The following is a 144,179-nucleotide window of genomic DNA, read 5'->3' as shown; positions in this document are numbered from 1 at the left end:
CACCGCGGAAGTTCTGTCCGAGTTCTTGCAGAAAGAAACACAGTCGTGGCTGGGCACTGTAGATCTTGAGGCAGGCAAGGTAGTGAGTGATAACAGAAGGAATTTCATGGCTGCCATCGCCCTTTCCCAACATTCACAGAAACAGAAGGTATAAGCTTGGGAGTATATTAAACTAATGATTCACAGAAAAAAAACCAATTATAAAATAAATTAAAACTTGACTTTTAATAAATTTCTTTTTAAAAGAGTAACCACAATTAGTGCACTACAAAAAACCAACACCAACACAACAACAATCAATAGGAAAGGCCCAGGTGGTGCCTAACCCTGCACTAATGCTAGATGCGCCCTGCCTATCAGCGGAGGTTGGCACCCTATTTCCTGCGCAAATGGCGCCCCCGCTCCAAGTCGGCTCACCCTACTATCCCTATTGTACCCTTATGGGGTGGGATGAACATATACTCATACACACTCGACGTGCTATCTTTTCATTATTTTTTATTATTATATGTCAGAAATTATTTTTTGGGATATCCTAATACTATGGGGCTATCCCTTGTCTATCCCTGCCTATCAGCGGGGGTTGGCACCCTAATCATACGCAATTGGCGCCCCCACTCCTCGGCGGCTGATAACCTTTTATATCCCTATATAGGTAAGACAAAAAGATTCATAGGCAAGGTGCATAAGTGCTTTAAAGTGCTTATAGAGAGGAATATCAGGGTGTCCTATATATATATAAATGGGTTACCTATATATGCCAATCATTCACAGATCATCTATACGACATAAATAAAGTACCAGTTGAATCCTGTACCATATAGCAAATAACCATAGATGATAACAATGTTCTTTTCATACAGAAACTACGTGTGTTCCTGCAACAATAACCCTAGAACCAACTCTGAATACCCCTTTCACAAATATAGGCATGTCCTTAACACAACCAACTCGACGTGTTTCCCCTCTGAAACAGTATGAGGTTCATCAGGAGTGACAGATATACGTGCCACAGGACTACTTATCTTAATCATAGATGGCCGGTTTCATGATAACATCCTCAGCACTACAGGGTAGGTGCCCTATTGATACAATGCCTTGGAGTGAGTGCCTACTTACACACATTATATATCCCGATCATCAGGAACACCATCACAGCACCTGCTCCTTCAGCGTGCGTGTCAGCGCCATTATCGGCTTCCATCTTGCGTTCCATACGCCACTCTGGGGGCACGTGAGGACAAACAGCGCAGACGCCGGCTCACTACGTATATTTTCTGCGCACTAGCCATAACGCAAGTGTCGCGTCCAAGGATTACGCAGGCACGTAACTCCCGCCCACATTCATTATGCGCATGCGCTACCACCATAAGGAACACAAAGGACGTCATATAACTAATGACCATCCTGCGCATGCGCAACCGGCTGCATCTGCGCAGTATACCATGCATTCCAACTCTGCGTGTCAGCTACTGCGCCTGCGCTATTTTATGACGTAACTGATTCACCATGAATCGCATCCTCACAGCGCTCCATGCGTACCTAGTTAGTTAAACAGGGCATATCTACTATGCTTCTGCAATCCAATAAAGTAAAAAAGCTGGCGCAGATATATAATATCCTTCCTTCATTACGCCAATACTGCCGTCCGAAGATACTATTATATCAAGATGACCCTGCCTAATTGATTTTAACAGTATAAATAAATTATACTAATGCCAAAAAAATGGCTAGGAAACTAACATTTGCATGCTGCTATCTAGAGGATTAGGCAGACACCAGTAACATATGTCCTATATCAAATAACGGGATACATGTGTGTATAAAAAACCTAATTGCTGTCGCGGATAATTTTGACAGACATTAAAAGATACATAAAGCCGTTTTATAAGGAACCATATTAACACTCAAGTGACCCATTTCGGTCGATATCACAGGTTTACTTATTGCCAATTTTTTATCAACAGAGACATCATAGGTAACAACCAAAATTCATCTGCTCATTTAGCCCTCTTGGAGAGACAGTGTCCAGTCTATGCATCCATTTGAGTTCCTTCTGCAGAATTCTCTTATCCAGGTTTCCACCTCGAACTGACGGAGCCACCACTTCAATTACACAGAAACAAAAGGAGCGGAGGTCCCCATGGTGAACCCCACGGATATGCCTAGATGTAAGGGTATCCCTGGCATGCCTGATATCACCCAGGTGATCCCCTATGCTCCTCCTTAATTCCCTTCTAGTCTTACCCACACAATTCATGGGGCATGTACACGTAAACAAATATACCAGACCACTTGTCTTACAATTTGCAAAGTGCCTACTCAGAAATGTTTGACCAGTACTCGCACTAGCAAAGCGATTCCCTGTGGCGATATAGCTACAAAAAGAGCAACCCCCACAGCGAAAAGTACCCTCCTGTCTTTTGTCAAGCCAGGTACCACTCTTTTTTTGGGGGGTAAAGGTACTATGTACCAATTGATCCCTTATAGATCTCCCCTTCCTGTATGTGATCATGGGTATGTCAGATAGATACTCCTTTATATCCGTATCAGCCAACAGAATATCCCAATGTCTACTGATGATATTTATCACTTCATGGGAGCAGTCATCAAAATTCCCGATGAGCCTCACAAGGGGATCCTGTATCTCTTTGGATTTAGGTTGTAAGAGACTAACTCTTGGTATTGATTCAACATGTTTAAAAGTGTCCCGAAGAACATTGTTCGGATAACCTCTCTCCAAAAATCTGTGTCTTAGCTCACGTGCCTCAGCATAGAATGATGATTCAGAGGAACAATTCCTCCTTGCCCTCAGATATTGTCCTTTGGGGATTCCCCTCCTGAGCCCATAGGGATGATGACTGCTCCATTTTAACAAGTTATTTGTCGAGGTGGGCTTTCTATATATGGTAGTCCCCAGACGCCCCTCATTGTCTTTGCTAATTGTGACGTCCAAGAAATTAATTGTCCTCGTGTCGATCTCTGATGTAAATCTAAGTCCAATTTCATTTTTATTTAGATCTTGAATGAAGGTGTTAAAAGAACTGACATCACCTGTCCACAGAACCAGGACGTCATCAATATATCGTCCCCAGAACAAAATCTGGGGACACCACCAAGACAGCCTCTCCTCCCCAAACACCACGGTATCCTCCCACCAACCCAGGAGCAAATTGGCATAAGTGCCCTTTCCCAACTGAAACACATTCCTTGCCTGGCTCACACCTTAAACCTGGTGGTGCAGTGCTTCCTGAAAAGTTATCCGGGGTTATCCGACCTGCTCCTCAAAGTGCGCGGACTTTGCTCGCATATCCGCCATTCGCCCGTACACTCCAGCCGTATGCAGACCTATCAGCGGTCTTTGAACCTTCCCCAGCATCGCCTAATCATCGACGTTGCAACAAGGTGGAACTCAACACTGCACATGCTTCAGAGACTGTGCGAACAGAGGCGGGCTGTTATGTATTTGTGGGAGGATACATATACATGGGCAGGCAGTAGGATGGCAGACATGGAGTTGTCAGGTGTGCAGTGGTCGAAGGTACAAGACATGTGTCAAGTCCTTCAGTGTTTTGAGGAATGCACACGGCTGGTAAGTGCAGACAACGCCATAATAAGCATGAGCATCCCCCTAATGCGTCTGCTGATGCAAAGTTTGACGCACATAAAGGAGCAGGCGTCTGCAGCAGAGGAAGAGGAAAGCCTTGATGACAGTCAGCCATTGTCTGGTCAGGGCAGTGTACAGGACGAGGTAGCGGGCGAACAGGAGGAGGAGGACGAGGAGGATGATGGGGATGACTATTTTTTTAATGAAGCTTCTCCGGGGCCACTGGAAATTGGTGGTGTGGCAAGGCCGGGTTCTGGTTTTTTGAGGGACACAAGTGACGTAGATTTGCCTGAAACTGCCCCTCAACCCAGCACAGCCGCAGATTTGACAACTGGAACTTTGGCCCACATGGCGGATTATGCCTTACGTATCCTCAAAAGGGACACACGCATTACTAAAATGATGACCGATGACGATTACTGGTTGGCCTGCCTCCTTGATCCTCGCTATAAAGGCAAATTGCAAAATATTATGCCACATGAGAACTTGGAACAAATATTAGCAACCAAACAATCAACTCTTGTTGACCGTTTGATTCAGACATTCCCAGCACACAGCGCCAGTGATCGTTCTCACACGAGCTGCAGGGGGCAGCAGACCAGAGGTGTTAGAGGTGCACAAATCAGAAGTGGCGTTGGCCAGAGGGGTTTTCTGACCAGGTTGTGGAGTGATTTTGCTATTACCGCAGACAGGACAGGTACTGCAGCATCAATTCAAAGTGACAGGAGACAACATTTGTCCAGTATGGTTACTAATTATTTTTCATCCCTTATTGATGTTCTCCCTCAACCGTCATTCCCATTTGATTACTGGGCATCCAAATTAGACACCTTGCCAGAATTGGCAGAATATGCATTGCAGGAGCTTGCTTGCCCAGCAGCTAGTGTGCTATCAGAAAGAGTATTCAGTGCTGCTGGTTCAATATTAACCGAAAAAAAGGACTCGTCTGGCTACCCAAAATGTTAATGATCTAACCTTCATTAAAATGAACCACTACTGGATTTCAAATTATTTTGCCCCACCCTGCCCGGCTGACACCTAGCTTTCCAATGAAAAGGTCTTGCTTCTGGACTGCTCTGACTGAGTTTTCCAATCTCGTAATTTGCAGCAGCTGTTTGTCCAGCATACGACATGTTTACACCTCCCTAAATGGCCAAACTCCCCCCACGGGGCCGTGGTCTCGCCACTTGGCGCAAGCACCCGTGAGAGTGCCGATTGTCTGAAGAGGTGGGTGTGCACGCTTTTGGTCGACGGCACTGCCACTGGGTCCCTCATAGTACAATAAAGTGTCTCTGGCGGTGGTGGCGCGCAACCAACGTCAGACACACCGTTGTAACATGAGGGGCTCTGGGCCTGTACCGCCGGCCACAAGACAGTTTCCTCCCCCCCAGCTCAAACAGTGCTCTACGATTTGCAAAATTATCTCTCACAGCTCCACCAATGTTTAGTCTATGCGCTGACATCCTTCAATGCCTGGCACTGACAATACCAATGTGTTGACATGTATGATGCTACTTAAAATAGTCTGGGGCAGTGTCCTATATTTACACCAGTAAATACTTAGCGCCAAATTACTAGGTCTGAAACTCAACAGAGGAGCCCACCCCTGTACCTAAGTATGCCACCCTTTTGTTTTTTTGGTTTTGTTGTATTGCGAGACATTAACATCTATTTATTTTTTGGGAGTACTAACTGTCAGACACTCATTACAATCGGCCTCCGCTGACAACACCAATGCTGCCTGTGTACCCCTGCAAGATAATTCCAAGTGCATAGAGCCTACTTTTGTTATGTTAGGCCTACTAAACCTGTCTGCGGTCCCTCCTTCCAATAGTCCTCCACTGACCACACCAATGCTGCCCGTGTACCTCTGGAAGCTATTTTAAAGTGCCTACAGCCTACTTTTGTTATGTTAGGCCTACTAAGCCTGTCTGCGGTCTCTCCTTCCAATAGTCCTCCACTGACCAGACCAATGCTGCCCGTGTACCCCTGGAACCTATTTTAAAGTGCCTACAGCCTACTTTTGTTATGTTAGGCCTACTAAGCCTGTCTGCGGTCCCTCCTTCCAATAGTCCTCCACTGACCAGACCAATGCTGCCCGTGTACCCCTGGAACCTATTTTAAAGTGCTTATAGCCTACTTTTGTTATGTTAGGCCTACTAAGCCTGTCTGCGGTCCCTCCTTCCAATAGTCCTCCACTGACGACACCACTGCTGCCCGTGTACCCCTGGAACCTATTTTAAAGTGCCTACAGCCTACTTTTGTTATGTTAGGCCTACTAAGCCTGTCTGCGGTCCCTCCTTCCAATAGTCCTCCACTGACCACACCACTGCTGCCCGTGTACCCCTGGAAGCTATTTTAAAGTGCCTACAGCCTACTTTTGTTATGTTAGGCCTACTAAGCCTGTCTGCGGTCCCTCCTTCCAATAGTCCTCCACTGACCAGACCAATGCTGCCCATGTACCCCTGGAAGCTATTTTAAAGTGCCTACAGCCTACTTTTGTTATGTTAGGCCTACTAAGCCTGTCTGCGGTCCCTCCTTCCAATAGTCCTCTACTGACCAGACCAATACTGTCCGTGTACGCCTGGAACCTATTTTAAATTGCATAGAGCATCCTTTTTTTAATTGTAGGCGTACTAAGTCTGTCTGCGGTCCATAATTGAAATTGTCCTCCACTGACCAGAGCAATGCTGCCTGTGTACCCCTGTAACCTTTTTTAAACTGCATTGAGCCAAATTTTTTGTTTAAGGCCTACTACCTGTGTCTGTCTGCGCCACTCAATACAGCTGTCCTCCTCTGAAAAACGCTGAGCGTCAATAGTCTGGTTTTCAGCCTATAGGAATTTGAAAACTGCATTGGGGCTACTACTTCGGTAGGGACTACTAACGGTGTCTGCCGCTCCAAGGTGTTCTCCAGGTTGCCTCTCCATAGCTTCGATCTTCTAGCTCTCGTTCAGTAGTTGTTGAAACAACACTGCATTAGGCCTACAAGTTGGGTCTGGGTTGTAGAGACGATGTCTTCCGCTCCAAGGTGTTCTCCAGGTGCCTTTCCTGAGCTTCTATCTTCAGGCTCTTGTTAAATAGTTGTTAAATGGAACAACTGCATTTGGCCTACTAGTTGGGTTGGGGCCTACTAACAGTGTCTGCCGCTCCTTGCTGTTCTCCTGGTTTCCAGTCCTGAAATTCCATTTTCAGGCTCTCGTTAAGTAGTTGTTAATGTTAGACTGCATTTGGCCTACTAGTTGGGTCGGGGCCTACTATCGGTGTCTGCCGCTCCTTGCTGTTCTCCACTGAACAAAGCTGTGCCGCCTGTTTACTACTGTTGCTAATTTTGAACTGCATTTAGACTACTTACTGATTTGGGCCTACTCTCTGTGTCAGCCTCTCATTACAGTTGTCCTCCACTGCAATGCCCCCTGGTTAGTCCTGTTACCAATTTTGAACTGCATTTAGCCCACTTTATTCTTTGGGCCTATATCTGTGTCCACTCGACTGTTGAGATAGTCGGGTTTCGCGAAACCCGACTCGACCCTAAAAAACTAAAAGTCGCTCAACTCTAGTCACCAGCATTAAGTCAAATACAGCTAGATTTGCGGCCTTTGATTTTCTCAGCCGGGATCAAGCTGACATTTTCTTTTTGCAAGAGACCAGGCTGCCAAACGTGTTTAAAGCTAAGAGGGAGTGGAGACTCGGGCCCTCCTATTGGTCTCTTGCGGCCGAGCCATATAGCGGAGTGGCGGTCCTTTTTACCGCACTGGTGGAATGCTGACGGGTTATTGAGTTACAAATGGGGAGGTGCCTGATCTTAGATGTACTCATGAAGGAACAAGAGCTTCGACTCATTAACATCTATGGTCCCCAATCTAAGTGGGACCGGAAGTGTCTCTTTATGAGGATCAAGCCCTACCTTTTTACAAGTCAGCAGGTTGTCTTTGGAGGAGACTTCAATACTGTCACGAGGCCCAGAGATAGAGGAGGTTCCAGAGACAAGCTGACTTATGATAGCGTCGCCCTTAATAGTATAGCTAGTGAGGCTCACCTGGTGGATGTCCACATTCGGCACACCCCAGGCCACAAAGGATTCAGCTATCATAGAGAGACCCTCTGGATGGGAAGAAGCTTTTGGAGGCTCAATTCGTCTCTCTTGGAAGAAGCAGAGATAAGACAGTGCTTTGAGGATTTTCTTCAGAGCCAGGTACCCTTACTGGATCTTTGTAGTGGTAAGTCAGAGTGGTGGGAGATGTTCAAGGAAAGGGTGACAAGATTCTTCCACCAGCTCTCGAGCCTCAGGAGTCTAAATACTGTAGCTACCACCTGTATCAGGGTCTGAGGAGGAAACTCGAGCATCTTGTCTAAACTGGAGGTAGCCACGAGATCTCCAGTGTGAAATCTTTGCTTATGAGGTGTCAGTACGATAGACACGCATCTTTGGTTTATGAGAGGGATTACAGGAAGTACCTGCAGCGCCCCAGAGACCTGGTCGTTGCAGTAGTGTCGCTCTGCCACTAAGGGGAGTGATGGTATGTCTGATGGCACTAAAGGAGTTCATCTGACCAGGTATCACCAGCACACATTACACTTCACACTCCGGCCACTAGGGGGAGCAAAAGGTTTTATTTATTAGGCCACTCCTCACGCTAGTAAAACTAGGGGTTGGATAGGAAGTTAGAGAGAAGCTGACTGGGTTTTGTTCAGGCAATATCCCGTGGCAGGGGGTGTTGCAGGGAAGGTTCAGGGGGGTGCCTGTCAGGCGTGGGAACCTGGCAGGTACCTAGCGACAAGGCAGAACGTTACGGAACCGCGCCTGCACTACCTTGCGGCGGTATCCTAAGAAAGGACAAGAAGCGAAGGATATTGTGGAAAGTGAGAAACGAGATCAAGCACAAAGGAGAGCCAGTAGGAGTCGTGCCCCGAGAATGGCAACATCCTACTGAGGCGCGTAGCCGGTGCCCGGAACACCGAGGAAGTAACTGACTTTATGCCTTACTTCAAATACCGCAGGACAGTTAATTATAGGTTGGCTGTCTACCTTACATCACCTAAGCAGACATAGGGGGCAACCGTGGAGAGGGGCGTCTCTAGGGTCCCGGAAGAGCTCCGAGCCTACCCGTCAAACGGGTGCGTCCTAGCCATAACAAACCTGGGGGACGGAGAATAGAAAGAACGAGAAAGAACTAGAAAGAACGAGAACAGAAGTTGTGAGGACTATCCCGAATGCTCAGCAGGGAAGCACTACAACACACAGGCGCTAGTGGTAGGCAACGATTTCCACCTGCAAAGGGAACTCTGGATGTGCCTTCGGACCGGCCGGTCTCAGCCAGCCCTGTTAGCAGTGCTCTGGATTGCGGATCCCAAAGCCTTCAGTAAAGAGGTAAAGAGACTGCAACCCTGTGTCCTCGTTATTGACTGCACCTCACACCATCATCACCTACACTACTGGGAAGCCCTGGGGACATACTTCACCTGTGGGAAGGTATACCATCTAGCTGCCATCACATCACCCCAGTGGACCCTAAGCGGCGTCGGTCACCCTGACCGAATACCACAGGTGGCGTCACAAAACCTTGACAGACTTGTATCACCTTTTATTGGACGCCCCTTAGCAGGGTCACGGACCGGGTCCAGCCACCGTGACATCTCCAGAACTGGGCCAGCAGAGGACCGGTACCGAGTAACCCGCGTCTGGGGGCGCTTCATACCACTCGCCTGACCCTTACAGAATCTGCAAGATGTCAGTGAATAGTAAAGTGGTTACAGGACTGGTCGACACTATGGGGTCCCTAAGGCGATCCAGATCAGGGATCCTGGAGGTTGTCAGATCCTTCTACTCACAGCTCTTGGGGAAGAGGGATCTTGATTGGGATGAGATGTCGGCTATCCTGGCTGAAGCTGTCCCCGAACCAGGCCCAGCATTGCTCTGTTCCAGGCCGCAGCACATTTAGTGCTGTGCTCTGTGTCCGAGAGGCAGTGGAGCAGGGTAGGGCTGGTCACTGGAAGGGGTACATGCTGTCACAGAACCAGGCAAAAGCGTTTGATCGGGTTAATCATGAGTACCTCTAGTCCGTCCTTCTGAGATATCGCCTGCCGGGGGGGGTTGTTGATTGGCTTAAGACCTTGTACAGTGGGGCAGAGAGATTCCCGCTTGTGAATGGTTGGATTGGCAGCTCTTTTGAGGTTGGGTCCGGTGTTCACCAGGGTTGTCCCTTGAGCCCGCTGCTGTACGTGTTTGCGATTGACCCACTTCTTAGGAGGGTGGAGTGTGGACCATTGGCCGGGATCGGGATGGACTGAGCAGCACCGGCAGCCACTCTGAGGGTGGTGGCGTATGCTGATGATGTCACTGTTTGTTTCCTCTCACGAGGAAGCAGGGCGGCTGATGTCAGAGGTAGATCGCTACTCGGAAGCATCCAGGTCCAAGATCAACCGGGATAAGTGTGAGAGTCTCTGGCTGGGAGGAGGAGATCCTGGTTTTGATCTCCCGGTCACCCTTCCAGGACCCAAAGTCTCTGCAAAAGTCCTTGGCATCAAATTTGGCCAGTGAGATTACTCCAACAAAATTGGGACAGCAGGCTAGAGATCGCCACTCAGAAGGTGAACCAATGGAAGAGTTGGTCTTTGACCCTAAGGGAAAGGGTAAACCTCATCAAAACTTACCTGCTCCCTTTACTGATTTATCTGGGCAGTGTGTGCATCTTGCCGGAATCTCTCTGAACCTGGGTCTGCAGTTTGTTCTTCCAACTGTTATGGGGGAATAGACTGAATCTGGTAAAGAGGGAGATTACTTACCATAGGAGGAGACTAGGAGGGTTGGGTATGGTCATCCCTGTGGTATTCCTTGTGGATACCTTAATTAAGATCATTATTTTAATCCCCTGGAAACAGAGGGCTCCTCCATGGGTATTCTCCTGTAGGGGATGGTTTCAGCCTTTCTTCCAGGAATGGGAGACAGGAGGGCAAGTGAAGGATCTTCGAACACCGCATGGACATCTTCAGGCTTATGCTACCTTGGTTCTGAAGGTAATTCGTCGGTGGGGTCTGGGAATGTGGGAGATCAGGACTCTGCCAAGGAGACTTCTTGACAATAGGGTTCTGTTGACCCATTTCCAGAGGCCTCTGGCACTCAGGGATTGCCCAAGTCCGGATCTTGGGGTTGGTTTGCATCTTTTGAATTCTATCAGGATCCCTTCGAAGTTTTGGGACTTGGCTTACCACTGCTTCCATGGGAAACTGTGTGTGAGGGACAATCTGAAGTGTAGGAGCTCTGAGGACAGGAATTGTCCTCGGGAGCATTGTGGTACCTTGCTGGAAAGCATGGACCACTTCCTGCTTCATTGTCCCTTCAACACAGAGGTGTACAACAGGGTGGGTGCCTTCATTGGCTGGTCTCGGCTGGCCGGTCTCTCCTATGCGGAATGGGCCTATGGAGCATTCGGAGACCTTGGTGGTCGGGACCGCTGCACCTTATTTCTAGTTAGCGCAGTGGTTAGGTATCACACGTGGAAGGCACGGTGCTTAGTATCGACGCAACGAAAAATCCTCCCAGTGGAAAATGTGTTTAGGACCATACTCGGTGACCTGGTGAAGGTGCGCTCTCTGGAGTATGGGAGACTGGGCGCACGGAGGGCCGCTCTCCTCTGGAGGGGCTTTTCTTTTAGTGTGCCCTAGTCTGGTCATCTCCTTTCCTGGTGGTGGGCTGCTGCTGACACTGTAGATTCTTGTTTTGTTTGATCATTATACAGTGATGTAGAGCTGCAGGCGCCGAACTTGGGCTTCGTGATGTGTAATTATTGTGGTATGTGCTGCTGTATATAATGTATATAGGGATATAGATTTGGGTGTAGGTGTTAGGTTGGGTGGTGGGAAAAGGGGGGAGGTGGGATTATCTTATGGGACTATGGGACACTGGGTTGTTTGGGGGAAAACTAGCACTGCCTGATCTGGCCTATGGACGTTGGACCTGGACTGAGGCATGAGACGCAGCTCTCAGGTCAGTGCGGGGGGTTGGGAATGAAGGATAGCTTAGTATTGTATATATTTGGTTAATTTGTAGTTATTTTATTTAAAAAAAAAAAAAATTATAAAAAAAAAAAAAAAGTTCATGTATATAGTTTTTGTTTGCCATTGTTTATTTTATTTGTTATTATTATTTTTTGTTTGGTGACCGGACCAGAAGGTCAAAGTAGTTATTCTGTATATACTGTATAATATGTGTGAGAGGAGAAAATGAGCGGCTGGACCAGTGTTCAGTATACTGTTTATTTTCTGGCTAATATTTTTGTTATGGTTTCTGCTATTATTATTGTTATGTTTTTCATTTTTATAATAAAAGATCTACAGGATGTAACTCAGGATCAGTAATGTAATGTATGTACACAGTGACTGCACCAGCAGAATAGTGAGTGCAGCTCTGGGGTATAATACAGGATGTAACTCAGGATCAGTAATGTAATGTATATACACAGTGACTGCACCAGCAGAATAGTGAGTGCAGCTCTGGAGTATAATACAGGATGTAACTCAGGATCAGTAATGTAATGTATGTACACAGTGACTGTACCAGCAGAATAGTGAGCACAGCTCTGGAGTATAATACAGGATGTAACTCAGGATCAGTAATGTAATGTATGTACACAGTGACTGCACCAGCAGAATAGTGAGTGCAGCTCTGGAGTATAATACAGGATGTAACTCAGGATCAGTAATGTAATGTATGTACACAGTGACTGCACCAGCAGAATAGTGAGTGCAGCTCTGGGATATAATAAAGGATGTAACTCAGGATCAGTAATGTAATGTATGTACACAGTGACTGCACCAGCAGAATAGTGAGTGCAGCTCTGGAGTATAATACAGGATGTAACTCAGGATCAGTAAAGTAATGTATGTACACAGTGACTGCACCAGCAGAATAGTGAGTGCAGCTCTGGAGTATAATACAGGATGTAACTCAGGATCAGTAATGTATGTACACAGTGACTGCACCAGCAGAATAGTGAGTGCAGCTCTAGAGTATAATACAGGATGTAACTCAGGATCAGTAATGTAATGTATGTACACAGTGACTGCACCAGCAGAATAGTGAGTGCAGCTCTGGAGTATAATACAGGATATAACTCAGGATCAGTAATGTAATGTATGTACACAGTGACTGCACCAGCAGAATAGTGAGTGCAGCTCTGAGTATAATACAGGATGTAACTCAGGATCAGTAATGTAATGTATGTACACAGTGACTGCACCAGCAGAATAGTGAGTGCAGCTCTGGAGTATAATAAAGGATGTAACTCAGGATCAGTAATGTAATGTATGTACACAGTGACTGCACCAGCAGAATAGTGAGTGCAGCTCTGGAGTATAATACAGGATGTAACTCAGGATCAGTAAAGTAATGAATGTACACAGTGACTGCACCAGCAGAATAGTGAGTGCAGCTCTGGAGTATAATACAGGATGTAACTCAGGATCAGTAATGTATGTACACAGTGACTGCACCAGCAGAATAGTGAGTGCAGCTCTGGAGTATAATACAGGATGTAACTCAGGATCAGTAATGTAATATATGTACACAGTGACTGCACCAGCAGAATAGTGAGTGCAGCTCTGGAGTATAATACAGGATGTAACTCAGGATCAGTAATGTAATGTATGTACACAGTGACTGCACCAGCAGAATAGTGAGCGCAGCTCTGGAGTATAATACAGGATGTAACTCAGGATCAGTAATGTATGTACACAGTGACTGCACCAGCAGAATAGTGAGTGCAGCTCTGGGGTATAATACAGGATGTAACTCCGGATCAGTAATGTAATGTATGTACACAGTGACTGCACCAGCAGAATAGTGAGTGCAGCTCTGGAGTATAATACATGATGTAACTCAGGATCAGTAATGTAATGTATGTACACAGTGACTGCACCAGCAGAATAGTGAGTGCAGCTCTGGGCTATAACACAGGATGTAACTCAGGATCAGTATAATGTATGTACACAGTGACTGCACCAGCAGAACAGTGAGTGCAGCTCTGGGCTATAACACAGGAGGTAACTCAGGATCAGTAATGTAATGTATGTACACAGTGAATGCACCAGCAGAATAGTGAGTGCAGCTCTGGAGTATAATACAGGAGGTAACTCAGGATCAGTAATGTAATGTATGTAAACAGTGACTGCACCAGCAGAATAGTGAGTGCAGCTCTGGAGTATAATACAGGATGTAACTCGGGATCAGTAATGTAATGTATGTACACAGTGACTGCACCAGCAGAATAGTGAGTGCAGCTCTGGAGTATAATAAAGGATGTAACTCAGGATCAGTAATGTAATGTATGTACACAGTGACTGCACCAGCAGAATAGTGAGTGCAGCTCTGGAGTATAATACAGGATGTAACTCAGGATCAGTAAAGTAATGAATGTACACAGTGACTGCACCAGCAGAATAGTGAGTGCAGCTCTGGAGTATAATACAGGATGTAACTCAGGATCAGTAATGTATGTACACAGTGACTGCACCAGCAGAATAGTGAGTGCAGCTCTGGAGTATAATACAGGATGTAACTCAGGATCAGTAATGTAATATATGTACACAGTGACTGCACCAGCAGAATAGTGAGTGCAGCTCTGGAGTATAATACAGGATGTAACTCAGGATCAGTAATGTAATGTATGTACACAGTGACTGCACCAGCAGAATAGTGAGCGCAGCTCTGGAGTATAATACAGGATGTAACTCAGGATCAGTAATGTAATGTATGTACACAGTGACTGCACCAGCAGAATAGTGAGTGCAGCTCTGGGGTATAATACAGGATGTAACTCCGGATCAGTAATGTAATGTATGTACACAGTGACTGCACCAGCAGAATAGTGAGTGCAGCTCTGGAGTATAATACAGGATGTAACTCAGGATCAGTAATGTAATGTATGTACACAGTGACTGCACCAGCAGAATAGTGAGTGCAGCTCTGGGCTATAACACAGGATGTAACTCAGGATCAGTATAATGTATGTACACAGTGACTGCACCAGCAGAACAGTGAGTGCAGCTCTGGGCTATAACACAGGAGGTAACTCAGGATCAGTAATGTAATGTATGTACACAGTGAATGCACCAGCAGAATAGTGAGTGCAGCTCTGGAGTATAATACAGGAGGTAACTCAGGATCAGTAATGTAATGTATGTAAACAGTGACTGCACCAGCAGAATAGTGAGTGCAGCTCTGGATTATAATACAGGATGTAACTCGGGATCAGTAATGTAATTTATGTACACAGTGACTGCACCAGCAGAATAGTGAGTGCAGCTCTGGAGTATAATACAGGAGGTAACTCAGGATCAGTAATGTAATGTATGTACACAGTGACTGCACCAGCATAATAGTGAGTGCAGTTCTGGAGTATAATACAGGATGTAGCTCAGGATCAGTAATGTAATGTAAGTACACAGTGACTGCACCAGCAGAATAGTGAGTGCAGCTCTGGGGTATAATACAGGATGTAACTCAGGATCAGTAATGTAATGTGTGTACACAGTGACTGCACCAGCAGAATAGTGAGCGCAGCTCTGGGGTATAATACAGGATGTAACTCAGGATCAGTAATGTAATGTATGTACACAGTGAATGCACCAGCAGAATAGTGAGTGCAGTTCTGGAGTATAATACAGGATGTAGCTCAGGATCAGTAATGTTTGTACACAGTGACTGCACCAGCAGAATAGTGAGTGCAGCTCTGGAGTATAATACAGGATGTAACTCAGGATCAGTAATGTAATGTATGTACACAGTGACTGCACCAGCAGAATAGTGAGTGCAGCTCTGGAGTATAATACAGGATGTAACTCAGGATCAGTAATGTATATACACAGTGACTGCACCAGCAGAATAGTGAGTGCAGCTCTGGGGTATAATACAGGAGGTAACTCAGGATCAGTAATGTAATGTATTTACACAGTGACTGCACCAGCAGAATAGTGAGTGCAGCTCTGGGGTATAATACAGGATGTAACTCAGGATCAGTAATGTAATGTATGTACACAGTGACTGCACCAGCAGAATGGTGAGTGCAGCTCTGGAGTATAGCACCAGCTTTATCTATCTTTCTATATAAACAAATTACTTTGATAACTAATATTTAATTTTATTGTTAAAGATGATGAAGACCCTGGAAATGATGTACGACCAGACTTTGACTGTTTTTCCAAGATTCGTATGAACAATATCTTGCTTTTCTGCAATGTTACAACATTACCTCCAGGAAACATGACGAATATTTGGTTTGAAGTTCAGTAAGTTCACGTACGGATTCTGATATCTATTATCCAGAGGAAGATTTGCAACAACCAACGTAGCTGCTGCCACAAGTCCCAGGGCATGCGCCCATGGTGCCCGATGCTAGCAACGCCACTGCTGATGATGACCTCTCCTTAGACTGAACAACAAAATGGCGGCAGACAGCACTCTGTAGTATACAATGGTTGCTCGTCCTAACTCCACAGGATCCAAGTGGAGGAGTACATACCAAAGTTTCAGAAGTGAAGGACGGCATCCAATCCAGGTGAAAGAAGTAAACACTTTATTGTGCCAAAGGTGCGACGTTTCAACCCCTATGGGGTCTTTATCAAGCATACATAATATTCAAAATGACGGCCTTATAAAGGAAGTGGATCACCACCACCTGACAGGTCCGCCTACAAAATTTGCATACATAATAACTGGTGATCATATTAACCATAAAAAACATATATATATAGTGAAACATACATAATTAAAATCTCATTGCATTCATATCACATGGCCACATTATTGGCAATAATGTTCAAATTCATAATAATATGCACATGTCAACGGTGAAAAGTAAATAAACAAAACCGCATGTCACCTGTAAGCCTATCAGAGGACACATGGGGGCTATTGCGAGCGTGAGCTGCCTATCACTGAACCCATATCACATCACTACTTAATTAGCCAATCTATGTCTCCGGTGAAAATCCAATCCAGGGCACTGACACATATCAAGCCCATGCGTTGGAGCCAATCCAAGCTCCATATCCGCTTACATAGAACCACCCCCCAGGCTGATCATTATGGTACCAAATAGTGACATAGGTAATAACATCATAGGCTCTCATTACTCACCTCTAGACATATCCGATTACAGTGTGTAAACCTGCCGGCCACACGGCAGCGCCAAACATGTAAAAACATGTGGCTTCGCCGAAAGCAGCCGAAAGGCACGCCCACCCCAACCGGCACACGTCCCATAAACTAGAATCACTGCAGGCTCTGTACCTGCATCCGCCCCCACTCAGGTCACATGACCAACCCGCGCGTCAGCCCAGCATACCGCACGTAAGCCCAGGACCGAGTACGCATGCCTGCCGGCTCACCAGCGGCGCATGTAAACACAGCGCCGCCACAGAGAGCCGACAGACACGCCCTCCGGCCCCCACGGCAATGTGCTAATGATCCATCGGTACCCTTGCTCACACTAAATGTGCTAATGATCCACCGGTACCCTTGCTCACACTAAATGTGCTAATGATCCACCGGTACCCTTGCTCACACTAAAGGGCTAATGCCATTAAACATGTGGACATACAAAAAAGGTATGTGAAGACATTAGAGCCCCCCATCTAAAGATATTTAAAGGTGGTCCTCAAAATTAACCCCTCAATCACTAAATAGGGCCATACATAGCTAAAAATAGCTCAGACCCACCATACTCGACGGACAACTATATGGGGAGACATACACATGAATCGTCTTAACAAATATAACGCCATATCCATGGCTATATATCCATCAAGAAGGCAGAACGCCATCTCCAACAGACAGGAGAAGACCAGCCAATTTACTATATGTCAATTCACATAAATCTAGAAAAAATGCAAAAAGTAGTATACCAATCACCACATTAAAAACAATCTAAACGGATGTGAGCCACACGAACCATATAAAGATAGATCAAGATACACATAATGAGAGATTGTAGTCAACATTTAACCCCCCAGGCTGTCGAGAACCCAACATCGATATCCATCTAAGTTCTTTCTTTTTTAATAGTTTAACCCTGTCCCCACCCCTACGGAAAGGAGGCACGCCATCAATCACCCTAAATCGTAACTGACTAACTGAGTGTCCACTCTCAATGAAGTGTTTAGGTATTGGTAACTCCATCATCTTGGTTCTGATGGTACTTTTGTGCTTGCTGATGCGTGCCTTTATTTCCATTGTGGTCTCCCCCACATATGTAAGTCCACAGGGACAAACAATAAGATAAATAACAAAACTTGAGGTGCACGTGTACCTCTCCCTGATGGAGTACCTCTGGCCTGTGTGAGGATGATTAAAAAAATCACCCTTGATCATATTCCCACAGCACGCGCATCCTAAACAGGGAAAATTACCAAATTTCGGGGGGCCCAACGTCCTCTGCACATTGACCACTGTAGGACCAACGTCGGATTTGACCAATTTGTCCTTTAGATTACGTCCTCTTTTGTAGGATAAGATTGGCGGCAGGGCAAATTCTTCAATATCAGGCAGACCCTGATGCAAAATGTGCCAATGTTTCAAAATCATATTTTTCATCAACCCACTAGCTGTATTAAAGGTGGACACAAAGGGAATCCGCTTCTCTCTAACCCTAGTCTTTTTCTCCCTTATGGCCGCTCTAGATGTCCCTTTAGCCCGTTCCACATGTTTTCTAACTCCATTCAAAGGATAGCCTCTACTCAAAAATTTAAGGCACATCTCATCCAATCTAGAGTCAAGACGTGAGTCATCAGCCACTATCCTCCTGACTCTAAGCATCTGGCTCCATGGTAGCGACTCAAGCATATTTCTTGGATGGTGGCTGTTAAACCGTAATAAGCTGTTTCTATCAGTGCTCTTCACATACAGATCCGTTTTTAGAGAAGACCCGACTTTATACACCAGTGTGTCCAGGAATTGCACCTGTTCCTGAGAATGTGTGATCATAAAACTGAGTTCAGGAAAAATGTTATTTAACTCTTGGTGAAAATCCAGGAGTTCACTGAGGTGCCCCTCCCATACTACAAACACATCGTCAATGTAGCGCCACCAGGCCCGGACCCGGGGCCAAAACCGTGAAACATACACGTACTGGTCCTCGAGCACCGCCATGAAAATGTTAGCATACGTTGACATGTGCATATTATTATGAATTTGAACATTATTGCCAATAATGTGGCCATGTGATATGAATGCAATGAGATTTTAATTATGTATGTTTCACTATATATATGTTTTTTATGGTTAATATGATCACCAGTTATTATGTATGCAAATTTTGTAGGCGGACCTGTCAGGTGGTGGTGATCCACTTCCTTTATAAGGCCGTCATTTTGAATATTATGTATGCTTGATAAAGACCCCATAGGGGTTGAAACGTCGCACCTTTGGCACAATAAAGTGTTTACTTCTCTCCTTAGACTGGTCTTCAGTGTTTAAGTCATACAAATAGTTGAAGTCTATGGTCCCTAGAATCTCTCAGATTCTCTAGATTGTTTAGATAATATTGGCCAATACTAAATCTGCTATAAAGAGCCCTATCCTTTCCCCTGTGCCCTTCTAACCAGTGATTAGCATCTTCTGATTATTGGGGCTTCTTCAGACTTGACCCCTTTTCTTTGCCACTGCCATTTATTTTTCATTTAGAAGTCTTTGTTCCGCAGGTCTATGATGTCCCTCCATCAATACGTTGGTGCAGGGCTATGATGCCCCTCCATCGATACGTTGGTGCAGGGCTATGATGTCCTTCCATTGATACGTTGGTGCAGGGCTATGCTGTCCTTCCATCGATATGTTGGTTCAGGGCTATGATGCCCCTCCATCGATACGTTGGTGCAGGGCTATGATGTCCCTCCATCGATATGTTAGTGCAGGGCTATGATGTCCTTCCATCGATACGTTGGTGCAGGGCTATGATGTCCTTCCATCGATATGTTGGTGCAGGGCTATGATGTCCTTCCATCGATATGTTGGTGCAGGGCTATGATGCCCCTCCATCTATATGTTGGTGCAGGGCTATGATGCCCCTCCATCGATATGTTGGTGCAGGGCTATGATGCCCCTCCATCGATACTTTGGTGCAGGGCTATGATGCCCCTCCATCGATATGTTGGTGCAGGGCTATGATGCCCCTCCATCGATACGTTGGTGCAGGGCTATGATGCCCCTCCATCGATACGTTGGTGCAGGGCTATGATGCCCCTCCATCGATACGTTGGTGCAGGGCTATGATGCCCCTCCATCGATATGTTGGTGCAGGGCTATGATGCCCTCCATCGATACGTTGGTGCAGGGCTATGATGTCCTTCTATTGATATGTTAGTGCAGGGCTATGATGTCCTTCCATCAATACGTTGGTGCAGGGCTATGATGTCCTTCCATCAATACGTTGGTGCAGCGCTATGATGTCCTTCCATCGATACGTTGGTGCAGGTCTATGATGTCCCTCCATTGATATGTTAGTGCAGGGCTATGATGTCCTTCCATCGATATGTTGGTGCAGGGCTTTGATGCACCTCCATTGATATATTGTGCAGGGCTATGATGCCCCTCCATCGATATGTTAGTGCAGGGCTATGATGCCCCTCCATCGATACGTTGATGCAGGGCTATGATGTCCTTCCATCGATATGTTGGTGCAGGGCTATGATGTCCTTCCATCGATACATTGGTGCAGGGCTATGATGTCCTTCCATCCATACGTTGGTGCAGGTCTATGATGCCCCTCCATCGATATGTTAGTGCAGGGCTATGATGTCTTTCTATCGATATGTTGGTGCAGGGCTATGATGCCCCTTCCATCGATACGTTGGTGCAGGGCTATGATGTCCTTCCATCGATACGTTGGTGCAGGGCTATGATGCCCCTCCATCAATACGTTGGTGCAGGGCTATGATGCCCCTCCATCGATACGTTAGTGCAGGGCTATGATGCCCCTCCATCAATACGTTGGTGCAGGGCTATGATGCCCCTCCATCAATACGATGGTGCAGGGCTATGATGCCCCTCCATCGATACGTTGGTGCAGGGCTATGATGTCCTTCCATCGATACGTTGGTGCAGGGCTATGATGCCCCTCCATCAATACGTTGGTGCAGGGCTATGATGCCCCTCCATCGATACGTTAGTGCAGGGCTATGATGCCCCTCCATCAATACGTTGGTGCAGGGCTATGATGCCCCTCCATCGATACGTTGGTGCAGGGCTATGATGTCCTTCCATCGATACGTTGGTGCAGGGCTATGATGCCCCTCCATCAATACGTTGGTGCAGGGCTATGATGCCCCTCCATCGATACGTTAGTGCAGGGCTATGATGCCCCTCCATCAATACGTTGGTGCAGGGCTATGATGCCCCTCCATCAATACGTTGGTGCAGGGCTATGATGCCCCTCCATCGATACGTTGGTGCAGGGCTATGATGTCCTTCCATCGATACGTTGGTGCAGGGCTATGATGCCCCTCCATCAATACGTTGGTGCAGGGCTATGATGCCCCTCCATCGATACGTTAGTGCAGGGCTATGATGCCCCTCCATCAATACGTTGGTGCAGGGCTATGATGCCCCTCCATCAATACGTTGGTGCAGGGCTATGATGCCCCTCCATCGATACGTTGGTGCAGGGCTATGATGCCCCTCCATCGATATGTTGGTGCAGGGCTATGATGTCCTTCCATCGATATGTTGGTGCAGGACTATGAGGCCCCTCCATCGATACGTTGGTGCAGGGCTATGATGTCCTTCCATCGATCTGTTGGTGCAGGTCTATGATGTCCCTCCATCGATATGTTGGTGCCGGGCTATGATGTCTTTCCATCGATACGTTGGTGCAGGGCTATGATGCCCCTCCATCGATACGTTGGTGCAGGGCTATGATGCCCCTCCATCGATATGTTGGTGCAGGGCTATGATGTCCTTCCATCGATATGTTGGTGCAGGACTATGAGGCCCCTCCATCAATACGTTGGTGCAGGGCTATGATGTCCTTCCATCGATCTGTTGGTGCAGGTCTATGATGTCCCTCTATCGATATGTTGGTGCCGGGCTATGATGTCCTTCCATCGATACGTTGGTGCAGGGCTATGATGCCACTCCATCGATATGTTGGTGCAGGACTATGAGGCCCCTCCATCGATACGTTGGTGCAGGGCTATGATGTCCTTCCATCGATCTGTTGGTGCAGGTCTATGATGCCCCTCCATCGATATGTTGGTGCAGGTCTATGATGTCCTTCCATCGATACGTTGGTGCAGGGCTATGATGTCCTTCCATCGATACGTTGGTGCAGGTCTATGATGCCCCTCCATTGATACGTTGGTGCAGGGCTATGATGTCCTTCCATCGATACGTTGGTGCAGGGCTATGATGTCCTTCCATCGATACGTTGGTGCAGGGCTATGATGTCCTTCCATCGATACGTTGGTGCAGGGCTATGATGTCCTTCCATCGATACGTTGGTGCAGGTCTATGATGCCCCTCCTTCGATATGTTGGTGCAGGGCTATGATGCCCCTCCATTGATACGTTGGTGCAGGGCTATGATGTCCTTCCATTGATACGTTGGTGCACGGCTATGATGCCCCTCCATCGATACGTTGGTGCACGGCGATGATGCCCCTCCATCGATACGTTGATGCACGGCTATGATGCCCCTCCATCGATACGTTGGTGCACGGCTATGATGCCCCTCCATCGATACGTTGGTGCACGGCTATGATGCCCCTCCATCGATACGTTGGTGCATGGCTATGATGCCCCTCCATCGATATGTTGGTGCACGGCTATGATGCCCCTCCATCGATACGTTGGTGCAAGGCTATGATGTCTTTCCATCGATACGTTGGTGCAGGGCTATGATGCCCCTCAATCGATACGTTGGTGCACGGCTTTGATGGCCCTCCATCGATACGTTGGTGCAAGGCTATGATGTCTTTCCATCGATACGTTGGTGCAGGGCTATGATGCCCCTCCGTCGATACGTTGGTGCAGGGCTATGATGTCCTTCCATTGATACGTTGGTGCAGGGCTATGATGCCCCTCCATCGATACGTTGGTGCACGGCTATGATGCCCCTCCATCGATACGTTGGTGCAGGGCTATGATGCCCCTCCATCAATATGTTGGTGCAGGGCTATGATGCCCCTCCGTCGATACGTTGGTGCAGGGCTATGATGTCCTTCCATCGATACGTTGGTGCAGTGCAGGCTATGATGTCCTTCCATCAATACGTTGGTGCAGGGCTATGATGCCCCTCCATCAATATGTTGGTGCAGGGCTATGATGCCCCTCCGTCGATACGTTGGTGCAGGGCTATGATGTCCTTCCATCGATACGTTGGTGCAGTGCAGGCTATGATGTCCTTCCATCTATATGTTGGTGCAGGGCTATGATGCCCTTCCATCTATATGTTGGTGCAGGGCTATGATGCCCCTCCATCGATACGTTGGTGCAGGGCTATGATGCCCCTCCCTCGATATGTTGGTGCAGGGCTATGATGCCCCTCCATCGATACGTTGGTGCAGGGCTATGATGCCCCTCCCTCGATATGTTGGTGCAGGGCTATGATGCCCCTCCATCGATACGTTGGTGCAGGGCTATGATGCCCCTCCCTCGATATGTTGGTGCAGGGCTATGATGCCCTTCCATCTATATGTTGGTGCAGGGCTATGATGCCCCTCCATCGATACGTTGGTGCAGGGCTATGATGCCCCTCCCTCGATATGTTGGTGCAGGGCTATGATGCCCCTCCATCGATACGTTGGTGCAGGGCTATGATGCCCCTCCCTCGATATGTTGGTGCAGGGCTATGATGTCCTTCCATCAATACGTTGGTGCAGGGCTATGATGCCCCTCCGTCGATACGTTGGTGCAGGGCTATGATGTCCTTCCATCGATACGTTGGTGCACGGCTATGATGCCCCTCCATCTATATGTTGGTGCAGGGCTATGATGCCCCTCCATCGATACGTTGGTGCACGGCTATGATGCCCCTCCATCGATACGTTGGTGCAGGGCTATGATGCCCCTCCATCGATACGTTGGTGCAGGGCTATGATGTCCTTCCATCGATACGTTGGTGCAGGGCTATGATGCCCCTCCATCGATACGTTGGTGCACGGCTATGATGCCCCTCCATCGATACGTTGGTGCACGGCTATGATGCCCCTCCATCTATATGTTGGTGCAGGGCTATGATGCCCCTCCATCGATACGTTGGTGCAGGGCTATGATACCCCTCCATCGATACGTTTTTGCAGGGCTATGATGTCCTTCCATCGATACGTTGGTGCAGGGCTATGATGCCCCTCCATCGATACGTTGGTGCACGGCTATGATGCCCCTCCATCGATACGTTGGTGCACGGCTATGATGCCCCTCCATCTATATGTTGGTGCAGGGCTATGATGCCCTTCCATCTATATGTTGGTGCAGGGCTATGATGCCCCTCCATCGATACGTTGGTGCAGGGCTATGATGCCCCTCCATCGATACGTTGGTGCAGGGCTATGGTGTCCTTCCATTGATACGTTGGTGCAGGGCTATGTTGTCCCTCCATCGATACGTTGGTGCACGGCGATGATGCCCCTCCATCGATATGTTGGTGCACGGCTATGATGCCCCTCCATCGATACGTTGGTGCATGGCTATGATGCCCCTCCATCGATACGTTGGTGCATGGCTATGATACCCCTCCATCGATACGTTGGTGCAAGGCTATGATGTCCCTCCATCGATACGTTGGTGCATGGCTATGATGCCCCTCCATCGATATGTTGGTGCAGGGCTAGGATGCCCCTCCATCGATACGTTGGTGCACGGCTATGATGCCCCTCCATCGATACGTTGGTGCAGGGCTATGATGCCCCTCCATCGATACGTTGGTGCAAGGCTATGATGTCCCTCCATCGATACGTTGGTGCACGGCGATGATGCCCCTCCATCGATACGTTGATGCACGGCTATGATGCCCCTCCATCGATACGTTGGTGCACGGCTATGATGCCCCTCCATCGATACGTTGGTGCACGGCTATGATGCCCCTCCATCGATACGTTGGTGCAAGGCTATGATGCCCCTCCATCGATACGTTGGTGCACGGCTATGATGCCCCTCCATCGATACGTTGGTGCACGGCGATGATGCCCCTCCATCGATACGTTGGTGCACGGCTATGATGCCCCTCCATCGATACGTTGGTGCAAGGCTATGATGTCCCTCCATCGATACGTTGGTGCACGGCTATGATGCCCCTCCATCGATACGTTGGTGCACGGCTATGATGCCCTTCCATCGATACGTTGGTGCACGGCTATGATGCCCCTCCATCGATACGTTGGTGCAAGGCTATGATGTCCCTCCATCGATACGTTGGTGCACGGCTATGATGCCCCTCCATCGATACGTTGGTGCACGGCTATGATGCCCTTCCATCGATACGTTGGTGCAGGGCTATGATGCCCCTCCATCGATACGTTGGTGCAGGGCCATGATGCCCCTCCATCTATATGTTGGTGCAGGGCTATGATGCCCCTCCATCGATACGTTGGTGCAGGGCTATGATGTCTTTCCATCGATACGTTGGTGCACGGCTATGATGCCCTTCCATCTATATGTTGGTGCAGAGCTATGATGTCCTTCCATTGATACGTTGGTGCAGGGCTATGATGCCCCTCCATCAATACGTTGGTGCAGGGCTACGATGCCCCTCCATCTATATGTTGGTGCAGGGCTATGATGTCCTTCCATTGATACGTTGGTGCAGGGCTATGATGCCCCTCCATCGATACGTTGGTGCACGGCTATGATGCCCCTCCATCGATACGTTGGTGCACGGCTATGATGCCCCTCCATCTATATGTTGGTGCAGGGCTATGATGCCCCTCCATCGATACATTGGTGCAGGGCTATGATGCCCCTCCATCTATATGTTGGTGCAGGGCTATGATGTCCTTCCATCGATACGTTGGTGCAGGGCTATGATGCCCCTCCATCGATACATTGGTGCACGGCTATGATGCCCCTCCATCGATACGTTGGTGCACGGCTATGATGCCCCTCCATCTATGTGTTGGTGCAGGGCTATGATGTCCTTCCATCGATACGTTGGTGCAGGGCTATGATGTCCCTCCATTGATACGTTGGTGCAGGGCTATGATGCCCCTCCATCGATATGTTGGTGCACGGCTATGATGCCCCTCCATCTATATGTTGGTGCAGGGCTATGATGCCCCTCCATCGATACATTGGTGCAGGGCTATGATGCCCCTCCATCTATATGTTGGTGCAGGGCTATGATGCCCCTCCATCTATACGTTGGTGCAGGGCTATGATGTCCTGATGGTATGCAGGATGTGGCACCACCATGATAGTCGCAGCCCCTGTAAGGTCTTCTGTGGCCATAATGCCCTGGACATATGCAGGACCCCCGCACATAATGGACTTACTTTTCTATTAGTCTCCAAGTGTTATCTTTATTCTCTCTTATGTTTTATAGAAATGAACATTTGTCTAAACCTTGGACTAAAACTAAAGCTGTGGAGTTCCATCTGTATCTGGAAGAATACGAGGTTTGCATGGTCTGGAAGAAACCGCCACTTTGTAAACCTTTCGATCTGCGGAGAATTGGTAAGTGCTTTATATTTCCGGGGGTAATTTTATAATGAAAGTTATGAGCTTTGACCCCCTCCCTGACATCCGCGGGGTTCGTATTCATGGAGGGGGCTCCGGACCAGAAGAACAAATCATAACGGAATCTTAGAAGAAGAAAAAAAACTGGAAAAACTTTAATTAGAGTCCAGTGATTGTCTGCAGTGGTCACCAGAGTTGTAGTCGTGATATCATTCCTGTGGACTGTCAGCAAAGACTGGTGCAGAGGCAGAGAGCCATCGCTGGACCTGGGGAGTGTAAGTATTTCCAAGGAAGCCTGTGGATCGCCCCTTTAGTAAATGCTTTGTTGTTATGGTCGGCACGTTATGTATTTGCTTTCTGTGTAATATTAACTTTTGTTATCTTCACATTTACAGCAATCCCCGACCGACCGAGCAACGTAACAATCAGCTACAATAGCAATTTAGAGGAATACGTGTTTAACATTTCTGTGCAATATGGAGGGAATGAATATCTAAGGGACAGTCTGCAACATGAGCTTGTTCTACGCAATGAAGGAACGCCATGGCTGGTAAGTGGCGCCTTCATGGGTGTAGAGACTTTCTGCTGTGGCGCAACAAGTGGCCATGAGGTCTCACGTAAAACTTGGTTTGTTTTCTAACATGACCATCTTCAGCATGAGTACAAAACATGAAATACTTGGGATAATACACACAGTGATGTCACAGTACAGGGATAATGCACACAGTGATGTCACAGTACAGAGATAATACACACAGTGATGTCACAGTACAGAGATAATACACACAGTGATGTCACAGTACAGGGATAATACGCACAGTGATGTCACAGTATAGGGATAATACACACAGTGGTGTCACAGTATAGGGATAGTACACACAGTGATGTCACAGTACAGGGATAATACACATAGTGATGTCACAGTACAGGGATAATACGCATAGTGATGTCACAGTACAGGGATAATACGCATAGTGATGTCACAGTACAGGGATAATAAACACAGTGATGTCACAGTACAGGGATAATACACACAGTGATGTCACAGTACAGGGATAATACGCACAGTGATGTCACAGTACAGGGATAATACGCACAGTGGTGTCACGGTACAGGGATAATACACACAGTGATGTCACAGTACAGGGATAATACACACAGTGATGTCACAGTACAGGGATAATACACACAGTGATGTCACAGTACAGGGATGATACACACAGTGATATCACAGTACAGGGATAATATACACAGTGATGTCACAGTACAGGGATAATACACAGTGATGTCACAGTACAGGGATAATACACACAGTGATGTCACAGTACAGGGATAATACACACAGTGATGTCACAGTACAGGGATAATACACACAGTGATGTCACAGTACAGGGATAATACACACAGTGATGTCACAGTACAAGGATAATACACACAGTGATGTCACAGTATAGGGATAATACACAGTGATGTCACAGTACAGGGATAATACACACAGTGATGTCACAGTACAGGGATAATACACAGTGATGTCACAGTACAGGGATAATACACACAGTGATGTCACAGTACAGGGATAATACACACAGTGATGTCACAGTACAGGGATAATACACACAGTGATGTCACAGTACAGGGATAATACACACAGTGATGTCACAGTACAGGGATAATACACACAGTGATGTCACAGTACAGGGATAATACACACAGTGATGTCACAGTACAGGGATAATACACACAGTGATGTCACAGTACAGGGATAATACACACAGTGATGTCACAGTACAGGGATAATGCACACAGTGATGTCACAGTACAGGGATACTACACACAGTGATGTCACAGTACAGAGATAATCATTCTCTTGACAGGTTACTTTTAACTGGCCACTTCCATTTGTCACTATGATGCCAGTAAACTGATATTTTTATGTTGCAGGATTGTAAAAGTGAAGCCTATACGAGTGGACGCCATAAGATGGTAAGTGTAGAAACCCTCATCAGAGCTTTTACAGTACTGATATCAGATGGCAAATAACAGCTATTCATCAATTAACAAATATCAACTCATCCTACAGAGGGACACAGAGCCACAAGAGAAGACTATGAAAATCAGTAAAATATGAATATAGACAGAATGAATCCCAGATACCATATCCCACCATCACAACTTCTTCCCCCTCTTAATAAATGAGCACACGCCATGAGGCCTACACAGACCTCTGGCCTGCTCACTTTAGTCCACATTGCTCAATCGTTTATAGTTCCTTGTACAGTGGCAGGGGTAGGGCGGCCTGGGGATCTTATGGTTCTTCTTGTCGAGACAGTCCATCAGCATTCTGGTGTTGGCTTCCCCGCTTGTATTGGATGGAGAAGCTGTAGGGTTGTAAGGACAAGCTCCACCGCAGCAATCTTCCATTGTCCCCTGATACGCGGTTCAGCCATGTGAGGGGGTTGTGGTCTGTGATAATTGTAAAGCCTCTGCCATACAAGGATGGCTGCAATTTTTTTATTGTCCATACGATGGCAAGGCACTCCTTTTCAATGGTGGCATAGGCAACTTCCCGATCCAGTAGTTTCCAACTGGCAAAAGAAACAGGATGTTCTTCTCCGGCGGCGTTCACTTGGCTAAGTACCGCCCCAATCCCGAAGGTGGATGCATCTGTCTGTACAAGGAACCTTCGCTTATAATCAGGGGCAGCCAAGACAGGAGCAGTGATGAGGGTGGTCTTTAATGCTGGAAAAGCATCCACGCATGCAGTCATCCACGTCATATTCCTAGGCATGTTCTTGAGAGTCAGGTCGGTTAGGGGCTTGGCCAAGGTGCTGAAGTTAGAAACAAATTTTTTATAGTAACCCGCAGTTCCTAAAAATGCAAGTACCTGCTTTTTAGTCTGGGGTCTACACCAGTTGCTAATGGCTTCCACCTTGGCAGGCTCAGGCCTTAGGGTCCCACCCCCTACTCTATACCCGAGGTACTGCACCTCAGCATTTGGCATTTATCAGGGCGAATGGTCAGTCCTGCAGTAAGGATACAGTCTAGCACTATGCCCAAGTGTTTAAGATGTTCCTCCCAGGTTGTGCTAAAAATGACAATGCCATCCAAATACGCACAGGCAAAGTCCTAACATTGTTCTAACAGTCGATCTACCAGTCTCTGTAAACTAGCTGGGGCATTTTTCACCCCGAAGGGCATTCTCAGGAACCCAAAAAGCCCAAATGGAGTAATGAAGGCAGAGCGCTCCGGAGCGTCCTCCGTTAAGGGTATCTGCTGGTGCCCCTTACTCAAGTCTAACGTGGTTACAAATTGGGCACTGGCTAGACGATCCAATAGATCATCAATCCTAGGAAAGATCGGGGAGATACTCGTCCTCTGTGGTATCACCAGGTGGGTGGCAGGCAGAGAGAACAGGCAGAGATTGGTCGTAATACTGTATTCTTTCAGCATGTTGATGTGAACGGTCTTCTGTCATCGACCACTAGAGTCAAGGGCAATAACGTAGTTAGTGTCATTAATTTTCTTGATATGTTGCTTGAAGCTTGTTAGCATTGGAAGCAATAATCATGAGCACTTGTTGTCCTTCCATAAATTCCCGGGTCCTGGCGTTAGTCATACCAGGAATTTTGTCTGGACTGGGCCATTCGCTGATGTTCGTTAACCAAGGTAGCTAGCCGGGCAAGACATTCTCTGAACTCTAGGACATAGGGAATAATGGGCGTTTCGATGTCTTTGATATCTCCCTCCAAGTGTTCTTTCAGAAGGGCGAGAGGCCCAAGGACCTTCCGGCCAAACAGCAGTTTGAAGGGGGGGAACCTCCCGATAGGCGAAGAGGAGATGTGGCAGGTATTTTTCCCAGTCCTTTTTGACATCCGCAAAAGCCCGCAGGATATTTTTTAGGGTTCCATTAAAGCGTTGACATAGTCCGTTGGTCTGCTGGTGGTATGGGGCAGTGTGAATGGCTCGGACATCACAGGTATGCCATAGGGTCTGGACCAGATCTGGCATGAACTGAGTCCCTTGATCCGATAATATTTCACTAAGAAACCCTACCCAGGTAAAGATGGTAACAAGGGCCTTGGCTACCTTTAGAGCTGTAATACTAGACAGGGCCACGGCTTCAGGATATTGCGTGGCATAGTCCACCACTGTCAGGATATATTTTTTCCATGACTGGCTGGGGTAGGCCAGAGGACCTATGATGTTGACAGCTACACGTTGAAATGGTTCTTCAATTATGGTCAGGGATTGCAGGGGTACCTTATGTCGAGCTCCTGGATGCCGCATTCGCTTGCACACATCGCAAGTGCAGCAATAATGGGCTACCGACTGCGAGATGCCAGGCCAGTAAAAACTTTGGGTGAGTCTCTTTTCAGTCCTTTTCTTCCCTTGATGCCCAGTCAAGAGAATGTCATGGGCCAGTTGAAGTAGCTATGCCCTGTACGTCTGAGGGACAATGAGTTGCCTGGTCACAGCATCAGGGTTTCCCTTGTTACTGAGCTCTGTTACGCGATAATACAGTCTATTTTCTCGAGTGAAGCCATCCCCATTATCTCCCACGTGCCCAGTTTCTGCCCTTAGCCTAAGGGCTGCCAAGGAATTGTCACCCTCTGTTTCTCTCCTAAACTCCTCTCTATCACAAGACTCTCCCAATGTGGTAGCAGGGAATGTATTGCTTACCAACTCTGATGTGGTTCGTGGTGGTTGCTCCCCGGTGAGGTCCGGATGTCGTGGTGCTTGAAGGGCCTGTAGTTTGGTGACTGCGCCCACAAAATGGCACTGTAACTCCCCAATGTCGTTTCCAAGGAAGATATCTGCAGGAACTCCTCCCATAACTCCAATCCAACTCAGTTTTTCTCCGTAACCATAATCCAAACGCACAGAAATTCGCTGTATATATTTTCGTGCACCCCCCGCCAGGACAATGGGAATTCCCACGGCCTGGGTGAATTGCCTCAGGTCGAACTACACAGGGGTCAGCGATAGTCAGAAATGCCCCTGTGTCTCTAAATCCCGACACTTTTCATTCATCAATTAAGATGTCCTGCAGGCGGCGTTGCCATTGCTCTGGGTAGCTGAGGGACAAAGGCCGAAGTCCATACACTCCAGGAGGGGTCTCTATGGTGCCATGGTCGGTGGTCAACTTGGGTGGGGGTGATGGCAACTCTTCCTCAGGCAGGATGGAGTACACAAGATGCACTGGACGAGGTGGAGCTCCGTGGGGCTCCCTCCGAATCCTTGAGGGACAGCTGGATTGCAAATGCCCAGGTTACCCACATCCATAACATCTCCTCTTGGTGATACCCCCAGGTCGTGGTTGGAAGTGTAGGGGCCCAGGATTGTGAGGCGTGATTGTCATAGGCCTGCGGCTGTGTGGAAGGGCAGAAATAATCTAAAGGGGCCGGGGTGTGGGAGCAGGCCGTGGTTTATTATCCATAAGCCTCCTTCATTGCGGTCGGATAGTAAGGGCCTCATCGGCCAGGGCTGCAGCTCTATCCACGGTGCACGGCGTGCGCTCCCAGACCCATTCCCGTAATTCTGTGGGACACTTGGCAAAAAATTGTTCTATAAGGAACACCTGTTTAACATCTTCCACAGTAAAGGCGTTTTCTGCTTCCAGCCATCTCCGACATGCCTGGGACATCTTATGGGCATACATCCTAAACGATCCCCCCGTAGTGCATGGGAGGTCTCAGAACTTGGCCCTATGTGAGTCTGGGGTGATAGCATGGTAATCCAGGATAGTCTGCTTTACAATGTTATAATCCCGGGTCCGCTGTGAGTCAATGGTTCGGTAAGCCTCCGCCAGGCTACCGTTCAGGAGTCCCACTAATAAACACATCCGGCCAGAGTGGGGCACCTCCATCACAGCACATTGCTGCTCAAAGTCCTTGAAGAACCCCTCCAAATCTCCGGAAGCCTCATCAAATGGCTTAAACTCTGTCCGGGTGATCCGTACAGGCTCCCAGATCGTGGTGTTTACACTCCACATTGCATTACTCCCTCTTTCGATCTCCATTGCTTCTTGTCTCCGCTGTGCCCGGCAAGCAGCCTCCTCTTTGTACTCCTGAAAGACGCCTGGGCACAGAACCACCATCTCTTCTTCGTACCACACCACCCACTGGCTTTTTTGGGGTGGGGATCCCCATCTCCCGCCCTTGTCCTTCATACATCTGGGAGGAGGTGGTCTGGCTAGCACCCACCAGTAGGTCAATTAAGGCCTCTTTCGTCAGTCCCTGGTCGTTCAGGCCCAGGTTTCTGGCTCTCTCCTGTAAACTGGATACAGTCCAGTTTCTGTACTCACTCTGTGGATGGTTCTCCATTTGGTTACGCTCTGTTAATCCCTCTTCTGCCACCAGGTGTCACGGGGTCCTTCTCCCGTACCACACAATCAACAGAGCCAGCGAAGAGTGAACAATCCCAAGACCTTTATTTAGGCAAAAATACGAAAGGTCCATAAACGATCCACCACACAAAGGATAAGATAGTCCAGAAGCCGAATGCAGTTCAGTAACAGGATTTCTATCAAACCCGCTTACACATTGTTTTCTTCTTATCCTTATCATTCAGTGTTTTAATATCAGAGCTCTGGTCCTGTATGTTCCAAAGGGGAATCTAGATTATTCCACAAGGTACGAGGCGAGAGTTCGATCCAAACCTATAGAATTCTATAACGGCTACTGGAGCGCGTGGAGCGAAATAAGCATCTTCAAGACAGAGGACAATGGTAAGAGAAAATGGCGAGATCCCCTCAGCAAGGGGACGGTTGTATGCTGGGATGAACCTCCGTAATCTATCAGATCTGATCACCGGATTGGGGCAGTGATCTGTTGTAGAGGGTGGCGGGAGGTGGGATGGGGTATTGATTCGCCGGAGAACTAGGGTAGTTCCCCTTTACCTTGGTGGTTTAGGGTAGAAGGGGGAGGTCATTTTTATGTTGCGGGTGTCCATTTTTAGGGATATTTTTCTACAAAACCAGAAGGAATATTATTTGATCCATCCCCTGGTGGTCTTGAGTAATGCCCCTTTTCTTGGTTGTTTAGAATAGAACAGGTTCAGTAGTTTTTGATTTACTGGTAGTCTGGGGTCTTATATACAGGGTGGAGCGCGGTAATTTGCTTTTTTGCACTGCATGCTGTGGCGGCACTGTCGGTCGAAGAGAGGGGAGAGTGGGTGTGGCTTACAGTGGCTGATGGGAGATTTGTATTCCTCTGCCTTTCAGTTGCCATCATGCAGTGGACACGTGAGGAGAGGTCATTTTGTGTTGAAGCGTATTTTTCAAATGCCCACTCGATCATTGCAGTGCAGCGTGCTTTTCGTTTACAATTCGCTGTTCCTCCACGCGGACGTGTTCCTGGACGGCAATCAATTGTAAATTGGGTGAATGCATTCAGAACAGCAGGGAATGTGTCATGTGTACGAGGGGGACCTGAGAGAAGGATTACAACACCACAAAACATCGAGAGAGTTAGAGCAGCAGTACTGCAATCTCCGAAACGCTCTGCTCGGAAGCAATCATTTGCTCTTGGCATTTCAAGACGTTCTCTCCACCGGATTTTTTTTTTTCAGGATAATGGTCGTGCCATAACTGTGAACTCCGAACGGTACTTGTCTATGATACAGGATTATTTTCAGCCGGCTCTTGAGGCAATGGAACTAGAGGATACATGGTTCCAACAGGATGGTGCCACTGCACACACAGCGAGGGTTACCATGAATTGTTTGAGGCAAATGTTTCCTGGACGGCTTATCTCTTTGAGGGGAGATGTGAACTGGCCAGCACGCTCACCAGATTTAGCCCCATGCGATTTTTTCCTTTGGGGTTACCTGAAGTCTAAGGCCGGCGTCACACACAGCGTAAAACAATACGGTCCGTATATTACGGCCGTAATACGCTGAAAAGTCCCGAAAAAAGTGGTCCGTAGCTCCTCCGTAGGCAGGGTGTGTCAGCGTTTTTTGCGCATGGCATCCTCCGTATGTAATCCGTATGGCATCCGTACTGCGTGGTTTTCTCGCAGGCTAGCAAAACCAACATACCGCTATAGAAGTGATCCATGTGTCCCAAAAAGAAAAGAAAATATATATATATATATATATATATATATATATATATATATATATATATGTCTGTAGACTCATATATTAGAGAGAAAAGCCGGTAATTCAGTGCGGTGTACAGTAAAATCACACTGACAGCTTACAGTAGAATAGGTAGAATGAATGTGTACACATAGAATAGGTATATATATATATATATATGTCAGTGAGACACATATATGTATATATATTAATATTTATTCCAGCGCTATACAGCTTGAAAGTCGGTAATTCAATTACTGGCTTTTTCTTTCTCCTTCCTAAAACCCGACATGATTTGAGACATGGTTTACATACAGTAAACCATGTCTTCTCTCCATTTTTTTTGCAGATTCCACACTACTAATGTCAGTAGTGTGTATCTGCAAAATTTGGCCGTTCTAGCTCTTAAAATAAAGGGTTAAATGGCGGAAAAAATTGGCGTGGGCTCCCGCGCAATTTTCTCCGCCAGAGTAGTAAAGCCAGTGACTGAGGGCAGATATTAATAGCCTGGAGAGGGTCCACGGTTATTGCCCCCCCCCTGGCTAAAAATATCTGCCCCCAGCCACCCCAGAAAAGGCACATCTGGAAGATGCGCCTATTCTGGCACTTGGCCACTCTCTTCCCATTCCCGTGTAGCGGTGGGATATGGGGTAATGAAGGGTTAATGCCACCTTGCTATTGTAAGGTGACATTAAGCCTAATTAATAATGGAGAGGCGTCAATTATGACACCTATCCATTATTAATCCAATTGTAGTGAAGGGTTAAATAAAACACAAACACATTATTTAAAATTATTTTAATGAAATAAAAACAATGGTTGTTGCAGTATTTTATTCAACGCCCAATCCAGTCACTGAAGACCCTCGTTCTGTGAGTAAAAAAACATAATAAACCAACAATATACTTACCCTCCGCAGATCTGTAACGTCCAACGATGTAAATCCTTCTGAAGGGGTTAAAATATTTTGCAGCCAGGAGCTTTGCTAATGCAATGCTGCTCCTCGCTGCAAAACCCCGGGGAATGAGGCTAAAAATAGATCAATGATCTATATTTAGCTTCATTTGCGGTGAGGCGCCCTCTGCTGGCTGTTCATAGATCGTGGGAAATTACCTAGAAAGCTCCCTGGCTTTCTAGGTAATTTCCCACGATCTATGAACAGCCAGCAGAGGGCGCCTCACCGCAAATGAAGCTAAATATAGATCATTGATCTATTTTTAGCTTCATTCCCTGGGGTTTTGCAGCGAGGAGCAGCCTGCATTAGCACAGCTCCTTGCTGCAAAATGTTTTAACCCCTTCAGAAGGATTTACATCGTTGGACGTTACAGATCTGCGGAGGGTAAGTATATTGTTGGTTTATTATGTTTTTTTACTCACAGAACGAGGGTCTTCAGTGACTGGATTGGGCGTTGAATAAAATACTGCAACAACCATTGTTTTTATTTCATTAAAATAATTTTAAATAATGTGTTTGTGTTTTATTTAACCCTTCACTACAATTGGATTAATAATGGATAGGTGTCATAATTGACGCCTCTCCATTATTAATTAGGCTTAATGTCACCTTACAATAGCAAGGTGGCATTAACCCTTCATTACCCCATATCCCACCGCTACACGGGAATGGGAAGAGAGTGGCCAAGTGCCAGAATAGGCGCATCTTCCAGATGTGCCTGTTCTGGGGTGGCTGGGGGCAGATATTTTTAGCCAGGGGGGGGCCAATAACCGTGGACCCTCTCCAGGCTATTAATATCTGCCCTCAGTCACTGGCTTTACTACTCTGGCGGAGAAAATTGCGCGGGAGCCCACGCCAATTTTTTCCGCCATTTAACCCTTTATTTTAAGAGCTAGAACGGCCAAATTTTGCAGATACACACTACTGACATTAGTAGTGTGGAATCTTCCAAAAAAATGGAGAGAAGACATGGTTTACTGTATGTAATCATGTCTCAAATCATGTCGGGTTTTAGGAAGGAGAAAGAAAAAGCCGGTAATTGAATTACCGGCTTTCAAGCTGTATAGCGCTGGAATAAATATTAATATATATACATATATGTGTCTCACTGACATATATATATATATATATATACCTATTCTATGTGTACACATTTATTCTACCTATTGGACTGTAAGCTGTCAGTGTGATTTTACTGTACACCGCACTGAATTACCGGCTTTTCTCTCTAACAGCGCTGCGTATTTCTCGCAAGTCACACTGCTTGTCCGTGTGTAATCCGTATTTTTCACGCTTCCATATACTTTCATTGGCGTATTTCTTGCGCAGTACGGTGACAAACGCAGCATGCTGCGATTTTGTACGGCCGTAGAAAGCCGTATAATACTGATCAGTAAAATACGGCAAATAGGAGCAGGGGCATAGAGAATAATTGTGCCGTATTTTTTGCGAGTTTTACGGACGTAGATTCTGCGCTCTTACGTCCGTAAAACTCGCATGTGTGACGGCGGCCTAAGGTGTATATCAACCGTCCCAACACCTTGGAAGACCTAAGGAACAATATTGAAGCTGAAATTGGCAGAATACCAGTGGACATGCTTGTTAGAGTTCATGAAAACTTCAGAAAACGTATGCAGCAGTGTGTGGATAGCGAAGGTCGACATTTGCCAGATACACTATTTAAAACCATGTAATTTAAAAATTCCATTACTGTTCAGTATAATTAAAATATAAAATAAATTTTTCTAATGATCATAATTTTTTTAATTCATTCCCAAATCAGCAAATTACCGCGCTCCACCCTGTATGAAGATGAGAATAACCCCCATGAAGTTTTGCAGACCAATGTACATCACATCTGTTATTTACTTGCCTCTTGTCTATTTTTTTTTCCAAAGGGGACACAAATTCGACTGTGCCGATCATTTTGAGCACCAGCGTCCCTTTTTTCTTGCTTATTGTAGTTATATTGATTGCCGTGTTTTGGAAAAGCCGGTAAGTAATAAAAGTTTTATGTCTGACGATATGCTGTATGTCTTATCACGGTTTAAGCCCTATCTCTGAACTGTCTAGAAAACACCCCCAAAAATCCCAGAACGATGCACTTTGGGTACATACGATAAGCCCTTTATTTATAGCATAGGATTAAAATCGTGTGGTTGCCTTAAGGACTTTGTTCAGTAAATATATAATAATAACTGATAATCTAATTCTACCTAATAGATTAATAGGGTGGTCAGAGCAATGTTCTAATGCACAGACCCAAATATATTGCTTCCCCTCACAGCCCATAGAGACATAGAGATACATATAATTTTGCCTGCCTCCAGCCACCACTAGGGGGAGCTCTCACTGATAATAATAAACCCATATGCAGTGAGCTCCCACTAGTGGCAAAAGCTGTGTGACAATGCATCATTCTCCTGTGATTTCCATCATTGTATTGTGAACTATCTGCCATTTTTTTCACAAAAAAATATAACTTTTTTAACATTACTTTTACAGAATTAAGCCTTTTGTGTGGCCAGAAATCCCAGATCATAAAAAGACTCTGGAAAAACTTTGTGCCAAACCTAAACAGGTAGGTACATCACTGATTGGCATGGTGCCGGTCCACTGAATAAACCGTATATCATGCATCTCTCTGGTGTAGCCGGGTCTTTTATTTCGGGAGTGATGTAGACTTTTTTTTTTTACATTCCCCCCACACAGAATGTCGACCACAGCGATCAGGGACCTTATAAACCACTCATTGTATTGCTGACATTTTCTAAGCAAAACCTCTTCCCCTTATGACAAGTGTCTAATATTCAGATAGCAGGAAAAGAACTTGAGTGACCCACAACCACTTCTCTATTTTTCCGGCTTCTGGCAGTTCTCCTAGTGCATATCGGGGCGGAATATGGAGGAGGTGACGGCCGAGATCAGGAATAAATCATTTTCTTTCAGTTGTTTAAGTATTTTGTTTTTTAAAAGTTGTTTCTTGAACTCATATCAGAAGCCTGTAAGTCCTGCTTCATCACCCACTCATAGAGAAAGCCTGTGAGTCCTAATTCACCCTGCCCACTCATAGAGAAGCCTATGAGTCCTGCTTCCTCACCCACTCATAGAGAAGCCTGTGAGTCCAGGTTCCGCTGCCAACTCATAGAAAAGCCTGTGAGTCCTGCTTCCTCTGTCCACTCCTAGAGAAGCCTGTGAGTCCTAATTCCCACTGCCCACTCATAGAGAAGCCTGTGAGTCCTGCTTCCTCACCCACTCATAGAGAAGCCTGTGAGTCCTGCCTCCCCGCCCACTCATAGAGAAAGCCTGTGAGTCCAGGTTCCGCTGCCAACTCATAGAAAAGCCTGTGAGTCCTGCTTCCTCTGTCCACTCCTAGAGAAAGCCTGTGAGTCCTAATTCCCCCTGCCCACTCATAGCGGAAGCCTGTGAGTCCTGCTTCCCCACTCACTCATAGAGAAACCTGTGAGTCCTGCTTCCTCATCCACTCCTAGAGAAAGCCTGTGAGTACAGGTTCTGCTGCCAACTCATAGAAAAGCCTGTGAGTCCTGCTTCCCCACTCACTCATAGAGAAAGCCTGTGAGTCCTACTTCCCCGCCCACTCATAGAGAAAGCCAGTGAGTCCTAATTCCCCCTGCCCACTCATAGAGAAAGTCTGTGAGTCCTGCTTCCTCCTCCCACTCATAGAGAAAGCCTGAGTACAGGTTCCACTGCCAACTCATAGAAAACTACCAAAACCCAAAAGAAGAACTACAGTCAAAAGTCCAATGTATGCAAAACATAGAAAACTTTATTGAGATTAATATCAGGTAAATAGACAACAGTAAGAAACAATCACCGTGCCACCCTAAGCACGCACAAAAGATAGGACAGGGGAGGATAGCCTAACATCACATAACTAGGTATATGAAATGACCCTGTACAATGTATACTAATCACAGATATAGGTAGAAGGTGAGTTCATATGTCTGCATATATGAGCACATGCTCCAAACAAGTGTAAGCAGTAAGAACAGCCATAAATGTAGTATACATACCAATCAACCGTACAAAGTAGCAAAGTAGGATGTAGAGGCACACCACCCGTGACCCCCCCCCCCCCCGACGCGCGTTTCAGCGAATGCCTTTCTCAAGGGGTACCCCGGCATGTATACTACATTTAGGGCTGTTCTTACTGCTTACACTTGTTTGGAGCATGTGCTCATATATGCAGACATATGAACTCACCTTCTACCTATATCTGTGATTAGTATACATTGTACAGGGTCATTTCATATACCTAGTTATGTGATGTTAGGCTATCCTCCCCTGTCCTATCTTTTGTGCGTGCTGAGGGTGGCACGGTGATTGTTTCTTACCGTTGTCTATTTACCTGATATTAATCTCAATAAAGTTTTCTATGTTTTGCACACATTGGACTTTTGACTGTAGTTCTTCTTTTGGGTTTTGGTAGATGTTTATTCATGCAGTCTGTCCTATATGGTCCTAGTTTAGTCCCGTTACTCCTAATAATGATTTGTATCGTACTTGCATGGTAACTATGTGGGGGACTGTTCAGTATTCCACTATATGCTTTTTGTCAACTCATAGCAAAGCCTGTGAGTCCTGCTTCCCCTACCCACTCATAGAGAGAGCCTGTGAGTACAGGTTCCGCTGCCAACTCGTAGAAAAGCCTGTGAGTCCTGCTTCCCCCGCCCACTCATAGAGAAAGCCAGTGAGTCCTGCTTCCCCGCCCACTTATAGAGAAAGCCTGTGAGTCCTGCTTCCTCACTCACTCATAGAGAAAGCCTGTGAGTCCTGCTTCCCCGCCCACTCATAGAGAAAGCCTGTGAGTCCTGCTTCCTCTGCCCACTCATAGAGAAAGCCTGTGAGTCCTGCTTCACCTGCCCACTCATAGAGAAAGCCTGTGAGTCCTGCTTCCCCGCCCACTCATAGAGAAAGCCTGTGAGTCCTGCTTCCTCCTCCCACTCATAGAGAAAGCCTGTGAGTCCTGCTTCCCCGCCCACTCATAGAGAAAGGCTGTGAGTCCTGTATCCCTGCCTACTAATAGAGAAAGCCTGCGAGTCCTGCTTCTCAACTCACTCATAGAGAAAACCTGTCAGTCATGCTTCTCAACTCACTCATGGAGAAAGCCCATGTCACGGGTGTGTCAGATACTACATACAGTTGCTCTTATATGGCTGCAGAAGGTTACTGCGTTTGGCATTGCAGATACTTTCTTAATCCTTCTGACTTTTGGACCCAGTGGCAACCTGCCTCCGGGTCTAATTGACACAACTGGACCTGGGTGTTTATAGACTCTCAGTCTACTTCAGGGTGCCGTCGGTGACATTCACATTTTCCCTTGTTAAGGCTTGGAGCAATAGCAGTTGGCTTACTTCTTCTCTGGTGTTCTTGGAGGATGCTTGGTGTTATATCTCTGGAGTCTGCTCAAGTTAATTTTCTCCCCCCCTTGTTTGTCTCCCTTCTTATCTTTAGTGTTCAGTAGGGACTGACCAGTGCTTACCCCCTTCCCTATTCAGGGCCTAGCTCTAGGAATATACAGGGCTTAGGTTTCTGCTCGGCGATTGGTATGGAACCAATATAGGGACGGTAGGGGAAGCAGGGTGCTATTAGATCTGTCTAGGGGTCTCCACTCCCCCTTTTCCTAGTGTTTGGGCTTCCTTCTCCTCGTGTTGCACTTAGTCTCCCCACACTGTGCTTGACACTCTACCCTTAATGTTAACAATAAAAATCTCACCTCACTAACAAAATTTTTTTACAAATGTCCGAATTTTTTTCATTACCTAAAAAAAAAGACAACTGCTGCACAAGTTTGGTATTGCCGTAATGATAAAACCTTGGCTATGTGTATTAAAAAAATAAAAAATTATTGCTCTCAGAAGAGGAGGAAAATAATAATATTTATATATATATAGGGCTTAGGTCCTGCTCGGCGATTGGTATGGAACCAATATAGGGACGGTAGGGGAGGCAGAGTGCTATTAGATCTACCTAGGGGTCTCCACTTCCCCTTTCTCTCGCATTGGGCTTCCTTCCCCTCTTCCCCTCGTGTTGCTTCTCCATTCACTCATAGATAAAGACTGCTTCCTTGGCCCACTCATAGAGACAGCCTGTGAGTCCTGCTTCCTTGGCCTACTCATAGAGACAGCCTGTGAGTCCTGCTTCTCAACTCACTCATACAGAAAGACTGTGAGTCCTGCTAAGGCCTAATAAGCAATAAGGAACATAAATAGTTTGTTTGTAGTCTGTTATTGTGGAAGACCATAGATCTGCATGGGGGCTGCATACACAAAACGGTAACAAAATAGAAGGCAATAGGAAAACAACTGATTCTTTATATTGTTTTACAGAACATCCACATGAGCTTCAATCCTCATTACTACGAGATCATCCCCATAAATAAAATAGATTACATTAAAGCGCCAGAGATCACGGAAGACAACGACGAGTTCTGCATCGCAGACCGCTGCACGGAAACACCATCCGTCACTACCTGTAATACCAACCTGTCTCCAGCAGAGGGCAGCAGCAGCAGATCTCTGACTAATGCTAATCATACAGGAATAAGCGAGAATCTGGCAGATAATGGAGAAAACACATTGGGGAATTCTTTCAAATCTGCCACTGTAGGGCTGCTACCGGGCGATGGCGTCTCTGAGAAATGCAGCCCATCAAATGTCAGCGATGGGCTCAAACCTGTGGCCGCAAGACATCCTGGACCAAAGGGCTTATGCTGGGAAGATATTTATATTGCTATGTCTGCCTTCAAGACGCCCAGCAGTGCAGTAAAGCAAGTGCCCAAAAGTACCTGCTAATGCTTCACCAAGGGATCACATTATAACCTGAGTAATAGTCAGACTTGGTGTAGCACTTCTCCATACAGCCACAAGGGGGAGCCCTTGGAAATGGATATTTCTCCATGAGCACTGTGCTCCTATCTGGATAATCTGACCACCACTCCACTACTTCACATCACTGAATGTTTCATATTAGCTGCTAATGGTCAGAGAAAGAGCAACTGACCTTTACTTAAATTGTGGATGCATGACAGATACCAAAAGTATGTGCACCCCCTTCCAATTACTGAGATCAGCTCCTGCTATTGCTTATAAGGGCCTCGTATTTTTGCTCTGAATATATATTTTCAATAAAATCAGTTTGTTGAACAGCACTCCCTGTGGACAGGTGTGGTATTGCAATTTAGATATGAATTTAATATAAGAACGTGCAATACCCCACCTGACCACAGGGAGTGCTGTTCATCAAACTAATTTCATTGCTTCTTTTGTAGCATTTGATTCTACATTGACAACTAGTGGTACGTTTATTCAGTTCTGTGATTTTCGTCCAGGTTGTCCACATGCATTAAAGGGGTAGACTATTATCTTTTTTAAAAAAAGGAGGCACATAGTGGTCGTAAAATTTAGAAAAAAAATCATACTTGGGCTGCACCATGCCTCGATACTGCTACTAGTTCCCCAGCCAGTCCACCTACTCCCTCTTTCAGCAGAAGGCTTCAGGTGACTACCATTTGCCTGTTTTTAAAGTGATAAAAAAAAGTGGACATCCCCTTTAAGGAAAGTGGACATCCCCTTTAAGAAGGTAGAACTGGAACGAATTTATCAAAACTGGAGAAGTCGCCAATATCAACCAATCAGATTCCCTTTCTCATTTTTGGCAAATGTAAAGCTGAGATCTAATTGGTTGATATTGGCAATTGATTCATTTCCTGTGTACCAGTTTTCCGTTTCCTTAATTTGTCAGAATAGAGACGAAAGCTCAGGCCTTATACACCTTTATAGTGCTTGGATCTTCGTCTTTCTGATGCATAACTACTATGTAAATTATCTCAGTCTACCTCCAGCCACCACTAGAGGGAGCTCACTGTATCATGCCGTCATTAAACCCAGTGTATGCGTCACACACAGTGAGCTCCCCCTTGTGGTGGCTGCGGGCAGCCATCTTTTTATCTGTAAGTGCATCTGAACAGGCAATAGTAAAATATTTTGACGTTTTGTATACAGACATATACTAGCTTATATAGGCTGCTGTGCGAAGACATTTTTTTTCAAACTAGAGCTGCTAGGTAGACGTAAAAAACATGATTCCTATTAAAGTGAGTCTCCACCTTTACCCACTATGTACAAAATTCTGTGTAGAGAGCTCCATGTTTTTCATAAAGGTCTCCTAATGCCGTGCATGGTCGTGGAAGTATTCTGTATGCCTGCAGACACTAGAGGGAGCTAAAGGGTTCAATACATACACTGTGTGCAGAGAGCTCCCACTTATGGTGTTTGCAGGCAAAATCTACTTATCATGTATCTCTGTATACAGGGAGCTCCCCCTAGTGGTGGCTGCAGACAGGATCTTATCATGTATCTCTGTATACAGGGAGCTCCCCCTAGTGGTGGCTGCAGACAGGATCTTATCATGTATCTCTGTATACAGGGGGCTCCCCCTAGTGGTGGCTGCAGACAGGATCTTATCATGTATCTCTGTATACAGGGAGCTCCCCCTAGTGGTGGCTGCAGACAGGGTCTTATCATGTATCTCTGTATACAGGGAGCTCCCCCTAGTGGTGACTGCAGACAGAATCTTATCATGTATCTCTGTATACAAGAAGCTCCCCCTAGTGGTGACTGCAGACAGGATCTTATCATGTATCTCTGTATACAGGGAGCTCCCCCTAGTGGTGGCTGCAGACAGGATCTTATCATGTATCTCTGTATACAGGGAGCTCCCCCTAGTGGTGGCTGCAGACAGGATCTTATCATGTATCTCTGTATACAGGGAGCTCCCCCTAGTGGTGGCTGCAGACAGAATCTTATCATGTATCTCTGTATACAGGGAGCTCCCCCTAGTGGTGGCTGGGTGGCTGCAGACAGAATCTTATCATGTGTCTCTGTATACAGGGAGCTCCCCCTAGTGGTGACTGCAGACAGGATCTTATCATGTATCTCTGTATACAGGGAGCTCCCCCTAGTGGTGGCTGCAGACAGGATCTTATGTATCTCTGTATACAGGGAGCTCCCCCTAGTGGTGTCTGCAGACAGGATCTTATCATGTATCTCTGTATACAGGGAGCTCCCCCTAGTGGTGACTGCAGACAGGATCTTATCATGTATTTCTGTATACAGGGAGCTCCCCCTAGTGGTGACTGCAGACAGAATCTTATCATGTATCCCTGTATACAGGGAGCTCCCCCTAGTGGTGGCTGCAGACAGGATCTTATCATGTATCTCTGTATACAGGGAGCTCCCCCTAGTGGTGGCTGCAGACAGGATCTTATCATGTATCTCTGTATACAGGGAGCTCCCCCTAGTGGTGGCTGCAGACAGGATCTTATCATGTATCTCTGTATACAGAGAGCTCCCCCTAGTGGTGGCTGCAGACAGAATCGTATCATGTATCTCTGTATACAGGGAGCTCCCCCTAGTGGTGACTGCAGACAGGATCTTATCATGTATCTCTGTATACAGGGAGCTCCCCCTAGTGGTGGCTGCAGACCGGATCTTATCATGTATCTCTGTATACAGGGAGCTCCCCCTAGTGGTGGCTGCAGACCGGATCTTATCATGTATCTCTGTATACAGGGAGCTCCCCCTAGTGGTGGCTGCAGACAGGACCTTATCATGTATCTCTGTATACAGAAAGCTCCCCCTAGTGGTGGCTGCAGACAGAATCTTATCATGTATCTCTGTATACAGGGAGCTCCCCCTAGTGGTGGCTGCAGACCGGATCTTATCATGTATCTCTGTATACAGGGAGCTCCCCCTAGTGGTGGCTGCAGACAGGACCTTATCATGTATCTCTGTATACAGAAAGCTCCCCCTAGTGGTGGCTGCAGACAGAATCTTATCATATATCTCTGTATACAGGGAGCTCCCCCTAGTGGTGGCTGCAGACAGGATCTTATCATGTATCTCTGTATACAGGGAGCTCCCCCTAGTGGTGGCTGCAGACACGATCTTATCATGTATCTCTGTATACAGGGAGCTCCCTCTAGTGGTGGCTGCAGACAGGATCTTATCATGTATCTCTGTATAGAGGGAGCTCCCCCTAGTGGTGGCTGCAGACACGATCTTATCATGTATCTCTGTATACAGGGAGCTCCCCCTAGTGGTGGCTGCAGACAGGATCTTATCATGTATCTCTGTATACAGGGAGCTCCCCCTAGTGGTGACTGCAGACAGAATCTTATCATGTATCTCTGTATACAGGGAGCTCCCCCTAGTGGTGACTGCAGACAGAATCTTATCATGTATCTCTGTATACAGGGAGCTCCCCCTAGTGGTGGCTGCAGACAGAATCTTATCATGTATCTCTGTATACAGGGAGCTCCCCCTAGTGGTGGCTGCAGACAGGATATTATCATGTATCTCTGTATACAGGGAGCTCCCCCTAGTGGTGACTGCAGACAGGATCTTATCATGTGTCTCTGTATACAGGGAGCTCCCCCTAGTGGTGGCTGCAGACAGGATCTTATCATGTGTCTCTGTATACAGGGAGCTCCCCCTAGTGGTGACTGCAGACAGGATCTTATCATGTATCTCTGTATACAGGGAGCTCCCCCTAGTGGTGGCTGCAGACAGGATCTTATCATGTATCTCTGTATACAGGGAGCTCCCCCTAGTGGTGGCTGCAGACAGGATCTTATCATGTATCTCTGTATACAGGGAGCTCCCCCTAGTGGTGGCTGCAGACCGGATCTTATCATGTATCTCTGTATACAGGGAGCTCCCCCTAGTGGTGGCTGCAGACCGGATCTTATCATGTATCTCTGTATACAGGGAGCTCCCCCTAGTGGTGGCTGCAGACAGGACCTTATCATGTATCTCTGTATACAGGGAGCTCCCCCTAGTGGTGGCTGCAGACAGGACCGTATCATGTATCTCTGTATACAGGGAGCTCCCCCTAGTGGTGGCTGCAGACAGTATCTTATCATGTATCTCTGTATACAGGGAGCTCCCCCTAGTGGTGGCTGCAGACAGGATCTTATCATGTATCTCTGTATACAGGGAGCTCCCCCTAGTGGTGGCTGCAGACAGAATCTTATCATGTATCTCTGTATACAGGGAGCTCCTCCTAGTGGTGGCTGCAGACAGGATCTTATCATGTATCTCTGTATAGAGGGAGCTCCCCCTAGTGGTGGCTGCAGACACGATCTTATCATGTATCTCTGTATACAGGGAGCTCCCCCTAGTGGTGGCTGCAGACAGGATCTTATCATGTATCTCTATATACAGGGAGCTCCCCCTAGTGGTGACTGCAGACAGAATCTTATCATGTATCTCTGTATACAGGGAGCTCCCCCTAGTGGTGGCTGCAGACAGGATCTTATCATGTATCTCTGTATACAGGGAGCTCCCCCTAGTGGTGACTGCAGACAGGATCTTATCATGTATCTCTGTATACAGGGAGCTCCCCCTAGTGGTGGCTGCAGACAGGATCTTATCATGTATCTCTGTATACAGGGAGCTCCCCCTAGTGGTGACTGCTGACAGGATCTTATCATGTATCTCTGTATACAGGGAGCTCCCCCTAGTGGTGGCTGCAGACAGGATCTTATCATGTATCTCTGTATACAGGGAGCTCCCCCTAGTGGTGGCTGCAGACAGGATCTTATCATGTATCTCTGTATACAGGGAGCTCCCCCTAGTGGTGACTGCTGACAGGATCTTATCATGTATCTCTGTATACAGGGAACTCCCCCTAGTGGTGGCTGCAGACAGGATCTTATCATGTATCTCTGTATACAGGGAGCTCCCCCTAGTGGTGGCTGCAGACAGGATCTTATCGTGTATCTCTGTATACAGGGAGCTCCCCCTAGTGATGGCTGCAGACAGACAGAATGCAGGGGATTTGGAGCTCTGTATCAGAAAAAGGGGACATTGGTACTAATAGTGATACATAAAATAAATAAAAAGCTCAGAATTGTAGTGGTCAATAGTCACTTTAGTTTGTAGTTTGCAAAACTACATCTCCGCCAGCGACATGTTGAGAGTTGTATTTGGGAGCCATCAGTTATAAATCCCTGATCTTAGGATTTGCTGCTCTGGGGGTACTTACCGGATTCCCCCACATATTAGACTTGCTCCGCTCCCTATGGACGGCATTATATAGAGATATAGATGTATACCTCTACTGGCTGAATGTATTCTTATGTCTTGCAGCATATTATGAATGTATTTTGGTGTATCCTCATGTACCTGTGTGAATATGATTGTATCATTGTTACAGTAAATATATCGATGGACCAGATGTTTGGGATTAAATACACGTGAAGGCGCCGTTGGGCGGAGGCTTGGTTCAATGGCTTATTTATATGGGGGTGCGGAATTCTGTCCATGGGATTCTGCCAATTTTTTTCAATGGAAAAGCTGAGCTCTCCCTGATTTCCACAAGAGCATCAGATGTTTATGTCATTTTGGCAATGTGTTCATGAACCAGGAGGATCAGGATGATCAGGGCTGAATATTCCTGCCAGATCGTAGAATATCGGAATGCCCGAAAGTTCTACAGCATGATCCAAAAGGTGTTCTGGGGCTCGAGATAGTTTTCGGGGAACCAGTGGAGATCCTGACACCTACCGCATCGTGTGCACATAGCCTTAAAGAGGCAGAACACGAGTTTCTTCACAGATTACAAAAATGGATGAACGCCCGTTAACTTCGTTTCTGAATTTTATGTATATTATTATATTACACACGGATTGATACCGTCGACAATCATTCTCAATAATGTTGGCAGATACTGTATATAATATATACAATACACATCTAATAAAGCATTCGCAGCTACTGTAATATAATACGAGGACACATAATAAATTACACAGCAAATAATTCTACAATAACGTGCAAAAAAAAAAAAATACACAACTGCATAGATATTAGATGGGATTCCTGAGCTATGGGAAACCCAACCAGGCAACTAGAGGGTTAAGGATGGAATTTTCAAAGTAAGGGACCATAATGAGATATATATGTATATATATATATATATATATATATATATATATATATATATTACGCACTCTATATTAACCTATTAAGTGAAACCAGCCAGTGTCCACGGTGAAAGATCAATGGAAAATTCTTTTAAATTTGTGACACAGAGGCATCCAATGTGCTCCCCCTCCTCCAGCACTACAGCATGTGAGTCAATAACGGAGGGGCTCATGATGCTTTTATGGATCTAGATTTTCCCTTTCTAAAACTAAGCCGAAAATTTCTATCTGGAGAGCTGCGTCAGAGACTTCCAATAAAGGTAGGTTACCGTATACTTCCATCTGTCGCCCATTGTTCAACATTTTTGGTCATCTTTCAGGGATTTTGCATTAACAGCCTATTGTTAGGTCTGATCCTGCTGCCATCACTAATCAGCACAGCCTATTGTTAGGTCTGATCCTGCTGCCACCACTAATCAGCAGAACTATGGAATGCACAGTCCTGTACACCAATTCATCATTTTTGGCAGATGTGCACCTCTTTTCTTTACGGTAACGCTTCCATCCTTCACAACTCTACTACAATACACTTTACTGTACTTCAGCTAACGGGATTGTCCACTCATTTATGTCTATGGAAACAAAAAACAACCATGTAAAGAGGCACCCCACGATTATGTACATGGACATAACTTTGGGGGACACCCTCTAACCACTCATCACAAATCAATCATTGCTTCCCTACTAGCCCTGACCCTAAACTTTCATGGTAATATATTAAAAAAACAACATTGGGTGATGGTGAGTACAAACATAACATGTATTTTAGCGTGATAACTTAAGAAATTGCATATTTTCTTTCTTACCAAAAGCCTTATAATGAAAAAATAAAGAAAGAATTATAAAATTTCTAATAAAGTATCACAAAAGACCAATCAATAAAATGTAGAATATATGCAGTCGCATGTAAAAGTTTGGGCACCCCTGGTCAAAATAACTATTATTGTGAACAGTTAAGCAAGTTGAAGATGAAATTATCACTAAAAATCCTACATTTACAGATGACACATTTCCTTTGTATTTTAGGCAAAAATATATATATATATTTCATCTTTTAAATGTTAAAAATTACAAAAAGGAAAATGGACAGGTGGAAAACTTTGTGCACCCTGCATGGTTAGTACCTATTTGCGCTCTCTTTTGCAAGTATGCCAGCTTGTAAACACTTTTCGTATCCAGACAAGAGTCTTTCAATTATTGTCTGAGTGCTTTCCATCCATTCTTCCTTGTTGAATTCTTCCAGTTCTGTGAGATTCCTGAGGCGTCTTGCTTCCTCTGCTATTTTGAGGTCTAGCCAAAGATTTTCAATGATGTTCAGATCAGGGGACTGTGAGGGCCATTGTAAAACCTTCAGCTTGCGCCCTTTGAGGTCGTCTATTGTGAATTGAGACTTGTGTTTAGAAGTCATCCATGCCATTTGTAGAAGCCATCCTCTTCCTCTTTTCACCTTCAGCTTTTTTTACAGAGGGTGTTATGTTTGCATCAAGAATTTGTTGATATTTAATTGAATCCATTTTTCCCTCTACCCGTGAAATATTCCCCGTGCCATTGGCTGCAACACAGCCCCAAGCATGATTGATCCAACCCCATGCTTAATAGTGGGCGAGATGTTCTTTTCCTGAAATTCTGTGCCCTTTTATCTTCACACATAACTTTGATCATTGTGGCCAAAGAGATCTATTTTATCCTCATCAGTTAACAGGACTTGTGTCCAAAATGCATCAGGCCTGATTAGATGTTCTTCTGCATACATCTGACACTGAATTTAAAGCTGAGGATGCAGGAGAGGTTTTCTTCTGATGACTCTTCCATGAGGGCCATACAGTGCCTTGCGAAAGTATTCGGCCCCCTGGAACTTTTCAACCTTTTCCCACATATCATGCTTCAAACATAAAGATACCAAATGTAAATTTTTGATGAAGAATCAACAACAAGTGGAACACAATTGTGAAGTTGAATGAAATTTATTGGTTATTTTAAATTTTTGTGGAAATAAAAAAACTGAAAAGTGGGTGTGCAATATTATTCAGCCCCTGTAACTTAATACTTTGTTGCGCCACCTTTTGCTGCGATTACAAGTCGCTTGGGGTATGTCTCTATCAGTTTTGTACATGGAGAGACTGAAATTCTTGCCCATTCTTCCTTGGCAAACAGCTCGCGCTCAGTGAGGTTTGATGGAGATCGTTTGTGAACAGCAGTTTTCAGCTCTTTCCACAGATTCTCGATTGGAATGAGGTCTGGACTGTGACTTGGCCATTCTGACACCTGGATACATTTATTTGTGAACCATTCCATTGTAGATTTTGCTTTATGTTTCGGATCATTGTCTTGTTGGAAGACAAATCTCCGTCCCGGTCTCAGGTCTTTTTCAGACTCCAACAGGTTTTCTTCAGGAATGGTCCTGTATTTGGCTCCATGTTCCCATCAATTTTAACCATCTTCACTGTCCCTGCTGAAGAAAAGCAGGCCCAAACCATGATGCTGCCACCACCATGTTGGACAGTGGGGATGGTGTTTTCAGGGTAATGAGCTGTGTTGCCTTTACGCCAAACATATCGTTTGGCATTGTTGCCAAAAAGTTCGATTTTGGTTTCATCTGACCAGAGCACCTTCTTCCACATGTTTGGTGTCTCCCAGATGGCTTGTTGCAAACTTTAAACAACACTTTTTATGGATATCTTTGAGAAATGGCTTTCTTCTTGCCACTCTTCCATAAAGGCCAGATTTGTGCAGTGTACGACTGATTGTTGTCCTATGAACCGACTGTCCCACCTCAGCTGTAGATCTCTGCAGTTCATCCAGAGTGATCATGGGCCTCTTGGCTTTCGCAAGGCACTGTATTTGTGCAGAAGTCTCTAAACAGTAAAACAATGTACCACAACTCCAGAGTCTGCTAAATCTTTCTGAAGGTCTTTTGCAGTCAAGCGGGGGGTTCTGATTTGCCTCTCTAGCAATCCTACGAGCAGCTCTCACCAAAATTTTGCTTGATCTTCCAGACTTTATTTTGACCTCCACTGTTCCTGGTAACTGCCATTTCTAAATTACATTTAGAATTGAGGAAAGGGCAACTTGAAAACGCTTTAATATCTTCTTATAGCCTTCTCCTACTTTGTGGGCCTCCATCATTTTCATTTTCAGAGTGCTAGGCAGCTGCTTAGAAGAACCCATAGCTGCTGTTTTTTGACACAAAGGTAGAAGAGGCTGGATTTTTATAAAGCTGAGAAATTTGCATCACCCGGCATTACCTAATGAGGATTGTGAGGAAGCCACAACCCTAACAGGCTAATTAAGGTCTGAGACCTTGGTCAAAGTTATCTAAGCACACAAATCTCCAAAGGTGCCCAAACTTTTGCATTGGCCCATTTTTTTTTTTGCAATGTTTAAATTCTATAAAAGGACAATTTTTTTTGCCTAAAATACACAGTAACTGTGTCATCTGTAACTTTAGCCCTTTTATAGATCATTTCATCTTCAACTTGCTTAGCTGTTCACAATAACAGCAATTTTGACCATGGGCTGGGTGCCCAAACTTTTAAAGGCCACTGTAGACATTTATTGCATGGGACTAGAAAAACATGGCTGCCTTCCGAAAATAAACAGCACCCCCATATCAACAGGCTGAATGTGGTATTGCAGGTTTGTCCCATTCATTTCAGTACAACTAAACTGCAATACAAGACGTTACCTGTACATATTTTCGATATAAATAAAAATCTACAGGTAGTATCAGATTATATCTGTGGTCAGCGGTGGCACTTTTTTTGGAAGTAGGTAGCCATGTTTGTCTAATCCTGTATTGCATTTACTTCCTGAGTGATTGGGCAGTCGAATTTCAGGATTGTTGCTTCCAATAGGTGTCGCTAGAGTTCAAGTCCTCTTCTCTTGTCTCTGAAGAGACAATTTGCATATTTAATTTCCCAGAGGAGCATGAATGGCTTTTAAGTCTCCTCACTCTTGCATGTTACTCTCCATAAGGAGACACGTTACCCCAATCCAGAGCCTATCAAGTAGCCAAATCAGAGCTCATACTTTGCACAGATGAGGGGGGTAACAACCTGAAATACCGTGTCTGCAAATTGAGATTCTGGTTTGACTTTTATCGTAAGTCATATTCTAAGGCTCGATATTGATTTTTAGGATTGCTGGTTCCAAAGTTGGGGCTACAGTTCTAGTTCTCTTCGTCCCCGAAAAGACAATTTGCATATTTAATCTCCCAGAGGCACATGCATAGATTTTAAGTCTCCTCACTCTGACATGCCGGGTTTGACATGTCACTCTGCACAAGGAGAAATGTTAAACATTACCCCTTAGACTCCAGTCCAGAGCCTCTCACCTTGACAAATCAGATCTCATACTTTGCACTGATGAGGAGCAATATCCTGAAACACTGTGTCTGCAAATTAAGATTATGGTTTGGCTTTTATCCTAATTGCAAGGGCTGATATTCACTTTTAAGATCGCTGCTACCAATAGGTGACACTAGAGTTCAAGCCTCTGACATGCCGCGGTCTGGTGAGACGCGCCGCATGTCCGTCTCCGGTGGTGTTTCTTGAAATCCCATCCACTATGCTGTAACAGATGGACGCTGCACAAGTAAGCAGCATGAAACCCGCAGCATTAACTGATCGTGGGCACATACCCTAAAGTCTCCTCACTCTTAGACCCAAGTTCCAGGTCTATAATGACTGCGGCCAGATATGCAACAGAGAAGATAGAATTTGTGTACTGGGAATCATGGAGACATTTTGCTTTACTATTAGTCCTTGTCCAATTACACCTAGCTAGCTTGTAATATCAAAAATACTTTTTTTTGGATAATAGTGAATATAAATCTACAGGTTGTCTTTGGAATTGCAGTTGCACTGAAGTGAATAGTGTTGAGCTGCAATACCAGGCACTACCTAAGGACAGGGGTGGCGCTATTATTGGAAGAAGGCAGCCATGTTTTTCGAAATCAACACCTTAAAATGCACTAAAAGGCCCATTATATGTGCAAATTCAATCACTTTAACTCAAAATTTCACATGCAAAGTCCATGTCCAATTATGTACCCCGAGACGAGACATAACGTCATTACAGTTTATAGCTCCAAATGTTTAAAGGAACAGTACAAGGCGCTAACCAACAATGTGAATAAAGTCTCTGACAACTCGACAACACTGAAAAACACAATAGTAAAAAAAAATATATCTATATTTCTGTCTATCACAACTTCCAGGCGTTCTTCATCATTAGTACAAAGTAAACATCACTGTCGATGGACGCGCTCACCCCCGAGTAATAGTTTAGGAATTCTTCTTTAGTCACCTAAAAAAAGAAAAAAAAGAAAATTAGAGTTAAAATCATTAAAACTGGTGCAAAAGAAAAAGAAAGCAGATGATGCCCATAGCAACCAATCAGATTGCAGCTTTCATTTTTCAGAAGCCATTTTGAGCATGAAAGAAGAGATCTGATTGGTTGCTATGGACAACCGTTGCTCTTTCACTTCACACCAGTTTTGATTACGGGTTTTATAGATAAAAGCGATTATTTTTTTATTTTAGGAAGACGGATTCCGCTTGGAAGTGATATTTTAATCAACTTCAGCCTATTCTTTGTATAAACTGTGAAAAATAAAAACAATTTGACTTAAAAGTAATTGTCCATCTTTATAGGTTTTTGTTATTGTCTTTATAAACCCGTTCTCCCGTCGACATTTACATCCAATCTTCTCGTTGAAATTAAAGGGATATTTACACCTTTACAATTTATGAATAACAGCGCCCCGAAGGAAGAAATTTTTACTGACACAAAAATATAAAATTATTATTTTTTTATTAATAAAAAAATTATATATATATATATATATATATATATATATATATATATATATATATGTATATGTATATACATGTATATATATATATGTATATATATGTATATGTATATATATATATATATATATACATACATATATATATATATATATATATATACATATATATATATATACATATATATATATATATACCGTATATATATATATATATATATATATATATTGAATTCCCCCATTTCTCAATTAAAAAATGAGGGAATAAAAAAATAAATACATTTGGTATCATCTTGTCTGAAAAAAGTCAGATCTAAACAGTCCTCACACAGAAGAATTTAAAAAAAAAAAAAAAAAAAAACGTCGGATGTCAGAAAATGGAGACACGAAAAAGACTGATTTTTTAGCATTATAATAAAAAAATAACTCTATAAGTTTGGTAATGACGTAAATATATCACATTACCAGGTTATTTTTACCGCACAATGAACATCGTGAAAAACAAAAACACCAAAACAATGGCGGAAATAGTTTATTTATTTATTTTTATATGTTTTATTTTAATTTTTTTTTTTTTTCAACTTATTTTTTGTCCCATTTTTTTCTGAATGTTAATGGTGTCACTCAAAACTACAAATCGTCCCACAAAAAAAAAAAAAGAGCCCGCATATGGCTAGATAGATGGAAAAATTAAAAATGATGGATTTTAGAGAAAAAAAAAAGGAGAAAACGAAGGCACGATAAACAAAAAAAAAAAGGGATGCGAAGGGGTTAACAAAATCAAAGCATATTACGTGACCAATCTTTGGCGTAGAAAATGCCAAAATTCCACCAATGGTTCATATACCTAGGCACCGTGTCAGATTGTACCATTACATACATTACATACAGTCTTAGGTACAGGAAGTGATCCACAATATAAACAAAAAAATAAAAAAAATTCTATAAGGCCCAGCACCAACTAAAGAGAATGAAAGAGTATTAAGCAGATTAGACCAGAAAACCTGTTAATCAGAAATAAAGGGTTAATAGTAATCCATTATATGGAATATAAATAATAATCAAAGTCAATGTCTAGGATACAGATTTTGTGAATAAACAGGGACTGACGTGAATACTGAAGGCGCTGCGGAATATGTTGGCGATATACAAGCAACAGGAAATAATTAGAACACTGATTACATTGGCGGGTTTATGGGCGCCGTTATCCTTTGTGACAAAATGCTAGTGGTTTTTTTTATGGTGGATTCACAAGGGACGTATAAAAAATTACTTCTTGTATAAATTGATTATAATAGCCCCATTTATAAGTTTAGGTGTCGAAAGGTCTGTACAGGAGCTGTGCACATAAACCAGAGGCATGTGCTAATGAAGGATATTTTTGATATTCATTTTTATTTGGAGCAGTAAGAAACTGTTGAATACCCAATGTCAATCATTCAATCAAAATTATTCACCCCCCATGCAAAGTTAATGAATAAAGTTTGCAAACTTTCTGCTGTTTTTAATGAACCAATAAAACAAGAACAATGTAAATAGCTGAACCCATCTAGTAAAACAAGAGGTTTCTCCCAATTCAGCACAAAATGTCACTACTGCAGTCACAGGATTATTCACCCCTTCATGACAAGTGTCTTTACTACTTGATAGAGCCCCTCTGGCTGTTATGACTTGCTGCTCCTCTGGCTGTTATGACTTGCAGGGTTACAGTCTGTTTAGAAAGGATCGTAAAAATCGTAGAGGAGGAGGGGTTTGTCTCTATGTAAAGTCTTGTCTAAAGTCCACTTTAAGGGAGGATATTAGCGAAGGGAATGAGGATGTCGAGTCCATATGGGTCGAAATTCATGGAGGGAAAAATGGTAACAAAATTCTCATTGGGGTCTGTTACAAACCCCCAAATATAACAGAAACCATGGAAAGTCTACTTCTAAAGCAGATAGATGAAGCTGCAACCCATAATGAGGTCCTGGTTATGGGGGACTTTAACTACCCGGATATTAACTGGGAAAGTGAAACCTGTGAAACCCATAAAGGCAACAGGTTTCTGCTAATAACCAAGAAAAATTATCTTTCACAATTGGTGCAGAATCCAACCAGAGGAGCAGCACTTTTAGACCTAATACTATCTAATAGACCTGACAGAATAACAAATCTGCAGGTGGTTGGGCATTTAGGAAATAGCGACCACAATATTGTGCAGTTTCACCTGTCTTTCACTAGGGGGACTTATCAGGGAGTCACAAAAACACTGAACTTTAGGAAGGCAAAGTTTGACCAGCTTAGAGATGCCCTTAATCTGGTAGACTGGGACAATATCCTCAGAAATAAGAATACAGATAATAAATGGGAAATGTTTAAGAACATCCTACATAGGCAGTGTAAGCGGTTTATACCTTGTGGGAATAAAAGGACTAGAAATAGGAAAAACCCAATGTGGCTAAACAAAGAAGTAAGACAGGCAATTAACAGTAAAAAGAAAGCATTTGCACTACTAAAGCAGGATGGCACCACTGAAGCTCTAAAAAACTATAGGGAGAAAAATACTTTATCTAAAAAACTAATTAAAGCTGCCAAAAAGGAAACAGAGAAGCACATTGCTAAGGAGAGTAAAACTAATCCCAAACTGTTCTTCAACTATATCAATAGTAAAAGAATAAAAACTGAAAATATAGGCCCCTTAAAAAATAGTGAGGAAAGAATGGTTGTAGATGACGAGGAAAAAGCTAACATATTAAACACCTTCTTCTCCACGGTATTCACGGTGGAAAATGAAATGCTAGGTGAAATCCCAAGAAACAATGAAAACCATATATTAAGGGTCACCAATCTAACCCAAGAAGAGGTGCGAAACCGGCTAAATAAGATTAAAATAGATAAATCTCCGGGTCCGGATGGCATACACCCACGAGTACTAAGAGAACTAAGTAATGTATTAGATAAACCATTATTTCTTATTTTTAGTGACTCTATAGCGACAGGGTCTGTTCCGCAGGACTGGCGCATAGCAAATGTGGTGCCAATATTCAAAAAGGGCTCTAAAAGTGAACCTGGAAATTATAGGCCAGTAAGTCTAACCTCTATTGTTGGTAAAATATTTGAAGGGTTTCTGAGGGATGTTATTCTGGATTATCTCAATGAGAATAACTGTTTAACTCCATATCAGCATGGGTTTATGAGAAATCGCTCCTGTCAAACCAATCTAATCAGTTTTTATGAAGAGGTAAGCTATAGGCTGGACCACGGTGAGTCATTGGACGTGGTATATCTCGATTTTTCCAAAGCGTTTGATACCGTGCCGCACAAGAGGTTGGTACACAAAATGAGAATGCTTGGTCTGGGGGAAAATGTGTGTAAATGGGTTAGTAACTGGCTTAGTGATAGAAAGCAGAGGGTGGTTATAAATGGTATAGTCTCTAACTGGGTCGCTGTGACCAGTGGGGTACCGCAGGGGTCAGTATTGGGACCTGTTCTCTTCAACATATTCATTAATGATCTGGTAGAAGGTTTACACAGTAAAATATCGATATTTGCAGATGATACAAAACTATGTAAAGCAGTTAATACAAGAGAAGATAGTATTCTGCTACAGATGGATCTGGATAAGTTGGAAACTTGGGCTGAAAGGTGGCAGATGAGGTTTAACAATGATAAATGTAAGGTTATACACATGGGAAGAGGGAATCAATATCACCATTACACACTGAACGGGAAACCACTGGGTAAATCTGACAGGGAGAAGGACTTGGGGATCCTAGTTAATGATAAACTTACCTGGAGCAGCCAGTGCCAGGCAGCAGCTGCCAAGGAAAACAGGATCATGGGGTGCATTAAAAGAGGTCTGGATACACATGATGAGAGCATTATACTGCCTCTGTACAAATCCCTAGTTAGACCGCACATGGAGTACTGTGTCCAGTTTTGGGCACCGGTGCTCAGGAAGGATATAATGGAACTAGAGAGAGTACAAAGGAGGGCAACAAAATTAATAAAGGGGATGGGAGAACTACAATACCCAGATAGATTAGCGAAATTAGGATTATTTAGTCTAGAAAAAAGAAGACTGAGGGGCGATCTAATAACCATGTATAAGTATATAAGGGGACAATACAAATATCTCTCTGAGGATCTTTTTATACCAAGGAAGGTGACGGGCACAAGGGGGCATTCTTTGCGTCTGGAGGAGAGAAGGTTTTTCCACCAACATAGAAGAGGATTCTTTACAGTTAGGGCAGTGAGAATCTGGAATTGCTTGCCTGAGGAGGTGGTGATGGCAAACTCAGTCGAGGGGTTCAAGAGAGGCCTGGATGTCTTCCTGGAGCAGAACAATATTGTATCATACAATTATTAGGTTCTGTAGAAGTACGTAGATCTGGGGATTTATTATGATGGAATATAGGCTGAACTGGATGGACAAATGTCTTTTTTCGGCCTTACTAACTATGTTACTATGTTACTTGCTGCCCCTCTTGATGTTATGACCTGCTCCTCCTCCTGCTGTTATGACCTGGTGCCCCTCTGGCTGTTATGACTTGCTGCCCCTCTTGCTGTTATGAGCTGCTCCCTCTCCTGCAGTCATGACCTGGTGCCCCTCTGGCTGTTATGACATGCTGCCCCTCTGGCTGTTATGACTTGCTGCCCCTCTTGATGTTATGACCTGCTCCCCCTCCTGCTGTTATGACCTGGTGCCCCTCTGGCTGTTATGACTTGCTGCCCCTCTTGCTGTTATGACCTGCTCCCCCTCCTGCTGTTATGACCTGGTGCCCCTCTGGCTGTTATGACCTGCTGCCCCTCTCGCTGTTATGACTTGCTGCCCCTCTGGCTGTTATGACTTGCTGCCCCTCTGGCTGTTATGACCTGCTGCCCGACTGGCTGTTATGACCTGCTGCCCCACCGGCTGTAATGACCAGATGAAAGCGTTATGTATAGCCAGACAACAGTTCTAGCATAATTCCTGAGGAGTCTTAGCCAAGAGTTCATAGACAATGGCCTCCAGGTCATTAATATTACTGGGATTCCTGCTGCAACTGCCTTCTTCACATCCCTTCAAAGATTTTCTATGGGTTCGCGTGACTGTGGTGGCTACTCAATAATCTTTTAGGACTTGCTCTGAATCCAAGACTTGGTGGACTCTCAGGTATGTTTGTGATGGTCTTGTTGGAGGATCCAATGACACCCAAGCTTCAGTTTCCTTAGAATACATGATGTTTTCTCCCATTATTTCCTTATACTTGATTCATCTTGTTCTTCACACGCTGCAGGATTCCAGTGTCAGAAAAGTGTCAAGAGCATCACTGAGCCCCCACCATGCTTCACAGTAGGCATCACCTATTCATTGTGATGCTATACTTGAGGCATAATCAAGCTTCCAACATTCTGCACTGTTTCACTGTAGGAATCGCCAAGCGACTTCCATGAATCACTGTAGGCATCACCGAGCCCCTGACATTCTTCACTGCAGGCATAACCAAGGCCCCGCCATGCTTTACTGTAACATAGTAACATAGTAACATAGTTAGTAAGGCCGAAAAAAGACATTTGTCCATCCAGTTCAGCCTATATTCCATCATAATAAATCCCCAGATCTACGTCCTTCTACAGAACCTAATAATTGTATGATACAATATTGTTCTGCTCCAAGAAGACATCCAGGCCTCTCTTGAACCCCTCGACTGAGTTCGCCATCACCACCTGCACTGTAGGCATCACCAAGCCCTCGCCATGCTTTCCTGTAAGCATCACAGAGCTGCCGTCATGCTTTACTGTAGGCATAACTGATCCCCCACCATGCTACACTGTAGGTATCACCAGGCCACTTCCATTCTTCACTGTAAGCATCACCAAGCCTGCACCATGCTTCACTGTAGGTATCACTAAGCCGCCATACTTCACTGTAGACATCACTGTGCCGCCACCATACTTCACTGTGGACATCATCAAGCCACAGCTATGCTCCACTTCTGTTATCTCTAAGCTGTTGCCATTCTTCACTGTAAGCATCATTGAGCCACCGTCCTGCTTCACTATAGGCATTACTGAGCCACCACCATGCTTTACTGCAGACATCACCAAGCCACTGCTGTGCTTCACTTTAGACATCACTGAACCACCACTGTGCTTCATTGTAGGCAGTGTGTTCTGTTCAGCATATACTTAATTCTTCCTCCTCCAGACATTGCTGATCCATATTAGCTGAAGATCTCCTTAATGTGGAAGTTGAAACCTCAATGTCTCGCTGCAGGCCTTTAAAGTGAATCTGTCACCCCCGGGACATATATGACCTATTAATATGGTAACAGAAATGTTTTACTAGTCCTATCTGCATGTTTCATATTTCATAACCAGTGACCTCCGGTGTGCGCGCTGATAAGGTGCTCTCACCACTTCCTCGCTGCATAGTCATCGCTACGTATATATTATTCCTAGCGATGACTATTCAGGGAATAATTGGGGAGGGCACCTTATCGGCGCGCACACCGGAGGACACAGTGTTCAGCTTTTTACAATGTTCTTGTCTCAATGGTTTATTGCAAACAGCAGAAAGTTTGTACAATTTGCTAACCAATCGAATCTGCAATGGGGGAGGGTGAATACTTCTGATTTTAAATGTCGATACTATTTTTTCTAAAGGTAATTTGGGATTATTGGATGCCAGATGTAAATCTATAGAATTATTTAATGATATAATTTGACCCTATGATAGTAATAGCATAAGGTCCCCACCCAGATCAGTGTACAGGGAGGAAACCTCCGCCACCATCTCCATTTGTCACTTGCTGTATCCGCTATGAAGTTGGCAAAAAATCATGAAAAAGCCAAATAATCATAAAAAAAGCATTTAAAAAATTAAAGCTTGCCAAATGCAATAATTTAAGGCAATGATTTGCTGAAGGTTAGTGAAATTTACGAGTGTTTGTCACACGAGCGTGCAGGTGAAAACGCCACAACCAGCGTGCAGCAAGCAGTGTCCTAGGTTAGTGATAAAGCTCGTGTCGTGTCACCCCGTACACTTATAGCTTCCAGGCGCTCTTCATCATGGTGATGAAGTAAACGTCCGTATCGATCGAAGCGCTGACACCAGCGTAATAGTTTGTGAATTCCTCCGGGGTCACCTGTTAGGTAGAAAATAATAATTATACAATTTTTTTATTTCTCTGTAGATTCTCAGGAACCAGAAACCTGGAGAAAAAGGAACAAAGGGTGTGTGACATTTTATGATAAGACAGGTTATATGGTTATTCAGAAAAATCTGATAAGAGAAAAATTAAACATCCATAAAGACATCTCCAGAGAGGGGACATATCACTATCACATTGAACATATAGGATTCATTTTAACTAGAGAAGCAAGAGAGCCAACACTTCAACCTCTATTGAAGTAGGGGCCTCATGTAGTGACCAGGTAATTACAGTGTATGTCTGCTCTGAGAACCAGTCACTAAAACAAGGATTTGTTTATTCAGGGGCGGAGAAGTACACTTCCAAGGCAAGAGCTTCCTCTATTCAAAGCACTCATCACAGACCTTTTGGAGTCAATGGTCAGTGATGAATATTGGGGTTTGCATTGATTCGATATTTATGGGAGAAATATTTTTGCCGTTGTAACAAAGGGCCGAACATAACACATTCGATGGATGATGCTATCCATGCCATGTTTCATCTATAGAGAAAGGTAAAATCCTGATAGGAAACATGGCGACAATATCTACCACCTGGGACCAAAAGGGGCAAAGATATCCTAAATGTTAGGGATCTCAAAAAAATTCTACCAGACCTAACACATCCCACAAACAGCCCCCACATGAGCTCACCAAGGGGAGGTATGTGGGAGTAGCCTTGAGCTAATAGAAATTGGAATTTTGGGTGTATATCATTGTTAATTTCTGGAAGACATAGTTTACTGTGAGAGTGTTCTTTCATTATCCTACGCAGAGTGCTTACCTCCATAAAGATAAGAGCCACTCCTGCCACATTGGGTTTAGTAATTCTCTTTCGTTATTACTTTTTATTTTATGCAACTGTATATATTGTATTATGTTGTCCCCATTTTGTATCATCTTTGTATCTTTTTTATAAACACTGCCTATCTTTATGGATTGAATATATAAAATGTAATAGCTCTGTTCCTCTTGTTCTGTAAACCGCACCTCTGAAGCCATATGCTATCTGTAAATGGTGGTCATTTGGTCTGTAAAAATGATTGGTGGTGGAGTTAGTAGTAAATTTTGTAATATATATATATATATATATATATATATATTCCATGCACTGGAATCAAAGGTGTATATACCATACACTCACTGTGAGTTCTCCAATAACCAGCCTAGTAGTGAAAGCAGCCGCAGCCTCGTCCATCACTCATCACTCAATTGTGTAATTGTCCTGATGATTAAAGGCGGCCAAGTGCTGTTCATGACTTGGTAACTTTGGAGGGATGTCTGCATGATCCCCCAGTTGTTTTAATGACAACTGGTGGCAGCTGTGGGATATCTGCCTGATCCCCTAGCGGTTCCCTTGACAGAGTATTTTACAAATAATCATAAACTTTACAAAGGCTGATAAATAATTCAATAATAATAATAAAAAAGAGTTTACTACTTACTCTTAAACATTTCATAATTTTATTTTTTGTTTTCCTATTTTAGCTACTAAGACACCATGAACTAGGCAGATAAGTCAGAACTTTCAGCATGGTGTTAAGATTTAAGAAAAAAATAAAGTGAAGGAGTATATTACAAAGATTCATAATTTTACAAAAAGATGATCAATAATTTAAACAAATACATTTTTGTTACTCTTTAAATCCTACTCCTGACATGGATGAAGTAAGCAGGAGCTTATAAGGATGTTACATTTGGAGCGCCGCCAGGGCAGTGGGGTACTCGGTACCGGGTTTGTACTTAAAGGGATGTGTCACGGCGGCGGCGACCCGGTCCGTGGCCCTGGGCGCCCATGTTAAAGGGATGGTCTTTAAAGGGGTTTTGTGAATAAAGTTTGTTCGTGACGCCACCTGTGGTATTCAGTCAGGGATGACCGACGCTGCTTAAAGGATTCCGCTGGGGTGATGTTATGGCAGCTAAGATGGTATAACTTTCCACAGGTGAAGCTGGGTCCCCAGGGCTCCCGGTGTGGTGGATAAGGATGGTGTAGTAAGAAACGGAGTACACAGGTTTTCAGTCTCTTTAGCTGGTTTACTGATGAATTCAGGCAGCCACAGTCCATGGTACCAGATCACGGATGCAGGTGAGGTCCGGCCGGCTTGGAAGCGAGTTGGGAGTCTCCCTTACCAGGTGGGGTTAGAAGCCTTCCTTCTAGCACTATGGTGTAGTTCCTTGCTGCCTTAGGCCTCACACAAAGTCCTCACGTGTTCTCTCTGTCCTCCTTGCAGGTAGGACACTACCCGTACGACAGGTAGCTCAAGCCAGGAGTATGAACATGTTGCATGTTTGTGAGTACCTGATAATAGTGATCCTTCCTCGCTTCCAAGCGTGACATCACTCTCCCCAAAAGGAAAGCAATGCCACTGTAACAACCAGGAACCTGGGGTGTTACACATTTATAACCTGAAAACTCACATATGACTCCAATTTCCACCAATTAACAGGGTATGAGAAGCTGAGATATGGGGGGTTGTCTAATGGGGTACTTTAAAGATGACTGATGGGAGATACATATAAAGCTGGAGAGTACCGACCCAGCCCAGCTCTGGGAGGTCTCGGTGGTAAGAGTCTGTACAGGACCCCCCTCCCCAGAGGAACTGTACTGTGGTAGAGAATTGGTCCAAGTGTCAATAAAAAGGGACAGGCACATGGCAAACCCTTCTGTCCTGGGTGCGAAAAAACACACAATTATGATAATTATAACTAACATACTACCCTGTTTTGGATGCTTTTTTATAATTTTAAGATTTTTAAAAAAAATCTTTTAAACCCTCTTTAAAGGCAAAATATCCGATCATGCCGCCACTTACCTGACCATCTTTATCATACGGAGAGTCAAAGTTGTCTAAAAAAGTCCTAAAAACTTGGTCTTCCGTCCACTCCCCGTTCTGATACTTCGGATGGTATTTTGCATTATAGACGCCCCGTAAATCCTCGATGGTAACGATCCCGTCCCCAGTTCTATCCAGTTTGCGAAATGCCTGCATGATAATGTCCTTCCTCGCATTCGACATCGGCGGCTGGAAAATACATAAGTAACAGTCTACAATCGAGGGGTGGTTTATTTTAATCAGTGACTAAATGAAAAGTTTTACGACTTTCTCACAGACTTTTTGATTTTATTCTTTTCTGTTTTCAATGTGTGCTTGCGGTCAGCGATACGTTTCTCTTCATTCAAAGACAGTAACCCTCTACGGTTCCCTGAAAAATGCCCACAGGAAAATTGCCCACAGGAAAATTGCCCACATGAAAAATGCCCACATGAAAATTGCCCACACGGAAAATTCCCCACACGGGAAATTCCCCACACGGGAAATTCCCCACACGGAAAATTCCCCACACAAGACGGGGGTCATCTTATACGGCGTGTGTGGTGTGGATGGTTCCCAGGGTCTGGAGAAGAGGAGACTCTCCTTCAATCCCTGGGATCCATATTCATGTAAAAAAAAGAATAAAAATAAAAAATATGGGATATACTTACCCTCTGACGGCCCGCGGCTCTCAGCGGTGCAAGCGGCGGCCTCCGTTCCTAAGGATTCATTGAGCAAAGGACCTTTGATTACGTCGCGGTCGCGTGACCGGTCGCATGACCGTGACGTCATCGAAGGTCCTTCGCTCTATGCATCCTTAGGAACGGAGGCCGCCGCTTGCACCGCTGAGAGCCGCGGGCCGTCAGAGGGTAAGTATATCCCATATATTTTTTTTTTTATTCTTTTTTTTTACATGAATATGGATCCCAGGGCCTGAAGGGGAGTCTCCTCTCCTCCAGATCCTGGGAACCATACAGGACCGCTCCCTGCACACGCCGCACCCGGCGTATAAGACGACCCCCCGACTTTTGAGATGATTTTCAGGGGTTAAAAAGTCGTCATATACGCCGGAAAATACGGTATTTATTTATTATGCTATATATAAATGTAAAATCAGCCCCTTATCCCAATACATAAATGCTAAATATAAAAAAATAGCATAATTACCCTAATAAAATATCAATATTTCTCCCATAAGGTGAAAACCAAAACCAAAACAATTGAAATGGCAGAATCACTTGTTTTTTGTCACTTTGCCTGCCCCAAAATAAATGGAATAAACATAGATCAGAAAGTTTTATGGCCCCCAAAAATATTATGGCTCTCAGAAAAAAAATTATTTAATTAGTTAATCAAAAAATATATAGGGCATGTACATAAATTTGATACAACCATAACCATTCTGACCCATTGAACAAATTTACTAGTTCGCTTAAACTGCAAAGTGAACGTTGTAAAAATAAAACCCAAAAAACAACACCCCGCTTTTTTTTTTTTTTTCCCCATTTTCAGTACATTATGCGGTAAAGTGAATGGTAAAAACAATAATGGTGTCATTCAAAACTGCAACTTGTCCTTCAAAAAATAAGACCTTATACCAGTATGTCGACAGGAAAATCAGAAAATCATGTCTTTTGAAAGGTAAGAGGAAAAAACAAAAAAAGAGCAAAAAATGTATGCGAATGACTGCAGATTGTGCTCCACTGTGCTCAGCTAAACTCTTCTGGGTGTGTTTGTCCGCGCAGTGTTGACAGATTCCAGTATCAATCAGAAGAACTGTAACTGCACCTCGAGACTATAGTACAGGAGTAATTAAAGATTGCACAACAAAAGTTATCACACTATGTATATGTTTCACTTAAATGATCCCTGTACTTTAATTTCAAAATGTTTTATCTCATTCTTTCTAAAAGCGGAAGTGGGGGGTCTTTGTCTCTCTACAGGAAGTGGGGGGTCTTTGTCTCTCTACAGGAAGTGGGGGGTGTCTGTCTCTCTACAGGAAGTGGGGGTGTCTTTGTCTCTCTACAGGAAGTGGGAGGTTGTTGTGAATTCTGTGGCAGAGCTCCCTCCTGTGGTCACAAGTGGTACTTCGGCTGATTCTCTCTGGGAGCTTCCGTTTGTGGAGGAAACTGGTACTGCTGCTTCTGAGTTTCCTCCCTCAGGTGATCTGGTGAGGTTGTTAGGTGCTTCTCTACTTAACCCCACCTAATGCTTTGATTCATGCTTCCTGTCAATGTTCCGGTGTTGGACTTGTGTTTCTCTGGATCATTCCTGTGGCCTGCTGCTCTGCATAGCTAAGTGCTTCTTTGCTATTTGTTGCTATTTTTTCTGTCCAGCTTGTCTATTTGTTTTGCTGGAAGCTCTGGGACGCAAAGGGTGTACCTCCGTGCCGTTAGTTCGGTACGGAGGGTCTTTTTGCCCCTTTGCGTGGTTTTCTTTAGGGTTTTGTGTAGACCGCAAAGTTATCTTTCCTATCCTCGTTCTGTCTAGAATATCGGGCCTCACTTTGCTGAATCTATTTCATCCCTACGTTTGTCTTTTCATCTTACTCACAGTCATTATATGTGGGGGGCTGCCTTTTCCTTTGGGGTATTTCTCTGAGGCAAGGTAGGCTTATTTTTTCTATCTTCAGGCTAGTTAGTTTCTCAGGCTGTGCCGAGTTGCATAGGTAGCGTTAGGCGCAATCCACGGCTGCCTCTAGTTGTGTTTGGAGAGGATCAGGGATTGCGGTCTGCAGAGTTCCCACGTCTCAGAGCTCGTTCTATTATTTTGGGTTATTGTCAGATCACTGTATGTGCTCTGACCTCCATGTCCATTGTGATACTGAATTGCCTTTCATAACAGTACAGGAAGCCAAAAGTACTAATGATTCTCAATAGAGGGAAAAAAGAAGTTCTGAGACCATTTTTTTTTCTTGGCTTTGTGTTTTGTCTTTTTTTTCCCCTAGACATTTGGGTGGTTCAGTACACAGGTGTAGCGATGGACATTAGAAGTCTGTCTTCATCTGTGGATCAGCTCTCGGCAAGAGTACAAAAGATTCAAGACACTATTGATCAGAAATCTATGTTAGAACCAAGAATTCCTATTCCTGATTTGTTTTTTGGAGATAGAACTAAGTTTCTGAGTTTCAAAAATAATTGTAAGTTATTTCTGGCCTTGAAACCTCGTTCCTCTGGTGATCCAGTTCAACAGGTTTTGATTATTATTTCTTTTTTGCGCGGCGACCCTCAGGACTGGGCATTTTCTCTTGCGCCAGGAGATCCTGCATTGAGTGATGTCGATGCGTTTTTCCTGGCGCTCGGATTGCTGTACGATGAGCCTAATTCAGTGGATCAGGCAGAAAAGAATTTGCTGGCTCTTTGTCAGGGTCAGGATGAGATAGAGGTATATTGCCAGAAATTTAGAAAATGGTCAGTGCTCACTCAATGGAATGAATCTGCGCTGGCAGCTATGTTCAGAAAGGGTCTCTCTGAAGCCCTTAAGGATGTCATGGTGGGATTTCCTATGCCTGCTGGTTTGAATGAGTCTATGTCTTTGGCTATTCAGATCGGTCGACGCTTGCGTGAGCGTAAATCTGTGCACCATTTGGCGGTATTACCTGAGCTTAAACCTGAGCCTATGCAGTGCGATAGGACTTTGACCAGAGTTGAACGGCAAGAACACAGACGTCAGAATGGGCTGTGTTTCTACTGTGGTGATTCCACTCATGCTATCTCTGATTGTCCTAAGCACACTAAGTGGTTCGCTAGGTCTGCCACCATTGGTACGGTACAGTCAAAATTTCTTCTGTCCGTTACCTTGATCTGCTCTTTGTCATCATATTCTGTCATGGCGTTTGTGGATTCAGGCGCTGCTCTGAATTTGATGGACTTGGAATATGCTAAGCGTTGTGGGTTTTTCTTGGAGCCCTTGCAGTGTCCTATTCCATTGAGAGGTATTGATGCTACGCCTTTGGCCAAGAATAAGCCTCAATACTGGACCCAGCTGACCATGTGCATGGCTCCTGCACATCAGGAGGATATTCGCTTTCTGGTGTTGCATAATCTGCATGATGTGGTCGTGTTGGGGTTGCCATGGCTGCAAGCCCATAATCCAGTGTTGGATTGGAAATCCATGTCGGTGTCCAGCTGGGGTTGTCAGGGGGTACATGGTGATGTTCCATTTTTGTCAATTTCGTCATCCACCCCTTCTGAGGTTCCAGAGTTCTTGTCTGATTACCGGGATGTATTTGATGAGCCCAAGTCCGATGCCCTACCTCCGCATAGGGATTGTGATTGTGCTATCAATTTGATTCCTGGTGGTAAATTCCCAAAAGGTCGACTGTTTAATTTATCCGTGCCTGAGCACACCGCTATGCGCAGTTATGTGAAGGAATCCCTGGAGAAGGGGCATATTCGCCCGTCATCGTCGCCATTAGGAGCAGGGTTCTTTTTTGTAGCCAAAAAGGATGGTTCGCTGAGACCTTGTATAGATTATCGCCTTCTTAATAAGATCACTGTTAAATTTCAGTACCCCTTGCCTTTGTTATCTGATTTGTTTGCTCGGATTAAGGGGGCTAGTTGGTTCACCAAGATTGATCTTCGTGGTGCGTATAATCTGGTGCGAATCAGGCGAGGCGATTAATGGAAAACTGCATATAATACGCCCGAGGGTCATTTTGAGTATCTAGTGATGCCATTCGGACTTGCCAATGCTCCATCAGTGTTTCAGTCCTTTATGCATGACATCTTCCGAGAGTACCTGGATAAATTCCTGATTGTGTACTTGGATGACATTTTGATCTTCTCGGATGATTGGGAGTCTCATGTGAAACAGGTCAGAACGGTTTTTCAGGTCCTGCGTGCTAACTCTTTGTTTGTGAAGGGATCAAAGTGTCTCTTTGGTGTGCAGAAGGTTTCATTTTTGGGGTTCATCTTTTCCCCTTCTACTATCGAGATGGATCCTGTTAAGGTCCAAGCCATCCATGATTGGACTCAGCCGACATCTCTGAAAAGTCTGCAAAAGTTCCTGGGCTTTGCTAATTTTTATCGTCGCTTCATCTGCAATTTTTCTAGTATTGCCAAACCATTGACCGATTTGACCAAGAAGGGTGATGATTTGGTCAATTGGTCTTCTGCTGCTGTGGAAGCTTTTCAAGAGTTGAAGCGTCGTTTTTCTTCTGCCCCTGTGTTGTGTCAGCCAGATGTTACTCTTCCGTTCCAGGTCGAGGTTGATGCTTCTGAGATTGGAGCAGGGGCTGTTTTGTCGCAGAGAGGTTCTGATTGTTCAGTGATGAAACCATGCGCTTTTTTTTCCAGGAAGTTTTCGCCTGCTGAGCGGAATTATGATGTGGGCAACCGAGAGTTGCCGGCCATGAAGTGGGCATTCGAGGAGTGGCGTCATTGGCTTGAAGGAGCTAAGCATCGCGTGGTGGTATTGACTGATCATAAGAACTTGACTTATCTTGAGTCTGCTAAGCCGTTGAATCCTAGACAGGCTCGTTGGTCGCTGTTTTTCGCCCGTTTTGACTTTGTGATTTCGTACCTTCCGGGCTCTAAAAATGTGAAGGCGGATGCTCTGTCTAGGAGTTTTGTGCCCGACTCTCCGGGTTTATCTGAGCCGGCGGGTATCCTCAAGGAAGGAGTAATTGTGTCTGCCATCTCCCCTGATTTGCGGCGGGTGCTGCAAAAATTTCAGGCTAATAAACCTGATCGTTGTCCAGCGGAGAAACTGTTTGTCCCGGATAGGTGGACAAATAAAGTGATCTCTGAGGTTCATTGTTCGGTGTTGGCTGGTCATCCTGGAATCTTTGGTACCAGAGAGTTAGTGGCTAGATCCTTTTGGTGGCCGTCTCTGTCGCGGGATGTGCGTTCTTTTGTGCAGTCCTGTGGGATTTGTGCTCGGGCTAAGCCCTGCTGTTCTCGTGCCAGTGGGTTGCTTTTGCCCTTGCCGGTCCCGAAGAGACCTTGGACACATATCTCTATGGATTTTATTTCAGATCTTCCCATCTCTCAAAAGATGTCAGTCATTTGGGTGGTCTGTGATCGCTTTTCTAAGATGGTCCATCTGGAGCCCTTGTCCAAGTTGCCTTCCTCCTCTGATTTGGTGCCATTGTTCTTCCAGCATGTGGTTCGTTTGCATGGCATTCCAGAGAATATCGTTTCTGACAGAGGTTCCCAGTTTGTTTCGAGGTTTTGGCGAGCCTTTTGTCGTAGGATGGGCATTGACTTGTCTTTTTCCTCGGCTTTTCATCCTCAGACTAATGGCCAGACCGAACGAACCAATCAGACCTTGGAAACCTATCTGAGATGCTTTGTTTCTGCCGATCAGGATGACTGTGTGTCCTTTTTGCCTTTGGCTGAGTTCGCCCTTAATAATCGGGCCAGCTCGGCTACCTTGGTTTCACCATTTTTCTGCAATTCTGGGTTCCATCCTCGTTTCTCTTCAGGACAGGTTGAGTCTTCGGACTGTCCTGGTGTGGATACTGTGATGGACAGGTTGCAGCAGATTTGGACTCATGTAGTGGACAATTTGACCTTGTCCCAGGAGAAGGCTCAACGTTTCGCTAATTGCAGACGCCGTGTGGGTCCCCGACTTCGTGTTGGGGATCTGGTTTGGTTATCTTCTCGTCATATTCCTATGAAGGTTTCCTCTCCGAAGTTTAAACCTCGTTTCATTGGTCCTTATAGGATTTCTGAGGTTATTATTCCTGAGTCTTTTCGTCTGACCCTCCCAGATTCTTTTTTCATACATAACGTCTTCCATAGGTCATTGTTGCGGAGATACGTGGCACCTATGGTTCCATCTGTTGACCCTCCTGCCCCGGTTTTGGTGGAGGGGGAATTGGAGTATATTGTGGAGAAGATTTTGGATTCTCGTGTTTCAAGACGGAAACTCCAGTATCTGGTTAAATGGAAGGGTTATGCTCAGGAGGATAATTCCTGGGTTTTTGCCTCTGATGTCCATGCTCCCGATCTTGTTTGTGCCTTTCATGTGGCTCATCCTGGTCGGCCTGGGGGCTCTGGTGAGGGTTCGGTGACCCCTCCTCAAGGGGGGGGTACTGTTGTGAATTCTGTGGCAGAGCTCCCTCCTGTGGTCACAAGTGGTACTTCGGCTGATTCTCTCTGGGAGCTTCCGTTTGTGGAGGAAACTGGTACTGCTGCTTCTGAGTTTCCTCCCTCAGTTGATCTGGTGAGGTCGTTAGGTGCTTCTCTACTTAACCCCACCTAATGCTTTGATTCATGCTTCCTGTCAATGTTCCAGTGTTGGACTTGTGTTTCTCTGGATCATTCCTGTGGCCTGCTGCTCTGCATAGCTAAGTGCTTCTTTGCTATTTGTTGCTATTTTTTCTGTCCAGCTTGTCAATTTGTTTTGCTGGAAGCTCTGGGACGCAAAGGGTGTACCTCCGTGCCGTTAGTTCGGTACGGAGGGTCTTTTTGCCCCTTTGCGTGGTTTTCTTTAGGGTTTTGTGTAGACCGCAAAGTTATCTTTCCTATCCTCGTTCTGTCTAGAATATCGGGCCTCACTTTGCTGAATCTATTTCATCCCTACGTTTGTCTTTTCATCTTACTCACAGTCATTATATGTGGGGGGCTGCCTTTTCCTTTGGGGTATTTCTCTGAGGCAAGGTAGGCTTATTTTTTCTATCTTCAGGCTAGTTAGTTTCTTAGGCTGTGCCGAGTTGCATAGGTAGCGTTAGGCGCAATCCACGGCTGCCTCTAGTTGTGTTTGGAGAGGATCAGGGATTGCGGTCTGCAGAGTTCCCACGTCTCAGAGCTCGTTCTATTATTTTGGGTTATTGTCAGATCACTGTATGTGCTCTGACCTCCATGTCCATTGTGATACTGAATTGCCTTTCATAACAGGAGGGTGTCTTTGTCTCTACAGGAAGTGGGGGGTCTTTGTCTCTCTACAGGAAGTGGGAGGGTGTCTTTGTCTCTACAGGAAGTGGGGGCGGGTCTTTGCCTTTCTGCAGGAAGTGGGGGTGTCTTTGTCTCTCTACAGGAAGTGGGAGGGTGTCTTTGTCTCTACAGGAAGTGGGGGTGGGTCTTTGCCTCACTACAGGAAGTGGGAGGGTGTCCTCATCTCTCTACAGGAAGTGGGAGGGAGTCTTTGTCTACAGTAAGTGTGGGCGGGTCTTTGCCTTTCTGCAGGAAGTGGGGGGTGTCTTTGTCTCTCTACAGGAAGTGGGGGGTGTCTTTGTCTCTCTACAGGAAGTGGAGGGTGTCTTTGTCTCTCTACAGGAAGTGGGGGTGTCTTTGTCTCTCTACAGGAAGTGGTGGGTGTCTTTGTCTCTCTACAGGAAGTGGGGGGTGTTTTTGTCTCTCTACAGGAAGTGGAGGGTGTCTTTGTCTCTCTACGGGAAGTGGGAGGGTGTCTTTGTCTCTCTACAGGAAGTGGAGGGTGTTTTTGTCTCTACAGGAAGTGGAGGTGGGCCTTTGCCTTTCTACAGGAAGTGGGGGGTGTCTTTGTCTCTCTACAGGAAGTAGAGGGTGTCTTTGTCTCTCTACAGGAAGTGGGAGGGTGTCTTTGTCTCTCTACAGGAAGTGGCAGGGTGTCTTTGTCTCTACAGGAAGTGGGGGTGGGTCTTTGTCTTTCTAAAGGAAGTGAGGGTAGTTCTTTGTTTCTCTACAGTAGATGGGGAGGATCTTTCACTTTCTATAAGCAGTGGGGTCATGTCTTAGCTTCTCTACAAGAAGAAGAGGTAGGTATTTATTTCTCTACAGGAAGTAGCAGTGAGTCTTTATATCTGCAAAAAGTGGGTCTACAATAAGTGGGGGTGGATCTTTGTCTCTCTACAATAAGTAGGGGTGGATCTTTGTTTCTTTAAAGAAAGGAGTGTTTGTGAGACAAAGGAGTCTTTGTCTCACTGCAAGAAGTGGTGACAGGTCTTTGTCTCTCTAAAAAAAAAGGGGGCGGACCATTGTCTCTACGGGAAGTGGGGGTCTTTGTCTCTCACACAGGAAGTAGGGGTTGGTTTTTGTTTCTCTACTGTAAGTGGGGAAGTGGTGAGTTTGTCCTTCTATAGGGTGTGAGTGGATGTCTCGGTTTCTCTACAAGAAGAGGGGTGGGCTTTGTTTCTCTACAGGCATGAGTCTTCGTCTCTACATTAGGTGGGGGAGGACCTTTGTCTCACTACAGGAAGTGGAGGAATGTCTTAGTCTGTCTAAAAGCTATGGATGTGGGTCTTTGTCTCTCCACAAGAATTGTGGACAGGTTTTTGACTCTCTACGGGAAATGGGAAGAGTCTTTCTCTCTACAGGAAGTAGGGATGGGTCTTTGTTTCACTTCTATTGGAAGGGAGGGGATGTCTCAGTTTCTCTACAAAAAGAGGTGGTGGGTCTTTTTCCTTTACAGGAAGTAGGGTTGAGACTTTTTTTCCACTGGAAGTGGGGGAGGGTCTTATCTCTCTACAAAAAAGTTGAGGTGGGGCTTTGTTTCTATACATGATGTGATGGTGGATCTTTGTTTCTCTACAAAAAGTGGGGGTGGATCTTGATTTTCTACAAGAAGAGAGGGTGGTCTTTGTCTCTCTACAGGAAATAAGGGTGGATCTTTGACACTCTATAGGAAGTTGGGTGGGTCTTAGTCTCTCTAAAGGATGGGAGGGCAGGTCTTTGTCTCGCTACAGGAAGTAAGGGTGGATCTTTACAAGAAAAGGAGGCTGGTCTACTCTAGCTGTCATACTGCTTAAAGGCGAGAGGTAGGATTTAAATTCAGCCACTGGGCAAGAGCAATGCAAGCTGGGAAATGATAAAAGGAAGTACCAGCACTTATAGTGATGGCATAATACTGATCAAGTAAGGATGGCAAGTTACAGAACAAGTGCACTAAAATAAGTTTTTTCTTGTGGGTGATAAGAACAACAATACCATCCACAGGAGGTACCATAAATGTCTGATATGTGCAGGTCTCACCTATCAGGAGAAAGGGACTCTGTTCTATATGGAGAGTTTGGATTACACTTATTAGGGCATATTGATATCATAATGGGGCACTCAGTGACGTCTGACAACAGTAGATTACTTTTAACACGTATGACAAAAAAAAATTAACCCTTTGTTCATCACAGTCACTCACCCGTAATGTAACCAAGAATTCGTCAAAGTCTATTGTTCCACTTCCGTCTTTGTCGAATACTGCGAAAAGCTGCTGAGCCTCAACCTTGTCTATCATCACACCATAATCACTCAGTCCTTTTAAAAATTCCTTAAAATCCAGCGACCTGCTGTTATCGTCATCCATGATCTTAAATACTCTGAAGAAAGAGGAGAACGATGATCACTATTACAATCAGACACATTTCTGTACAGACTGAGGCAGAATAAGCAGAGTCATTTCATTATCATTAGAGTAAACCAGTGGTAGGCACAATCTTCTGCTCACCTTCCCAAACCTTTGATCCCCGCAGACCCCCGGGAGAGACACTGCAAACGAAGCTTCTCTACCGGATCTGAACATGTGGACAAATCCTTCTTTGCCTGCATCGCCATCTCACGGTCGTGTCTTGCAGTACCGGCCATCTGGAGGAACAAGAGAACACATGGAAGCATATAGTAACGTACAGAATCAACAAAATGTACATGATGATACCCGTTTATTCTTCCTGGGCTGTAGAGGAACTACAACCACCGGACACAAAAAGTCAGGGTATGCTGAGGGTTGTAGTCTCAGAATTGCTACATAGGTTAGAGACTAATGCAGCCCATTAATGCTTTCAAATCTTTGTCTTTGGGGCCCCAACATTTGGCCCTTGGAGGTCACAACTTCTAAAATGGGTCAGGACTTTATATGCAGAGTTTAGTAGTCACGATCACACAATGTTTCATCCTCTTTTGGTCCATCTATCTGTTTTGACCATCTATATGAAAAACTAAAATAAATGTAAAAGAAATAAAAACATGGATCCATACTGCATCCCAGTGCTGTCCATAAGGCCGTGTTCACACATGTCGTAAACACTTAAAGATCCCACTGAACTATGTGTTTTTCTTGTTGGTTTTTTTTTTCAGACTTAGAAAACATAAGCAATTGCGGTTTTAATGCCAGAATCCTAGAGTTTCTGCACTAAAAAAAATGGCATAAAAAAAAAAGGCACAGCAAAAAAAAGCAGATTGTTATTGCGTAGCTGGACAACTGTTATATAACATGTAAAGCGATGGCAAAGATTCACCAAACAGATTTGCCAAAATTTTGAAAGATAAAACGGTGTGAAATATTACAGAATTTTTGTGTAACTTGCAGTTTTTCAAAAATTTTACAAAATTTGGCCCTTTCATGACAGGCCCTGCCATCTTTTTGAAAAGTAGGTAAAGCTTAACAGGCTACAGTGATCATATAAAGCGATGGCCCAGATTTGACAGAATTTTGAATTTTGAGAAAACGGTTTCAAATTTTACATAATTTTTGTGCAACTTGCAGTTTTTCAAAAATTTTACGACATTTGACTCTTTCATCACAGGCCCTGCCATCTTTTTTTGAAAAGTGGGTAAAGTTTATCGGGCTACAGCTGATCATTGCACATCAATGTAGTGGGTCATTCATGGATGCAAAACGCCACCATTGATCTGTTGTGCTGCAAAATTTTTGCCATGAGGTGTCATTCTATAGATATTAATGGAGTTATTGAAGCAGGCGGAGCAGGCTATCACTTAGGGATCCATTGCGGGGAATGAGAAAATCATGATATTACTATGTAAAATGCTATAGAGGAAAATGGCGGATTGTGTTGTGGCTGAGGAGTGTAAGGGAGAGTGTCATGATCCAGGTCGGGGTTTGCCTGCTGCTTTTCGTTCCCCACCCTGGTCATGTAGGGGTTAACCTTTTCTGCCTCTCTCTGGGATGGGGGTGGCTTTTTCTCGACGCTGTTGCCAATAGCTCTTGTCAGTGATAGTTTCTGCTTTCGACTTGAGCTGCTGACCCAGTGCGTCCAGTGCATGTCCTTTGCCTTCTGTCTTAGTGTGCCCCTCTCCCGGTCTCCTGTTTAAGTGTGTTTCCATGTGCCTGTTCCCCCACCATGCATGTCCCTGTTTGTACTCTATCCTGCCCCGCTGTACTCGGTGTCTGTTTCTTCTGGTCCTACCAGGCTCTGACCCTTGTACTTGTGTTTGACTACGCATCCATCTCACCCCGTTCTGATACTGCGCTCCCAACCGGCTTCTGACCTTTGGCTTGTCTCCGACTCTGTTCTTCTCTCTCCCCTTCGTACTACGTTTCCAGCTGTGTATAACTCGGCTTGATCGACCTCTCTCCTGCCATCTATCGGTGGTTTTCCCACTACTGCAAGTCCTCACATGCGTGGAGTCACTGTTCTCTGCTCTTACTTGCCCGCTGGTGGTTGTATCTGGACTAGCGTCCCAGGTATCCACGACAGGGAGCTTTCAGAAACCCTCGCCTGCAGCACAAAGAAAGTTACCTGGCTCCTGTATGAAGTCCCTCAAATTGCTTTGGCTTTGTTCTGATTAGTTTGATTTGTTTCTCACCCTAGATTCATTCCCGACGTCACGCCTGATCTCGGTTATTGATTGACAGATCAAGTTAAACATTATTAAACGGAATTTGAGAAATGTCACAGACTTTCTAGCATAGCAGGATAGTGGGCATCAGTATATTCCCACGTTGTGTGGTGCTAACCCTGGCTCCCCTTCTTCATATGGATTTAGGAACTGGGTCAAGATTCCAGTTGCCCCTTTTTCCTACAAGGAATGAGCAGTGGAAGACAAACACAACACCAGCCTTCCCACTTAACATATAAGCCGTAGGTGCATTTTTTGCAATATGTGGGTGGTGGGTTACCCCATAGCGGTGCCATCTCTACTTCTACCTAAACTATTTCTAGAAGAACCGGTGATTAGGTAAATGTATGCAAAGAAAAAAGAGAAACTAATAATTTGCCTTTACATCCAACCCTTTACATTACTTTCAGCTATTGCAGTAAGCAGCAACCACACTGCATTTATATGTACAATATCTTAACTAAAAATGTAAGGAGTTGTCTAAATAAGACCATTCTTTCAAAATATACCCATGGACATCATAAAGGGGTTCTCTACTTAGGGCCAATTACAAAGACCACTCATTACCTTTGATGAATTCTACCCTGTCACTAATGTTAGAATATTGAGCTTATAGAGTTAATATACCGGTAGTTACACAAAACATATACAGAACAGTGACTATAGGGTTACATTCGGAATAAAAAAATATATTTAAAATTTTTGTGCAAAGCTGTTAGCCTCTATGTAAGAATAACTTCATGGTCAATCGCAGACCTTCAAGTAGTTGTCTTCTTGCACTTTCATAAATCCGATAACCATGGACATCTGGACATATTGGCCAGAGAATATCAGCATCGAGTACTTTTTAAGAGATTTATGTTTTTTTCCAACTGATTCTGATTTTTTTCTACAACTAATTGTGCTGATCTTTGCACACATGCACACTGTGTAGATACTAAATTCAGTATCCTATATAAGCGCCCGTAATAATGATCAGAGCATGATACAACCGCAATACAGTTGTGGCCAAATGTTTTAAAACTGACACATTTTTGTTTTTTTACAATTTGCTGCTTGAGTTTTTAAAGTGGCAATTTGCATAATTTCTAGATTGTTATGAAGTGGGAGCAGATGAACTGCCAAAATATTGCAAAGTCATTCCTTGTCATGAAAATTAACTTAATCGCAAAAATCGCATTTCAAATTATTTTGAGCCCTGCCACAAAATGACCAGTTTACATCATTCCAGTGATCTTCTCATTAGCTCAGGAGAAAGTGTTAGCGAGGACAAGGTAGCCGATAACACTCTGTATTGTTGATTGAATTATAAGAGCAGACTGGTTGAAATAAAAGGGGGCTTGTGCTTGAAATCACTGGCCATGATTCATCAAGACTGGCAGTTTTCAAGCAGGTCTTGATGAGGAGGCATGCTAGAATGAAAGATGCTCCTGATTCATTTAGAGGCGCACGCATGCGCCTTTGTGTGCGCCTCGTAACAATTCCTACTGCAATGTCAGAAGCTGGCTGGAGCTGGGCAAAAGTCACGTGAGAACACAAAAAGTAGAAAAAAAATGAAGCATAGTGTTGCATCAACTATGCAACTTTTCAAAGCCTTTTACACAAAAATTCTGGCATAAAAGCTTTGATGAAACAAGGTCGTTGTCTTTTTATGTTAACCATGGTTACCTCAAATTAAACACACAAAGTCATCACTGATTTCCATCATACAGGCTTTACAGTCAAGGACATTGCTGCTTGTAAGACTGCCCCTAAATCAACCATATATCGGATCATCAAGAACTTTAAAGTCAGGGGCTCAATTGCTGTGAAGAAAGCGTCATATCGCCCAAGAAATTCCACCACATGCCAGAACCACCTCCTAAAAAGAATTCAGCAATGGGATTGGTTCAATACCAGTGCAGAGCTTGCTCAAGAATGGCAGCAGGCTGATGTCAGTGCATCTGCACGCATGGTGACTCTCCAAAAAAGCATCAAGAACACATTGAAAGTACAGGGGTTGGGATGGACACAGATAAAAGAGAGCCATGTGCAAGGGCAAGATATGGGCCCTTTGCAGTCCAATAGTTTATTATAATGCACCCCTTCATGTATCTTTGACAAAAGCTGCTTGATGCTATGGAGGTAGAGATGGGCCCCCTTACCACACGTGCGGCTGCACGTTTGCCCCTGGAATGAACCGCAGCGGACAGAAGTAAAGTAATTTTCTCCGATGAAGCCCCATTAGACTGTTTGAGACATCTGAAAAAAGATTGTCCAGAGTAGAGAAAAATTGACACTGCCATGAGTCCTGTGTCTGCAACAGTAAAGCCTCCTGACCCCATTCATGAGTGGTGGCTTCTCATCCATGGAGGGGGTCACTCACAATTTACCTAACAAAATTCCCATGAATAAAGATCGGAATCTAAATCTCCTCCAACAGCAACTTCTCCCATCATCTAGGATGTGGTGATGTGCCATACCCCCATGATGGAGACCATGTCACAGGGCAAAAGTGAGAACTAAGTGGCTGGGGAAACAAAACATTGACATTTGGGCTCCATCGCCAAGAAACTCCCAAGATCCCATTGAGAACCTGCAGTCAATCCTCAAAAATCAACAAAAAACAGAAATTGTGATAACTCCGAAGTCTGATGAGACAAGAACGGGCGGCCATCAGTCAAGATCTGCCCAGAAGCCGATATCCAGCCACCGGGGAGAAGGGCAGAAGTGTGGAGAATAAGGGGCAGCGCTGGGAATGTTGAGACTTTACAGAAACTTTATGGATTTTTCAATAAACGTGTAAAAACTTCTGAAATGTTATCACTGCACTTCAATAACCAGAGAAATATCCCACTAAAAGATCGAAAAACACAAAAGTCGCAAAATGTAAAAATCTAAATTTGTGTCAGTCCTAAAACTTTCAGCTACAATTGTACGTGTCACAATGAGGCGATCGCTCTCGAAGAGCTTTTCTTTATAACCCTCATATCAGAATCTCAGGATGGACATCCTTGTCAGACGGGATTCACTCTGGAAACTAATACAAGATCACGCCATCTGCCTCATGGCTGGCACGTAAGGCTGGAGTCACACTACCATAGAATACAGCCGAGGACTATACAAGAAAACATTATATAGAATACAGTGGGTACGGAAAGTATTCAGACCCCTTAACATTTTTCACTCTTTGTTTCATTGCAGCCATTTGGTATATTCAAAAAAGTTCATTTTTTCTCATTACTGTACACTCTGCACCCCATCTTGACTGAAAAAATACAGAAATGTAGAAATTTTTGAAAATTTAATAAAAAAAAACTGAAGTATCACATGGTCATAAGTATTCAGACCCTTTGCTCAGACACTCCTATTTAAGTCACATGCTGTCTATTTCCTTGTGATCCTCCTGGAGATGGTTCTACTCCTTCATTGGAGTCCAGCTGTGTGTAATTAAACTGATAGGACTTGATTTGGAGCGGCGCACACCTGTCTATATAAGACCTCACAGCTCACAGTGCATGTCAGACCAAATGAGAATCATGAGGTCAAAGGACCTGGCCAAGGAGCTCAGAGACAGAATTGTGGCAAGGCAAAGATCTGGCCAAGGATACAACAGAATTTCTGCAGTACTCAAGGTTCCTAAGAGTACAGTGGCCTCCATAATCCTTAAATGGAAAAAGTTTGGGACCACCATAAGTCTTCCTAGACCTGGCCGTCCAGCCAAACTGAGCACTCGCGGGAGAAGAGCCTTGGTGAGAGAGGTAAAGAAGAACCCAAAGATCACTGTGACTGAGCTCCAGAGATGCAGTAGGGAGATGGGAAAAAGTTCCACAAAGTCAACTATCACTGCAGCCCTCCACCAGTCAGGCCTTTATGGCAGAGTGGTCCGACGGAAGCCTCTCCTCAGTGCAAGACATATGAAAGCCCTCATAGAGTTTGCTAAAACACATGAAGGACTCCCAGACTATGAGAAATAAGATTCTCTGGTCTGATGAGATGAAGATAGATCTTTTTGGTGATAATTCTTAGCGGTATGTGTGGAGAAAACTAGGCACTGCTCATCACCTGCCCAATACAATCCCAAAAGTGAAACATGGTGGTGGCAGCATCATGCTATGGGGGTGTTCTTCAGCTGCAGGGACAGGACGAATGGTTGTCATTGAAGGAAACATGAATGTGGCCAAGTACAGAGATATCCTGGATGAAAACCTCTTCCAGAGTGCTCTGGACCTCAGAGTTGGCTGAAGGTTCACCTTCCAACAAGACAATGACCCTAAGCACACAGCTAAAATAACAAAGGAGCAGCTTCAGAACAACCCTATGACCATTCTTGACTGGCCCAGCCAGAGCCCTGACCAGGGCCGGACTGGGACTAAAATTCAGCCCTGGCATTTGCAGTTACACAGGCCCACTTGTCACATGGTGACTGTATAATATTTTTGTACACTTGTAGGCAGGGCCGGTTTTAGGCAAAGTGGGGCCCTAGGCAAAGTTTAAAATGGGGCCCCAAATGCTAACATATTGCACATCACACAGAAGCATTCGGTTGTATTTACAAGCGCTGAGTTCAGGCCGCTAAATGAGTTTGATCGACAATACTGAAGTTGTTCATGCTTGTTTCCCGGCCTCTTTCCACCATCTGAGAAAGAATGATGGGACAGAACCATCACTAATAGATCACTAACAGATCACCATACAGTATCATGTTATCAGCAGCACATCTACAGTTTACACCGGCGATGTTGTGCTGAGAACAAGGATTTTTGTTCCGGCAAAAACAATCTGAATATGCAGCACTTTACTTGTTTAGTAAAATACACCCCACAGTCCTCCATATAGTATAATACACTCCCTATAGTCCTCCATATATTAAAATATACTGCTCAGTCCTCCACATAGTATGATACACTCCTCATAGTCCTCCATATAGCATAATACATTCCTCATAGTGTTCCATATAGTATAATGCACCGCCATAGTCATCCTTGTAGTACAATTCACTTCCCATAGTATAATGCACCCCATAGTTCTTCATATAGTATAACGTATTCCCCATAGTCCTAAAATCTAATACAGCCCCCCATAGAATATAATACAGCCCACCTCCCCATAATACATAATGTACCCCCATAGAATATAATGCAGCCCCCCATAGTATATAAGACAGCCTCCCCCAGAGAATATAATATACCCCCCATAGTATATAACACAGCCTCACCCATAGAATATAATATACCCCCATAGTATATAACACAGCCTCCCCCATAGAATATAATATACCCCCCATTGTATATATCAAAGCCCGCATAGTATATAGCACAACCCGCATAGTATATAGCACAGCCTGCATAATATAGCATAGCCTGTGTAGTAGTATACAGCACAGCCCGCGTAGTAATATACAGCACAGCCCACACAGTAGTATATACAGCACAGCCCACACAGTAGTATACAGCACAGCCCACACAGTATACAGCACAGCCCACACAGTAGTATATACAGCACAGCCCACACAGTAGTATATACAGCACAGCCCACACAGTAGTATATACAGCACAGCCCACAGAGTAGTATATACAGCACAGCCAACAAAGTAGTATATACAGCACAGCCCACACAGTAGTATATACAGAACATACCCATAATCCTGTAGAATTTAAGCCCGCAAGGGCAGGTGTTGTGAATTCTGTTTTCGGGCTCCCTCCTGTGTTCATGAATGGTACTTCAGCTGGTTCTGTCCATGGACTTTCTCTGGTGCCTGTGGGTGTTTCTGAGTTTCCTTCCACAGGTGACGAGGCTAATTTGTTAGTGGGCTGCTCTATTTAACTCCACTTGGATCTTTGCCTGATGCCAGCTGTCAATGTTGTAGCATTGGTCTAGTTCGCTCCTGGATCTTCCTGGTTACCTGTTTCCTCCAGCAGAAGCTAAGTTTTGCTTTGCTTTTTTCTTGTTTGCTATTTTTTCTGTCCAGCATGCTTATGTGAATTTTGCCTTGCTTGCTGGAAGCTCTGGGACGCAGAGGGGCGCCTCCGCTCCGTTAGTCGGTGCGGAAGGTATTTTTCCCTGCACTCTCTGTGTGGCTTTTGTAGGGTTTTTTGCTGACTGCAAAGTGACCTTTCCTATCTTCTGTCTGTTTAGTAAGTCGGGCCTCTCTTTGCTAAATCTATTTCATCTCTGTGTTTGTGATTTCATCTTACTCACAGTCAATATATGTGGGGGGCTGCCTTTTCCTTTGGGGAATTTTCTCTGAGGCAAGATAGGCTTATTTTTCCTATCTCTAGGGCTAGCTAGTTCTGAGGCTGTGATGAGGCGCCTAGGTCATGATAGGAGCGCTCCACGGCTATTTCTAGTGTGCGTGATAGGATTAGGGATTGCGGTCAGCAGAGGTTCCACTTCCCAGAGCTGGTCCTGTATTAATGTGCTATCAAGTCTTTTCTGGTGCTCTAACTACCAGGTCCACTATTTGTCCTAACCACCAGATCATAACAGTACAGCTGGCCCAAAGTATTGATGCATCTCAATAGAGGGATAAGTGAAGCTCTGAGACCATTTTTTTTTCTTTGCAGCGTGTTCTGTCTCACTTTTCCCCTTTACCTCTGGGTGGTTCAGAACACAGGTGTAGACATGGACATTCAAGGTCTGTCCTCTTGGATGGATAATCTCACTACAAGGGTACAAAACATCCAAGATTTTGTGGTTTAGAATCCGATGTCAGAGCCTAGGATTCCAATTCCTGATTTGTTTTTTGGTGATAGATCTAAGTTCTTGAATTTCAAAAATAATTGTAAATAGTTTCTAGCTTTGAAACCTCGCTCCTCAGGTGATCCTGCTCAACAAGTAAGGATCATTATTTATTTGTTACGTGGTGTCCCTCAAGACTGGGCATTTTCCCTTGCGCCAGGAGATCCGGCATTGCGTGATGTGGATGCGTTTTTTCTGGCGCTCGGATTGCTTTATGACGAACCTAATTCAGTGGATCAGGCAGAGAAAATCTTGCTGGCTCTGTGTCAGGGTCAGGATGAAGCAGAGATATATTGTCAGAAGTTTAGGAAGTGGTCTGTGCTCACTCAGTGGAATGAATGTGCCCTGGCAGCAATCTTCAGAAAGGGTCTCTCTGAAGCCCTTAAAGATGTCATGGTGGGATTTCCCATGCCTGCTGGTCTGAATGAGTCTATGTCTTTGGCTATTCAGATCGATCGGCGCTTGCGTGAGCGTAAAACTGTGCACCATTTGGCGGTACTATCTGAGCATGGGCCTGAGCCTATGCAGTGTGATAGGACTTTGACCAGAGCTGAACGGCAGGAACACAGACGTCGGAATGGGCTGTGTTTTTACTGTGGTGATTCCACTCATGCTATCTCCGATTGTCCTAAGCGCACTAAGCGGTTCGCTAGGTCTGCCACCATTGGTACGGTACAGTCAAAATTTCTATTGTCCGTTACTCTGATTTGTTCTTTGTCTTCCTACTCTGTTATGGCATTTGTGGATTCAGGCGCTGCCCTGAATTTGATGGACTTGGAGTATGCTAAGCGCTGTGGTTTTTTCCTGGAGCCCTTGCAGCATCCTATTCCATTGAGAGGAATTGATGCTACGCCTTTGGCCAAGAATAAGCCTCAGTACTGGACCCAATTGACCATGTGCATGGCTCCTGCACATCAGGAGGATATCCGTTTTTTGGTGTTACATAATCTGCATGATGTGGTCGTTTTAGGGTTACCATGGCTACAGGTCCATAATCCAGTATTGGACTGGAAATCTATGTCTGTGTCCAGCTGGGGTTGCCAGGGGGTACATGGTGATGTTCCATTTTTGTCAATTTCGTCTTCTACTCCTTCTGAAGTTCCGGAGTTTTTGTCGGATTATCAGGATGTATTTGATGAGCCCAAAGCCAGTGCCCTACCTCCTCATAGGGATTGTGATTGTGCAATTAATTTGATTAATGGTAGTAAGTTTCCTAAGGGCCGATTGTTCAATTTATCTGTGCCAGAACACGCCGCTATGCGGAGTTATATAAAGGAATCCTTGGAGAAAGCCCATATTCGCCCATCGTCATCACCGTTGGGAGCAGGGTTCTTTTTTGTGGCCAAGAAGGATGGTTCTTTGAGACCTTGTAGTGATTACCGCCTTCTTAATAAAATTACTGTCAAATTTCAGTATCCTTTGCCGTTGCTGTCCGACTTGTTTGCTCGTATTAAAGGGGCTACTTGGTTTACCAAGATAGACCTTAGAGGGGCGTATAATCTTGTGCGTATTAAACAGGGCGATGAATGGAAAACAGCATTTAATACGCCTGAGGGCCATTTTGAGTACCTGGTGATGCCATTCGGGCTTTCCAATGCTCCATCAGTATTTCAGTCCTTTATGCATGACATCTTCCGAGAGTACCTGGATAAATTCCTGATTGTGTATTTGGATGATATTTTGGTCTTTTCGGATGATTGGGAGTCTCATGTGAAGCAGGTCAGAATGGTGTTCCAGGTCCTTCGTGCTAATTCCTTGTTTGTGAAGGGGTCAAAGTGTCTCTTTGGAGTTCAGAAGGTTTCATTTTTGGGGTTCATTTTTTCCCCTTCTACTGTCGAGATGGACCCTGTTAAAGTCCAGGCCATTCATGATTGGACTCAGCCGACATCTGTGAAGAGCCTGCAAAAGTTCCTGGGCTTTGCTAATTTTTATCGTCGCTTCATCGCTAATTTTTCTAGTGTTGCTAAACCGTTGACTGATTTGACCAAGAAGGGTGCTGATGTGGTCAATTGGTCTTCTGCGGCTGTGGATGCTTTTCAGGAATTGAAGCGTCGTTTTTGTTCTGCCCCTGTGTTGTGCCAGCCAGATGTTTTGCTCCCGTTTCAGGTTGAGGTTGATGCCTCTGAGATTGGAGCAGGGGCTGTTTTGTCGCAAAGAAGTTTTGATGGCTCGGGAATGAAGCCATGTGCTTTCTTTTCTAGAAAGTTTTCGCCTGCTGAGCGCAATTATGATGTTGGTAATCGAGAATTGTTGGCCATGAAGTGGGCATTCGAGGAGTGGCGTAATTGGCTTGAAGGAGCCAAGCATCGCGTGGTGGTCTTGACAGATCACAAAAATTTGACTTATCTTGAGTCTGCCAAACGGTTGAATCCGAGACAGGCTCGATGGGCGTTATTTTTCTCCCATTTTGATTTTGTGGTTTCGTACCTTCCGGGCTCTAAGAATGTGAAGGCTGATAGACCTGACCGTTGCCCAGCAGAGAAACTGTTTGTCCCTTATAAATGGACTAGCAGAGTTATCTCTGAGCTTCATTGTTCGGTGTTGGCTGGGCATCCTGGAATCTTTGGTACCAGAGATTTCGTGGCTAGATCCTTTTGGTGGCCTTCTTTGTCACGGGATGTGCGTTCTTTTGTGCAGTCCTGTGGGACTTGTGCTCGGGCTAAGCCCTGCTGTTCTCGTGCTATTGGGTTGCTTTTGCCCTTGCCGGTCCCGAAGAGGCCCTGGACGCATATTTCTATGGATTTTATTTCGGATCTCCCCGTCTCTCAAAAGATGTCAGTCATTTGTGTGGTTTGTGATCGCTTTTCTAAGATGGTCCATTTGGTACCCTTGTCTAAATTGTCTTCCTCCTCTGATTTGGTGCCATTGTTTTTCCAGCATGTGGTTTGTTTACATGGCATCCCGGAGAACATCGTTTCGGACAGAGGTTCTCAGTTTGTTTCGAGGTTTTGGCGATCCTTTTGTGCTAGGATGGGCATTGATTTGTCTTTTTCCTCGGCTTTCCATCCTCAGACAAATGGCCAAACCGAACGTACTAATCAGACGTTGGAAACGTATCTGAGATGCTTTGTTTCTGTGGATCAGGATGATTGGGTGTCCTTTTTGCCGTTGGCTGAGTTTGCCCTTAATAATCGGGCCAGCTCGGCTATTTTGGTTTCGCCGTTTTTCTGCAATTCTGGTTTCCATCCTCGTTTCTCTTCAGGGCAGGTTGAGTCTTCGGACTGTCCTGGTGTAGATACTGTGGTGAATAGGTTGCAGCAGATTTGGACTCATCTGGTGGACAATTTGACATTGTCCCAGGAGAAGGCTCAACGTTTCGCTAACCGCCGGTGCTGTGTGGGTCCCCGACTTAGTGTTGGGGATTTAGTTTGGTTGTCGTCTCGTTATGTTCCTATGAAGGTTTCCTCTCCTAAGTTTAAGCCTCGTTTCATTGGTCCATATAAAATTTCTGAGGTTATCAATCCTGTGTCATTTCGTTTGGCCCTTCCAGATTCTTTTGCCATCCATAATGTGTTTCATCGGTCGTTATTGCGGAGATACGTGGCGCCTGTGGTTCCATCCGTTGACCCTCCTGCTCCGGTGTTGGTTGAGGGGGAGTTGGAGTATGTGGTGGAGAAGATTTTGGATTCTCGTATTTCGAGACGGAAACTCCAGTACTTGGTCAAGTGGAAGGGTTATGGTCAGGAGGATAATTCCTGGGTTTTTGCCTCTGATGTTCATGCGGCCGATTTGGTTCGTGCCTTTCATTTGGCTCATCCTAGTCGGCCTGGGGGCTCTGGTGAGGGTTCGGTGACCCCTCCTCAAGGGGGGGTACTGTTGTGAATTCTTTTTTCGGGCTCCCTCCTGTGGTCATGAATGGTACTTCAGCTGGTTCTGTCCATGGACTTTCTCTGGTGCCTGTGGGTGTTTCTGAGTTTCCTTCCACAGGTGACGAGGCTAATTCGTTAGTGGGCTGCTCTATTTAACTTCACTTGGATCTTTGCCTGATGCCAGCTGTCAATGTTGTAGCATTGGTCTAGTTCACTCCTGGATCTTCCTGGTTACCTGTTTCCTCCAGCAGAAGCTAAGTTTTGCTTTGCTTTTTTCTTGTTTGCTATTTTTTCTGTCCAGCATGCTTATGTGAATTTTGCCTTGCTTGCTGGAAGCTCTGGGACGCAGAGGGGCGCCTCCGCTCCGTTAGTCGGTGCAGAAGGTATTTTTCCCTGCACTCTCTGTGTGGCTTTTGTAGGGTTTTTTGCTGACTGCAAAGTGACCTTTCCTATCTTCTGTCTGTTTAGTAAGTCGGGCCTCTCTTTGCTAAATCTATTTCATCTCTGTGTTTGTGATTTCATCTTACTCACAGTCAATATATGTGGGGGGCTGCCTTTTCCTTTGGGGAATTTTCTCTGAGGCAAGATAGGCTTATTTTTCCTATCTCTAGGGCTAGCTAGTTCTGAGGCTGTGACGAGGCGCCTAGGTCATGATAGGAGCGCTCCACGGCTATTTCTAGTGTGCGTGATAGGATTAGGGATTGCGGTCAGCAGAGGTTCCACTTCCCAGAGCTGGTCCTGTATTAATGTGCTATCAGGTCTTTTCTGGTACTCTAACTACCAGGTCCACTATTTGTCCTAACCACCAGATCATAACAGGCAGGGTCCTCGCCCCTCTGTATCAGTCCGTCATTGTTAGTTTGTTTACTGTATGTGATATTTGTAACTTGTATGTAACCCCTTCTCATGTACAGACCATGGAATCAATGGTGCTATATAAATAAATAATAATAATAATAATAATAATAACAGACCACACAGTAGTATATACAGCATAGCCCACAGAGTAGTATATACAGCACAGCCCGAACAGTAGTATATACAGCACAGCCCGCACAGTAGTATATACAGCACAGCCCGCACAGTAGTATATACAGCACAGCCCACACAGTAGTATATACAGCACAGCCCGCACAGTAGTATATACAGCACAGCCCACACAGTAGTATACAGCACAGCCCACACAGTAGTATATACAGCACAGTCCACACAGTAATATATACAGCACAGCCCACACAGTAGTATATACAGCACAGCCCACACAGTAGTATACAGCACAGCCCACACAATAGTATATACAGCACAGCCCACACAGTAGTATATACAGCACAGCCCACACAGTAGTATATACAGCGCAGCCCACACAGTAGTATATACAGCACAGCCCACACAGTAGTATATACAGCACAGCCCACACAGTAGTATATACAGCACAGCCCACACAGTAGTATACAGCACAGCCCACACAGTAGTATATACAGCACAGTCCACACAGTAGTATATACAGCACAGCCCACACAGTAGTATATACAGCACAGCCCACACAGTGGTATACAGCACAGCCCACACAGTGGTATACAGCACAGCCCACACAGTAGTATATACAGCACAGCTCACACAGTAGTACATACAGCACAGCCCACACAGTAGTATATTCAGCACAGCCCACAAAGTAGTATACAGCACAGCCCACACAACTGTAACTGAGGCAATGAGAGACTAGCACAGCCCACATCTCATCTCCCATACCACTCCCCCCCCCCCCCCATTGGTCTAGTTCGCTCCTGGATCTTCCTGGTTACCTGTTTCCTCCAGCAGAAGCTAAGTTTTGCTTTGCTTTTTTCTTGTTTGCTATTTTTTCTGTCCAGCATGCTTATGTGAATTTTGCCTTGCTTGCTGGAAGCTCTGGGACGCAGAGGGGCGCCTCCGCTCCGTTAGTCGGTGCGGAAGGTATTTTTCCCTGCACTCTCTGTGTGGCTTTTGTAGGGTTTTTTGCTGACTGCAAAGTGACCTTTCCTATCTTCTGTCTGTTTAGTAAGTCGGGCCTCTCATTGCTAAATCTATTTCATCTCTGTGTTTGTGATTTCATCTTACTCACAGTCAATATATGTGGGGGGCTGCCTTTTCCTTTGGGGAATTTTCTCTGAGGCAAGATAGGCTTATTTTTCCTATCTCTAGGGCTAGCTAGTTCTGAGGCTGTGACGAGGCGCCTAGGTCATGATAGGAGCGCTCCACGGCTATTTCTAGTGTGCGTGATAGGATTAGGGATTGCGGTCAGCAGAGGTTCCACTTCCCAGAGCTGGTCCTGTATTAATGTGCTATCAGGTCTTTTCTGGTACTCCAACTACCAGGTCCACTATTTGTCCTAACCACCAGATCATAACAGGCAGGGTCCTCGCCCCTCTGTATCAGTCCGTCATTGTTAGTTTGTTTACTGTATGTGATATTTGTAACTTGTATGTAACCCCTTCTCATGTACAGACCATGGAATCAATGGTGCTATATAAATAAATAATAATAATAATAATAACAGACCACACAGTAGTATATACAGCATAGCCCACAGAGTAGTATATACAGCACAGCCCGAACAGTAGTATATACAGCACAGCCCGCACAGTAGTATATACAGCACAGCCCGCACAGTAGTATATACAGCACAGCCCGCACAGTAGTATATACAGCACAGCCCATACAGTAGTATACAGCACAGCCCACACAGTAGTATATACAGCACAGTCCACACAGTATTATATACAGCACAGCCCACACAGTAGTATATACAGCACAGCCCACACAGTAGTATACAGCACAGCCCACACAATAGTATATACAGCACAGCCCACACAGTAGTATATACAGCACAGCCCACACAGTAGTATATACAGCACAGCCCACACAGTAGTATATACAGCACAGCCCACACAGTAGTATATACAGCACAGCCCACACAGTAGTATATACAGCACAGCCCACACAGTAGTATATACAGCACAGCCCACACAGTAGTATACAGCACAGCCCACACAGTAGTATATACAGCACAGTCCACACAGTAGTATATACAGCACAGCCCACACAGTAGTATATACAGCACAGCCCACACAGTGGTATACAGCACAGCCCACACAGTAGTATATACAGCACAGCTCACACAGTAGTATATACAGCACAGCCCACACAGTAGTATATTCAGCACAGCCCACAAAGTAGTATATACAGCACAGCCCACACAGTAGTATATACAGCACAGTCCACACAGTAGTATATACAGCACAGCCCGCACAGTAGTATATACAGCACAGCCCGCACAGTAGTATATACAGCACAGTCCACACAGTAGTATATACAGCACAGTCCACACAGTAGTATATACAGCACAGCCCACGCAGTAGTATATACAGCACAGCTCACACAGTAGTATATACAGCACAGTCCACACAGTAGTATATACAGCACAGTCCACACAGTAGTATATACAGCACAGCCCACGCAGTAGTATATACAGCACAGCTCACACAGTAGTATATACAGCACAGTCCACACAGTAGTATATACAGCACAGCCCACACAGAAGTATATACAGCACAGCCCACACAGTAGTATATACAGCACAGCCCACACAGTAGTATACAGCACGGCCCACACAACTGTAACTGAGGCAATGAGAGACTAGCACAGCCCACATCTCATCTCCCCTACCACTTCCACCCCCCCCCCCCGATAATGGCCTCACAGTCCAGTAAGAAAAAACAAAAAACACACTCCTCACCTCTCCTCTTGCCTGCGCTGCTCCCTGCTCCTGTCTCGGCGGCTGCAGTCTGCCCGGGACACAGCAGTTGGGTGATGATATGACGTCATCGCGCACCCGCAGTGTCAGAGGCAGAGCGGGGAATGATGGGAGAGGGAGTGTCAGTGGACGCTCTCTCCTCCATCATTGCATTGAACTATACCGGCGTCATAGATGCCGGTATAGTTGAATGCGGCGGCAGGACTCGTGGGAGAGGGGGGAAGAGTGCAGCGGCCCACTACTGGCACCGGCCCTTCTGGAATTTACCAGAAGTGCCCAATGGCCAGTCCGGCCCTGGCCCTGACCTAAACTCAATTGAGCATCTCTGGAGAGATCTGAAAATGGCGTCCACCAACGTTCACCATCCAACCTGACGGAACTGGAGAGGATCTGCAAGGAAGAATGGCCGAGGATCCCCAAATCCAAGTGTCAAAAGCTTGTTGCATCATCACCAAGAAGACTCATGGCTGTACTAGCTCAAAAGGGGCTTCTCCTCAATACTGAGCAAAGGGTCTGAAGACTTATGACCATGTGATATTTCAGTTTTCTTTTTTAATAAATTTGCAAAAATTTCTACATTTCTGTTTTGTTTTTGTTTTTTTAAATTTAACAAATGGCTGCAATGAAACAATGAGTGAAAAATTTAAAGGGGTCTGAATACTTTCTGTACCCACTGTAGATAAAATAGATATATACAGATAGGACATATAGATATATAGATGTAATTGACACACACACATATATATGTATATATTAGATAGATAGAAAGATAGATAGATAGATAGATAGATAGATAGAAGAAAAGCCGATAATACATCTGTCGGAGAAGAAGAAAACCAATGAAAGATGGACACCTGAGCTAAAATAAACAATTTTTATTGAAGACAAAAATCTAAAAAAGTATATAAATACAACAATACAGACAACAATAGAACAGATGCAATGAAAAAAGAAAGGCAACACTAGTGCCACGCACAAGAAAAAATAATCAGGTAAACTTTACACAGGATACATATAAATATATGCCTATAAATAATCAAAGTAGGTGAGCTGATTACTCCACATGCGTACAGATCCAAGATAATAATTGTGCATATAGCTAATAGAGCATAGGAGTAGCTACACCAACATTAACCCCTTACCGGCATCGGACGTACTATACCGTCCGATGCCGGCTCCCCTGCTTTGATGCAGGGCTCCGCGGTGAGCCCGCACCAAAGCCGGGACATGTCAGCTGTTTTGAACAGCTGACATGTGCCCGTAATAGGCGCGGGCAGAATCGCGATCTGCCCGCACCTATTAACTAGTTAAATGCCGCTGTCAAACGCAGACAGCGGCATTTAACTACCGCTTCCGGCCGGGCGGCCGGAAATGACGTCATCGCCGACCCCCGTCACATGTCCGGGGGTCGGCGATGCGTCTCCATTGTAGCCATAGAGGTCCTTGAGACCTCTATGGTTACTGATTGCCCGTCGCTGTGAGCGCCACCCTGTGGTCGGCGCTCACAGCACACGTGCAATTCTGCTACATAGCAGCGATCAGCAGATCGCTGCTATGTAGCAGAGCCGATCGTGCTGTGCCTGCTTCTAGCCTCCCATGGAGGCTATTGAAGCATGGCAAAAGTAAAAAAAAAAAGTTTAAAAAAATGTGAAAAAAATAAAAAAAACATAAAAGTTTAAATCACCCCCCTTTCGCCCCAATCAAAATAAATCAATAAAAAAAATATCAAATCTACGCATATTTGGTATCGCCGCGCTCAGAATTGCCCGATCTATCAAATAAAAAAAAGTATTAACCTGATCGCTAAACAGCGTAGCGGGAAAAAAACTCGAAACGCCAGAATTACGTTTTTTTGGTCGCCGCGACATTGCATTAAAATGCAATAACGGGCGATCAAAAGAACGTATCTGCACCGAAATGCTATCATTAAAAACGTCATCTCGGCACGCAAAAAATAAGCCCTCAACCGACCCCAGATCACGAAAAATGGAGACGCTACGAGTATCGGAAAATGGCGCAATTTTTTTTTTTTTTTTTTTTAGCAAAGTTTGGAATTTTTTTTCACCACTTAGATAATTAGATTAGAAATAATAAAAGATTGCGCCCCCCGAGGAAGCAACGTATGCGAAACGCGCGTTGGGGCCCCTCTTACCACGCACAAGTAACAGGTTGGTTCAGTGTTTTCAATCTTTTATTATTTCTTACTCTCCACCTCTATCCTTTGCTACCATCCGGGATCTAGCCTGGCTTTACCCACTGTGTATCTATGGGACGTCCCCGGTATAATATTGGTTCATACTATTTCCAATAGGCTATATGGGTTTCCTGATGGTGCTAGGTTTATATGAAAGTAATTGCTTGTATGTGTATACTCTGGACCCCCCCCCCTTTTTTGATGTGGTACGCCATGGAGCCTTTTAATGTTGGTGTAGCTACTCCTATGCTCTATTAGCTATATGCACAATTATTATCTTGGATCTGTACGCATGTGGAGTAATCAGCTCACCTACTTTGATTATTTATAGGCATATATTTATATGTATCCTGTGTAAAGTTTACCTGATTATTTTTTCTTGTGCGTGGCACTAGTGTTGCCTTTCTTTTTTCATTGCATCTGTTCTATTGTTGTCTGTATTGTTGTATTTATATACTTTTTTAGATTTTTGTCTTCAATAAAAATTGTTTATTTTAGCTCGGGTGTCCATCTTTCATTGGTTTTCTTATATACAGTGGGGCAAAAAAGTATTTAGTCAGTCAGCAATAGTGCAAGTTCCACCACTTAAAAAGATGAGAGGCGTCTGTAATTTACATCATAGGTAGACCTCAACTATGGGAGACAAACTGAGAAAAAAAAATCCAGAAAATCACATTGTCTGTTTTTTTATCATTTTTTTTGCATATTATGGTGGAAAATAAGTATTTGGTCAGAAACAAACAATCAAGATTTCTGGCTCTCACAGACCTGTAACTTCTTCTTTAAGAGTCTCCTCTTTCCTCCACTCATTACCTGTAGTAATGGCACCTGTTTAAACTTGTTATCAGTATAAAAAGACACCTGTGCACACCCTCAAACAGTCTGACTCCAAACTCCACTATGGTGAAGACCAAAGAGCTGTCAAAGGACACCAGAAACAAAATTGTAGCCCTGCACCAGGCTGGGAAGACTGAATCTGCAATAGCCAACCAGCTTGGAGTGAAGAAATCAACAGTGGGAGCAATAATTAGAAAATGGAAGACATACAAGACCACTGATAATCTCCCTCGATCTGGGGCTCCACGCAAAATCCCACCCCGTGGGGTCAGAATGATCACAAGAACGGTGAGCAAAAATCCCAGAACCACGCGGGGGGACCTAGTGAATGAACTGCAGAGAGCTGGGACCAATGTAACAAGGCCTACCATAAGTAACACACTACGCCACCATGGACTCAGATCCTGCAGTGCCAGACGTGTCCCACTGCTTAAGCCAGTACATGTCCGGGCCCGTCTGAAGTTTGCTAGAGAGCATTTGGATGATCCAGAGGAGTTTTGGGAGAATGTCCTATGGTCTGATGAAACCAAACTGGAACAGTTTGGTAGAAACACAACTTGTCGTGTTTGGAGGAAAAAGAATACTGAGTTGCATCCATCAAACACCATACCTACTGTAAAGCATGGTGGTGGAAACATCATGCTTTGGGGCTGTTTCTCTGCAAAGGGGCCAGGACGACTGATCCGGGTACATGAAAGAATGAATGGGGCCATGTATCGTGAGATTTTGAGTGCAAACCTCCTTCCATCAGCAAGGGCATTGAAGATGAAACGTGGCTGGGTCTTTCAACATGACAATGATCCAAAGCACACCGCCAGGGCAACGAAGGAGTGGCTTCGTAAGAAGCATTTCAAGGTCCTGGAGTGGCCTAGCCAGTCTCCAGATCTCAACCCTATAGAAAACCTTTGGAGGGAGTTGAAAGTCCGTGTTGCCAAGCGAAAAGACAAAAACATCACTGCTCTAGAGGAGATCTGCATGGAGGAATGGGCCAACATACCAACAACAGTGTGTGGCAACCTTGTGAAGACTTACAGAAAACGTTTGACATCTGTCATTGCCAACAAAGGATATATTACAAAGTATTGAGATGAAATTTTGTTTCTGACCAAATACTTATTTTCCACCATAATATGCAAATAAAATGTTAAAAAAAACAGACAATGTGATTTTCTGGATTTTTTTTCTCAGTTTGTCTCCCATAGTTGAGGTCTACCTATGATGTAAATTACAGACGCCTCTCATCTTTTTAAGTGGTGGAACTTGCACTATTGCTGACTGACTAAATACTTTTTTGCCCCACTGTATATATTATGGCGGAGTATTGATTTCGTTTGCCCCCCCTATAGGTTTACTAATACATCTGTCGGGTTCTGTAAAATCACTGCAGGAGCCGACAGGATAGAAGATATGGATTACACACAGCAAATACATATAGGATAGATATACAGATATCTGTGACAAAATACAATTAGTACAGTATGTGTGCAGCTTACTGTACATGTATTTAATTAATAATAGATTATCTTTCTGAAAAACATGGTGTGGGCTCCTGCATAATTTTCTTAACCAGCAGAGGGAAAGCCGATGGCTGGTGGCTGATGTTTGTAGCCTGGGAAGGGGGTAATACCCATGGAGCTTCCCAGGATATTAATATCAGCTCACAGATGTATACTTAGCCTTTACTGGCAATTAAAATGGGGAACCCTAAAAAAGAAGATGTAGGGTTCCCCTATAATTAATAACCAGCAAAGGCTATGCAGACAGCTGCGGGCTGATATTAGAAGCCTAGGAAGGAGCCATGGAAACTGCCTCCCCCAGGCCAGCTCTCAAACGGTGAATCTCTAAGATGTACCAATTCTGGCACTTAGCCTCGCTCTTCCCACTTGCCCTGTAGAGGTGGCAAGTGGGGTGATAGTTGGGGAAGTTGATGTCACCTTTGTATTGTCAGGTGACATCAAGCCCGGAGGTTAGTAATGGAGAGGTGTGTGATTGACATAGATAATTGATCTATGTAAAAGCTTATGTTAAAATCGCATTGCGGTCGGATGTAAATTGGATTCTAGGTGTGAAAAATCGGCTTGTACTCGCATGACACTCGTGCGACTCTCGGCTGTGAGAATCGGACCAATTTTTTTTTTACATTTAGTGTGACTCTAGCCTTATACTACATCTCCTCTGAAGTGACGGCCATATACGTGTTGTTCTGGGATGTAGAAGCGGGGGTATAAACCTGGACTCGCAGCAATCAGCTGATCAACAGTGTGACTGTGTAACTATAGGGACTTCATATACAACTTTCAATGTGGGGGCCCATAGTGCACCAATCAGAACGCAACTACATAGCATGATCCTTGGAGTATAATCTAACATCTAGTGCTGATCACAGCAGCTGAACCCCCTTAGATGCTGCTGTCAATTGTGACAGCTACCTTTAAGAGTTTGGAAATGGCGTGCTGATGGCATTGTCATGGCAGTCAGTGGCCTACTGATGGACCCCATGTTTGTACCCCACAGGCCAGGCTTCATAGAATAGCGGTAATTGTACAACACAGCGTAATATTAGGATATTGCAGGGCGCTATACAAGGACTCAGTGGCGTACCGCTAACAGTGGCCTCTATGGGGCCCGTGACTTGGGTTCCTCAACCTGCCTGGCATCACATTTTCAACTGTGTGGGGGGCATTATACTGTTTGGAGGAACTATAATACAATGTGGAGGGGCCGTTATACCGTGTGTAGGGTTATGAAGGGCCATTACAGGGCTATGAAGGGCCGTTATACTGTAAGAAGGGCCGTATTGGAGCCAACATACTGTGTTGGGGTCACTGTGGTGGTATCATACTTTGCGGGTTGGGGATAATGTAGGGCACTGTGTAAGAATTCACTCTGTGGGCATTCTACAATGTATAGGGGGCACTTTTGTTGGTATCATACTTTATGGAGGCCATGAAAGGGGTATCTTAACCCCTTCACGCTGCAGCCCTTTTTTGTTTTTGCGTTTCTGTTTTTCGCTCCCCTTCTTCCCAGAGCCATAATTTTTTTATTTTCCCGTCAATATGGCCATGTGAGGGCTTGTTTTTTTGCGGGAGGAGTTGTACCTTTGAACGAGACCATTGATTTCACCATATCAAGTACTCGAAAATGGGAAAACAATTCCAAGAGCGGTGAAATTGGTCCTGGTTTTTGGATTTTTTTTTACCATCTTCACCAAATCCTAAACCTGTCCTGCCATTATGATTCTCCCGGTCATTACGAGTTTGTCTGTACCAACCATGCATAGGTTGCTTTTTATTTAAATGGTGAAAAAAACGAGAAGTTTGCTAAAAAAAAAAAAATTGCGTCATTTTTACGTGACCCGTAGCGTCTCCATTTTTCGTGATCTGAATTTGGGTGAGGGCTTATTTCTTGCGTGCCGAACTGACGTTTTTAATGATATCATTTTGGTGCGGATATGATATTTTGATCGTCCGTTATTCCATTTTAATGCAATGTTGCGGTGACCAAAAACATGTAATTCTGGTGTTTTTACTTATTTTTTGCTACACCATTTACCGATTGGATTAATTCTTTTTATAGCTTGACAGATCGGGCGATTCTGAGCGCAGCGATTCTAAATATGTGCATTTTTTTCTTTTCTTTGTTTATTTTGAATGAGGCAAATGTATTTTTAATTTTTTTAAATATTGTTAAAAACATTTTTTTTTTACTTTTTGCATGCATCAATAGTCTCCATAGGAGACTAGAAGCTGCAGTTGTCCGACATCATACTACATACAGGTGATGATCAGATCACCTGTGTGTAGCAGAAATGCTCACTTGCTATGAGCACTGATCACTCATAGCAATCCGGCAATGACAACCACAGGGGTCTCCTGCAGACCCCGGGTTGTCATGCCAACCCATTGGCAACCCGCGGTCATGTGACACTGGCGCTGATCACGATTCCACCCACGGCTGTTAGAGGCACATGTCAGCTGTTCAAAACAGCTGACATGTGCCAGGAAAGATGCGGGATCAGCGTCGGAGCTCACATCAAAGTGAGACATGACATGTACAGCGCATGTCGTGAAGGGGTTAATGCGAACACTAGGGGGCTTCAGTATGAAAATAATTATTTTGTAAAGGCTGCAAAGTTGTGAGATATGAAGCACGGTGGCTCAGTAGTTAGCACTGCAGGCTTATAGCTCAAGGGTCCTGGGTACAAATCCCACCAAGGACAACATCTGCAAGGAGTCTGTATGTTCTCCCTTTGATTGTGTGGGTTTCCTACAGATTCTCAGGTTTCCTCCCACGTTCCAAAGACATACTGATAGGGAATGTAGATTGTGAGGACAGTGATGATGACGTCTGTAAAGTGCTGCGGAATGAATGGCGCTATATAGGTGAGATAAATAAAGATGCTCTTCTGTGAGCGTATCTTTGTAAAAGAAAAGTAACTTATTAGGTATTGCCGTATATCTGTACAGAAGAAAAGCAATGATATATTTACTCCATAAGGTGATTGCAAAAAAACCCACAAAAAACTAAACGTCAGAATCACTGGATTTTGGTCTCTTCTACTTCATCCAAAAAAAAATGGAATAAAAAGAGATGAGTAAGTCATACTGCCCCGAAAATAGTAACAATAAAAACCAAAGCTCATACGGCAAATAACAGACCAGATACAACTTTATGGAGTGGAAAAAAATTAAGTTCTCGCTCCTGGAAGACGAAGGAGAGAAATTGAATGCAGTGAAAGGCCCCAGGGACTGTGTCACCCAGTGGTCCTGATTGAGGACATCTATGGGACGGTTTATGGCTGCGTTCTTCAATACACAACATTATAAATCACCCTTACCCAGAATATTTATTTTACTCATATAGCACCATTAATTCCACAGCGCTTTACACATATTATCATCACTGTCCCCATCGGGGCTCACAATCTAGAGTCCCTATCAGTATGTCTTTGTAAATGTGGAAGGAAACTGGAGAACCCGGAGGAAATCCACGCAAACATGGGGAGAACATACACACTCCTTGCAGATGTTATCCTTGGTGGGATTTGAACTAACCACTGAGCCACCGTACAGAGCTAACCACTGAGTCACCGTACAGTGCTAACCACTGAGCCACCGTACAGTGCTAACCACTGAGCCACCGTACAGTGCTAACCACTGAGCCACCATACAGTGCGAACCACTGAGCCACCGTACAGTGCTAACCACTGAGTCACCACCGTACAGTGCTAACCACTGAGCCACCACCGTACAGTGCTAACCACTGAGCCACCGTACAGTGCTAACCACTGAGCCACCGTACAGTGCGAACCACTGAGTCACCGTACAGTGCTAACCACTGAGCCACCTCCAGTGCTAACCACTGAGCCACCGTACAGTACTAACCACTGAGCCACCGTACAGTGCTAACCACTGAGCCACCATACAGTGCGAACCACTGAGTCACCGTACAGTGCTAACCACTGAGCCACCGTACAGTGCTAACCACTGAGCCACCGTACAGTGCTAATCACTGAGCCACCATACAGTGCGAACCACTGAGCCACCGTACAGTGCTAACCACCGAGCCACCGTGCAGTGCTAACCCCTGAGTCACCGTACAGTGCTAACCACTGAGCCACCGCACAGTGCTAACCACTGAGCCACCGTACAGTGCTAACCACTGAGCCACCGTACAGTGCGAACCACTGATCCACGTACAATGTTAACCACTGAGTCACCGTACAGTGCTAACCACTGAGCCACCATATAGTGCTAACCACTGAGTCACCGTACAGTGCTAACCACTGAGCCACCGTACAATGCTAACCACTGATTCACCGTACAGTGCTAACCACTGAGCCACCGTACAATGCTAACCACTGAGTCACCGTACAGTGCTAACCACTGAGTCACCGTACAGTGCTAACCACTGAGTCACCGTACAGTGCTAACCACTGAGCCACCGTACAATGCTAACCACTGAGTCACCGTACAGTGCTATCCACTGAGCCACCATACATGGCTAACCACTGAGCCACCGTACAGTGCGAACCACTGAGCCACCGTACAGTGCTAACCACTGAGTCACCATACAGTGCTATCCACTGAGCCACCATATAGTGCTAACCACTGAGTCACCGTACAGTGCTATCCACTGAGCCACCATATAGTGCTAACCACTGAGTCACCGTACAGTGCTATCCACTGAGCCACCGTACAGTGCTAACCACTGAGTCACCGTACAGTGCTATCCACTGAGCCACCATACAGTGCTAACCACTGGGCCACCGTACAGTGCGAACCACTGAGCCACCGTACAGTGCTAACCACCGAGCCACCGTGCAGTGCTAACCACTGAGCCACCGTACAGTGCTAACTACTAACCGCTTACAATCTGGCTTCCGGTCACACCATTCCACTGAAACTGCCCTAACTAAGGTCACCAATGACCTCTTAACCGCCAAGAGCAAGCGACACTACTCTGTCCTCCTCCTCCTGGACCTGTCCTCTGCCTTTGACACAGTGGACCATTCCCTGCTGCTGCAGACCCTCTCATCCCTTGGAATCACAGACTTGGCCCTATCCTGGATCTCATCACACCTAACAGACCGTACATTCAGCGTCTCCCACTCACCCACCACCTCCTGACCTCGCCCCCTATCTGTCAGAGTCCCACAAGGTTCAGTCCTAGGGCCCCTGCTCTTCTCCATTTACACCTTTGGCCTGGGACAGCTCATAGAATCTCACGGCTTTCAGTATCATCTCTATGCTGACGACACACAGATATACATCTCTGGACCAGATATCACCTCCCTACTAACCAGAATCCCTCAATGTCTGTCCACTATTTCATCCTTCTTCTCCGCTAGATTTCTGAAACTTAACATGGACAAAACAGAATTCATCATCTTCCTCCCATCTCACACGACCCCCCCCCCCCCCCAACGAACCTATCCATTACAGTAAATGGCTGCCCACTCTCCCCAGTCCCACAAGCTCGCTGCCTCGGGGTAATCCTTGACACTAATCTCTCCTTCAAACCACATATCCAAGCCCTTTCCACTTCCTGCCGCCTCCAACTCAAAAATATTTCACGGATCCGTTCATTCCTCAACATGAATCTGCAAAAACCCTAGTCCATGCCCTCATCATCTCTCGCCTCGACTACTGTAACCTCCTGCTCTGTGGCCTCCCCTCTAACACTCTCGCACCCCTCCAATCAATTCTAAACTCAGCTGCCCGACTAATCCACCTGTCCCCCCGCTATTCCCCGGCCTCTCCCCTCTGTCAATCCCTTTACTGGCTCCCCATTGCCCAGAGACTCCAGTACAAAACCCTAACCATGACGTACAAAGCCATCCACAACCTGTGTCCTCCATACATCTGTGACCTCGTCTCCCGGTACTTTCCTACCCGCAACCTCCGATCCTCACAAGATCTCCTACTCTACTCCCCTCTTATCTACTCTTCCCACAATCGTATACAAGATTTCTCTCGCGCATCCCCCCTACTCTGGAACCCTCTACCACAACACATCAGACTCTCGCCCACCATCGAAACCTTCAAAAAGAACCTGGAGACCCACCTCTTCCGACAAGCCTACAACCTGCAGCTACCACCGATCGACCAAACCGCTGCACGACCATCTCTATCCTCACCTACTGTATCCTCACCCATCCCTTGTAGATTGTGAGCCCTCGCGGGCAGGGTCCTCTCTCCTCCTGTACCAGTTATGACTTGTATTGTTTAACCCCTTAGTGACAGAGCCAATTTGGTACTTAATGACCGAGCCAATTTTTGCAATTCTGACCACTGTCACTTTATGAGGTTATAACTCTGGAACGCTTCAACGGATCCCGCTGATTCTGAGATTGTTTTTTCGTGACATATTGTACTTCATGTTAGTGGTAACATTTCTTCGATATTACTTGCGATTATTTATGAAAAAAACGGAAATATGGCGAAAATTTTTAAAATTTTGCAATTTTCAAACTTTGTATTTTTATGCCCTTAAATCAGAGAGATATGTCACGAAAAATAGTTAATAAATAACATTTCCCACATGTCTACTTTACATCAGCACAATTTTGGAAACAAAATTTTTTTTTGTTAGGGAGTTATAAGGGTTAAAAGTTGACCAGCAATTTCTCATTTTTACAACACCATTTTTTTTTAGGGACCACATCACATTTGAAGTCATTTTGAGGGGTCTATATGATAGAAAATAATGAAGTGTGACACCATTCTAAAAACTACACCCCTCAAGGTTCTCAAAACCACATTCAAGAAGTTTATTAACCCTTTACGTGCTTCACAGGAACTGAAACAATGTGGAAGGAAAAAATGAACATTTAACTTTTTTTTGCAAACATCTTAATTCAGAACCATTTTTTTTATTTTCACAAGTGTAAAAACAGAAATGTAACCATAAATTTTGTTATGCAATTTCTCCTGAATACGCCAATACCCCATATGTGGGGGTAAACCACTGTTAGGGCGCACCGCAGAACTTAGAAGTGAAGGAGCGCCGTTTGACTTTTTCAATGCAGAATTGGCTGGAATTGAGATCGGACGCCATGTCACGTTTAGAGAGCCCCTGATGTGCCTAAACAGTGGAAACCCCCCACAAGTGACACCATTTTGGAAACTAGACCCCTTAAGGAACTTATCTAGATGTGTGGCGAGCACTTTGAACCCCCAAGTGCTTCACAGAAGTTTATAACGTAGAGCCGTGAAAAAAAAAAATCGCATTTTTTCTACAAAAATGATCTTTTTGCCCACAAATTTTTATTTTCACAAGGGTAACAGGAGAAATTAGACCACAAAAGTTGTTGTGCAATTTCTCCTGAGTACGCTGATACCCAATATGTGGGGGTAAACCACTGTTAGGGCGCACCGCAGAGCTTGGAAGAGAAGGAGTGCCGTTTTACTTTTTCAATGTAGAATTGGCTGGAATTGAGATCGGACGCCATGTCGCGTTTGGAGAGCCCCTGATGTGCCTAAACAGTAGAAATCCCCCACAAGTGACCCCATTTTGGAAACTAGACCCCCCATGGAACTTATCTAGATGTGTGGTGAGAACCTTGAATGCCCAAGTGCTTCACAGAAGTTTATAATGCAGAGCCGTGAAAATAAAAAATATTTTTTTTTTCCACAAAAAAGATATTGTAGCCCCCAAGTTTTTATTTTCACAAGGGTAACAGGAGAAATTGGACTGCAATAGTTGTTGTCCAATTTATCCCGAGTACGCTGATGTGCCATATGTGGGGGTAAACCACTGTTTGGGCGCACGGCAGAGCTCGGAAGGGAAGGAGCGCCTTTTTGGAATGCAGACTTTGATAGAATGGTCTGTGGGCATTATGTTGCGATTGCAGAGCCCCTGATATACCTAAACTGTAGTAACCCCCCACAAGTGACCCCATTTTGGAAACTAGACCCCCCAAGGAACTTATCTAGATGTGTGGTGAGAACTTTGAATGCCCAAGTGCTTCACAGAAGTTTAGAATGCAGAGTCGTGAAAATAAAAAATATTTTTTTTTTTCACAAAAAAGATTTTGTAGCCCCCAAGTTTTTATTTTCACAAGGGTAACAAGAGAAATTGGACCCCAGAAGTTGTTGTCCAATTTATCCCGAGTACGCTGATGCCCCATATGTGGGGGTAACCCACTGTTTGGGCGCACGGCAGAGCTCAGAAGGGAGGGAGCACCATTTGACTTTTTGAGCGCAAAATTGGCTGTCGTGTTTGGAGACCCCCTGATGTACCTAAACAGTGGAAACCCCCCAATTCTAGCTCCAACCCCTAACCCTAATCCCAACCTGATCCATAATCCTAATCACTAACCCTAACCATAATCACAACCCTTACCCCAAAACAACCCTAATGTCAACCCTAACCATAACCCTAATCAAAACCCTAAATCCAACACACCCCTAATCCTAATCTCAACCCTAACCTCAAACCTAACCCTAATCCCAATACACCCCTAATCACAACCCTAACCTTAACCCTAATCCCAAACCTAACCCTAATCCCAAGCGTAACCCTAATGCCAACCCTAACCCTAATACCAACCCTAATCCAAACCCTAAACCTAATCCCAGCTCTAACCCTAACTTTAGCCCCAACCCTAGCCCTAACTTTAGCCCCAACCCTAACCCTAGCCCTAGGGCTACTTTCACACTTGCGTCGTTTGGCATTCCGTCGCAATCCGTCGTTTTGGACAAGAAACGGATCCTGCAAATGTGCCCGCAGGATGCGTTTTTTGCCCATAGTATTGCCGACGGATCGTGACGGATGGCCACACGTCGCGTCCGTCGTGCACTGGATCAGTTGTGTTTTGGCGGAGCGTCGGCACAAAAAAACGTTCAATGAAACGTTTTTTTGTACGTCGCATCCGCCATTTCTGACCGCGCATGCGTGGCCGTAACTCCGCCCCCTCCTCCCCAGGACATAGATTGGGCAGCGGATGCGTTGAAAAACTACAGCTGCTGCCCACGTTGTGCACAATTTTCACAACGTGCGTCGGTATGTCGGGCCGACGCATTGCGACGGCCCCGTACCGACGTAAGTGTGAAAGAAGCCTAACCCTAAATTTAGCCCCAACCCTAACCCTAAATTTAGCCCCAACCCTAACCCTAAATTTAGCCCCAACCCTACCCCTAACCTAACCCTACCCCTAACCTAACCCTACCCCTAACCTAACCCTAGCCGTAACCCTACCCCTAACCCTAACCTAACCCTACCCCTAACCTAACCCTAGCCTTAACACTACCCCTAACCTAACCCTAGCCCTAACCCTACCCCTACCCTACCCCTAACCCTACCCCTAACCCTACCCCTAACCCTACCCCTAACCCTACCCCTAACCTACCCCTAACCCTACCCCTAACCCTACCCCTAACCCTAACCCTACCCCTAACCCTAACCCTAACCCTACCCCTAACCCTACCCCTAACCCTAACCCTAATTTTAGCCCTAACCGCTGTTCTCCTGCCGGCCGGCAGATGGAGACAGATGGCGGGCGCACTGGGCATGCGTCCGCCATGTTCTTCTGCCGGCGGCCAGGAGGAGCAGCAAGAGGATCCAGGGACCTAGGTGAGTATGCTAGGGTCCCCGAATCCCCCTATTTCTCTGTCCTCTGATGTGCGATCACATCAGAGGACAGAGAATTACACTTTACTTTTTTTTTTTTGCGGTCGCCGGTAAACAGTTAATTACCGGCGATCGCAAAACAGGGGTCGCTAAAACCGACCCCCGATCATGCTCTTTGGGGTCTCGGCTACCCCAGGCAGCCGAGACCCCAAAGATTCTCCCGGTGCCGGCCGGCGGGCGCACTGCGCATGCGCCCGCCATTTTGAAGATGGCGGCGCCCACCGGGAGACACGAGGAGCATCGGGGGAGCTAGGTGAGTATTGGGGGGCCACCTGGGACCCCTTTTCTCTGTCCTCCGATGTGCGATCACATCGGAGGACAGAGAAATTAAAAAGAGATCGCTTTTTTTTTTTTTTTTGTTTGCGATCGCCGGTAAACGGTTAATTACCGGCGATCGCAAATGCGGGGAGGGTTAAAACCCCCCCGAATCATGTTCTCTGGGGTCTCGGCTACCCTCGGCAGCCGAGACCCCGGAGAAAATCGGCCTGTGGGGGGCGCTATACACTTTTTCCACAGCGCCGTTAATTAACGGCGCTGTGGTTTAAGTACCCTTAGCGGCCGCCGTTAAAAGGCGTATCGGCGGTCGCTAAGGGGTTAAGATTATTGTACTTGTTTATTATGTATACCCCTCCTCACATGTAAAGCGCCATGGAATAAATGGCGTTATAATAAATAATAATAAAAACCACTGAGCCACCCTATAGTGCTAACCACTGAGCCACCATGCTGCCAATATAATATTGGACAGTTAGAACTTTACACATCATTTCTAGGGAGTTGCAGAACTTTTCAAGGCAGCAACAAAATGAGCAAAAAAAGACATAAAGAGCAAAGGCTGCCAGAAATGTCCGTGTACAGAGCACAGTGGGGTAATGTCACCTCAGTCTCCGGGTGGGGGTCCTCCAGCACCAGCCCGAGCCTTCACCTGCTGCTATGGACGCTCCTCCAGCAGGGACAGGAGAACTGACACCTCCGTATTCCTGATTGGCTGAGCAGGCAGAATTCTCCTCAATGATTGGTGGAATCCGCCGTCTGTCAGGTTGCCCCGCCCCACCCACGCTTGTTGCTTGAGGTTAGTTACACACAGTAGTGTTGCTATGGAGACGGCATCAGACGTTCGAATACAGAACAGCGCAGTGTAGAGCTCCGCCCCCCGGAACTGTCAACACCGCATTAACCCTTCCTGCACCGCAAAGCTTTATAGAGTCAGGAAATGAGCAGAATTAATTATTAACGGTGAAGATTACTGTAAATATTTACCAATGTGATAAAAGGGTTAGAAAAGGCTCCTACAGGTGTCACTGGGCTGCACCACAGTCCCACTGGGCCACTGTGAATGTTCCTCCTCATCTAAGGGCCATTATATTTTTATTTTTTGGTCAGTTTTTATCACCATTTTAAGGCCTATATGACTTTTTATTTATTCTGGGAGGTGAAACAACCAAGAAAGAGCAATCGCGATTGTTAGATTTTTTTTTTTTATTTCAGCGTTCGCTCAGCGGGATAATTCATCTAATATTCTATTCACTTGGATAATTACACATGAGAAATAGAAGAACCTTTTTTTATTATTATTATTCTGGGCAATGTGATAAGAACTTTTGTATATTTTTATAATATTTTTCATTATTTTTTTTTTTTACTTTTAAATATCACCACTTTGTTTTTGTTTTTTTTTCTATTTTGCTCATTAACCACTTGAGTACCAGGACATTTTTTTTAAATTTAGGATCACCTACATCTTTTTTTTCTCTTGAGAACCAATAACTTTTTCTTTTTTTTTTTTGCATTGATAGGACAATATGGAGGCTTTTGGGATACACATTAGGTTTTAGCAAAAAAAAAATTCAGAGGACCCTTGTCCCGCAGACACGTCCGTGTCCCTTGCGCTGGAGACTGTGATCCTCGTCCTACCTGCTGGTATCACGGCACCTGCTCCGATTCATGGGCCTGACACGACTTGTCGCACTGCGCCGTACGTCGCGAGGCCGACTAATCAGAAGAGGCATCACGGATCCCATCCAATAGGAGGAGGTTCTGACAAATATTTGTGATCAACTCTAGTAGTATGTATGTTAGTATGATAAAAAGTGTGATGGTATGTATGATGGAAAGTATCAGTGTGGTGACTGGTGCCAACACTCCAGAGCAGTGCACACGTCCCTGGTCTCCGGATCTGCCGCATTGCACCATATAGGAGTAATCATATTGGATCCTTTTCCTCCATTCTCCATCCTGTGGTCTCTGCCCTACAAGGGGGGCCGGCCAGTGACATCACTGCAAAGCGCTGCCTGAGTCCGCCTGCCCTGTCTGCAGAGAAGAACAAGACTCCATCCTTTATTTTTTTGTGGAGAGGCGACATTGTTACTTTTTAAAGGGGGTATTTGTTTTAAGGTGGCACTGAGGGGGCATTATTACTGGGCTAGGTGGTGCAATATTTGTCTTGCTCCACCTGGGCACTGGCAACCCACTCCATGTCACTGCCACCCCATGTTAGACATATACTAAAAAGATGTTAAAGGTGTTCTCTAAGCTGTCTCGACACATAAGACACATAGAGGACATGTAAAGAGACCGGAGAAACCTGTGGGAACACAGAAAGTACATACAAACGCCATGAAAATGTCACAAACGTCAAAAACATCCTCAGCGCCCTACGGAATTTGCACCAGAGGTTGAGCTGTTGTGTCGGCACCACCTAGAGGCGACATGAGGTGTTGCAGCTTTTTGCTTTTTAACCCTGCTGTTGTCTTCGGTCTGGGGAGACCGATTTTGAACTTTGGTATTTTTTGGGGTGTTCAAGAGGCGGTTCTGAAACTTGATTGACTTAAATGAGGATGGGTCGGTCGGCCACAGGTTTCAGAGCCGAATATTTTAAAGAATATTGAAGTTCAAGGTCGGTCGTTTTTGACCGAAGACAACAGCAGGGTTAAAAGAAGGAGCCGAATCCATTCTCTAATTGGGAATTTTCCCATCTTTTATCTTCTTCATTATTAATTTTACTGCAAACCCAACCCTGACTGCTCTAATTAACTGTAATTAGAGTTTTATGAATAGTGACGCCCCCTCCAGAACATCGGAGGACTGGAGAAATCCCCGGTGGCGGCTTTAGCCGGCTGGTATTGTTTGGAGTCATCATTCTGTGATGCTGTGAGTGCAGCGGGTGGGACATTATTAGTTTAGTGAGATGGGACTGATTGCGGCAGGGGGGTATACACAGTAATTAATGAGAAATGTCAAAAACGTCTTCCGTTTGTGGGTGGGTTTCTTCCAGCCGGCCATTTACAGAAGCGAAATTTCCATTTCGCCGAGTTTTTATAAGTTTTAAGTCGTCTTTATTTAAAAAAAAAAAATAAAAAAATTACACAAAATGTAAATATTTACATTTCAGAAAATCTTAGTTTAGTTTTTGTTTCCTGTTGGGAGGGAGGAAGGAGAGGAGAACTGTGCAGACTTTCACCGTGAGGTAGACGACCGCGGCCACAATGGTGGAGATGAAGAGGATGACATCCAGGAGATGCCGCTGGTACCAGGGCTGCTGGTAAGAATAGGGCCGGAGATGGCTGCCCCCGCCGGACTGGAGGATGTGCTCCACCCAGCCCAATAACTGCCGCTCAGGGGGGAATGGACGTGAACGCAGGATAACGCTCAGCTTCATGGCCGATGTCTTGTAGCTGGGAAGAAAAAAAGGAGCTAAGGTTTCCAAAATAATTAGAATCCCCCAGGTTTACAGCTTTATCTCAGATCACATGCAGTTTTACTGAGCGGCCTGTACACTGTGTGGATGGCAATGCTATGGGGGGCACTGTGTGGTGGAGGCATCGTGTTATTGGCACTGTTATGGGGGCACCGTGTGGCTGGTACTGTTGTGGGGGCACCGTGTGGCTGGCACTGTTGTGGGGGCACCGTGTGGCTGGCACTGTTGTGGGGGCACCGTGTGGCTGGCAATGTTGTGGGGGCACCGTGTGGCTGGCACTGTTGTGGGGGCACCGTGTGGCTGGCACTGTTGTGGGGGCACCGTGTGGCTGGCACTGTTGTGGGGGCACCGTGTGGCTGGCAATGTTGTGGGGGCACCGTGTGGCTGGCACTGTTGTGGGGGCACCGTGTGGCTGGTACTGTTGTGGGGGCACCAAGTGGCTGGCAATGTTGTGGAGGAGACTATCACTGTCATTATTTTGGATGCAATGTGTTGCCTTGCACATCTGGATGGAGCAAAAAAACCCCATTCTCCAGACGTGGGACCCCCGTTGTATCCAGCATTTGTGGCAATACTATATACTGCCGATATAGCAGAACTCTCAGACATGGCAATCCCCCAGTATCAGTGCCATTGCCCCCCATGCACAGTAATGAATGTCCCTCTGCGGACTCCTGACAGCAATGTACCATTATGTTTGCAGAGTATTTCACCCGTAAGTGGGGAAAAATACGCAACAAAACGCACGTGAAAAATGTGACAAAACTCGCCCGTTTTCTGCAGCGTTTTTCCTGCAGACTTTCCCGCTGCAGATCCAGGTGTGCACATGGCCTTATGAAATCACAATGTACCGGCTATTTTCTATCACTTCTCGCATGCTGTTTGCAAAGCTCTCGGCCTCCATTTCCTCCGGGGGGATGAACGTTCCCATGTTCTTGGCTTTAATGCGGATCAAATTTTCATACTGGTCTCCAAAAAGTGGGATCCCGACCACAGGAACCCCGTGGTACACGGCCTCCATCAGACTGTTCATTCCTCCGTGGGTCACCAGAAGCCGCACCTTGGGTTGGCCTGGAAGGCATGGAGCAGACATGAATTACCGTAAAGTGACAAATCTTTGCAGCAGATCGCTTTATGTTCCAGAGTGGATCACAGATCTCTTACCCAACAGATCGTTCTGGGACAGCCAGTCCACGAGCCTGACGTTAGGGGCAACGTCCACTTCTTTCGGCCAATGAGACCTCTTGTATCTCCAGATGACTTTCTGCCGTATCTTGGCGAATCCGTCATTCATCTCCTTCACAAACTCCAATATTGGAAGTGAAGAAATCATCGATCCGAGACTCACCACGATGAAGCCGGCGTCCCCGGACTCTGCGATAAAGTCTTCCAGGTCCTGAATGATACACAACGGTAATACTAAGAGTATGGATGACAGTACACGGGACGGAGCGCCCCCTACTGCGGACTATGGGGGTGACGGTGACCATGTGACAGAAGGAGATCAGCAAATAATTGGCAGAATTTACCTTAACATTGTAAAATGAGGTTCTGCAGCAGCTGAGGAGTGTTAATGTCTCTACCACAGTGACCCCCTACAGTGCCAGTAACTGTAATTTCAATATGCTGTTACCCACAGCGTCCCTTACACGGTGTCAGCCACAGCGCCCCTTACACGGTGTCAGCCACAGCGCCCCTTACACGGTGTCAGCCATAGCGTCCCTTACACGGTGTGAGCCACAGCGCCCCTTACACGGTGTGAGCCACAGCGCCCCTTACACGGTGTCAACCACAGCGCCCCTTACACGGTGTCAGCCACAGCGCCCCTTACACGGTGTCAGCCACAGCGCCCCTTACACGGTGTCAGCCATAGCGTCCCTTACACGGTGTGAGCCACAGCGCCCCTTACACGGTGTGAGCCACAGCGCCCCTTATACGGTGTCAGCCACAGCGCCCCTTACACGGTGTCAGCCACAGCGCCCCTTACACGGTGTCAGTCACAACGCCCCTTACACGGTGTCAGCCACAGCGCCCCTTACACAGTGTCAGCCACAGCGCCCCTTACACGGTGTCAGCCACAGCGCCCCTTACACGGTGTCAACCACAGCGCCCCTTACACGGTGTCAGTCACAACGCCCCTTACACGGTGTCAGCCAGAGCACCCTTTACACGGTGTCAGCCATAGCACTCCTTCCAGAGTCAGTCACAACGCCCCTTACACGGTGTCAACCACAGCGCCCCTTACACAGTGTCAGCCATAGTGCCCCTTACACAGTGTCAGCCATAGCGCCCCTTACACGGTGTCAGCCATAGCGCCCCTTACACGGTGTCAGCCACAGCGCCCCTTACACAGTGTCAGCCATAGCGCCCCTTACACAGTGTCAGCCGCAGCGCCCCTTACACGGTGTCAGCCACAGCGCCCCTTACACAGTGTCAACCACAGCGCCCCTTACACGGTGTCAGTCACAACGCCCCTTACACGGTGTCAGTCATAGCACCCTTTACACGGTGTCAGCCATAGCACCCCTTCCAGAGTCAGTCACAACGCCCCTTACACGGTGTCAACCACAGCGCCCCTTACACGGTGTCAGCCATAGCGCCCCTTACACGGTGTCAGCCATAGCGCCCCTTACACAGTGTCAACCACAGCGCCCCTTACACGGTGTCAGCCATAGCGCCCCTTACATGGTGTCAGCCATAGCGCCCCTTACACGGTGTCAGCCATAGCGCCCCTTACACGGTGTCAGCCATAGCGCCCCTTACACGGTGTCAACCACAGCACCCCTTACACAGTGTCAGCCATAGCGCCCTTTACACGGTGTCAGCCACAGCGCCCCTTACACGGTGTCAGCCACAGCGCCCCTTACACGGTGTCAACCACAGCACCCCTTACACGGTGTCAGCCATAGCACCATTTCCAGAGTCAGTCACAACGCCCCTTACACGGTGTCAACCACAGCGCCCCTTACACAGTGTCAGCCATAGCGCCCCTTACACGGTGTCAGCCATAGCGCCCCTTACACGGTGTCAACCACAGCGCCCCTCACACAGTGTCAACCACAGCACCCCTTACACAGTGTCAGCCATAGCACCCCTTACACGGTGTCGGCTGCAGCGCCCCTTACACGGTGTTGGCACAGCGCCCATTATACGATGTCAGCACAGAGCCCCTTACACGGTGTTGGCCACAGTGCCCCTTACACAGTGTCAGCCACAGCGCCCATTACACAGTGTCAGCCGCAGCGCCCCTTACACAGTGTCAGCCGCAGCGCCCCTTACACGGTTTCGGCCGCAGCGCCCCTTACACAGTTTCGGCCACAGCGCCCCTTACACGGTGTCGGCCACAGCCTCCCTTACACAGTGTCAGCCGCAGCGCCCCTCACACGGTGTCGACCACAGCGCCCCTTACACGGTGTCAGCACAGCGCCCCTTACATGGTGTCAGTCACAACGCCCCTTACACAGTGTCAGCCATAGCGCCCTTACACAGTGTCAGCCATAGCGCCCCTTACACAGTGTCAGCACAGCGCCCCTTACACGGTGTCGGCCGCAGCGCCCCTCACATGGTGGCGGCCACAGCGCCCCTTACACGGTGTCAGCACAGCGCCCCTTACATGGTGTCAGCACAGCGCCCCTGTTTTTTATCCTGTAACCTTCTTTATGTCGGGCATTTGGAGTTTTCTAACAGATGTTCCTTCTAGTGCTCTATAGGAACCTGGCATTATCCTCACCGCAGACACCGGCTTCGCCGGCCCGGCCAATAATCCTCCAATGCATTGAATGTTTGGTGGCAGCGGTCGCGGAAAGTCAATGGTGAAGTCCACGTTGTATATCCAGAGCTCGGCCTTTACGTGCAGATCAGCTATGGACGGTCTGGAGCCGGCAGGGAAGTGCTCATCAATCACCTTCTGAAATGGCGCCTCGATCATGTCGTCCACCATGTTCGATCCCAAGTACATCACCGTGTTCTTCAGCCGTCCAAAGAAATCCATGCGGTCAGTGAGCTTGGCCTGGAATAACGGGACGTAGGACAGAGGACCATGTGCCCCCACCCTGCCAGCGTTCATGAAGATCCCCGGGAAGAAGGCAATGAATGGGACTCCTAGCTTCTCTGCCACCAGGAAGGAGCAGGGGTTGAAAGTGTCGATGATCGCCAGGTCGTACTTTTCCTCCTTTAAGAAGTGCAATATATCAGATTGATGCAGCGTTATATTACACTGATTCGAGAGCAGCTCCATTAATTGTAAGAAGTCACTGAGATGATATCTACAGAGAGAGAAACAAAAAGTGGTCACTATGGTAAAGGGGAACAAACATGGCTGCTTCATGCAGAAATGGCAACACGCATGTCCACAGATTGGGTTTAGTATTCCAGATCTGCCCTATTTACATGAATGGGGCTGAGCTGCAATACCAAACACAACCTGTGGGACAGGGGTGGCGCTATTTGCACATAAAGCAGCCATGTTATCTCAAATCTTGTAGGAATATATTTGTCAGTTCCATAAAAGATCTGCACATGCGCAACTGTTGATCCATTTAAATGGGGAAATAGATCCCTCATACTTGTGATCGGTGGTTCAATCTCCAGCAGTCAGACCGTTACCACATCCCAAAATCACCACACGCCCGAATCACCACATGCCCAAATCACCACATGTCCGAATCACCACATGCCCAAATCACTACATGCCCGAATCACATTCACGAATCTCCACATGCCCAAATCACCACATGCCAAAATCACCACATGCCCGAATCACCACATGCCCAAATCACCACATGCCCAAATCACATTCCCAAATCACCACATGCCCAAATCACCACATTCCCAAATCACCACATGCCAAAATCACCACATGCCAAAATCACCACATACCCAAATCACATTCCCAAATCACCACATTCCCAAATCACCACATGCCAAAATCACCACACGCCCGAATCACCACATGCCCAAATCACCACATGCCCGAATCACCACATCCCCAAATCACCACATGCCCAAATCACCACATGCCCAAATCACCACATGCCCAAATCACCACATGCCCGAATCACCACATCCCCAAATCACCACATGCCCAAATCCCCACATGCCCGAATCATCACATGCTCGAATCACCACATGCCCGAATCACCACATGCCCGAATCACTACACGCCCAAAACACTACATGCCTGAATCACCACATGCCCAAATCACCACATGCCTGAATCACCACATGCCCAAATCACCACATGCCGAATCACTACATGCCCAAATCACATTCCTGAATCACTACATGCCCAAATCACCATATGCCCAAATCACCACATGCCCGAAACACCACATGCCCGAAACACCACATGCCCGAATCACCACGTGCCCAAATCATCACATGCCAAAATCACCACACGCCCGAATCACCACATGCCCAAATCACCACATGCCCAAATCACCACATGCCCGAATCACCACATGCCCGAATCACTACATGCCCGAATCACTACATGCCCGAATCACCACATGCCCGAATCACCACATGCCCAAATCACCACATGCCCAAATCACCACATGCCCAAATCACCACATGCCAAAATCACCACACGCCCGAATCCCCACACGCCCAAATCACTACATGCCCAAATCACCACATGCCCGAATCACTACATGCCCGAATCACTACATGCCCGAATCACCACATGCCCGAATCACCACATGCCCAAATCACCACATGCCAAAATCACCACATGCCCGAATCCCCACATGCCCAAATCACCACATGCCCAAATCACCACATGCCCGAATCACCACATGCCCGAATCACTACATGCCCGAATCACCACATGCCCGAATCACATTCCCGAATCACCACATGCCCGAATCACCACATGCCCAAATCACCACATGCCAAAATCACCACACGCCCGAATCCCCACATGCCCAAATCACTACATGCCCAAATCACCACATGCCCAAATCACCACATGCCCGAATCACTACATGCCCAAATCACCACATGCCCAAATCACCACATGCCCAAATCACCACATGCCCGAATCACTACATGCCCGAATCACCACATGCCCAAATCACCACATGCCCGAATCACTACATGCCAAAATCACCACACGCCCGAATCACCACATGCCCAAATCACCACATGCCCAAATCACCACATGCCCAAATCCCCACATGCCCGAATCCCCACATGCCCAAATCACTACATGCCCAAATCACCACATGCCCAAATCACCACACGCCCGAATCCCCACATGCCCAAATCACTACATGCCCAAATCACCACATGCCCAAATCACCACATGCCCGAATCACTACATGCCCAAATCACCACATGCCCAAATCAACACATGCCCAAATCACCACATGCCCGAATCACCACATGCCCGAATCACCACATGCCTGAATCACCACATGCCCAAATCACCACATGCCCGAATCACTACATGCCAAAATCACCACACGCCCGAATCACCACATGCCCAAATCACCACATGCCCAAATCACCACATGCCCGAATCACCACATGCCCAAATCACCACATGCCCAAATCACCACATGCCCGAATCACCACATGCCCAAATCACCACATGCCCGAATCACCACATGCCCGAATCACCACATGCCCAAATCACCACATGCCCAAATCACCACATGCCCGAATCACCACATGCCCGAATCCCCACATGCCCAAAATGAAATGCTAGGTGAAATCCCAAGAAACAATGAAAACCCTATATTAAGGGTCACCAATCTAACCCAAGAAGAGGTGCGAAACCGGCTAAATAAGATTAAAATAGATAAATCTCCGGGTCCGGATGGCATACACCCACGAGTACTAAGAGAACTAAGTAATGTAATAGATAAACCATTATTTCTTATTTTTAGGGACTCTATAGCGACAGGGTCTGTTCCGCAGGACTGGCGCATAGCAAATGTGGTGCCAATATTCAAAAAGGGCTCTAAAAGTGAACCTGGAAATTATAGGCCAGTAAGTCTCACCTCTATTGTTGGTAAAATATTTGAAGGGTTTCTGAGGGATGTTATTCTGGATTATCTCAATGAGAATAACTGTTTAACTCCATATCAGCATGGGTTTATGAGAAATCGCTCCTGTCAAACCAATCTAATCAGTTTTTATGAAGAGGTAAGCTATAGACTGGACCACGGTGAGTCATTGGACGTGGTATATCTCGATTTTTCCAAAGCGTTTGATACCGTGCCGCACAAGAGGTTGGTACACAAAATGAGAATGCTTGGTCTGGGGGAAAATGTGTGTAAATGGGTTAGTAACTGGCTTAGTGATAGAAAGCAGAGGGTGGTTATAAATGGTATAGTCTCTAACTGGGTCGCTGTGACCAGTGGGGTACCGCAGGGGTCAGTATTGGGACCTGTTCTCTTCAACATATTCATTAATGATCTGGTAGAAGGTTTACACAGTAAAATATCGATATTTGCAGATGATACAAAACTATGTAAAGCAGTTAATACAAGAGAAGATAGTATTCTGCTACAGATGGATCTGGATAAGTTGGAAACTTGGGCTGAAAGGTGGCAGATGAGGTTTAACAATGATAAATGTAAGGTTATACACATGGGAAGAGGGAATCAATATCACCATTACACACTGAACGGGAAACCACTGGGTAAATCTGACAGGGAGAAGGACTTGGGGATCCTAGTTAATGATAAACTTACCTGGAGCAGCCAGTGCCAGGCAGCAGCTGCCAAGGCAAACAGGATCATGGGGTGCATTAAAAGAGGTCTGGATACACATGATGAGAGCATTATACTGCCTCTGTACAAATCCCTAGTTAGACCGCACATGGAGTACTGTGTCCAGTTTTGGGCACCGGTGCTCAGGAAGGATATAATGGAACTAGAGAGAGTACAAAGGAGGGCAACAAAATTAATAAAGGGGATGGGAGAACTACAATACCCAGATAGATTAGCGAAATTAGGATTATTTAGTCTAGAAAAAAGACGACTGAGGGGCGATCTAATAACCATGTATAAGTATATAAGGGGACAATACAAATATCTCGCTGAGGATCTGTTTATACCAAGGAAGGTGACGGGCACAAGGGGGCATTCTTTGCGTCTGGAGGAGAGAAGGTTTTTCCACCAACATAGAAGAGGATTCTTTACTGTTAGGGCAGTGAGAATCTGGAATTGCTTGCCTGAGGAGGTGGTGATGGCGAACTCAGTCGAGGGGTTCAAGAGAGGCCTGGATGTCTTCCTGGAGCAGAACAATATTGTATCATACAATTAGGTTCTGTAGAAGGACGTAGATCTGGGTATTTATTATGATGGAATATAGGCTGAACTGGATGGACAAATGTCTTTTTTCGGCCTTACTAACTATGTTACTATGTTACTATGTTACTACATGCCCAATCACCACATGCCCAAATCACCACATGCCCAAATCACCACATGCCCAAATCCCCACATGCCCAATCACTACATTATAATAAACAGATCCTTATTACAGACGCACCGGCCCTTTAGAAATTTCTTCTGACCATTGATGAAAAATTCCCTAAATTCTTGCTGATTTTTCTCGCCCAGTGAGTACGTGGACACGGGGTAGGGGCTCTGCAGGAGCAGGTCACCTAAGGTGGAGACATATTGTGACAGTGAGAAAAACATGAGATATAAAAAAGATTCACAAATTTATCATAAATGACCGCAGAGATGAGAGATCCTGCCCCCAGTATGGATGAGATTACCATAGAAAATAGGGGCATGATATATAAATCAGCAAATTTATTAAAGTCCTGTCCTGTATTAAACACACAGCCAATTACTATGAATGAATGGTGGTCTGCAGATTCCAAGGTACACAGATCTAAATCCTGACAGTATCTGGTGACCGCCCATCGCCTCCATCATCAGTATCTGTTGACTGCCTGTCGCCTCCATCATCAGTATCTGGTGACCGCCCATTGCCTCCATCATCAGTATCTGATGACCGCCCGTCGCCTCCATCATCAGTATCTGATGACCGCCCATCGCCTCCATCATCAGTATCTGATGACCGCCCGTCGCCTCCATCATCAGTATCTGATGACCGCCCATCGCCTCCATCATCAGTATCTGGTGACCGCCCGTCGCCTCTATCATCAGTATCTGATGACCGCCCATCGCCTCCATCATCAGTATCTGGTGACCGCCCATCGCCTCCATCATCAGTATCTGGTGACCGCCCATCGCCTCCATCATCAGTATCTGGTGACCGCCCGTCGCCTCCATCATCAGTATCTGATGACCGCCCATCGCCTCCATCATCAGTATCTGGTGACCGCCCGTCGCCTCCATCATCAGTATCTGATGACCGCCCGTCGCCTCCATCATCAGTATCTGGTGATCGCCCGTCGCCTCCATCATCAGTATCTGTTGACTGCCTGTCGCCTCCATCATCAGTATCTGGTGACCACCCATTTCCTCCATCATCAATATCTGATGACCTCCTGTCACCTCCATCATCAGTATCTGATGACCGTCCGTCGCCTCCATCATCAGTATCTGGTGACTGCCCGCCGCCTCCATCTTCAGTATCTGGTGACTGCCTGTCGCCTCCATCATCAGTATCTGATGACCGCCCGTTGCCTCCATCATCAGTATCTGTTGACTGCCTGTCGCCTCCATCATCAGTATCTGATGACCGCCCGTCACCTCCATCATCAGTATCTGATGACCGCCCGTCGCCTCCATCATCAGTATCTGATGACCGCCCGTCGCCTCCATTATCAGTATCTGATGACCGCACGTCACCTCCATCATCAGTATCTGTTGACTGCCTGTCGCCTCCATCATCAGTATCTGGTGACTGCCCGTCGCCTCCATCATCAGTATCTGTTGACTGCCTGTCGCCTCCATCATCAGTATCTGTTGACTGCCTGTCGCCTCCATCATCAGTATCTGGTGACTGCCCGTCGCCTCCATCATCAGTATCTGTTGACTGCCTGTCGCCTCCATCATCAGTATCTGGTGACTGCCCGTCGCCTCCATCATCAGTATCTGGTGACTGCCTGTCGCCTCTATCATCAGTATCTGGTGACCACCTGTCGCCTCTATCATCAGTATCTGATGACCGCCCGTCTCCTCCATCATCAGTATCTGGTGACCACCTGTCACCTCCATCATCAGTATCTGGTGACTGCCCGTCGCCTCCATCATCAGTATCTGGTGACCGCCTGTCACCTCCATCATCAGTATCTGGTGACTGCCCGTCGCCTCCATCATCAGTATCTGGTGACTGCCCGTCGCCTCCATCATCAGTATCTGATGACCGCCCGTCTCCTCCATCATCAGTATCTGGTGACCACCTGTCACCTCCATCATCAGTATCTGGTGACCACCTGTCACCTCCATCATCAGTATCTGGTGACCACCTGTCACCTCCATCATCAGTATCTGGTGACCGCCTGTCGCCTCCATCATCAGTATCTAGTGACCACCCGTCACCTCCATCATCAGTATCTGGTGACCGCCTGTCGCCTCCATCATCAGTATCTAGTGACTGCCCGTCACCTCCATCATCAGTATCTGGTGACTGCCCGTCACCTCCATCATCAGTATCTGGTGACCGCACGTCTCCTCCATCATCAGTATCTGGTGACCACCTGTCACCTCCATCATCAGTATCTGGTGACCACCTGTCACCTCCATCATCAGTATCTGGTGACCACCTTTCACCTCCATCATCAGTATCTGGTGACCGCCTGTCGCCTCCATCATCAGTATCTGGTGACCACCTGTCACCTCCATCATCAGTATCTGGTGACCACCTGTCTCCTCCATCATCAGTATCTGGTGACCACCCGTCACCTCCATCATCAGTATCTGGTGACCACCTTTCACCTCCATCATCAGTATCTGGTGACTGCCCGTCGCCTCCATCATCAGTATCTGGTGACTGCCCGTCGCCTCCATCATCAGTATCTGGTGACCACCTGTCTCCTCCATCATCAGTATCTGGTGACCACCTGTCACCTCCATCATCAGTATCTGGTGACCACCCGTCACCTCCATCATCAGTATCTGGTGACTGCCCGTCACCTCCATCATCAGTATCTGATGACCGCCCGTCTCCTCCATCATCAGTATCTGGTGACCACCTGTCACCTCCATCATCAGTATCTGGTGACCACCTGTCACCTCCATCATCAGTATCTGGTGACCACCTGTCACCTCCATCATCAGTATCTGGTGACCGCCCGTCTCCTCCATCATCAGTATCTGGTGACCGCCCGTCTCCTCCATCATCAGTATCTGGTGACCGCCTGTCGCCTCTATCATCAGTATCTGTTGACCGCCTGTCACCTCCATCATCAGTATCTGGTGACCACCTGTCGCCTCCATCATCAGTATCTGGTGACCACCTGTTGCCTCCATCATCAGTATCTGGTGACCGCCTGTCGCCTCTATCATCAGTATCTGTTGACCGCCTGTCACCTCCATCATCAGTATCTGGTGACCGCCTGTCGCCTCCATCATCAGTATCTGGTGACCACCTGTTGCCTCCATCATCAGTATCTGGTGACCACCTGTCACCTCCATCATCAGTATCTGGTGACCACCTGTCACCTCCATCATCAGTATCTGGTGACCACCTGTTGCCTCCATCATCAGTATCTGGTGACCACCTGTCACCTCCATCATCAGTATCTGGTGACCACCTGTCACCTCCATCATCAGTATCTGGTGACCGCCCGTCTCCTCCATCATCAGTATCTGGTGACCGCCCGTCTCCTCCATCATCAGTATCTGGTGACCGCCTGTCGCCTCTATCATCAGTATCTGTTGACCACCTGTCGCCTCCATCATCAGTATCTGGTGACCTCCTGTCACCTCCATCATCAGTATCTGGTGACCGCCCGTCTCCTCCATCATCAGTATCTAGTGACCACCCGTCACCTCCATCATCAGTATCTGGTGACCGCCTGTCGCCTCCATCATCAGTATCTAGTGACTGCCCGTCACCTCCATCCATTCTTCTAGATACAGCTGGACACAGTTTTTGGAGGATCTTAGCAGGAGGTTGTGCCAAACATCTCGGAGAACTGACCCCAGATCTTCGGTGTATGACCTTTGTGCTGATGCTTCTGTCTCTTCACGTGATCCCAGACAGACTAGATGATGTGAGATCGGAGATCTGTGGGGTCGGATCATCACTTTCAGGACTCCTCATTCTTAATAGCATTGGCTGGATGTTTGGGGTTGTTGTCCGGCTGCAGAATAACTTTGGAGCCAATCATACGCCTCCTGATAGTATTGCATGGTGGATGAGTATCTGCCTGGATTTCTCAGCATAGGACACCACTAATCCTGATCAAACCATCAGCTCCATTTGTAAGAGGATTGAAATGTTGTCCACTAAGAGGACAACCCCTTCTTAAACTAAATGTTATGCCCCGATAAAATAATAAAGCCTATACGCCTATACTCACCTCCCTTGTCGGTGACGTTCCCGCGGTGTCAGCACTGGCTCTCCCTGGGGGTTTTGCCATGTTGTGAAATGTGATGCAGGCGGCAAATCAGCGGTGGCGTCACCTGTCACAACACCGCAACAGCCCCGGGGAGAGCCAGTGCAGACACCGTGGGAACAGCGCCAACACAGGAGATGAGTATAGGCTTTATTTTATCGAGACCGAACATTTGATTTAAGAAAAGGTTCCAGACCTCCCAACCATCCCGGATCCAGCGGGGCAGTCCCGATTTTGAGAGTCTGCCCCGCTGTCACGGCCAGGATCTTACTTTTCCCACACTGCACTGACTGTGATCCACTATTCATTCACCGATTGGTTCCTCTGCAGCTTTTCTTTGTACAACGTCATCCGGATGGCTGCTCTTCGCGTACAGGACCTGTGATGAGGTCACATGAGGGGAGGAGTCAGTGGGTCACATGATCAGGGTCCTCCGTGTATGCAGGATTGCTGTGCTGGATGAGGGTAAGTTTATGTGTGGGGTCAGGAGGGGTTTACAGTGTGGATGTTACACAGCCATTTGTGCATGAGGTGTATGGAGAGGAGCCAAGTGCCTGTATGAGGTGTACGGAGCAGAGCCGTGTGTGTACGGAGCAGAGCCATGTGTGTATGAGGTGTACGAAGTGCAGTGTGTGGTGTGTGTACAAGGTGTATGGAGTGGAGCCATCCTGGATCCAACGGGACAGTCCCAATTTTGAGACTCTGTCCCGCTATCCGAGCCAGGATCCTTCTTTTCTTGCATGGCCTCAGACCAAATGTGCCACCGCTTTAAACTGCTTGTGCGATCGTTAGCTGTGTCGGATCAGAGCAGATATTGCTCCTCGCTCTGACACTGACTGGCACAGGAGACACGGAGAGGTCTTTATCAGTGGCGTACCGGAGCTACAGCGACGTGAGCAGTCAGCGCCGTGGGAGAGGAACTGCCGGCTGTTGCGAGGGAGCGTGGAGAGAGGTGTGTGTGTGTGGTGATGGAGGAGGCAATGATGGGGGTTGGGGAAAACTTAATGATGGGGGTGGGGTAACTATGTGTGGCCATTATACTGTACGCAACATCATATGGGGCCATTATACTGTACAAAACATCATGTGTGGCCATTATACAGTATGGAGCACTGTGTGGCCATATTTTTTTGTTTAGAATTATTGTTCACTAGATGGTGGCCCGATTCTAACGCATCGGGTATTCTAGAATATGCATGCCCACGTAGTATATTGCCCAGCCACGTAGTATATTGCCCAGCCACGTAGTATATTGCCAGGTCACGTAGTATATTGCGCAGCCACGTAGTATATTGCCCAGTCACGTAGTATATTGCCCAGTGACGTAGTATATTGCCCAGCGACGTAGTATATTGCCCAGCGACGTAGTATATTGCCCAGCGACGTAGTATATTGCCCAGCCACGTAGTATATTGCCCAGCCACGTAGTATATTGCCCAGCCACGTAGTATATTGCCCAGCCACGTAGTATATTGCCCAGTCACGTAGTATATTGCCCAGTTACGTAGTATATTGCCCAGCCACGTAGTATATTGCCCAGTCACGTAGTATATTGCCCAGTTACGTAGTATATTGCCCAGTCACGTAGTATATTGCCCAGTCACGTAGTATATTGCCCAGTGACGTAGTATATTGCCCAGTCACGTAGTATATTGTCCAGTCACGTAGTATATTGCCCAGTCACGTAGTATATTGCCCAGTCACGTAGTATATTGCCCAGCCACGTAGTATATTGCCCAGTGACGTAGTATATTGCCCAGTGACGTAGTATATTGCCCAGTGACGTAGTATATTGCCCAGTGACGTAGTATATTGCCCAGTGACGTAGTATATTGCCCAGTCACGTAGTATATTGCCCAGCCACATAGTATATTGCCCAGTTACGTAGTATATTGGCCAGCCATATAGTATATTGCCCAGTCACGTAGTATATTGCCCAGTCACGTAGTATATTGGCCAGTCACGTAGTATATTGCCCAGCCACGTAGTATATTGCCCAGCCACGTAGTATATTGCCCAGTCACGTAGTATATTGGCCAGTCACGTAGTATATTGCCCAGTGACGTAGTATATTGCCCAGTCACGTAGTATATTGCCCAGTCATGTAGTATATTGCCCAGCCACGTAGTATATTGCCCAGTTACGTAGTATATTGGCCATTTACGTAGTATATTGCCCAGCTACATAGTGTACAGCACAGAGCCATGTAGTATATTGCCAAGCCACGTAGTATATTGTCCAGCCACGTAGTATATTGCCCAGTGACGTAGTATATTGCCCAGACTTGTAGTGTACAGCACAGAGCCACGTAGGATATTGCCCAGTGATGTGCTATATTACCGAGCCACGTATGTCACAGGTTAAAAAAATAAAAAATAAACATACTCACCTAACGATCCGAGGGCCCCTTGTAGTTTAACATACTCACCATTCTGGTCACTGCTCCTCAGCGTCCCGTCTCTCCGCTTCCTGGGATCCACTGTGCAGATGGGCGCGCGGCTGCCGCCATCTTGCGTTCCCCGGATGCTTTGTGAGATTACCCATATGACTTAGCGGTCTCGCGAGACCGCTAGGTCTTCTGGGTAATTTCGCAAAGCATCGCTGGGAAAGGAAGATGGTGGCAGGCGCGAGCGGCTCAGCGGACAACGGAGGGTGAGTATAGGAGGTTTTTTGTTTTTTTTACTATTTTTAACATTACTTTCTTTTACTATTGATGCTGCATAGCCAGCATCAATAGTAAAAGGTTGGGGACACACAGGATTAATAGCGGCGGTAACGGAATGCGTTACCCATGCCGCGGTCCGTTACCGCCGGCATTAACCCTGTGTTAGCGGTGACCGGAGGGGAGTATGGAGCGGGCGCCGGGGACACTGACTGCGGAGAGCGGAGCGCCGGGGATACTGACTGCGGGGAGCATATAGCGGAGCGCCGGGGACACTGACTGCGGGGAGCGGAGCGCCGGGGACACTGACTGTGGGGAGCGGAGCGCCGGGGACACTGACTGCGGGGAGCGGAGCGCCGGGGACACTGACTGCGGGGAGCATATAGCGGAGCGCCGGGGACACTGACTGCGGGGAGCGGAGCGCCGGGGACACTGACTGCGGGGAGCGGAGCGCCAGGGATACTGACTGTGGGGAGCATGTAGCGGAGCGCCGGGGACACTGACTGCGGGGAGCGGAGCGCCGGGGACACTGACTGCGGGGAGCGGAGCGCCGGGGACCCTGACTGCGGGGAGCGGAGCGCCGGGGACACTGACTGCGGGGAGCGGAGCGCCGGAGACACTGACTGCGGGGAGCGGAGCGTCGGGGACACTGACTGCGGGGAGCATGTAGCGGAGCGCCGGGGACGCTGACTGCGGGGAGCGGAGCGCCGGAGACACTGACTGCGGGGAGCGGAGCGTCGGGGACACTGACTGCGGGGAGCATGTAGCGGAGCGCCGGGGACACTGACTGCGGGGAGCGGAGCGCCGGAGACACTGACTGCGGGGAGCGGAGCGTCGGGGACACTGACTGCGGGGAGCATGTAGCGGAGCGCCGGGGACACTGACTGCGGGGAGCGGAGCGCCGGAGACACTGACTGCGGGGAGCGGAGCGTCGGGGACACTGACTGCGGGGAGCATGTAGCGGAGCGCCGGGGACACTGACTGCGGGGAGCAGAGCGCCGGAGACACTGACTGCGGGGAGCGGAGCGTCGGGGACACTGACTGCGGGGAGCATGTAGCGGAGCGCCGGGGACACTGACTGCGGGGAGCGGAGCGCCGGAGACACTGACTGCGGGGAGCGGAGCGTCGGGGACACTGACTGCGGGGAGCATGTAGCGGAGCGCCGGAGACACTGACTGCGGGGAGCGGAGCGTCGGGGACACTGACTGCGGGGAGCATGTAGCGGAGCGCCGGGGACACTGACTGCGGGGAGCGGAGCGCCGGAGACACTGACTGCGGGGAGCGGAGCGTCGGGGACACTGACTGCGGGGAGCATGTAGCGGAGCGCCGGGGACACTGACTGCGGGGAGCGGAGCGTCGGGGACACTGACTGCGGGGAGCGGAGCGTCGGGGACACTGACTGCGGGGAGCATGTAGCGGAGCGCCGGGGACACTGACTGCGGGGAGCGGAGCGCCGGAGACACTGACTGCGGGGAGCGGAGCGTCGGGGACACTGACTGCGGGGAGCATGTAGCAGAGCGCCGGGGACACTGACTGCGGGGAGCGGAGCGCCGGAGACACTGACTGCGGGGAGCGGAGCGTCGGGGACACTGACTGCGGGGAGCATGTAGCGGAGCGCCGGGGACACTGACTGCGGGGAGCGGAGCGCCGGAGACACTGACTGCGGGGAGTGGAGCGTCGGGGACACTGACTGCGGGGAGCATGTAGCGGAGCGCCGGGGACACTGACTGCGGGGAGCGGAGCGCCGGAGACACTGACTGCGGGGAGCGGAGCGTCGGGGACACTGACTGCGGGGAGCATGTAGCGGAGCGCCGGAGACACTGACTGCGGGGAGCGGAGCGTCGGGGACACTGACTGCGGGGAGCATGTAGCGGAGCGCCGGGGACACTGACTGCGGGGAGCGGAGCGTCGGGGACACTGACTGCGGGGAGCATGTAGCGGAGCGCCGGGGACACTGACTGCGGGGAGCGGAGCGTCGGGGACACTGACTGCGGGGAGCATGTAGCGGAGCGCCGGGGACACTGACTGCGGGGAGCGGAGCGCCGGAGACACTGACTGCGGGGAGCGGAGCGTTGGGGACACTGACTGCGGGGAGCATGTAGCGGAGCGCCGGGGACACTGACTGCGGGGAGCGGAGCGCCGGAGACACTGACTGCGGGGAGCGGAGCGCCGGGGACACTGACTGCGGGGAGCGGAGCGCCGGGGACACTGACTGCGGGGAGTGGAGCGCCGGGGACACTGACTGCGGGGAGTGGAGCGCCGGGGACACTGACTGCGGGGAGCGGAGCACCGGGGACACTGACTGCGGGGAGCGGAGCGACCATTTTCTTCCTGACTGTGCCCGTCGCTGATTGGTCGTGGCTGTTTTGCGGCGACCAATCAGCGACTTGGATTTCCATGATAGACAGAGGCCCCAATCAATGAATATCCGTGACAGAAGGACAGACAATTATGTATATAGATGAAACAGTGTGATCAGCAATGCTAAATGGGTGTGGTTGGGGCGTGGATATGAGTGTGACTAGTTGTGTGTTTTCATTACGTTCTATGCCCCCTTGCATGGCAAGACTTCCGGACCAGAGCGAGATTCCCTTTAAGGACTTCTGTAGCTAAGGCTACTTTCACACTAGCGTCGGATTCGGCCCGTCACATTGCGTCGGGCCGAGATTCCGACGCTAGCGTTTGATGCGCCGCACAACGGGTTCAGCGGATGCATTTCTCCAGCGCATCCGCTGCTCCATTGTGAGGTGCGGGGAGGTGGGGGCGGAGTACCGGCCGCGCATGCGCGGTCGGAAAAAGCGGTCCGTCGGCTGCAAAAAACTTTACATTTAACGTTTTTTGCTCCCGGCAGTCCACCAAAACACGGCGCAACCGTCGCACGACGGTTGCGACGTGTGTCAATACGTCGCAATGCGTCGGTAATGTTACTCTATGGGGCAAAAACGCATCCTGCAAACAACTTTGCAGGATGCGTTTTTTCCCCTAAACGACGCATTGCGACGTATTAAAAAAAACGACAGTGTGAAAGTAGCCTGAGTGGTCAGTGAATTTTAAATAAACAAACATCGCCACCTACTGGCCAGAGATTGTAACACCAGGAACAAAAAAGATCAAGCGGGAACCATAAAATAGGCATGGGTTCCTGGGAAGGAACCAAAAGGGAGCAGAGAAGGGAAAGAGTCGATGGCTGAACCTGTATCAGGAAAGACGTATGGAAGTAGGCCTAAATCCACAACTATCAGCACAGGACAGACCTGTGAATTTAAACTTCAGCCTTGAGTGAGAAGAGGGATCCGAGAGAGGGCCGGCCAGAGGAATCAAAGAAAAGGGATCCGAGAGAGGGACGATCAGAGGTATCGATACGACCTGAGAAAGAGAGACAATCAGAGGAACTGATGAAGAGGGATCCGACAGAGAGACGACCAGAGGGATAGAGACGACCCAAGAAAGGGGACGATAAGAGGAATCGGGGAAGATGGATCCATTAGAGAGCGGGACGACCAGAGGGATCGAGATGACCCCAGAAAGAGAGACGATCAGAGGAATCGCTGAAGAGAGATCTGAGAGGGAGGGCCAATCAGAGATAGAGACGGCCCGAGAAAGTGAGACTATCAGAGGAATCGATGAAGAGGGATCAAAGAGAGTGAGACGACCAGAGAGATAGAGACGACCCGAGAAAGAGGACTGATAAGAGGAATTGGGGAAGAGGGGTCTGTGAGAGAGGGCCGATCCGAGGGATTAAGATGACCCGAAAAAGAGAGACGATTGGAGGAATCAAAGAAGAGGGATCTGAGAGAGAGAGTCGAAAGGGGGATAGAGACGACCCAAGAAAGAGAGCTGACAGGAGGAATCGTGGAGGAGAGACCTGAGACAGCCGACCAGAGGGATCGAGACGACCTGAGAAAGAGAGACAATAAGAGGAATCGATGAAGAGGGATCCGATAGAGTGAGACGACCAGAGAGATAGAGACGACTCGAGAAAGAGGACTGATAAGAGGAATTGGGGAAGAGAGATCTGAGAGAGATGGCCGATCAGAGGGATCAAGACGACCCGAAAAAGAGAGACAATTGGAGGAATCAAGGAAGAGGGATCTGTGAGAGAGGGCCGATCCGAGGGATCAAGATGACCCGAAAAAGAGAGACAATTGGAGGAATCAAGATAGAGGGATCTGAGAGAGAGAGTCGAACGGGGGATAGAGACGACCCAAGAAAGAGAGCTGACAGGAGGAATCGGGGAAGAGGGATCTGAGACAGGAGACCAGAGGGATCGAGACGACCTGAGAAAGAGAGACAATCAGAGGAATCGGGGAAGAGGGATCTGAGAGAGAGAGACGACCAGAGAGATCGAGACGACCCAAGAAAGAGAGAAGATCAGAGGAATTGATGAAGAGGGATCAGAGATATTGAGACAATCCTAGAGAAAAAGGAGACCAGAGGAATCCAGGAAAAGGGATCTGAGTGAGAGAGGACTAACCAGAGGGATCGAGACGACCCGAGAGGAGAAGCCGATCAAGGGACCTCAGAGGGCAGCGATGTAAATTAGGGTTCAGAGGGAACTTGGGCTGTGCTTCAGGAACCAGGCGGCCGGAGTAAACGCATTCCTGAAGCTACTAGTGGATGAGGAACTTGCGGCCTAACAGAGTGATACAGTACCACTGACTCCCATTAGGTCCTGTGCTCAGACTGTTACTGCCGACATACTGACTAAGCAACGACCGGGGAAGAGTATGACACTTACTGTGACGCACTGTAGACCAGGGTATTAGGACCGAGACGCCATTATCCATCATTATTGTTTATTGCCTTATACAATAGAGTTTTCATTGTTATAGCAACTCCCACCCCCAAAGAGGGGTATACAATACAATTCCATTGTAAAATACTTCACTGCATTCCAATAACTTGTCAGTCCTTCTTCATCCTGTATCCTAATCACCTAAACTGTTGTGTTAGATTAATAAATAATCTTTGGTGACCACTGTGTCTTCATCTTCTGCGCCGTTGCATCCACACCCCTGTTTATACACTGATGAGCAAATGGGGAACAATGTTCTGAACTTTTGACTTTCGGGCTCCATATCTCACCATCCACTACTGCTGAACGTGAGACCGCCATAATTTTATAGACAATCATCTTGGCTATCTCATACGTAAAGGTGACTTGCAGCTATTTAGCATATGATTAGTTATGCGGATTCTCATCATGTCACTGCATTGTTATGGTTTTGCTCCCGGTGGTGGAAATATCTTTTTCTTCCCTAATAGCTGAGTGTGTTATTAGGCTGATTCCCAAGAGAAAGGTCATTGGTTGGAATCAATGTGAAACCATGAAGACTTCCCAAGAGAAGAGAAACCGCATGATCCAGCTCATCGATAGAAGTCTCTCGGCCAAGAAAATTACCAAACTGCATCATGTGAGCACCATGACAAGAAAAAATGACAACTAAAGTCAGTCCATCCATTGAAAAACAAAAAGGTGAACGTCCGGGCAAAATATCGGAGTCAACAAGTCGGCTCAGGTCAATCAGCTCTGGAGCTACAAACACGGCAGTGGAGGCTTCATAATGGTGAGATCTTGAACGACCATGCAAGGACCACACAACCCCATGTCATACAAGTCTGGAAAGGTGAAGAAGCCTCGACTTCAATATCGTCATAAGAAGCGTCGGCTTGAGTTTGCAAACAAGTACGAAAAGTGGACGATAGAAGATTGGAAATGGGTGATGTGGAGCGATGAGATGAAAGTCAATAGATGGCTCTGGTGGGTCAGGTAAAAACAGGGGAAAAAGGGGCTAACGGATCAAGAAAGTGAAGGAAAGGTCAAGTTTGGTGGAGGAAGCCTGATGATATGAGGTTGTTTTACAGCCATAGACGTTGGATACTTGACCAGTACCGATGGTGGTCTCAATGATGAGCTATATGTGAGTGTCCTACAAGACGAGTGACTACGTACACTCGAGTACTATGGGTATGCAAAGGATGACATAATGTTCCTGCAGGACAACGACCAGAAGCATACGGTGAAATTGGAGAAGAAATGGGTCAACACCAATGAAGTAGAGGTGCTGGATTGTCCCCCACAGTCCCCAGACCTCAACCCAATCCAACACTTGTGGGCAGAGGTGAAGAAATAGCTGAAAACAGACCCAAGTGAGGCGACCAGTGTGCACCAACATGGGGAACGTGTAGAAGAGACCTGGGATCAGATTTCAGTCGACACATGCATGAATCTGATCAAGAGCAGCCCAGAAGGAATCAGGCGGTGACAAAAGCCAAAAGTGGATTAATAAAATAATGAAAATTTAGATTTTTAGGAGCAAAACAGTAACAATGTAGCGACATGAGGAGAATCTGCATAACTAATCATATGCCAAATAGCTGCAAGTCACAGTTATGTATGAGATAGCCATGATGGTTGTCTATAAAATGATGGTGGTCGCACGTTCGAAGCAGTAGTGGATGGTGAGACATGGAGCCTGAGAGTCAAAAGTTCACAACATTGTTACCCATTTCCTCATCAGTGTACGTACACGCAGCCCCAAATATGCGGGACCCTCCACCGTGTGTCAGTGCTCATGCAGACCCCCATTATTGTGCCGCTCTCCAGCCCTTCGGTGAAGAAGCTGCCTTCTATTACAACCAAATATCTCACATTTCACCCACCAGTCCAGAGCACCTGCTGCCATTCTGCTGCACCCAGTTCCCATGTTTTCATGCATATAGTTGGGTCATGTAGCTTTGTTTTCATGTGGAAGGTCTGGTTTTTGGATACATTTCTTCCATGAAAACTACTTTTGGTAAGAATTCTCCGGACATTACATGATGCAGCTGGATCCAACTGGTTGCTGCCAGTTCTGAGTTGATGGCACTGCTGGATGTCTTTTGATTTCATAGGGAAGTAACATGATGTGTCTTTCATCAGCTGCACTAAGTTTCCTTGGCCAATAACTGCATTTACCATTCTCAACATTCTTCATGTTTTGTTTTTTTTTCCAGAAGATCTTGACATCAAATCTTGCCCCCCATTCTGCTGTGAAATCTATGCCTGGGAGAGACCTTACAGATGCAGTATAACTACCTTGTGTCTTGATGCTGTGACCAGTCTTGCCGCGGTGTCTGACCTGTGACATGAATCGGTCTTCTATAACCTCACCTTTGTAACAGAGTCTAGCTGTTGCTCATCTCCTACACAGCTGTTCCTGTTTCAGTTAATGACTGTGTTTTACGCTACATATGAAAATGAGGATCATTCTCACCAGTCTGGTATAACTGGTCACTCATAGACCTGACTGTAATCCTACAAAATCCCTGACTGTGTGCAAATATCAAGAAGTATTGATGAAGGCAAAGGGGCGGACACCAAATATTGATGGGATTTACATCTCTATTTTGTTCGGTCATGTTGCATTTTGTTAATTGATAATAGTTTATTTTTAACACTTCTATTTTTTAAATAATGTTTGCTATGCAGCATTTTTTCAACACCTGCTTAAAACTTTTGCAGCTTGCTGTATATAGGTTCTCAGACAGAGAGTAGATAGAAATGGATGGATGGATGGATGGATGGATGGATACATAGATGGATAGATAGATGGATGGATACATAGATGATGGATGAATACATACTGTAGATAGATGGATACATAGATGGAATGATACATAGATAGATGGATACATAAATAGATGGAAGGATACATAGATGGATGGATGGATGGATACATAGATAGATGGATGGATACATAGATGGATGGATGGATGGATACATAGATGATGGATGGATACATGGATGGATGGATGGATGGATACATACATTGATAGATGGATGGATACATAGATGATGGATGGATACATAGATAGATGGATTGATGGATGGATACATAGATAGATGGATGGATGGATACATAGATGGATGGATGGATGGATACATAGATAGATGGATGGATGGATACATAGATAGATGGATGGATGGATACATAGATAGATGGATGGATGGATACATAAATAGATGGAAGGATACATACTATAGATGGATGGACAGATGGATGGATACATAGATGGATACATATATAGATGGATACATGGATGATGGATACATAGATGATGGATGGATACATAGATGGATGGATAGACAGAAGGATACATAGATGGACAGAGATACATATATAGATGGATACATAGATGATGGATGGATGGATACATGGATGGATAGATACATAGATGATGGATGGATAGATAGATAGATACATACATACATAGATATATAAATGGATGGATACACACTGTAGATGGATGGATACATAGATAGATAGATAAATAGATAGATAGATGGATACCTACATTGATAGATAGATGGATGGATACACACTGTAGATGGATGGATACATAGATGATGGATGGATAGATAGATGGATGGATAGATAGATAAATGGATGGATACAGAGATGGATAGATAATAGATAGATGGATGGATACAGAGATGGATGGATGGATACATGGATGGATGGATTGATAGATAATAGATGATGGATGCATACATAGATAATAGATAGATAGATGGATGGATACATAGATGGATGGATAGGTAGATAGATAATAGATGGATGGATATATAGATCATGGATGGATACATAGATAGATGGATACACAGATAGATGGACACATACTGTAGATAGATGAATACATAGATAGATGGATACATAGATGGATGGATACATAGATAGGTGGATACATAGATAGATGGATACATAGATGGATGGATACATAGATAGGTGGATACATAGATAGATGGACACATACTGTAGATAGATGAATACATAGATGGATGGATACATAGATGATGGATGGATACATAGATAGATGGATACATGGATGGATACATAGATAGGTGGATACATAGATAGATGGATACATACTGTAGATAGATGGATGGATATATAGATCATGGATGGATACATAGATGGAAAGATATTCTGACCTGGAAGCATGCCATCTCCGAATTGAAGGAACATTCTGACCTCGTGGCCGTTGTTGTGAAGGATCCGGGAGATCTCATCCATCAGCAGATAGTGACTTCCACCTAAAATATCATCAGAAATAATTCCTAAATCTATTGGACAGACCAGATCCCCTGTCTATATATTCTCTTGTGTGCACACAGCAGGTTCACCTGTAGAGACCCCGCACCTGTACAGAAGGGTCTCCACTATTGCCTCCATTCTGCGGGGTATCACACGACTACATTAGTAGGGGTCTTCTCCTATGTGGCCCCCAGGATCCGGAGCCCCCTGCAGCTCCTGTATTGTTCTTTCTATGTTGTCTCATCTAAGCAGATGATAATGGAGGCCATGATGGACACACGTGAGCCGCTACACAGCTGCACCAACAGAAGAGCGCAAAAGGTACAGGACTCAGAAAATGGCGACACAAACGAAATATGGTTTTATTTTTACAAAAAAAATTTTCTGCACTTTCTTTAAAAAAAAAGGCTGATAATAATGATACAATGTGGTATCATAGTCATCATATTGGCCGGGGGAGTCACGCTGGCCGGTCGTTGTTACACACAATGAATGATGTAAAAAGAAAAAAACCATTGATGGAATTGTGTCCTTTTTTTTTCACCGGAATTTTTTTCTGTTTTTCATTACATTGCAGAGTAAAATAAATGGAAGTATTAAAAGTGACAACTCAAAATAACCACGAGGGCTTGTAATTTGGTGAATTTTAGGGACCACTCGAGGCACAGTCCACAGGCCATATTGAGAAGATAACCAGACCCGTGGGCTGACTGCAGTGGGGGAGGGGACGGTGAGGTTAGGACCTTCTTAGGGGTGCGTGACTGCAGGTAGCGTGCTCTGCTATTATTTGGGCTTCAGCAGGCCCTGTGCTCATAGTGACTTGTGGCCTATATCCAGAGCCTGCGGGTGGGAGCGCCGAGCTGTCACTCGCTGTCACTGCCTGACCCTATGCGGGTGCAGCCTGAGCACAATGTGGAGGACATCAGCAAATCCCAAAAAGTGGCTCCACTAGTCGAATATTCTAGAATTATTCACCATTTTCAAGAGCTCTGTTTGCTGTCAGGGCGGAAACCCTGCGCTCAGCATACACAATTGTATCCAGTGCAGACAATGCTCTGTGAGCTGAACACATCAGCAGCAGCTGGACGGATCTCTGCTGGTTTGTTACAATGTATCAGTCTGGAGTTGGGGATGTTTCGCTCACAGAGCATGGTCTGCACTGGATACAATGTATCAGTCTGGAGTTGGGGATGTTTCGCTCACAGAGCATGGTCTGCACTGGATACAATGTATCAGTCTGGAGTTGGGGATGTTTCGCTCACAGAGCATGGTCTGCACTGGATACTATGTATCAGTCTGGAGTTAGGGATGTTTTGCTCACAGAGCATGGTCTGCACTGGATACAATGTATCAGTCTGGAGTTGGGGATGTTTCGCTCACAGAGCATGGTCTGCACTGGATACAATGTATCAGTCTGGAGTTGGGGATGTTTCGCTCACAGAGCATTGTCTGCACTGGATACTATGTATCAGTCTGGAGTTGGGGATGTTTCGCTCACAGAGCATTGTCTGCACTGGATACTATGTATCAGTCTGGAGTTGGGGATTGTTATGAACAGGTGATTCAGAACCACAATGGACCTAGTGGTTAAGAGCACACAAAGTGACCTGATAGTTACTAACATAAAACGAGCTCTGAGACGTGGGAACTCTGCTGACCGCAATCCCTAATCCTCTCCAACACACACTAGAGGTAGCCGTGGATTGCGCCTAACGCTCCCTATGCAACTCGGCACAGCCTGAGAAACTAGCTAGCCCTGAAGACAGAAAAATAAGCCTACCTTGCCTCAGAGAAATTCCCCAAAGGAAAAGGCAGCCCCCCACATATAATGACTGTGAGTTAAGATGAAAATACAAACACAGAGATGAAATAGATTTTAGCAAAGTGAGGCCCGACTTACTGAACAGACCGAGGATAGGAAAGATAGCTTTGCGGTCAACACAAAAACCTACAAACAACCACGCAGAGGGCGCAAAAAGACCCTCCGCACCGACTAACGGTAAGGAGGTGCTCCCTCTGCGTCCCAGAGCTTCCAGCAAGCAAGAAAAACCAATATAGCAAGCTGGACAGAAAATATAGCAAACAAAAGTAACACAAGCATAACTTAGCTTATGCAGGGCAGCCAGGCCACAAGAACGATCCAGGAGGAAGCAAGACCAATACTAGAACATTGACTGGAGGCCAGGAACAAAGAACTAGGTGGAGTTAAATAGAGCAGCACCTAACGACTTAACCTCATCACCCGAGGAAGGAAACTCAGAAGCCGCAGTACCACTCTCATCCACCAGAGGAAGCACATAGACAGAACCAGCCGAAGTACCACTCATGACCACAGGAGGGAGCTTGACCACAGAATTCACAACAGGGGATGTTTCGCTCACAGAGCATTGTCTGCACTGGATACATTGTATCAGTCTGGAGTTGGGGATGTTTCGCTCACAGAGCATTGTCCGCACTGGATACATTGTATCAGTCTGGAGCCACAGAGCATTGTCTGCACTGGATACATTGTATCAGTCTGGAGTCACAGAGCATTGTCTGCACTGGATACATTGTATCAGTCTGGAGTCACAGAGCATTGTCTGCACTGGATACATTGTATCAGTCTGGAGTCACAGAGCATTGTCTGCACTGGATACATTGTATCAGTCTGGAGTCACAGAGCATTGTCCGCACTGGATACATTGTATCAGTCTGGAGTCACAGAGCATTGCCTGCCCTGGATACATTGTATCAGTCTGGAGTCACAGAGCATTGTCTGCACTGGATACAATGTATCAGTCTGGAGTCACAGAGCATTGTCTGCACTGGATACATTGTATCAGTCTGGAGTTGGGGATGTTTCGCTCACAGAGCATTGTCTGCACTGGATGCATTGTATCTCATTGTCGGCTCTGTTTAGGGTTACTGCCTGTGAATGGAAACATGGAGTTCTCATTTGCTGACAGCAATCGGTGATTTGGAAAATGGCAAATGAAGCATAAAATCTTTGTAGAACTTTATTTTTACAGAGATTGAAAAAGGAACAGTGAGCAAAACTTACAGGTACTGTGTTCCATCTAATGCAGGGTCTGAGGTGCGGAGGATTAACATTTCTATGCTGGAACCTCATTTCGAGGACCCTATAGTTGCATCAGGAACTTACAACCTGATGTCCATTTTGCAGTCCCATGTAAATCTATAAATAACATTATCATGTCACTCAACTCTGCTACATCCTTATAGAAGCAGCGGTTATAGTCTCCATATGTTTGGAGATTGCCATTTTTTATGCTTGTACAGATGTAGCAGAGCTGTGTTTGTCATCGGACACATTACAGGTTTACACAGGACTGCAGGTAACATATCTATTGGCCTAAAGTGTTTTTTTTTTTCCACTGCACACATTTATCGCCCGTTACCTCCAGTTGACGGACCCCACTGACCTCTATATTGGTGGTCCCTGGCCCCCTGTGACGGCAGGTTTAGCGGAGCAGCGGTCTATCGTGTGCTGTCACTCCGCGCAAAATCTGAGACGGACAGCGACAACTAAAGGCAGAGGTCAATAACACATTCAGCTCTGCTGCATCGGCCACAAATAGGATATCTTATGGACTTTGCATGAACTTAGGGGTTTGTATAGGGGAAGGCGGTCACAAGTCACAGAGATGTAGCAGAGCTGGAAGAGATGTAGCAGAGCTGGAAGAGATGTAGCAGAGCTGGAAGAGATGTAGCAGAGCTGGACGCTGGGGTCAGGACTCACCAAGAAAGCACACTGTGAGGATCCTGGCCGCCTGCAGAAGAGGAACCTGGAAGAAAAGCAGCAGGATGACAGCTCGTCCCCGCTCCCCGGCCATTCCTCTTCTTCTTCTTCTACTGATCTGCTGAGTCTGGAGAGAGCCCAGAGTCAGTTGTCATGTGGGAGGGGCCAGTGTTAGCCACGCCCCTCTGGCTGCAAATATTCCCAGGAGTGGAAATACAACATTAACTGGGGCAAAAGCCAAAATGTGAGAAATAACATCTACGACAGTCCAGGCACAATCTCCAGACGCAGATCCTCAAATATCGCTCCATCTCACGGACACATGGAGCCGCATTTAAAAGAGGAGTGTTTCAGCTTTTGCATTTTCGTTTTCGCTCCCCTTCTTCCCAGAGCAATAACTTTTTTATTTTTCCCATCACTATGGGCACGTTTTTTTTTTTGGCGGGAAGAGTTGTATTTTTGAACGACACCATTGGTTTTACCATGTCGTGTACTGGAAAGCTGGGGAAAAAAAGTGCGGTGAAATTGCAAAAAAAAAGTGCAATTCCACAACTCTTTTTTTTTTTAAGCCATGTTCACCAAATACTAAAACTGACCTGCCGTTATGATTCTCCAGGTCAATATGAGTTCACAGACACCAAACATGTCCAGGTTCTATTTTATCTAAATGGTGAAAAAAAATTCCAAAATTTGTAAAAAAAAAAAAAAAAGTCGCCATTTTCCGATACCAGTGGTGTCTTCTTTTTTCGTGATCTCTGGTTGGGTGAGGGCTTATTTGTTGATTGCTGAGCTGACGTTTCTACTGATACCATTTTGGTGCATTTTATTGCAATGTTACAGCGACTTAAAAATGTAATTCTGGCGTTTTAATTTCTTTTCTCGTTACGTCGTTCCTGTTCGGATTAATTCTTTTTATATATTGATAGATCGGGCGAATCTGAACGCGGCGATACCAAATATGTGTATTATTTTTTTTTTTACTTGTTTTATTTTGAATGAGGTGAAAGGGGGGTGATTTGAAATTTTATATATTTTTTTAATATTATTAAAAACTTTTTTTTTTTTTTTAACTTTTCGCATGCTTCAATAATATCCATGGGAGGCTAGAAGCTGCGATAATCCGATCGCTTGTGCCACATACAGGCGGTGATCAGATCGTTTGTGTGTAGCAGAAATGCTCACTTGCTGGGCGGTGCTCATAGCAATCCGGCAACAATAACCGCAGGGGTCTGCTGCAGACCCCGGGTTGTAATGTCAACCCAACGTTGACAAGCGGTTATGTGACACGGGTACCAATAGGCAGAATTAATGACGCGCTTCCGACATGATCACATTAAATGCCGCTGCCAGGGATTGACTGCAGCATTTAACAGGTTAACAGCCGTGGGTGGATCGCAAAGGGGCACATGTCAGCTGTACAGATCAGCTAACATGTGCCATAAAAAAGCATTTTGCTTGTTCGTTGGGCGATTCCTGAAATGTTTATATTGCGCTGACGGCATTTACAGTTGTGCTCAAAAGTTTACATACCCCGGAAGAATTTTTGCTTTCTTGGCCTTTTTTTCCAGAGAATATGAATGATAACAACAAAATTTTTTCTCCACTCACGGTTAGTGGTTGGATGAAGCCATTTATTGTCAGACTACTGTGTGTTCTCTTTATAAATCATAATAACAACCCAAAACATCCATCAATCTTTGCTTTGTAAAGACATGCAGCCATACACTCATCGGCCCACTGACTTGTCGTTCTGGGGTCCTTGTTACCTCCCCGTCCATGGGACCAGATCCGACTACAGACAAGATATCTTGGGTACGGTGTAACAAGTTCAGCTTTACTGTGCCATTCGGTTACACACGGCTGCAGCGTACAGACTGAGACAGAGTCCATTTTTGGTGATGTTTCCTTTGTCCTGTGTACTATCAGTCCTTGCCTCCATTCTGCCCAACCTGCCCCTGCCTCAACCTTCACTGTTGGGACCAGGGACGTCCTACCCGGCAGTACAGATTTCCTGAGGCCCACCATCATGCCCTTTCACTGAGACATCTTCCTCACATGGGAGACCAAAGGTGATGCAACCAATACCTCTTCCAGGCCCAAGACTGCCCCGACAACCTAACGAACCTTCAGATGTGTCTTCAGTGACCGCCATACAGGACATCGAGGAATTGCGCATTTCCATTCACGTTCCCCCCCACGACTCCCACAAAAACCAATATACTAATATATTAAGATGCAGGAAGGGGTTAAGAATATGTTTCCTTACATTATTATTATTATTTATTATTATTATAGCGCCCTTTATTCCATGGCGCTTTACATGTGATGAGGGGTATACATAATAAACAAGTACAATAATCTTGAACAATACAAGTCACAACTGGTACAGGAGGAGAGAGGACCCTGCCCGCGAAGGCTCACAATCTACAAGGGATGGGTGAGGATACAGTAGGCGAGGATAGAGCTGGTCATGCAGCGGTTTGGTCGATCGGTGGTTACTGCAGGTTGTAGGCTTGTCGGAAGAGGTCGGTCTTCAGGTTCTTTTTGAAGGTTTCGATGGTAGGCGAGAGTCTGATGTGTTGCGGTAGAGAATTCCAGAGTAGGGGGGATACGCGAGAGAAATCTTGTATACGATTGTGGGAAGAGGAGATAAGAGGGGAGTAGAGAAGGAGATCTTGTGAGGATCGGAGGTTGCGTGCAGGAGAGTACCGGGAGACGAGGTCACAGATATATGGAGGAGACAGGTTGTGGATGGCTTTGTACGTCATGGTTAGGCTTTTGTACTGGAGTCTCTGGGTGATGGGGAGCCAGTGCAGGGATTGACAGAGGGGAGAGGCCGGGGAATAGCGGGGGGACAGGTGGATTAGTCGGGCAGCAGAGTTTAGAATAGATTGGAGGGGTGCGAGAGTGTTAGAGGGGAGGCCACAGAGCAGGAGGTTACAGTAGTCAAGGCGGGAGATGATGAGGGCATGGACTAGGGTCTTTGCGGATGCTTGGTTTAGGAATGTGCGGATCCGTGAAATATTTTTGAGTTGGAGGCGGCAGGAAGTGGAAAGGGTTTGGATATGTGGTTTAAAAGAGAGATCAGTGTCAAGGATTACCCCAAGACAGCGGGCTTGTGGGACTGGGGAGAGTGGGCAGCCGTTTACTGTAATGGATAGATTCGTTGGGGAGGTCGTGTGAGATGGGGGAAAGATGATGAATTCTGTTTTGTCCATGTTAAGTTTTAGAAATCTAGTGGAGAAGAAGGATGAAATAGTGGACAGACATTGAGCAATTCTGGTTAGTAGGGAGGTGATATCTGGTCCAGAGATGTAGATCTGTGTGTCATCAGCGTAGAGATGATACTGAAAGCCGTGAGATTCTATGAGCTGTCCCAGGCCAAAGGTGTAAATGGAGAAGAGCAGGGGTCTTAGAACTGAACCTTGAGGGACTCCGACAGATAGAGGGCGAGGTGAGGAGGTGGTGTGTGAATGGGAGACGCTGAATGTACGGTCAGTTAGGTATGACGAGATCCAGGATAGGGCGAAGTCTGTGATTCCAAGGGATGAGAGGGTCTGCAGCAGGGAATGGTCCACTGTGTCAAAGGCAGAGGACAGGTCCAGGAGGAGGAGGATAGAGTAGTGTCGCTTGCTCTTGGCGGTTAATAGGTCATTGGTGACCTTAGTTAGGGCAGTTTCAGTGGAGTGGTGTGACCGGAAGCCTGATTGAAAGCGGTCGAAGAAGGAGCAGGAAGATAGATGGGAGGACAGTTCAAGGTAGATGTGTTGTTCCAGTAGTTTTGAGGCAAAGGGGAGAAGTGATATAGGGTGATAGCTAGATACATATGATGGGTCAAGAGAGGGCTTTTTGAGGATAGGTGTGATTGAGGCATGTTTAAAGCTTGAGGGGAAAATGCCAGTTGTTAGTGATAGGTTGAAGAGATGGGTTAGGGTTGGGATGAAGACTGTGTTGAGGTTTGGGATGAAGTGGGATGGGAGTGGGTCAAGTGCACAGGTGGTGAGATGCGATCTTGAGAGTAAAGTGGAGAGTCCGTCTTCTGTAATGGTGGAGAAGTTGGTTTTGGAGGTGGAGGGCTGGCTGGTTGGGAGGAAGGGTTCTGGGGGTTGTTTACATCAGCATAAATAAGGATGAAGTCTCTGCCCTTCAGGCTGTAGCATATATGATGATAGAAATCGCTGTACGTTTGTGTCTTTTTATTCTTTTGCCTTTTCCTAGTTTCCTTCATTGGTGACTTTCTGACTTGATCACCAGATTTCAGGCCATGTCTGTGTTTCACTCGACATCTCCTGGATTTAGTGCCACCGGACTGGTTGCACTTGTTGGGTACCTCAGGACTGGTTGGGCTGGTGGGCTCCCACTAGGCTGGTTGCGCAGAGGTCATCACTAGGTTGCCTGCACTTGTAACGTGGGTGTGGCTTGAAGACACAAAAGAGCACAGTGAGGTCAAAAATACTGTTGTAAAAAACAAAATAAATCACAGTAATAAGCAAGTGCTAGTCAAAAGATGGAAAAAAACAGGGTATTTAGTTGATACTTTTTTTTGCAAAAAAATGTATACTAAGCTGCTCCACCGATCGTCAAGGTATACCCTTATAGAGCAGTCCTATCTAATGTACATAATCCCTATCTGATGTATTTAAATACTAGAACATATCAGGAACACAGATAATTAAACTGTGATCCAAGAAGTGCCACTAAGATATATTTAAAACAAACTGCTTTTATTTACAAATCACTTAAAATACAAACATATATAAATACGAAGGTGCCTCTTTAAACAACCAAAATTGCGGTCAGCATGAGCAGGACACTATGTAAATGGAGCAAAAAAGAGCAAACTGGGAGTTTGGCAGATTCCACATATATCAAGTCATGCATATGATCTCCTAAATGCAACCACTGCATAATATTGCATAAATTCCTATTTGAATTACACCGATGTGGGACATTCTGACTTGCAACCGTGACACACTACTACAGGTGCTACGGAGGGTTTGGCTGCAATCACCGCCGCATAACATATACTTGTAATCTGCACAACATACTATGACATTGTAAGCGGTGCGCCCCGTCCCCCACACATATTAACCGGTCCGTGCCTTCTCCTAACGTGCTAAGCCTAGTGGCGTGCTGTATCCGCAAACCCCGACGCGCGTTTCGCATGATGCTTCTTCCTTCACACCCCCAGGAAGTGGCACCTTCGTATTTATATATGTTTGTATTTTAACTGATTTGTAAATAAAAGCAGTTTGTTTTAAATATATCTTAGTGGCACTTCTTGGATCACAGTTTAATTATCTGTGTTCCTGATATGTTCTAGTAGTTATATGAAGTGTTGCCCACTCCCCTTTGGGGTTATGGGTTTGGGCGTTGTGCTCACTGATGTATTTAAAAGCTGATTATCTGTATAGTACCTGTATAAGCAGGGTTCAGAGAAGGAATATCCATGTGGACATGCTGGATGGAACAGCTTAAATGCAAGTGACCCACAGAGAAGTGATGGACTCCGCAGTCCAGTAGAAACGAGAGAACAATTACAGAACCAGAAACACATGGGCCACTTGCACATTGAACAAGTCTGTTCGAACCTGTTCACACCACCAAGAAACTTGAAGACACAAAAGAGCACAGTGAGGTCAAAAATACTCTGTTGTAAAAAAAACCCTGCTTATACCGGTACTATGCAGATGATCAGGTTTTAAAATACATCAGATAGGGATTATATACATTAGTTATTACTGCTCTATAAGGGTATACCTTGACGATTGGTGGAGCAGCTAAGTATACATTTTTTTTGCAAAAAACGGATCAACTAAATACCCTGTTTTTTCCATCTTTTGACTAGCACTTGCTTATTACTGTGAGATTTTTTTTAAACCAGTATTTTTTACCTCACTGTGCTCTTTTGTGTCTTCAAGTTCCAGGGAGTGTAAATAGCAGTAAAGTGACCGGGTAGTGACGTCAATGCTCATCATCATGCGTCTCACTGAGCTCAGATGATGAGCGTTGTAGACACTACCCAGCGCCTGTGAATAGCAGTCACTTTACCGGTATTCACACTCACCGAAGCCAGATTCGAGAAAGTGGTTTTTCCTTGTATTTATAGTACCGAGTTAGTAATGGGGGTGTCTGATAGACCCCTAATCACGGTAACAATGTAATCAAGAGCCAGGGAATTAATTACCAGGAGTTAATCAATACCCACATAATGGTTACATTACTAGGAAGGCAGTTTTCAAGGAGAGCAACTTTCATTCTGAATCTCCTTTGATTTAATAATCTGAGGTGTCCTGGCCAGGTGCTCTAAAGATTCCGACCCCATCTGCTGCCGCTCACATCTGTAGTAACCATCAGGAATGGGGATGTATTTCCCTTTTGAAGATTCTTCACAGAGGTCCACCAATCTAGAGACTTTTTTTACTGGACCTGACTCCACCAAACACACGCTATACAAGCTGTCATCAGGCCTAAGATTCTCATACGTTCGCTGATGGAAACTCATGCCCTTCCCTGGAAGGAAAGGACTCTGGCTTGGAGTTCCTCCTGCTTTTGTTCGGGTAGAAAAAATGACTGGCATTCTAACTGTAAAAGGACTCTTCAAAAAAATAAATTTGTTTTCCAGGTATGAGGTCCAATTTCTCTCAATTTATAATCCATCCCAGGTACCTCAGAACCAAGATGGTTGAGACTAGATGGCGTTTCACCATTTGCGATGATCCTGCCACTAGAAGGAAGTCTTCCAGGTACTGAACAATGGCGATCCCTTTTCCCCTTATTAAGGCCATAATCTCTGCCAACAGTTTGGTGAAAATGCGTGGGGCGGAGGAAAGACCAAATGGAAGACATTGGAAATATTGAATTGGAAATATTGAACCACTTCTTCTTCCTTCACTACGAACCTCAGATATTTCTGACTGGAATGATGAATGGGCACATGGCAATAGGCCTCCGAGATCTACAGTAGAGCACCCATCATTCTTGCCAATTAGAGCCATCATTGATTTCATTTTTAATTTCTTGGATGAAACGCACTGGTTTAGGGGTTTTAGATTTTTTTTATGATCATATAGATGATGCCACCATCTTTCTTTATTGAGACTAGACAAATAGTAGTCGAGGTACTGGAATTACTGCTCCCGAACCTCTTAGCTTTCTTACGTCTCCTAGAAGCCTTTGATAGACTCTCGGGGGCTGGAAAGATGCGAGTTGAAATCGTTCCAGGGGCTTTCTGTGAATTCTATGTTGTATCCTTCTGAGATTGTTTGCAGTATCCACTGATTTTCGAGATACATGGTTCCATTCATTGTGAAAAAAAACGCAGCCTTCTGCCTACAGGTTTGGCGTCATTGTCTTCCTGTGCCAGCAACTGGATCCCGAAGGGAATTTCTCCCGTTACCTCCTTTGGGTTAGGGCTAGCTCCATCTACAAGTCTTCCCTTTTCT

The 144,179-nt window shown here is 46.0% G+C and overlaps 3 protein-coding genes across 6 annotated transcripts in view; 1 reads left to right on the top strand and 2 right to left on the bottom strand.

The window, feature by feature from the left end:
- Positions 1–45,525, top strand: part of IL7R (interleukin 7 receptor) — a 75,056-nt gene extending 29,531 nt beyond the window's left edge. For 2 of the 3 annotated variants that reach the window (XM_069745957.1, XM_069745959.1), the window contains exons 2-9: positions 15,756–15,891; positions 26,132–26,262; positions 26,661–26,815; positions 28,207–28,248; positions 32,836–32,992; positions 37,198–37,294; positions 37,805–37,880; positions 41,650–45,525. In XM_069745957.1, the coding sequence (XP_069602058.1) occupies positions 15,756–15,891; positions 26,132–26,262; positions 26,661–26,815; positions 28,207–28,248; positions 32,836–32,992; positions 37,198–37,294; positions 37,805–37,880; positions 41,650–42,114 (1,259 nt within the window). In that variant the 3' untranslated portion in view covers positions 42,115–45,525. Of the gene's footprint in view, positions 1–10,171; positions 11,594–15,755; positions 15,892–26,131; positions 26,263–26,660; positions 26,816–28,206; positions 28,249–32,835; positions 32,993–37,197; positions 37,295–37,804; positions 37,881–41,649 lie in introns of those variants that run through there. The other variant, XM_069745958.1, reaches the window with a different exon arrangement.
- A 7,848-nt stretch (positions 45,526–53,373) lies between these two features.
- Positions 53,374–106,021, bottom strand: CAPSL (calcyphosine like). Of its 2 annotated transcripts, XM_069745960.1 has the most exons (6): positions 105,943–106,021; positions 74,452–74,588; positions 74,146–74,323; positions 64,087–64,296; positions 61,126–61,229; positions 53,374–53,615 (listed from the first exon to the last, which is right to left on the bottom strand). In XM_069745960.1, the coding sequence occupies exons 2-5, from the start codon at positions 74,586–74,588 to the stop codon at positions 61,128–61,130; spliced, it is 627 nt and encodes a 208-aa protein (XP_069602061.1). In that variant the 5' UTR covers positions 105,943–106,021; the 3' UTR covers positions 53,374–53,615; positions 61,126–61,127. The 2 variants fall into 2 exon arrangements, with proteins under 2 accessions (XP_069602061.1, XP_069602062.1); XM_069745961.1 differs by lacking the exon at positions 61,126–61,229.
- A 2,357-nt stretch (positions 106,022–108,378) lies between these two features.
- LOC138660106 (UDP-glucuronosyltransferase 3A1-like) lies at positions 108,379–136,861 on the bottom strand. The gene is made up of 7 exons (XM_069745954.1): positions 136,735–136,861; positions 132,890–132,991; positions 117,263–117,377; positions 112,491–113,025; positions 109,925–110,156; positions 109,612–109,831; positions 108,379–108,737 (listed from the first exon to the last, which is right to left on the bottom strand). Exons 1-7 carry the CDS (start codon positions 136,826–136,828, stop codon positions 108,461–108,463), a joined length of 1,575 nt encoding a protein of 524 aa, XP_069602055.1. The 5' UTR covers positions 136,829–136,861; the 3' UTR covers positions 108,379–108,460.
- Between the last annotated feature and the right edge of the window lie 7,318 nt (positions 136,862–144,179).

The sequence above is a fragment of the Ranitomeya imitator genome, chromosome 1 (genome assembly GCF_032444005.1).
Source record: "Ranitomeya imitator isolate aRanImi1 chromosome 1, aRanImi1.pri, whole genome shotgun sequence".
Lineage (NCBI taxonomy): Eukaryota > Metazoa > Chordata > Amphibia > Anura > Dendrobatidae > Ranitomeya > Ranitomeya imitator.
The sequence above is the reverse complement of the archived record's forward strand: the minus strand, read 5'-3'. Positions and strand labels throughout refer to the sequence as shown.

Bases quoted from the DNA above. Each gene is read 5' to 3' on its own strand.
- LOC138660106 (XM_069745954.1), bottom strand. From the start codon at position 136,828: ATGGCCGGGGAGCGGGGACGAGCTGTCATCCTGCTGCTTTTCTTCCAG. The intron at 132,992-136,734 runs GTGAGTCCTGAC...ATGATATTTTAG, and splicing joins CCTCACAGTGTGCTTTCTTG to GTGGAAGTCACTATCTGCTG. The intron at 110,157-112,490 runs GTGAGGATAATG...TGTATCATTCAG, and splicing joins CGGCGAAGCCGGTGTCTGCG to GACCTGGAAGACTTTATCGC.
- CAPSL (XM_069745960.1), bottom strand. From the start codon at position 74,588: ATGGCCGGTACTGCAAGACACGACCGTGAGATGGCGATGCAGGCAAAG. The intron at 64,297-74,145 runs GTGAGTGACTGT...TGTATTTTCCAG, and splicing joins AATTCTTGGTTACATTACGG to CCGCCGATGTCGAATGCGAG. The intron at 61,230-64,086 runs GTAAGTGGCGGC...TCTACCTAACAG, and splicing joins CGTATGATAAAGATGGTCAG to GTGACCCCGGAGGAATTCAC.